This window comes from Vipera ursinii (genome assembly GCF_947247035.1).
Source record: "Vipera ursinii genome assembly, chromosome: W".
NCBI classification, from domain to species: Eukaryota; Metazoa; Chordata; class Lepidosauria; order Squamata; family Viperidae; genus Vipera; species Vipera ursinii.
Window position 1 is genome coordinate 2,466,631 of NC_139522.1, and position 144,179 is coordinate 2,610,809.

A 144,179-nucleotide genomic window follows, 5' to 3' on the forward strand; every position below is an offset into this window, starting at 1 on the left:
AGGCGATTCGAGGACGCCTTGGCTGATCGTAAGGCTCGTGAGAGAATCAAAACGGTGAGGCAGGGCAGATGGCAAGTGTTCTGTACCAGCCTGCTACCGGCCCTGCAGAAAAGGCAGGGACAACCCCTTTACAAACGGCAAGAGGCTGGAATAAAGCCTGCCAAATTTATTAACATAAAACAGACACCAACCATGAAACAGGAGCTATGAAACAGGAACTATCCAAGTGGTTGCCTTCAGCAAACCAGCCCTCCCACACATTCCCCTTAAATACAGCTCAGGGCGTGGCCTCTCTCTGCCTCCTTCTGAGGTGCCCCATTGCCTTCCTCTGTTTACTCCTGATTGACTGCCTCCTGCGTCGGGCGTCCTTGAACAGGGCCAGCTGTGTTTCATCTTCATCCATGCTGTCAGGCTCACACAGCTGGGTCTGCGTTGTGACCAGATGAGAGGGGCCTGGGTGAGGGCTCTGTGGAGCCTCAAAGCCATCATCAGCAAGCTCTTCAACACCCCCCTCCTCCTCCTCTGAGTCGTCCGACCCAACTGCCGAACCCACAGGCTGACCCTGAATCACAACACTATCCCGCACCGCAGGGCCATTCCCCCGGGTCTGCCGATCCGGATGCGGACGGGATGGAAATTGTTCATGAAAAGCGGTCACCAACGCAGGGGCATGAACGGCGGTCGCGTCTTCCCAGGTGAAGTCCTCTGGTCCGTAACCTTTCCATTCAATCAGGTACTGGAAACGACCTTTCAGCCAACGGGAGTCCCTGATGCTGGCGACCTCGTACTCGGGGGTGCTGCCTCCATCACGAGGTCCTGATGGGGGAGGTTCCGCTCGGCGGAGTGGACAGGCCGGTTGCTCGGGGACCAACAGAGACCGATGAAAGACTGGGTGCACGCGCAGGGAACGTGGCAGAGTTAAGCGATAGGCGACCGGATTGATGACAGCCTCGACTGGGAACGGTCCTAAATATCGGTGATCTAACTTTCTCACCGGCCGTGTTGACGGTAGGTTCCTGGTGGACAACCAGACCCGATCTCCCACCGATAGTGGAGGCGTATCCCGTCTTGACCGATCAGCAAACCTTTTGTAATCGGCCTTGGCCTTCTCTAACTGACGTCGCACCAATCGATGGATCGCCTGTAACTCTGCCATGAAGTCGTTCGCTGCCGGCTCCGGTGAGTCCACGGGAGAAAGGGGGAAAAACCGGGGGTGATATCCCACATTGGCCAAGAACGGTGTCATCTGTGTGGAGGTGTGCTGCGAATTGTTAAATGCAAACTCAGCTATGGCCAGATAGTCCACCCAATTGTTTTGCTGCAGATTGACGTAGCAGCGCAGATATTGTTCCAGGATACCAATGACCTTCTCGGTTCCCCCGTCAGTTTGAGGATGATGCGCGGACGAGAGGCAAATCTTCATATCCAATGCACGCATCAACTCCTGCCCGAAGCGGGCTGTAAACTGGGCCCCCCTATCAGAGACGACTCTATCAGGGAGGCCGTGCAGCCGAAACACCTGCTGAATGAACATACGACTAGTGGTGCGGGCTGACGGTAAGCCGCGACAGGGGATGAAATGCGCCATCTTGGTCAGCATGTCCACCACCACATACACTGTCGTAAAACCAGAGGATGGGGGTAAATCCATCAGAAAGTCCATGGACACAGCCCCCCAGGGTCTTTTGGGTGTCGGCAAGGGCTGCAGTAATCCAGGCGGGGCCCCTGTCGCTGACTTGGCCTGCCTGCATGGGATGCAGGAGGTAACATAGGACTGGACGTCGTTTCGGACTCAGGGCCACCAGAAGGTACGGGAGACCAGGTTCAGGGTCTTGAACAGGCCAAAATGCCCCGCCGCCGGGTTATCGTGACACTGGCTGAGGATGAGTCCCCTGAGTGGCCCTCCCGGAACGTAGAGCCGGTCACGATAATACAAGAGTCCGTCCGTGACCGTCCAAGGAGAATCTGGCCCCACCTCCTCCTTCCGCTGAGCCACCCACACCTCCTGCTGCTGTGCCTCCCGGATCCGAGCCCGTATATCAACCGGCTCCCGCACCGCAGCAAAAGACTTGACGGGGATCACTGTCCTGGGCAGAAGCTTGTCTTCCACTCGGGAATATTCGGGCTTCCTGGACAGAGCATCCGCTCTTTGATTGTGCCCGCTAGGTATGTACTGAACTCGGAAGTCGAACCTCGCAAAGAAAAGAGACCACCAGATCTGGCGTTGGTTCAAATTCCGAGCGGTCTGCAGGCTTTCCAAATTCTTATGGTCCGTCCGGACCTCGATTTGATGCCGCGCTCCCTCCAGATGATGCCTCCAGGCCTCGAACGCCACTTTGATGGCCAGCAGCTCCTTCTCCCAGATTGTATAATTGCGCTCCGAAGGGTTCAGTTTTCGTGAATGGTACGCGCAAGGGAAGAGGGTACCGCTGGGCGTCGTTGCCTGGAGTAACACCGCCCCAATGGCAATGTCGGAGGCGTCCGCCTCCACGACAAACGGCCATTGCGGGTCAGGATGCTTCAAGATGGGCTCCTTCATGAAGGCTTCCTTCAAAGTCTGGAAAGCCCGTTGTTCTGGAGCGTTCCACTGGAACCGAGTCTTCTTCTGCAGGAGCCGGGTGAGGGGGGCTGTCAAGGCAGCAAACCCAGGGATGAAAGTTCGGTAATAGTTGGCGAACCCAAGAAGTCGCTGAACATCCTTCACGCGACGCGGGGGTTGCCAACTCTGCAACGACTCAACCTTACTCGGCTCCATGGCGATGCCCTCAGGAGAAATGCGGTGACCCAGGAAATCGATGGTCACCCGGTAGAACTGGCACTTCTCCAACTTGGCAAACAGCCGATGTTCTCGGAGTCGCTGCAGGACCTGATGGAGATGCTGATGGTGCACCTCACGCGACGGGGAGTAGATCAGGATGTCGTCCAAGTAGATCACGACAAACTGATCCAACAAATCCCGGAAAATGTCGTTCATGAAATCCTGAAACACGGCGAGGGCATTGGTCAGGCCAAACGGCATCACCGTGTACTCAAAATGTCCATAGCGAGTACCAAACGCTGTCTTCCACTCATCACCCGGCTGAACCCTGACGAGGTTGTAAGCTCCACGCAGGTCCAGTTTCGTGAAGATCTTAGCCTCCCGGAGTCGGTCCAAGAGTTCGGGGATGAGGGGCAGCGGGTAACGATTGCGCACCGTGATGGCATTGAGTTTCCTATAATCGCAGCAAAGCCGCAATTCACCCGACTTCTTTTTGACGAAGAGCACGGGTGCAGACACTGGCGAGGACGAGGGCCGGATGAAACCGCGAGCCAAATTCTTCTCCAGAAAGTCTCGCAATGCAGCCAACTCGGGGTCCAACATGGAGTACAAACGCCCCACTGAGAGAGGCGCATCAGGGACTAAATCAATGGGGCAGTCATAGGGCCTGTGCGGGGGTAATTGATCCGCCTCTGTCTCGCTGAACACATCAGCAAAGTCGGACAGTTCGGGAGGCAAGGAAACCCCTGGGGAACCCTCCACCTGGCCGGCACAGATATGGCGGGAGTGGTCCACGCACTGCAAGCGTGGAACTGAAGCATCATATTCCTCCGGGGAAGAGGTGGTGGAGATGCACAACCACAAACCACGGCTGAAGTGGGTTCTGACAGTAGTACTGCTTTTGCATAACAAAACTAGCACACAGAGTAACTTAATGAACCTTAAACAATATGCAATCAAACACAGAATATTAGCATCTAATATGCAGGGTACTGGGATTAGTTATTAATAACCAAGCAAAGTGAAGGCATGTCTGAGGGTAGAATACAAGTATAGAGAGAAGACACTGGACATAATACTAAAGATGGCAGTACTGTAGCATAGAGGGGAGAAAAAGCCTCTCACCATATGTTGTGGACATTTATTTGCCAAATTTAGATACCACCCATCTCACTCATAGTGTCATGGCCCCATCGGGAACATCAGACGGGAATGGCAAGTCTCCCCTGGAATGTTTGGGGAGGTCAAGGCTGAGGACAATGCTGTCCCAGGCCCCTCAGGCATTGGGTGAGGTGGTCAACCAGACAGGGAGCTGCTTGCCCTCACAAACATGAGGGACGATCAGCTGTAGACAGGTAGTGGTGAGAGGCAGCAGATCCCCTCTGATGAGGAACAGCTGCCTCCCCCACTCGATCTGAGGGCACGGACAGTAGAGCGACAGTAGAGCGGAGGCAAGCTCAAAGGAGGTTTGCAAGGCTGCTTGAGAGAAGGTCGCCCTGCCCCTCCTCACGAGGAACACCTGGCTTAGGTTGACTTAAGCAGAGGCCGGGGGAGGTTGTCAGGAACAATTGTTTTGTTTTACTTTGTCATGTACTTGGAAAAACTGCTTTGAATCCTGTTTGTGTCTGTGGAATTTGACCATTGCTTGTGGACTCTTGTCCTTGTCCTGTGGACCTGGAACCTTATGGACCTTGCTTTATGGACTTGCACCTTGTTTCTGGACTTCCTCTCTGCATTTGCAATTTGGCTCTGGTGATTACTGGCTTTGTTTGTTGAACTGTGGGTGGCTGCCTTCAGGGAAGTTTGGGGTGTAGCAGGGCCATTTGTTGTGGAATTAGCAGAGCAATAAAGGACTCTATAGAAGCCTGCCTCTGCCTAGGTGACCTGGGTTGTAACACACAGAGACACTCTGGGCAGTGTACAGTTAAAAGCATTTAACAACCTAAAAACCATATAAAACATGATACATGAATAAAAGGAGTCAGATAAAAACAAGGATAATATAAGTTAAAATTTAAAAGACAGGGGGAAGGCTGTCAATGTGCCACCCATCCCCAGGTTGTGACTTTCCAGTACTTTGAAGTACTGGAAAGAAATACACAGCACTATTCATAACATTTTAGAAATCAAATGTGAAATGAAATCACATTTTTACTAGGAATTACTAAGTTCATGGCTGAACCTCCTCAGCTACCTGGTCCCGTCTCCACCCCCATGCACCCCAACTGTTCCGGACATAGAACACAGAACCAATGCAAATTGCAGCAGTCAGACAAGCCCCAGCCATGGAAGAACGGAAGACACAGGGAGTTAGCTCTCTGTTTCTACTGTGGAAAACCCAGAAACATGGTCAAGGACTGCCCTTCAAAACCACCCAAGAGGGGAGATAAATGTCCCAACTGCTCCTTCACTACCAACCGCCTGGACTGCAAACTCCAAGACCAAGGAAATGGTGACAGCCCCTCCAGCAAGAGCTCACAGGAGGGTTTCGCCAAGCTTTGAAAGGGGCTCGCACACAACCTCACCAAGGTACAACCTCACCAAGGTACAACCTCACCAAGGTGCGTTGTTACACATTGACTCTGTTTTCTCCCTCCCCTCTGGTTAGGAAGTAATCTTACCTGCCCTGATAGATTTAGGAGCAAGAGCTAATGTTATAAACATGGCAACAGCAGAGGAGCGGAACATTCCAATGGTTCCCTTGAAGTTCCCCTTTTAAGTAAAAACTATTGACTGGCAAGTTTTGAAAGCGGGTCCTATTACACATTCCACCCTCTCTCTGCAATTAACCATGGGCAATCACTCAGTGACGTTAACCCTTTTAATGACTAACCATCTGGACCTTCCCAGTCTTAGGATTCAATTGGATGCTACTTCACAACCCCATGATTAAATGGAAGAAACAGTAACTTACTTTTAACAACCCTGATTGCCTTCCTCATTGGAATTGTCTGTCCAAAACACCCCACCAGTCACCCCTGAAGACTAGCAGGGAGATTCCTAATCTCCCAAACAAGAACACAGAGTTTCAAGATGTTTTTTGCGAGGAGGAAGCAGCAGTTCTTCCCCCAGACTGCAACTGTGCCATAGACCTGCTCCTGACTGTGAAAATACCTGCCAAAAGGCAGTACCCAATGTCAGCTAATGAGCTAACAACCTTGAAGCAATATTTGGACTCTAACTTGCAAAAAGGCTTTCTTTGACCTTCGAAATCACCAGCTTCAGTGCCAACCTTTTTGGTCCCCCCAAAGCAAGACCCTAATGCCCCAAGTGTGAGTGGAAACCCCCCTTCACGTAGTCCACAATTTTCAAGCCTTGAATTTGGTGACAGTCAGAAAACACTACCCACTACTACTCATTTCAGACATTTGGGATAGACTACAAATGGCATTGACTATGTGATCGGCAGCCAAAGATGGAGAAGCTCTATACAGTCAGTAAAAACAAGACCCAGGAGCTGACTGTGGCTCAGATCATGAGCTTCTCGTTGCAAAATTTAGGCTTAAATTGAAGAAAGTAGGGAAAAGTGCTAGGCCACTCAGATATGAACTAAATCATATCCCTGATCTGATAGAAAGAGTGCCTGAAGAATTATGGAAAGAGGTTTGCAACACTGTACAAGACATAGCAACTAAAACCATCTCAAAGAAAAAGAAATGCAAGAAAGCAAAATGGCTGTCTGAGGAAGCTTTGCAAATAGCTGAGGAAAGGAGGGAAGCGAAAGGCAAGGGAGAAAGAGAAAGATATGCCCAATTAAATGCAGAATTCCAAAGAATAGCTAGAAGAGATAAGAATGCCTTCTTAAATGAACAATGCAAAGAAATAGAAGAAAACAATAGAATAGGGAGGACCAGAGATCTTTTCAAGAAAATTGGAGAGATGAAAGGAATGTTTCATGCAAAAATGGGCATGATAAAGGACCAAAATGGCAGGGACCTAACAGAGGCAGAAGAGATTAAGAAGAGGTGGCAAAATTACACAGAAGAACTATACAAGAATGAGCTTAACGTCCCTGATAATCACGATGAGGTGGTCACTGACCTCGAGCCAGACATCCTAGAATGTGAAGTGAAGTGGGCCTTAGAAAAGATGAGCAACAACAAGGCTAGTGGAGGTGACAGTATTCCAGCTGAGCTATTCAAAATCTTAAAAGACGATGCAGTAAAAGTGCTACACTCAATTTGCCAGCAAATTTAGAAAACTCAACAGTGGCCACAGGATTGGAAAAGATCAGTTTACATTCCAATTCCAAAGAAAGGCAGTGCCAAAGAATGTTCAATCTATCGCACCATTGCACTCATTTCACATGCTAGTAAAGCTATGCTTAAAATCCTACAAGCTAGACTCCAGCAGTATGTGGATAGAGAACTACTAGAAGTACAGGCAGGATTTCGAAGAGGCAGAGGAACTAGAGATCAAATTGCCAACATACGCTGGATCATAGAGAAAGCTAGGGAGTTCCAGAAAAACATTTACTTCTGCTTCATTGACTATGCTAAAGCCTTTGATTGTGTGGATCATAACAAACTCTGGCAAGTTGTTAAAGAGATGGGAGTACCAGACCATCTTATTTGTCTCTTGAGAAACCTATATGCGGGTCAAGAATCAATAGTGAGAACTGGACACGGAACCACTGATTGGTTCAAAATTGGGAAAGGAGTCCGGCAAGGCTGTATACTGTCGCCCTGCCTATTTAACTTATATGCAGAGCACATCATGAGAAAGGCAGAGCTAGATGAATCAAAAGTTGGAATTAAGATTGCCAGAAGAAATATCAACAACCTAAAATATGCAGATGATACCACTCTTAATGGCAGAAAGTGAAGAGGAACTAAAGAGCCTCTGGATGCGGGTGAAGAAGGAGAGTGCAAAAGTGGGCTTGAAACTCAACATTAAGAAAACCAAGATCATGGCATCTGGCTCTGTCAATTCCTGGCAAATAGATGGGGAAGAAATGGAGGTAGTGACAGATTTTATTTCCCTGGGCTCCAAGATCACCGCAAATGGGGACTGCAGCCAAGAAATTAAAAGATGCTTGCTCCTGGGGAGGAAAGCTATGTCAAATCTAGACAGCATACTAAAAAGCAGAGACATCACCCTGCCAACAAAAGTGCGTATAGTCAAGGCCATGGTTTTCCCAGTTGCAATGTATGGCTGTGAAAGTTGGACCATAAGAAAGGCTAAGCGCCAAAGAATTGAGGCCTTTGAACTATGGTGCTGGAGAAGACTCCTGCGAGTCCCTTAGACTGTAAGGTGATCAAACCGGTCAGTCCTAGAGGAGATCAACCCTGACTGTTCTTTAGAAGGCCAGATCCTGAAGTTGAAACTCAAATACTTTGGCCACCTAATGAGAAGGAAAGACTCACTAGAGAAGAGCCTAATGCTGGGAAAGATTGAGGGCAATAGAAGAACGGGACAACAGAGAATGAGGTGGCTGGATGGAGTCATTGAAACAGTAGGAGTGAACCTAAATGGACTCCAGAAGATGGTAGAGGACAGGAAGGCCTGGAGGAACGTTGTCCATGGGGTCACGATGGGTCGGACACGACTTTGCAACTGACAACAACAACAAAAGGCATGCATTTTCTCCAGATTGGACCTTTTCAATGCTTATAATCTGATTAGAATCAAAGAGGTCCATGAATACTTAACCAACCTAAATGCCAGGTGTGACAAGTTTGAATACACTGTGGTCCCCTGAATCCCAGCACACAGAACATGTCCAGATAGTCCTCACTAGATTCAGAGACAATCATCTCTTTGCCAAACCAGAAAAATGTGCATTTGATCTGAAACAGTTAACACTTTTGAGGGTACTGTATCTGCACAAACAGTATACAAATGGACACCCAGAAAGTCAGAGCTGTACTAGAATGGCAAGCCCCACACACTGCCAAAGATATCCAACACTCCTGGGGCTTCACTAACTTCTGCAGAAAATGTATCTCTGGCTTTGCTCGCAAGGTTAATACTCTTACCCAACTCACAAAGAAAGGGGTTAGGTTTGCTTGGACTGCTACACACCAGACAGCATTTGAAGAGTTAAAGCAACTTTTTGCGCAGCAACCCCTCCTTCAGCATCTTGATCCATCAAAGAGGTTTGTGGTTCATGTGGATGCCTCAGATTTCACCACTGGAGCTGTTCTTCTCTAAGACTGCAAGGAGGGAAACAGTCTGTTGCCCTGTGCCTTTTTCTCAAGAGCTTTAACCACCCCAGAAAAAAACTATGATGTTTTCAACAAGGAACTCCTGGCAGTGAAATCTGCGTTCCACAGACCATAAGAACCTACATGTATTGCAACAGACTAAGTTGCTTTCTCCCAGACAAATTTGATGGAGTCTATTCATCTCACACTTTGATTTCTATATTTAGTATGTATCTGGCTCAAACAATTTACTGCCAGATGCCTTGTCACGCAAACCAGTTTTCTCAAGTGCATCACACCCCACCCAAGGCAACAATTCTGTAGCCTTGTTTCCAGCCAGCACCACAGACATCACCCTCTGGAAGGTTAGAAGCGACTCAACTGCACCAGGACTTACTAGAATCAAGGCATAGCAACTTCTAGACCACTTCTCTTGGACCCAAATGGATGACCTTTAAGGAAGCCCCAGCAGGTACCATATCCCCATTAGTGGTGGAGGGAGGTGCACTGAAGCACAAAGCCAAATTAGTGGTCCCTCTTGTAGAATTTTCTTATAACAAGTCTCTCCACACATTGATTTCAATGACACCCTTTCAAGCTATGTATGGCACACACACATGCACCCAAAGTATTGCCAGACCACCCCGCACTAGACTCACCAGTCCCAGGAGCTGTTGACTTCTTGCAGGAGCAACTCGCTGCCCAAGCCCTATTGAAGCAGCAGCTTGACCAAGCAAAGCAGTGTTACAAGAAGTCTGTGGATGCCCACAGACGAGAGCAACCGCCAATAGCAGTAGGGGACAAGGTCTGGCTCTCTACCAAGTTCATAGCATCCTCAACACCTTCCAAGAAGCTAGACACTAAGTTTGTGCCATTCAAGGCTCTCCGTCAAATCAATCCTGTCACATTCCATCTCCAATTGATTCCCTCTATGAAAGTATACCCAGTCTTTCATTGATTCTTGCTGTTTATTTTTTAAAAAATGTTTTAATTTTCAAGAATTACAATCTTTAGTGCTTAGTAAACAACATGTTGTCTGGGTTCACATACAGTATTTAAGATTAACTTCTTCAATATAAATCTATTCAGTATTGCACAATCCAGTATTTTTTCCCTGATCCTCCTTTCTTCCCCATATTTTTTCCATTTTCCCCTCATTACACAATTACAATTCTTGGTACTATTGCTGTATCCAAAGTTAGATGTAAACATCTTGATCATATTTTACTAATATTATACAAATAACAATATCATTCATTCATTTCACTCATTTATTAAATTTGTATACCGCCCTTCTCCCGAAGGACTCAGGGCGGTGAACAGGGCACATATAAATAGAAAATACAAAAATTAAAAGAGAATTAAATAATCGCCCAGATAAAACAGTAACAATATAAAAACCCATTAAAAAGCCCTAACATCCCCCATCAGGCCAGGCCAGCTTGTTCAAATAAATGGGTCTTCAGTCCGCGCCGGAAGGAGCGAAGGTCCGGTGCCGTCCGGAGCTCAACCGGCAGCTGGTTCCATAAAGCCGGAGCGCCCACAGAGAAGGCCCTCCCCCTGGGGGCCACCAGCCGACATTCTCTGACCGGAGGCACCCTGAGGAGGCCCTCTCTGTGGGAACGCACGGGGCGGAGGGAAGTTGACGCCGGCAGCAGGTGGTCCCCGAGGTACTCCGGACCCATGCCATGTAGGGACTTAAAGACCATTACCAGAACCTTGAATCTCACCCGGAAGACAACTGGTAACCAATGCAGCTCGCGTAGCAAAGGTGTAACATGGGAGTACCGGGAAACTCCCAAGACAACTCTCGCAGCCGCATTCTGTACCAGTTGGAGCCTCCGAGTGGTCTTCAAGGGAAACCCCATGTAAAGAGCATTGCAGTAGTCCAGCCGAGAGGTCACGAGTGCATGAGTGACCGTACACAGGGCATCCCGGTCCAGATAGGGCCGCAACTGGCGCACCAGGCGAACCTGGGCGAAAGCCCCCCTGGTCACGGCTAATATATGGTCTTCCAGGGTAAGCCGTGAATCTAGGAGGACTCCCAAGTTGCGAGCCCTATCCACGGGGGGTAAAAACTCACCCCCCATAGAAAGAGGTGGAATATTTTGAATGTCCCGGGATGCCGTAATGCACAGCCACTCAGTCTTGTCAGGGTTGAGCTGAAGTCTGTTCCTCCCCATCCAGACCCGAACCGCCTCCAGGCAACGGGACATCACGTCGAGGGCATCACTGGGGTGGTTTGGGGTCGAAATGAAAAGCTGGGTATCATCGGCGTATTGTTGATACCCAACTCCAAAACCACGAATGATCTCACCCAGCGGTTTCATGTAGATGTTGAACAGGAGAGGCGAGAGGACCGACCCCTGAGGAACTCCACAAACGAGAGCCCTTTGGGTCGACCTCAATTCATAAATCAATATCCTGGTTTTCGTGCTCTTTTTAAAGTTTGATTTCCCATCAATATTTGAAGTATCTTTGTCAGTTATGATATTCTCAATATTAATTACATTTATATAGCTAAAAATTTTATTCATACCAATCCTCTTATCAAAAAAAGAAAAAAAAATGCTATTTTAATTTTAAATCATTATCTTTCATTATAAAAGTCTAATTATATCTAAGGGTCATCCACTCTTTTAATCATATTGAAACAAGTATTTAAACATATAATGCCCCCTCTAATGGGTCAAATCTTCTATTTTTTAAATCTAACTCTCGCTTTCTTTCTTTGCCAAGTAGCTTTCCAAGCCAAGGCAATTAAATCGCCCAGGAATTTTCTATTTTTGTGAAAGTTGCTTGGCATGAGGAAGACAATTTAGATAGGGTGTTATTATTATTATTATTATTATTATTATTATTATTATTATTATTATTATTATTATTATTATATTATTATTATTATTATTATTATTATTATTATTATTATTATTATTATTATTATTATTTGGGGGGAATTCCGCCCTTTTATATTCTTTAAGCAACTCCCACTTTCCTTCTCCCTCAATTTCTCTCTTCATTTTTGTCTCCCAAGTTGTAATATTTCCCCTGACAGCTCTATGTTTTGTTGCTTAAAATCTTCTTCCTTGTCATCAGGTGTATTTTGCAGACTTAAGGGATAAAGGGTCTTTTGCATTTTCAATGTTATGGGTGAGTCTTGCAGTGTTTTATTTGTATATGGTAGTTCATATTTCCCTTCTTTTATCTCTTCCATCTCTAGGTCCATTTCCTCTGCTTCATCGCCTGATTTATTTGTTCATACTTTGTAGTACTTATCTGGGAACTTTCTAGTTGTAGATTTAATTTGGAGATTTGCTCATCTATGTTATCTAAATTATTTATAGTCTCATTATGGTTTATTTTTATGTCCTTTTTGTATGCAACAATTGTTTGGTGAATTATGTCACTGTGTAAGAAATTTTACGAACTGGAATAGCCATAGCAACAAGCCAGCCAATGAGAACTGTTTTTGATTAAGACACAGTATTGGCTGTGTGAGGCATGTGATCCAACCTAGGTCTGGGCATGTCTTAGTCTTCTCTGTGTTTGTTTTTTTCTGATCTCCAAGTTAAGAGTTGTTGATGTTCCCCAGAGCTGAATGAAACTGTATATACCATGTTTATATATATTTTATATAGTTTTTCTAAACTATGCCTCCTGCTCATTTTGAATGTGTGCTTATTTGGGGGGCTTATTTTTGCGCTGGAAAGCTGTAATAATCTAACACAGGGCTTTTCAACCTTTTCACCAATTGCACTACTTTTAGGATATGGCAATATTCGAGTACCACCTAGCAAGGTGTCAAAAACTTGATGACCAAAAAAAAACCTGTTCAAAGTTGCAATTGCACTGAAATTACTTATGATCATTGCAGCACGCCCAGGGTCATGTGATTTATATTTGGATGCTTGGCAACTGATTCATATTTATGATACTCACAGTGTCCCAGGGTCATGTGATTCCCCTTTTGCAACCTTTTGACAAGCAAAGTCAATGGCAGATCCTGTCTATTATATCCTCTGTCATCTATGTCTTAGTAAAAGTTCCTGCTTGGACAATCTTGTCTCCAAGAGTTTTTCTTTCCTAAGATGTGGATCGGAATGGGTTCTGACAGGAATGCTACAGGCAAAATCCATTCAGGAGAAAAATACTTCAAAATCCCTTGCAGCAAAACTTACAGCTAACAATAGCAGAGCAATAGAAGCTAACACAGGACATCAGCCATCAGCCAAATAGAAATTGCCAAACACTCCTTAAGAGCACAAAGCCCACATTGCACAAATCCCAGAACTTCAAAGTCACAAAAGCACATAAGAATCCTTCCACTCTCCATCTCCCTCCCTCCATGCCTCACCTCCAGCCATTGCTGCCTTTTTTCATTCCTCTTGGAGGGCAACCCCTCCCCCACTGCATTTCTTGCCTGTTTGCTGCTGCCAGCACAGGTGGCTGCCACAGCAGTTGTAGATTGGCTCATGGCCGGCCTGCTTGATCTCTCCTCTCCCTCCTGCCCTCCTCCTCCTCCTCCTCCTTTCCTTTCAGTGCCTTCTAGAAGTGACTCCACCTCCTCCCAAGGCTGCTTTTTTTTCTCTCTCCCTCTCCCGCCCACACTGCCTTTTATAGCCTCTCTGCCCCCCTCCTCCTCCTTTCTCATGGGGGAGGTTGAGCCAGAAGTGAGCCTGGGGCCTTTGCCTTGCCCTAGCCACTCTGCAGCTCCAGAGGCCTCTCTCACAGTAAGTCCTTGCCTGTGCTGGCTCTTTCCCTCCCCCACTACACTTGGCTAGGCAGGGCTGTGTACCACCTGCCACTTGTTAATGTGCCACAAGTGGTACTTGTACCACCGGTTGAAAAGCCCTGATCTAACAGGTTATGGGCCCAGCCAGCCAGCCCTTGCACACAGTACAGGAAAGTTCAGATTGAAGAAAAAGGATTGAGGCTCAACATAGAGCTGTGACTGCCTGAGTTAAGAAAGAAAAAGGCAAAGACTCAGCTGAAGGCTTGCAGGATGGCTGATTTAAAGGAGAGCTCTCTGCCTCAATTGGGACAAAAACATTATCTTATTTGGGCTGCAAAAAGGGAATGCTTTCTGAAGGCTAAGGAGCTCTGGGATATTGTGATTAATCCACCCCAGGGCAATTAGCAGCTGCAGATCAACTGAGGCATGGTAAGGCACTGGCTTACATCATCTTAAGTGTGGAAGATGAACAATTCTTAAGAAGCTGTAACAGTATTTGAAGATAATGCTGCTTGCATTAAAATGGCAACAGGCGACAGAGTGAAAAGTAGAAGCGAGCATGTGGACATTAAATATTGTAATGTCAGAGAAGCCATCAGAAGTAAACTAATTCGATTGCTTCATTGTTCTTCAGATGACAATCTGGCAGATGTAATGACCAAGCCATTTGGTGGAGTACACCATGGGAACAGTATTACGTTATTTGGTTTTATGTCTATTCCAGTCATAAAGGGAGGAGTGTCACTGTGTAAGAAATTTTATGAACTGGAACAGCCATAACAACAAACCAGCCAATGAGAACTGTTTTTGATTAAGACAGAGTATTGGCTGTGTGAGGCATGTGATCCAGCCTAGGTCTGGGCGTGTCTTAGTCTTCTCTATGTTGTTTTTTTCTGATTCCCAAGTTAAGAGTTGTTGATGTTCCCCAGAGCTGAATGAAACTGTATCATGTTTATATATATATATTATACAGGTGAAACTCGAAAAATTAGAATATCGTGCAAAAGTTCATTTATTTCAGTAATGTAACTTAAAAATGGAAACTAATATATGAGATAGACTCATTACATGAAAAGCAAGATAGTTCAAGCTGTGATTTGTCATAATTGTGATGATTATGGTGTACAGCTCATGAAAACCCCAAATCCACAATCTCAGAAAATTAGAATATTACATGCAATCAATAAAACAAGGAGTGTACATAGAACAATATCGGACCTCTGAAAAGTATAAGCATGCATATGTACTCAGTACTTGGTTTGGGCCCCTTTTGCAGCAATTACTGCCTCAATGCGGCGTGGCATGGAAGCTATCAGCCTGTGGCACTGCTGAGGTGTTATGGAAGACCAGGATGCTTCAATAGCAGCCTTCAGCTCTTCTGCATTGTTCGGTCTCATGTCTCTCATCTTTCTCTTGGTAATGCCTCATAGATTCTCTATGGGGTTCAGGTCAGGCAAGTTTGCTGGCCAATCAAGCACAGTAATCCCACGGTCATTGAACCAGGTTTTGGTGCTTTTGGCAGTGTGGGCAGGTGCCAAGTCCTGCTGGAATATGAAGTAAGCATCCCCATAAAGCTCGTCTGCAGAAGGAAGCATGAAGTGCTCCAAAATCTCCTGGTAGACAGCTGTGTTGACCCTGGACTTAATGAAGCACAGTGGACCAACACCAGCAGATGACATGGCTCCCCAAATCAACACAGACTGTGGAAACTTCACACTAGACTTCAAGCATCTTGCAGTGTGTGCCTCTCCATTCTTCCTCCAGACTCTGGGTCCTTGGTTTCCAAATGAGATGCAAACGTTTGACTTTGGACCACTGAGCAACAGACCAGATCTGTTTTTCTTTAGCCCAGATAAGATGCTTCTGACGTTGTTTGTTGTTCAGGAGCGGCTTGACAAGAGGAATATGACATTTGAAGCCCATGTCCAGGATCCGTCTGTGTGTGGTGGCTCTTGATGCACTGACTCCAGCCTCAGTCCACTCCTTGTGAAAGTCCCCAACACTTTTGAATGGCAATCCTCTCCAGGCTGCGGTCACCACTGCTGCTTGTGCACCTTTTTCTTCCACACTTTTCCCTTCCACATAACTTTCTATTAATGTGCTTTGATACAGCACTTTGGGAACATCCAACTTCTTTTGCAATTACCTTTTGAGGCTTTCCCTCCTTATGGATGGTGTCAGTGATGGTTTTCTGCACAACTGTCAGGTCAGCAGTCTTCCCCATGATTGTGATTCCTACTGAACCAGACTGAGAGACCATTTAAAGGCTCAGGAACCCTTTGCAGGTGTTATGGCTTAATTAGCTGATTAGAGTGGAACACTTTGAGCCTAGAATATTGCACCTTTTCACAATATTCTAATTTTCTGAGATTGTGGATTTGGGGTTTTCGTGTGCTGTACGCCATAATCATCACAATTATGACAAATCACGGCTTGAACTATCTTGCTTTGCATGTAATGAGTCTATCTCATATATTAGTTTCCCCTTTTAAGTTGCATTACTGAAATAAATGAACTTTTGCACAATATTCTAATTTTTTGAGTTTCACCTGTAGATAGTTTTTCTAAACTATGCCTCCTGCTCATTTTGAATGTGCGCTTATTTTGGGGGCTTATTTTTGCGCTGGAAAACTGTAATAGTCTTATCACCAGTCTCAGTAAGAGTAGAACAAAGTTTCTTGTATTTTTCTGGTCTATATGTAGCCTTTATAATCCAATAGGTTCTAGATACAGGTCCAGCCCCAAAAGCAATTATTTTATAGTGATCCTTTGTCTCAGGCATCCAAAAATTGTCAGTCAGGCAAGGTTGTAATCCACAGTGTTCAAAGTGTTCAAAATGTTCAACCTCCCTGAAAACTGCTCAAAAGTCTCTCCCAGCCAGACATAATCAAAGGTCAATTTTTTCTTTCTCTCCCACTAGTTTTTGAGATTAAAAATCCAAGCTCAGTAGGTGTTTATAGTCCAATAAGACCAGGGTGATAAGTATGCCAAAATATTTCCCTTTATTGCCAGCTGTTCTCCCTTAAGCTAGGAGTCACCAAGCAGCCAGGAAGCTAGTTATAGTGCTGTACTCAAATCCACCACTAGTTGTCACTCAAACTCCATTTTACACTCTTAAGAGAAAGGATTGATTTCTTATGTTTTACCTCAATGTTTTTTTTTTCAAAGAGAAAATCTTAACAATTATCTCAGTTCTCAAATTTATCAAAACTGTGGCTTTATGTTACTTCCACTTCAATATTGTGTATTTCTGAAACAAGCACAAAATTGTTGGCCACACTTCCGGGTGGCAAGGCTCCGCCGCCGGCAGCCATTTAGGCTGTCAGCCCCGACGCTCCGTAGAATCGCCAAATACAGCGCCGATCAGCTGTTTTGGCGGCTCGGAAGCCCCCTCCTCGGGAGAAGAGGAGGGGGTGAGCGCCCAGGCAGGGGTAGAGCTCTCCCAGGCCACCAGAGTTGAAACTCTGGTGGCTGAAGGATTGAGCCCCCCCGAAGCCTGAGTTTGCTCCGGACCTCGGGACGCCTCTGCTCCAGGGCTTTGGAGCAGAGCAGGGCGTAGCAACCATCCCTGCCAGCGAGAGTTAACTTCGGATTACTTGGATGCAGGCAGAGCGGTACAGAAGAATTATGTTAAAGCAAGTATATGATCTTTAACTCAGTGGACTTTGTGGAGTTTGTTAAAAGTGAAAGTGCGCAACAATTTCAAGTGGGTGAAAATGGCTGCCAAATCTTCTAAAGTTCCTAGAAGCGCAGGGGCTTCCCCGGTGCAGCAATCTTCGTTACAAGCTTTAATGCCCCCCCTACACCTGCACCTGCACCAGCTTTAACAGTAAAAGATTTGCAGGATGTTTTGCAAGAGGCTTTGAAAAAGCAATCTCAACAATTAGCTGAACTTATGGAGGAGAAGCTTACAGAAATGAGGGCAGACATTTTACTTGCATTTCAAGGCATGGCTGTTTGTATAGAGCATCTGGACGAGAGAGTGGAAGATCTCAGCCAAAATAATATTAGATTAGATGCTAAAATGACGGAGACTGAAAATGTGGTGGATAAGATTGACGACGACTTGACCTTGGTACAGTATAGACAGATGGAGTTCGGTGTGAGAATTAGAGGGTTAAAAGAGGATTCTAAGGAAAATTTGAAAAAAATAGTCTCAGAGGCTTTGGAAGGTGTTTTGGAGCGTTCAGCAGAAGAAATTATGGAAGATATAGATAAAAATTTTCGCGTTAATTCATGGATTGCAAGACAAAGGAAACTACCTAGAGATGTGGTGGTTTACTTCACAAAGAGAGCAATTAGAAATAAGGTTATTCAAGCTTTTTATAATAACAAATTCGCAATTGCAGAACAAGAAGTCTTAATTTTAAAAGAGATCCCTCCAAGAATTCTAAGGAGAAGGAAGGAGTTTGCTTTTCTGGTAGAAGAATTAAGAAGACGGGATATTCAGTTCAGATGGGAGATTCCAGTGGGCATGGTGGTGATGTATGCAGGCACGAGACATCGTCTTCTCACTGTTCTACAGGCACGTGATTTTTATGCTAATGTTTTAAAAGCTGTTCCTATACAACTTTTGGAATCTAATAAGAAGAATGGTGAAGGAGTGCACAAACCACAAAGTGAGAGTTCACAAGGTGCGGAAGGAATTATGCAGTTGAAAGATGGAGAATCTTAGAAAGGTACAAGAGTGGATCAAATTTCAGTACCGGAGGAGGCTAGAGACCAAAGAATGACACGTGCTGCAGCTAGACGAATGAGACAAGAGCAAGAGCATCAGAGAGCTGTGACGGTACCTCCAAAACTTACCTACAGTGAAGCAGTGGGAGGAGCGCGACCCAAGAGAGTGCAGGTGATTTTGGAAGAGGCGCTCCAAAAGCTTCAGGTCGCAAAAGATGGCGACAAAACTTCTAACCTGGAATGTTAATGGTTTGAATTCACCACAGAAGATGAAGAAAGTATTTCAATATTTAAAGCAATTTAAAAATGATGTTATTTGTTTACAGGAAACACATATCAGAGTGTCGGATCAAAACTACTTGGCTAATTTGAGGTTGGGCACACCGTTTATTGCTTCAGCGATTGACAAGAAAAATGGAGTGGTTATTTATGTTAGGAACACTTTGACAGCATCTTTAATTGAAGCAGATAAACAAGGAAGATATGTTATGATTGAACTGTTAATAGAAGGCAAGAAAATGCTTTTGGTTGGACTATATGCACCTAATCAACAACAAGGAGTTTATTACATAACAAGATTATTCAGTGGGATTATAAATCTTGTATTTTTATGGGAGACTGGAATGGCGTTTTGGATGTACAAATGGATAACGGGGTTTTTTTAAAAGCACCCCAAGTCATGCTAAACTGCCTAAATCTTTTTTTGAGATGAAGGATGACTTGGAATTGCGAGATATCTGGAGAGAAAGGAATTTGCAAGAAAAGGATTATACTTTTTTCTCCGATAGGCATCAATCTTTTTCTAGGATTGATTTTGTTTTGATTACTAATGATTTTTTTTCTAGGATCAAGAAGATCAAGATTTGTCCAAGAACTATATCTGATCATAGCCCAGTATGGTTAGAGATAGAAAAAGATAATAGGGATAGACGGTCTTGGCGCTTAAATGAAAACTTGTTTAGATATCAGGAAAATGTGGAAGAGTGTAAAAAACAGATGAAGGAATTTTTTAAAATTAATATGCATAAAGGTACTTCTATTGACATGGTTTGGGATGCAAGTAAAGCTTACATGAGAGGTGTATTAATATATTTGAATAATAAACATAGACGTAAAATGGAATTTAGGAGGAAAGAGTTAAGAGGATGAAATTAAGGAAAAAAGGCTTTAATTTTGAATCCATCTGACAGGAAGATTAAAGAGGTAATTACTTTACTTAGGGGTCAGTTTGATAAGTTAATGGCAGATCAAGTTGCTATTAATTTGCAGTATTCTAGACATAATACTTTTTGTAATGCTAATAAACCAGGTAGATGGTTAGCTTATTTGTTAAGAAAGAAGCAAAGGGCTTCTAATATAGATAGAATAGGGCATAAGGGGAAAATAGTGTATCAGCAGAGTCTTATTAAAAAGACTTTTGCTGATTTTTATTCTAAGTTATATGTTAGAGATAAGATTAGAGACGCAGATATTGATGATTATTTGACAAGAGCTAATATTCCCGTGCTTACGCAAGAACAAAAGGGATGAATCAGTTGATAACTGATGAAGATTTTTTTTTAGCAATCAAACAATTGAAAGTGGGTAAAGCGCCGGGTACTGACGGATTGACTGCTGTGTATTATAAAAATTTGCAGATGGAAATGGTGAAGCCTTTAAGGGAATTATTCAAGACAATCCAAATGGGAGGAGGGGTACCTCCATCTTGGAAGACTGCTTTTATTTCTTTGATTCCGAAGGAAGATCAGGATGTCACCCAAGTTAAAAATTATAGGCCAATATCACTTTTGAATACTGACTACAAGATATTTGCAAAAATAGGTTAATGAGGGTAATACAACAAGTAATTCATGGTGATCAAACTGGATTTATAAGTGGTAGACAAATGAAGAATAATGTGAGACATATTGTAGACTTATTGGAAATTTTGGAAAGAAACAATCAGATCCCTGCAGCGCTGATCTTTTTGGATGCTGAAAAAGCCTTTGATCAATTGGATTGGCAATTTTTGATGAAAGTACTAGAAAAAATGGAATTTGGGGATAAATTTTTACAATCAGTTAGGGCTATTTATCAAAAGCAAACAGCTCGTATAATAGTTAATAATAGTTTGACTGAACTATGTAATATTGAAAAAGGTACAAGGCAGGGGTACCCGTTGTCACCTCTATTATTTGTTTTAACATTGGAAATATTACTGATTAAAACACGTAATTCGGATAAAATTAGGGGAATCCAAATAAGAGATCAGGATTACAGATTGAGGGCGTTTGCAGATGATCTGGTTGTTACATTAACTCAGCCTGATTATTCAGTTGTAGAATTGATGGAGATAATAATGCAATATGGGAGAGTTTCTGGATTTAAGATTAACATACAAAAAAATAAAATACTGACTAAAAATATGACAGTATCTCAAAAGGCTGTTTTAGAAGAATTAACGGGATTTGAAATAGTTAAAAGGGTTAAATATTTGGGGATATATTTGTCAGCCTCAAATGTGAAGTTATATAAAAATAATTATGAAATGTTATGGGGAAAAGTACAAAAAGAACTAGATAGTTGGAAAAAACTACAATTATCTTTATTGGGAAGAATTGCAGCAGTGAAAATGAATGTTTTGCCAAAATTCTTATTTTTATTTCAAATGATACCTATACTTAAAAAGGATTTAAACTTGGAGGAATGGCAAAAAGGAGTTAATAAATTTGTCTGGGCAGGGAAAAAGCCACGAGTTAAATTTAAGATAATGTAAGATATGCGTGAAAGAGGCGGTCTTAAAATGCCTAATTTTAAATTATATTATGAGGCTGCTGCTTTGTCAGCGATAAGTGACTGGTTTAATTTAACACAAGCGAGATTATTAAATCTTGAGGGTTATGATTTTTTATTTGGATGGCATGCATATTTATTGTATGATAAGAAGGTGGATAATGTGTTTAAGATACATATTTTAAGGTATGCTCTGTTGCGAGTCTGGAAAAAGTATAGACATAAGTTAAATTATAAGATACTTATTTGGGCAATACCTAAACACGCAATAGAAAATATAAATGTGGGATTTAAACATGATGTGACTACATATAAGGAAATTTTAAGTTTTGAAAGGACTGTATGGCAATTAAAGTCATATAGTATTTTAAAAGAAGAAAAGATTGTACAAACTTGGTTTCAGTATGGGCATCTACAGGCTAGATGGAAAGAGGACCAGAAAACTGGTTTTTCAATGATTGATGAAAATTTGGTAAAGCAAATTAGAGATCAAGGTCAAGCACATATAAAAAGGATATATAATGCATTGATAGAAATTGATTCAGAGACGGAACTTGTTAAAGATTGTATGATAAAGTGGGCTCAGAATTTTCAAGAAGTTATCACAATGGATACCTGGGAAAAGATCTGGGTTAGAAATGTAAAATTTACACAGGCCAAAAATTTAAGAGAGAATTTTTATAAAATGTTTTATAGATGGCATTTAGATCCAAAAAAATTAGCAAGTATGTACCCGAACTGTCAGCCCAAATGTTGGAGGTGTGGCTGTGAGGATGCAATGTATTTTCATATATGGACTTGCAAAAAGGTTAAAGCTTTTTGGATTAAAATTTGGTGGAATAGGCAACAAATATTTAAGAAAAGGATAAAGTTTTCTCCGCAACTGTTTTTATTGGGTATTATTACAGATTTCACCATTATAGAGATTAAGTTGATGTTGAATTTAATTACGGCAGCGAGACTTTTAGTAGCGCAATATTGGTAGAAGGAAGAACTGCCGACTATAGAAGAATGGACTTTGAAAGTTTCTAACTTGGCGGATATGGCAAAGATTTCAGCGTATCTGAAAGATCATTCGCAACAGAGATACACTGTGGAGTGGAAGAGATGGATTGATTATATCCAGAATAAATATGGGACTAAAAAGTTTCATTTAGCATTTGAATAAGTAATGGATTTATATGATGTATAATTAGCTTTTAGTTATTTTACTAAGAGTTAAAGTGCGATAGAATTTAATATTTTATTGTTGTTTGCATATTTTAGATTATGTTTGTTTGTATTTTTATACCCTGTATTTAGCTCTGGGAAGTTGGGGAGGGGGAGGGGAGGGTTGGGGAGGGTTGGGGGGAGGGGGAGGGGGGGTTGTATTCTAAAATGTATCTTAAAACTTTTCAATAAAAAAAAATTGTTGGACACAATAGAACAATATGGTGAGGTCACAGGCCTGATAATAAATAGAGAAAATACTAAAGTTTTGACAAAGAACTTAACAGAAAAACAGAAAACGCAACTTGCAAGAAAAACAAATCTTCAAATAGTTAAAAAAGTTAAGTACTTGGGAATTTACTTAACAGCAAGATGTATAACAGTAAAAGAGGACAACTATACAAAATTATTAAAACAAATAAAACTGGACTTAGAAAAGTGGAAAAATCTCAAACTGTCAGTACTGGGGAGAATAGCTACAATTAAAATGAATATCTTACCAAAAATACTTTTTTTATTTCAAACTATTCCAGTAAAATTAGAAAAAGCCTTCTTTGATGAACTGAATACCATAATACTGGAATTTATTTGGCAAGGGAAAAAAGCACGAATTAAAGTGAAATTGCTACAGGACGTTAGAGAAAGGGGAGGATTTGGACTCCCAGAGTGGAAATTATATTACCAAGCAGCTATTTTAACGTGGATTAAAGAATGGATAACACTTAGATACAAAAGATTACTATACCTAGAGGGGCATGACCTGCAGATTGGCTGGCATGCCTTTCTGTGGTATGGGGAGAATAAAGCGCATAGATATTTCCAGAATCATGCTATAAGAAATGCACCTCTCTTAGAATGGGAAAAAATAAAAGAAAAAATTTATATTAAGATACCTGGATGGCTTTCAACAATGGAAGCCTTTCCTTACCCAAACTTAATTAACTATGATAAACTTGTAACATGTAAAGACTTACTGGACAATGAAGGAAGATTGAAATCTAGACAAGACTTACAACAACAAGGTATTGACCTATCATGGTGGCCATACCTACAAATCCAATCAAGATATGAAAAAGACGTGACAATGGGGCTTCTGCTGCCACCATGTGGCCGTGTGGAGAAATCACAATGTGGGCAGTCAGACCCTCCTACCCTATGATGTATTTCCTTTCCCCTCCCCTTTCTGGGATGGACTTCCTCCTCCTTTGTCCCTAGAGAGTCCATTCTCCATTAGCCAGAAGACATGGGGTAACTTGCAGACTCAATATGCTGGGAATACTACCATTTTCTAACCTTAGAGATACCTTGGAAATATCTTGGAAATGCTGTACAAAGGTCATCTGAATGCATCCACCTACTGTATTCAACTTTACCTGCAATAAAGGTATTTCTATATGATAAAAGGTGTCTCTACGAGTTCAAAACTATCTGGAGAGATATGTTAATGTTAATGATATCTGTTTATATAGACCATAGAGGTCTTATCAAGAGATTAATTAAAGTACAACAGCTTCGATCCAGAATAGTTAGAAAATGGTAGTATTCCCAGGAACTGCATATTAAGTCTACAAGTTGCTCTATAAGGAACAGACAAAACGTGATCTTACATTGCTAAAAACAGATGAAAAGCTGAATTAAAAACTTTATAGATTTCTGCTTAACTTAAAGATGGAGGAGGAACAAGTTAAAGAAACAATGATAATATTGGCAATAAACGTTGGACATACTATAGAGCTTGAAGAATAGGAAAAGTTATGGGATAGAAATATTAGATTAACGAAAGCTGTACCATATAAAGAAAATTTGTATAAAATATTTTATAGATGGCACATGACACCAATGAGACTAGCCAAAATGTTTAAAAATACTTCAAATGTGTGTTGGAAATGTAACCGAAGAACAGGTACTTATTACCATATCTGGTGGTCATGTCCTAAAGCTAAAAGGTTTTGGCTTAAGATACATTTATGGTTGGAGAAGATGATTAAAAAACAAATAGAATTTAAACCAGAATTGTTTCTGTTAGGAATGATAGGCCCCAACTATGACAAGGAGAGCGGATACTTAATGTTACATGTATTGACAGCAACGAGAATTATGTATGCCCAATAATGGAAAAATGAAGTTACCGACTGAAGTATTAATCAAGAAAATATCGGATTGTGCAGAAATGGACAGATTAGAGATTAAAGAAAAAGAGCATTCAGTTTACTATAGAACTTGGAATAAATTCTATCAATGGCTAGATAAGCGAGTTAGAGAGAAAGGAATGTGATATGCAATTTTGAATTTGAGTAAGAAAAATACTATACAATGAAAACTAAGTATTGTTGATGACTATTATACCTATCATTGTTATCAATTATTAGCTTTATTACTTTTATTTATATATATTTACCCAGACAATATGCTGTTTGCCAAATATTGAATGTTATTGGGGGAAACCCCAACCCTCACCCCCAATCTTTCCTGTACCCTAACCCTAATTCCCATCCCCTTACCCCTTTCCTTAACCTTATAAAAACTAATAAAAAATTTTCAAAAAAAATATTGTGTATTTCTGTCCCCCATAGAAATTAAAACTCCGCTTCCATTCACATTTGGAGGTTTTTAGCTTCTTGGCAGCCTTCCCCAGAAAATTCAGTTGTAAACAAGTAAAGAAAGGATCAATATTTTCACCCAGTTCCAAACATGCTGTTTATGATCTGCTAATTGGTGCTTTTCTTCTTCGGTTGTCAGCAGCTAGTGGCTGCAGGCCACTAGTGGGCTGAGAGCTGTTTGCAACTGGGCCACAGAAACTGTGGGTGAGCGCATGCACATGTGCTCCATTTGCGTGAGTGGCAGGCATGTGTGCACGCTGCTCGCGCAAATGGAGCTGCACACACGGACCTGCCGGCCACTCACTCGGAACCATCCCCCTCCCCCTATGCCGGTGTACAAAGCCAGAAAGGTTGGGGAACACTGCTTTTAAAGGCAATCACTAACCCCTTGAATTAGGCACAAAATGAACTGGCAGCTCTCACTTTAAAGCACAGAATCCCTGGGACGAGTAACCATATAGCCTGTCTGGAATTACTGTACTGTATCACAAAGTTGCAAGAAAAATGCTGTGCATGTATGTTGCACAAACATTTTGTACTGGTTCTGAATGTTTTGCTCTTTTCTGCTGGTAAAGATGTTCCTCCATCGGGACTACTAAGGATGGAACAAGAGCTGATACAGATTTTAGTCGTCTAGCACAGCAAAATATGTAAGAATCACTGTAACTAAGTTGTTCTGTATTTTATTTTTATGAACTGGTATCAGAATCTGATGTGATTTGCAAATGTTTCTTTTCCAGATGTTCTTTAAATATGGTGCTTTGTCAGATATGGGAGAGACTGTCTTCTCATAACTCTTACTCCTCACAACCATAGAGGGAGGCAGAGGAACCCAATCACTTCTCTGATCATGAGCAATTAAAGCAGAAGTTAATTATAGTAGTTGTCCTTTTCTGGGAGGAAAGCGAAAGTGCAACCTTTCTCAGAAGTTTGTGTGCTTTTATAGTGCAAGGGCACTATATTAAGCTGTAATGCTTTCAGACCTTTTGTACAAAACAATGGTTGCACGAACAGTATTGTGATTGTGGTGTGTAGTTATTTGATCAAAATAATGGCAAAAAATAAAATGCATAGTACATTTAAGATTAAAGTCATTTTGGTCTTAGCTGTAATTCAGCATAATGCCAAGTAAATTTCTGCTATTTTCCTCAGGTCCTTGCTATTTTCAGATTATGGAATATTTTAGTAAAAAAGAGACACATAATATATTTACAAAACAGTTATCTACAGCTTGTAAGCCTTCATTTCAGAAAAAATATAGGCACATTCTTAGCACAAGCCTCTCTCACCTGAATGACAAGGGGTTTTAGCTGGCTGGGTTCTGGGCCTTCTAAAATGCACCCGAATGCCATGACAGCAGCATCTCGATATCGCCAGTCAGGATTTTTAATGTGTTCTTTAATGAAGGGCAAAACATGTGGGACAATATCATCTTCACAACAGGTTGCCAGAAGCATCAGGCAGACCCCAGCTGCTTTACAGGGGTTCCAGTCATCATCATCATCACACTCATCCTAAGTAGAGAAAAATGGGAAGAAATAGTATTCAAGATTTATTATATTTGAAATGGCTAAAATCTGATTTTATAATAAATCTGATTAGGTTTCAGGTGGGAACACTATAATCTCAAAATAGACAATAGACAGCATGAAATCATTTTGGAATACTATATGGCCATGAGTAAGAATTATGCATTGCCAATTTAGAAGTGAATGCAATCTCTGAGTCACAGAATTACCATAGATATTTCAGAATCTTTGTGTATAAAAAAGTTATAGGTTAAACTAAAAAAAAAAACTCTGAAAATAGAACACATGTTTCTTTCTGCAGACCAGGACATTTTAAGTTTGTTCTCAACTTTTTCACAATAATGCCAGTCCTCTCCACCCTGATGCCTTCAAGTTAATTGGATTTCAATTATCTGGCTGGAAGACCAAAGAATAAAATAAGCTAGATGATGAATTTTAATATAGGTGGAGGTTACCAACCTGGTGAAAACTGACCCTGAAACTACAGATAATCCTCGCTTAATGACTGCCCTGTTTAGTTACCAAAGTTACGACAATGCTGAGAAAATAACTTTACAACTAAGTCAATCTCCTACAACTGTTGTAGCTTTTCTGCTGTCACGTGATTGAGATTCAGGCAATCTGCACCTGGTGTTTACAACCACTGCAGTACCTTGCAGTGATGTGATCACTATTTGCATGCTTCACAGCCAGCTTCCAACAACCAGAGTCAATGGAGAAGCCAGCAGTGAAATTTTAAGCCGCAGTCACATGATGTCTTGTTTAACAACCATGGGAGAAGTGAAATCATAAGTCTGACTTCCGGTTTGCCAACACAGCCGCTATAGACGCTTGGAAGACAACTCTCGTGTTCCACGTCTAGTTTTGCATCGCTGTGGGCCCCTAAAAGGGCTGAAAAGTCACCTCAGAGAGGCGACCAGCAAGGAGGGGCTTTTGCAAGATTGTGGGAAAGCAGCAACTGTCCCGTCAGTGCCTGCCTTCAAACCAGTGGACGAAAGACTGGCCGAAGTCACACTTACCATCAGGCAACATTAAAACAGCGTGGAAGAGACTGGGTGAGATCTACCTCTCTTAAATTCCAACTTTTTTCCACCTAAGTAAGCTGCTAAAGTACTTTTCCCCCCTGTGGAGAGGGAAGTGGGATTTTAGTCCTCCCTCCAGAAACAGTGGCGATTGAATATACAGGGGAGATTTTAAAAACGTTGAAAAAATAATTGGATCTCAACTAGAACTTTATTTTCTAAAACTTGTGGATTAAAAGCTTTTGATTATCTACTTTTTACTTCCTATTTTTATTTGAAAGTTTGGGTTTTTCCTCCTAAAATAGAAGAAATAATTGAAAGGAATTCCCTAAACCAGGCATGTCAAACTCGCGACATCACGTGATGTATCACGACTTTTTCCCCATTGCCAGCAATGGGGAGGGCGCGGTTTCATTGTGATGCATCCGGCCCGTGGGCTGGCAGTTTGACATGCCTGCCCTAAAGAGTTGGGGGACATCTTGTGGCCAAACCTGAAATTGCAATGTGTTATTCTTAAAGAAAAGAGACTTGGCTGACAGTTTAGAAAACAAGATAAGATTCATGTAACCTTGAATGCCAGCTGTGAGAGTCTTAGCTGTGTTTCTTATTTACTATTTATTTACTATTATTTACTATTGCTAAGCACATTGGTTTGTGCTTAAATTGTAAGCCGCCCTGAGTCTTCAGAGAAGGGTGGGATATAAATGGGATTAAAATAAAAATAAAATAAAATAAATACTGAGGGAAAAATACTGTAAAAGTTTTAAATTCAACTCATCACTATGGAAGACCAGGAACAGACTTTTACTACGGAAGAAATGCAAAAACAAATCTGAAAATGAAAATGAAAATAACTTATCAAACTCACCAAATTCTTCTTACAGCTGGTGAGGAAATAACAGCTTTTGGAAAAAAACTAGAAAGCATCTTAGATAAGCAAACTCAAATTTTGACTACAACTAATAAACTATCTATACAGAGTACAACAGAAAAAAATCAAACAATCAAATATTTTGACAGAAGATCTAATCGCCCAACAAGTACAGACAACAGAAAATTCAGAAAAAAATCTGACAAAATGGATGGAGGAAAAAACCTGTATAAATCAGAAGGAATTCGAAGATCAAAATGAGAAACAGATGGAAGAAAAGATAAACAGTCCAGGACAACTACATCAAGAGGAGAAAATAAAGAGGCTTCCGGTTTGCGTGCGTGGCGCTTGCGGACGTGCAGGAAGAGCTCTCTCCCTGCCGTCCAATCTCTCTTTCTTGGAGGACCCTGAAAAGGGTCAAAAGTCGCCCTGGAGGGGCGACCACCGTAAGGAGGCCCTCCTTGTGATCGCGGAAGGGCGGCAGCCCTCCACTCGAATCCAGAGCAGCTCCTTTGGCCCGAAGCCATTCCCTGCCGAAAGCCCAAAGCACCATCTAGCACAACGAAGCAATCTGGAGGACCTCAGTGAGACCTTACCTATCTTATTCCCCTAACTACCTTCCTGTGGGACTTTTCCGAAAATTTCCTCCCCCTATTTTGAAAGACTGGCGACTGCATACTTGGGGAATAAACTTTAAAGCCTTAAAGGCTTAAAAGAAATCAACTGGCTAAGCAAAGAAATAAAGCAATCTTATTTGTACTTATTAAAAAGCTTTTATTTTTGTGAGGATCTACCACCCTATTTTCTGCTTAAGCTGTGAATTAAGTGGGGGGGAGAGAAATGGACTAATTGAACAAAAGCTTTATATTAATCTGGAAAAAGATTTTACATCTTATTCTGTATGCTATTGATGACCGAACAAAAGCATCACAACTCACCAGTTCAGGTCTAAGGCTGGCAGCTGAGACCAGCCCATCCACTCAAAACACATCCCCACCCAATCAGAACACAGCCCCCATTCAAAACACACTCCCACCCAATCAGAACACAGCTAACCCCCCACCCAATCAGAGCACACCTCCACCCACAGACCACACCCCCTCTGGCAGTTTAAAAAAGAAGAAAAAACAGCCACTACCACACACTTCTCCCAGAAGAACGAAGCTGAAGCCACCAGCCTGAGGATGACGGATGAGATTTCGTCGAAACGTTGCCCTGATACCTCCAATTCTACGTGGGAAAAAACCCGAATGACCAAACAACTACATACAAACACCCGCAAAAACCTCAGAAAACATATATACATTATATATATATATCTATATATCTATATATATCTATTTGTTTTCTGAGGTTTTCGCGGGTGTTCGTATGTGGATCTTTGGTTATTCGGGTTTTTCCCCGCGTAGAACTAAAGGTGTAGGGGCGACGTTTCGACGGAATCCCATCCGTCATCATCAGGCTGGAGGCTTCTGCTTCCTTCTTCTGGGAGAAGCATGTGGCTGTTTGTTCCTCTTTTTTAAACTGCCAGAGGGGGTGTGTTCTGTGGGTGGAGGTTGCTCTGATTGGGTGGGGGAGTAAGTGTGTTCTGATTGGGTGGGAGTGTGTTTTGAATGGTGGGTGTGTTCTGATTGGGTGGGGGTGTGTTTTGAGTGGATGGGCTGGTCTCAGCTGCCAGCCTTAGACCTGAGCTGGTGAGTTGTGCTGCTTTTGTTCGGCTTCGTGTTTGTGGTGGTGCCATGTTTTTATAGTGGGTGTCAGTTTGCTTATTGTGTGGTTTGGAGGGGTTTAAAGTGGCTGATGTTGCAGCTGTAGTTAGGTTTCTGTTTTGTGGTTGTGTGTCGTTATCGTTATGGGTTCGGATTTGCTTTTTGAATGGTTGTGTGGTGGTGATGTCATGTGATGTTATCATGGGTTTGGGTCTGGTATCATTCTTGGTGGTTGGGGCTCGTCTGTCAATCAAGGCGGGTTTCCAAATGGCTGGTAGGTGAGCGGTATCATCTCGTTTGTTCATGCTGTGGGGGCGTTTTTCTATCTCGATGGCTTCTCTGATTATTCTGTTGTTAAAATGTTCAATTTTGGCGATAGTTCTGGTTTTTTTTAAATCAATTTCGTGTCCCGTGGCTTTAAAGTGTTGGAACAGGGATGAAGTTTGTTCTCCCTTTCTGAGTGAGTTCCTGTGCTCTTCAATGCGTGCACTTATTCTTCTGTTGGTCTGTCCGATGTATGTGGTGGGGCAGGTGGTGCATGGGATTTTGTATACTCCTTGGTTTTCTAACCCAATTATGTCTTTGGGGTTTCTTAGGATGGTGGATATTTTTCTGTCTGTGTAGAATGCTGTTTTGATGTTGTGTTTTTGGAGGATCTTGCTGATTCTGTCTGTGGTCCCTTTTAAGTATGGGAGGAGGGCTTTGCCATTTTCTTGTTCTCTGTCTTGGGTTTTTGTGGGTGTCTCTCTTCGGATTAAGTTGGTAATCGTGTTTCTTTGGAATCCGTTGGCTGTTAGTACATTAGTGAGAGTGTGTAGTTCGGTTTTTAGGTGTTGTTCGTCTGCTAGGTGTTTTGTTCTGGAGATGAGTGTCTTGGCTACGGAGTTGATCTGTGCTGGGTGGTGGTGTGAGAGTGCGTTCAGATAGCGGTTTGTGTGTGTTTTTTTATGGTAGATAGTGTGTCCTAGGGAGCCATTGGATTTCTTGTAGACTAAGACATCAAGGAAGGGAAGTTGATTGTTAGCTTCTGTTTCCATGGTGAATTGTATTTTGGGGTGTAGGCTGTTGAGGTGTGTGAGGAAGTCATCCAGTTTTTCTTTGCCGTGTGGCCAGATTACAAAGGTGTCATCTACGTATCTGAGCCAGAGTTTGGGTTTGTGGTTGGATTTTTCTAGAGCGAGGGTTTCAAAGTGTTCCATGTAGAGGTTTGCGATGACAGGTGAAAGGGGTGATCCCATGGGTGCTCCTTCCATTTGTTTGTATCTTTGTCCATTGTAGATGAAGTATGTGTTTGATAGGCAGTGGTTGGTCAGATCTAGGATGTGTTTTGGGGGGTTCTATTTATTTAGGATAGCTGTCAAGGCTTCTTTGATTGGCACTTGGGTGAAGAGGGATATGACATCGAAGCTCACAAGTAGGTCACAGGGCTGTAAGTTTAGTTTACTTATGATCTCTATGAATTGGAATGAGTTTTGTACGTGTGAGGTGATGGAATTTGCGTAAGGCTGTAGTTGTTTGGCAAGAAATTTGGCTAGATTTTGTAGAGGTGAGCCTATAGAGCCGACTATGGGTCTGAGTGGGGTTCCTTCTTTGTGTATCTTGGGAAGACCACAGAGCTTAGGACATCTGGATGATTTTTCTCTGGGAATGATTGTTTGCTGGATCTCTTCACTGATGGGGGTGGCTTTTATTTTGGATTTTGTGGGGGTTTTTTGGTTTTTTCCAGGTAGGTGGTGGGATCTGTCTTGAGGACGTTTCGTCGAAACGTTGCCCTGATACCTCCAATTCTACGTGGGAAAAAACCCGAATGACCAAAGATCTACATATATATATGGCTGACTGATGAGAACAAATAAGTTTGAAATGCATATCAGTCTCCCTTTAATTCTTTGTTAGCAATCCAAAAAATTTACATACATACATATACATATACATATACATATACATATACATATACACACATACACACACATACACACACACACACACACACACACACACACACACACACACACACATATATATATATATATATATATATATATATATATATATATATATATATATATATATATATATATATATACAGTCATGCTCGAAATTGTTGGCACCCCAGAAATTTTTCCAGAAAATCAAGTATTTCTCACAGAAAAGTATTGCAGGAACACATGTTTTGCTATACACAGGTTTATTCCCTTTGTATGTATTGGAACACAACAAAAAAAAGGGAGGAAAAAAAGCAAATTGGACATAATGTCAAACAAAACTCCAAAAATGGGCCGGACAAAATTATTGGCACCCTTAACTTAATATTTGGTTGCACATCCTTTGGAAAAAATAACTGAAATCAGTCGCTTCCTATAACCATCAATAAGCTTCTTACACCTCTCACCCGGAATTTTTGGACCACTCTTCCTTTGTAAACTGCTCCAGGTCTCTCTTATTGGAAGGGCGCCTTTTCCCAACAGCAATTTTAAGATCTCTCCACAGGTGTTCAATGGGATTCAGATCTGGACTCATTGCTGGCCACTTCAGAACTCTCCAGCGCTTTCTTGCCATCCATTTCTGGGTGCTTTTTGACGTATGTTTGGGGTCATTGTCCTGCTGGAAGACCCAAGATCTCGGACGCAAACCCAGCTTTCTGACACTGGGCTCTACAGTGCGACCCAAAATCCTTTGGTAATCCTCAGATTTCATGATGCCTTGCACACATTCAAGGCACCCAGTGCCAGAGGCAGTAAAACAACCCCAAAACATCATTGAACCTCCACCACATTTCACTGTAGGTACTGTGTTCTTTTCTTTGTAGGCCTCATTTCATTTTTGGTAAACAGTAGAATGATGTGCTTTACCAAAAACCTCTATCTTGGTCTCATCTGTCCACAAGACGTTTTCCCAGAAGGATTTTGGCTTACTCAAGTACATTTTAGCAAACTGTAATCTTGCTTTTTTATGTCTCTGTGTCAGCAGTGGGATCCTCCTGGGTCTCCTGCCATAGCGTTTCATTTCATTTAAATGTTGACGGATAGTTTGCGCCGACACTGATGCTCCCTGAGCCTGCAGGACAGCTTGCATTCCTTTGGAACTTGTTTGGGGCTGCTTATCCACCATCTGGACTATCCTGCGTTGCAACCTTTCATCAATTTTTCTCTTCTGTCCACGACCAGGGAGATTCGCTACAGTGCCATGGGTTGCAAACTTCTTGATAATGTTGCACACTGTGGACAAAGGCAAATCTAGATCTCTGGAGATGGACTTGTAACCTTGAGATTGGTTATATTTGTCCACAATTTTGGTTCTCAAGTCCTCAGACAGTTCTCTTCTCCTCTTTCTGTTGTCCATGCTTAGTGTGGCACACACAGACACACAATGCAAAGACTAAGTGAACTTCTCTCCTTTTTATCTGCTTTCAGGTGTGATTTTTATATTGCCCACACCTGTTACTTGCCCCAGGTGAGTTTCAAGGAGCATTACATGCTTGAAACAATCTTGTTTACCCACAATTTTGAAAGGGTGCCAATAATTTTGTCCGGCTCATTTTTGGAGTTTTGTTTGACATTATGTCCAATTTGCTTTTTTTCCTCCCTTTTTTGTTGTGTTCCAATACACACAAAGGGAATAAACCTGTGTATAGCAAAACATGTGTTCCTGCAATACTTTTCTGTGAGAAATACTTGATTTTCTGGAAAAATTTCTGGGGTGCCAACAATTTCGAGCATGACTGAAAAACATGGGGAAAGTAAAATCATAGACAATTGGACACCAGAAGCCTTGGTTGAAGGGAATTACAACGCTCTCCTCTAATAGTTACAGCTCTTAAAAGAAATTTAGAAACCTGAGAAGTGATGTATGAGGAGCCATCCCCTAGACAATATAAGACCAAATTACTAGCGTTGGGACCAGAAGGGTCTATTTCAAGGAGAGACAGTAATTTAGTTCTGCTTGCGTTATACATAGGGCAGTATAAAAAGACATGCTCCACAGTTTCAACCTCAGCGCTATCACAGAGGCATAGTCGCTCGCTAATCGGGAGCCTCTTAAATCACCCGTCGAGTAGTGCTGAGGGCAAGACATTGAAACGGGCTAGGGAGAAGACTCTTCTATATTTGGGGATGGTTAGAGTGTAGAAGTATGAAGCCATCCTCAGTCCATAATTATTAGATTGGCTGAAGATCAGAGGGGAGCAGGTTTTGTTAGCTCTGGCTCTTAAATATTGCAAATCTATGTCCACAAGCCGTTGGACTACCCTAGACTGGGCGTCCTTGAGGCCATAATCTCCCAAGGCATCCCCCGTAAAACCTAGCAAGTGGAGTTTCTTCGTCAGCTCCCTCTCCCAACGAGAGGAATGAGGGTCAGCAAACACCAGGGAGAGGTAGCTACCAGGGACTGCCGAAAAGAGCACCCGAAACCACCATTTAAAGTTGTTGATCCACGCCATGCATTCAACTGATCGAATGCCCAGTTCCAGGTACATCAGAGCAAAGCCAATGTCGAGCCCGTCGGGCTCGACATACTTACCGGGAGAGGGATTCAGCCGCAGCCCGCAGCCCTCAGCAACAGCAGCGGCCACGCCCAAACTCGTCAGCTGTCCGGCGGGCGAGCAGCCGCGCGACGCCGAGAGCCCAGCCGCTCCCAAGCTCACCAGCTGTACGGCGGGCGAGCAGCCGCACGACGCCGAGAGCCCAGCCGCACCCACATCCTCCTGCTGTACGGCGGGCGAGCAGCCGCGCAACGCCGAGAGCTCAGCCGCGCCCACGCCCTCCAGCTGTCCGGCGGGCGAGCGCCGGACCCGCGGGCGTGCTGCGAACAGAGAGGCGGCTGAGGGCGGTCGTGAGTGGTTGCAGGGAGGCTATGCCAGGGCAGCCAGCCGGGGGACAGTACGCGCCGGCACAGTCAGCTGACAGGCAGGCAGAAACGGGCACGCCAGCAGTGACGCAGGGTATTGAACGGCTGCGCCCGGACCTTGGGGGCTGCCAGGGGGTCATGGGTGTGGCGCGGGGAGATGCAGTGGTGGCGGGGAGCACGCTCAGGATGTTAGGAGGGGGGTGGGCTTGTACTTACCTTCACGCTGGGAAACACGGTGCCGGTGGAGGGAGCTGGGCGTGGGTTGAAGGAGTAGGGGGGTGGAGTATTTACGCAGGCCAGGCGGATGCTGGTCTGCACGGGGGAGGGGTGGGGCCTAGGGGTGGGGCTGCTACCTAATTGCAGATATGGAATAAAAGGTGCGTTGAGGGCGTGTGGCTCTCAACGCTGACTTTGTTAATGCTTAGAGATCCTGACATTAAAGGTGCTCTCTGCAGTCATCCGTACTTCGTCGTGATTTTTTCCGGAGTGCTTGTTATTCCCGGCGGAGACGCAGTTTTGACAGCCAACACAGGGAGGGAGACCCAGAAGTTTCCTAAGAAAAACAGCCTGGGTTCTTTCAATACAATCCTTGAAGCCCCGTATCCATATGGGAATTCCGTAAAGAGTTTGGGCCAAGGTTTTGGCTTTGTATATACACAGAGCAGAAGGGATAAACTGGCCTCCTTGGGTAAAGAAAAATCTTAGGATCTGCTGATGGCTACAGGAGGCCGAATTCAGCACCTGGGTTTGATGTCTAGTCCAAGCACCAGTGTTTTGAAATTGAATACCTAAATACTTAAAGTGGAAGACCTGCCTAACAGCATTACCATTGATAGCCCAGTTGCGATTATGTTATAACTAAGGGATCGGAGAGGGAATCTTTGTTGACGCAACTTGAGCTATTTACAAATAATTTGTTATTTGCTATTGTTTACTTTTGATTACTCAATCACCATATTGCTTCAAAAATATCTGAATGTAAAATTTAAAAAATAATAAAACGTGTACAAAAAAAATAAAGAGGAGAAAATAAAGAGAAGATCAGGTAGTTTTGCCAGACCCCTCAACTTTCTAAAAATGGCAATCAGATGGTCATCCCAATATGATACAATACAAGAATTCTTTGATGATCCTGAAGCAAGGACACAGAAGATGACTTGGCAAAGGAAAAAAGCCGGAATAAGACTGAAGAAGAATGGAGTGTGGACATATTTATGAGGTCTAAAATAGAATATATTTAAGTATACAAGACCCGTATTTTGAATATGAGATATTGTTATGATGTGAAGATAAAGAAAAATGTTGGCTAATTAAAACCTAGATGTATGAATGTCAATAGTTAAATTGAAATATTGAGTTGTTTATAAAGGTTAAAGGTGATTAAAACATATGTTAAGAGTGATGTAACATAATATGTTTAGATGTAGTGATAAGAATAAAATTATAAGCTTAATTATGGGAAAATGGACATGAAGAAGAGAGAGGATGTATTAAATGCTGAAATGGGAGAAATCTTGGTTATTGAATCTACAATATTTGGAAATTGTAATGAAAATAAGAATATTACACTCTATTACTAATCTGTTGATATGGAAGTGAGATAGATACGTATCTGGAACACTAGATGTTGGGGGAAATTCTGACAAAGGGAATTGGGGTCATTCACAAATTTGGAAATGATAAATATTAAACATTTAATTTAAATATCAATGCAAAATTAAAGCTGGGAAAATTTATAAGGTTATTGATGGTTCAAAAGATGGAATGTCAAAATAAATAAGATATATAAAATTATTGATAAATGTAAGAAAGCTACTAAGTAGCTGATGGATAGAATAAGAAGTATATTAATTTAGACAAGACAGTATGTATTAAAGGAAAAAAGAGAGGAAATATTGGCTGTAATAGTTGGAGATTTGTATTAATACAAATTTGTATGTAATGGAATTATTGTAACCCAGACACCATGTTGTTTTTCAAAGATATAATTGTAATATTGGAAAATTAATAAAAAGTTTTTTAAAAAAAGAAGTGAAATCATAAGTCTGTACATGGTGTCTCACTTAATGACTATATCGCTTAGCAACAGTTGATCCCAAGGACTACCTGTACGTTGGAGAACGGTGCAGACATATACATTACCTACCTGTTTTGTCAATGTTTGTGTCAGAATTGGGACTAGATATTGGAGAGCACCCTTGGCATAGAATTTACTGGTATGCTCTGGAGGCCGTCCTTGTTCTGCTGCCTAGGCAAGAAATAATACAAGTGTTAATTTGCAGCTAAACATGCATTTGTGCTTCTTACCTATCTGAACTGAGAGAAGTACTTGTGGTTAGATTTCCTTTGAAACTCTGTGAACGACATTATACTGCAAGGCTGTTTGTTAATTTATATTTGAATGTATGTGCAAATACATGAACAGGTAATGGATAACATAGAAAACTATTACATAAACTTGGTTAGTTATGACAGTATTGCCTACAGGAGCAGATGGTGTTTGTGGAGCTCCTGATAGTCCCCCCTGAACAATACAAGAATGGGGGGGCTCTTCCCCCCTTAACTGGCCTGGAAGTCCCTGAACCTCACCAGCTGGACAAGCAGCCAGGCAACAAGTGGCAGCAACTTAAAGTGCAGCTGTTCAACACTGAATTTTGACTAGGAACTGATGCTACCAGCTGCTGCATTAGGCTCAGCTGATCAGCGGCTCAAAGAATCAGCTGTTTGCTGGCTCATTTGTGGTGATGACACTGATGGCAGTGGTGGCAAGAGTGAGGCAACAAGGAGAGGTGGAACCAAGGTTGGAGCAGTGACTGCCCTAGCCTAGAGATATCGGGAGATGCCCTGTGGGCTCACGGCCAGGACTCTACAAACTTCTATCCAAGCTGCACTTGCTGGGGAAACAAATTTGAGTGTGGCTGCCAAGTCATGGTAAGAGCCAGTTAAGAACAGCAGCCTTGGCACCTGGCCCAGCTGTTTGGTGGCATTTAGGTCCAGCGGTTTGGTGGTAATTTGGCAGCAGCAGCTCTTTGGAGCAATTCCTGAACCCCCATATGTACCCTTCTGGCAGAGTAAATGGCAGCAGTTTGGAACCTAACCGCTCAGCGTGGTGGAGGTTGGTCAGGGGCTGTGGCCACTGCACCCAGCCCAATGGGCCAGCACAAAAGACCAGCTGCTTGGTGACTCGGACTGTGACACCTCCATGAGGGTTGGAGCCCTGACTGGACCACCAGGATGGTGGTGGTGGGAGGCAAGTTGCGAGGGCAGAGTTGGATGTGGAATTGAGGTGACAGACATCAAATCTAGGATGGCAGCTGGCCCTGGAGTCACCAAGAGACGTCCTACGGCAGAGCCCGAAGAAGCCGTGTCCATCGCCCAGGAGCCCTTGCGAGGGGTATTGGAAAGACTCGGGGAGAATTGTGGCCATCCAATGGACATTGGGCACAACAGTTTGGGTCACACAACAGTGAGACTGAGGGCTGAAAGTATGTGGAAGTCCACTCCTACGATGAGAGCCTGGAGTGACTAGTGTGCCTGTGTAGTTGCTTGTAGCCCCCCACCCAGAATGAGAGCTGGGTGGAGGGTTTTGGATGAATGGGCCTCCCCAACTGGCTAGTGAGAGGGACAAGGTTGGGACAGAGCATAGTGTTTGCTGGGGAAGGACTGGAGGCGGGGAGTAATCTTGGTGCTGACAGCCTAAGCTATAGTGCCATGGAGGCTTCCTCCCTCATCGATCCCCCCATGATTTATGAGAGTATGGATGAGTGTGACTGTACTCTTCAAGGAAGGGGTTTTGGGGGAGGGAGAATGACCACTTTGGGGGATGTAGGGCAGGACAATGCATCAGGGTAGTGACGGGCATGGGATCCTATGGGAGCCAGGGGGCAGGCCATTACAGGGGAAGACGCCCCCAATGCGTAGTATCAGTGGTGTGTTCCGGCTCCCTGAGGTCACTACCAGTTCCTGGACAGCATAACCTCGGAGGCCCTGAGGTTCGGCTGCTGTTGCTGAATGCCAGGTCGGTTAACAACAAGGTTCCCCCAGTTCAAGATCTCATTGAGGAGTGAGCCAACCTAGCATACATCACTGAGATCTGGCTGACTCCAGAAGAGGGGAGCCCTCTCAGAGATTTGTCCAGCCACGTTTAGGGTTTGGCACCAGCCAAAACACCAGTGGAGGGTAGGTGGGGTGGCAGTAGTCATCAGAGAGTCTCTTTTGGCCTTCAGGGGCCTTGATACTTAAGTTTCTGGTTGCAAGAGCATGTTTCTGAAGCTGGGCTCACAGGATCAGTTGGGATTGTTGCTAGTATACCAGCCTCCCTGCTGTGTTGCAACATCCCTGCAACCTCAGGACTGGCGGTGGAGTTTCCCAGGCTTATGGTTCTGGGGGACTTCAACCTGCCATCCCTGGGTTCAGCCTTGAGAGCAGCCCAGGAGTTCATGACCACCATGGAGGCCATGGGCCTATACCAGAACATTACGGGGCCAACTTGGGACAGTGGTCACACACCAGACATAATCTTTTTGTCAGGTCAATGGCAATGTGATCTTTGGGGGATGTGAGAGTATCCCCCTTGTCATGGTCAGATTACACCCTGGTGTCCCTGAGACACTCTTATGCCACGTCCCTCCACAGGGAGGCCAGACCCATTTGGTTGGTGTGCCCCGGCGACAGATGGACCCTAATAGGTTCCAGAGGGAACTGGGAGATATCCTGGGGGCTTTGCTGCACTGCACAGCTGAAGTCTTGGTAACAACATGGAATCTGAGGGCGGCTTGAGGCTTTGGACAGGATCATGCCTATATAGCCTCACTTGACCCATTGCTTCCGACTCCCCGTGGTTCACCTACTGCTTATTTGCTTTGACCATTAGTAGTTCAGATTCTTGTAGAGAGTATAAGCTTGCAATAAACCTTTTTATTCATTTGAACTGCCTGGACTTCCCTGATTTTCCCGTGCTTGAGATGTCCCTTTTAAGTCCTCAAACGCCAATCCAGAAGGAAGGGGTGGAAAAGCATGCTTGCATGCTCAAAAGTTGAACTTTGCTCGGAGCATAAACTTCTCCAACCCAGCGCATCTTACCCAGCAGGCTCCATTACATTTGTAACTTGAGCATTACCTGTACTAAAAACCCTTCTGGTAGAGTGTGCCGACTATTAAAAACCAGCAAATTCCAGGCATACTGGATTAACCAGAATCAAACAATGATTATACAGATTGAAGTCTGATCTGTGATCGGAGTTCACATGATTTTCTACATAAAATCACAATGTGGCTAAGCATATCCTGGGAATGTGATCAATATATCAGACAAGCATTTACAACACAGTACAGTGTATGTTCCACTTCAGTTGATAGTACCTCTCTAGTACTTCAGGCATGTCCCTTCTGCTACATAAGCCAACATGCTTTATTTGACAACTGAATCCAGATTAATTCTTTATGGAAATCATACTGTCTGGGTTGAGTTCATCTTCTTCCATCAATACTTGGTAACATCCTGGAATCTAAGGGCGGACGAGAATTTGGATATGATTGCGCCTGTGTGGCCTCTCTTGATCCATCACTCCCAACTCTCCCCATGGTTCATGGAGCAGTTGTGGGTTTTGAAAAGGGTTGAGACACTCCTAGAGTGCCACTGGAGGAAAACAAAGGATGACTCCTACCAGACATGACTTAGGGCTGCTATTAAGGCCTATCTTGTGGCGGTAAGAGCGATGAAACAGCATTATTTCTCTACTCTTATTGAATCTGCAGTGTTGCCTGGCAGCCCTGTTTGGAATCACCCAGTCCCTACTAGGACAGGAGGTCTTGGGCGAGCATCTTCAGGACTGTGCAGAGGAATTTATTCAACACTGGACAGACAAAATCACTTGGATTTGTTCCCAGACAGATCCCATGTGTGGAGCAAATCTATATGAGATCCCTGGGAAGAGGTCTTGCCTGGCTATCTGGGAATGGTTTGACCCTGTTGGACCTGAGGAAACGGACATGGTCCTCGATGCTGCCAGTGCCACCACCTGTCAGTTAGATCCTTGTTCCTCCTTGATGGTGAAAGCCTCCAGGACGGTGACTAGTAGGTGGGTTCAGGCAGTAATCACTACAGGAGGGGACATTTCCAGGGGCTTTTAAGGAGGCCCTGGTTTGCCTCCTCCTTAAAAAACCTTCACTTGATCCCACCTGCCTGGACAATTTTGGTCCTGTTTCCAGTCTTCCCTTCCTAGGAAAGGGGGTGGAAAAGGTGGTTGCCTGGCAGCTTCAGAGGGTCCTGGATGAAACGGATTACCTGGACCCCTTTCAGTCAGGATTCAGGCCCAGTTATGGGATGGAAAGGGCATTGGTTGTGCTTGATGATCTTTGGCGAGAGCAGGATGGGGGTTGTGCAACCATCGTTGCATTCCTTGACCTCTCAGTGGCCTTCGATACCATCAACCATAGTATCCTTTTGGGCCGGCTATGGGGGATGGGGATGGGCAGCACAGGTTTGCGCTGGTTTGTCTTTCTCCAAGGCTTGTCCCAGTCAGTGTTAATAGGGAGTGAGCGACCCAGAGCTCAGCCGTTATATTGTCGCGTGCCGCAGGGCTTGGTACTCTCTCCACTGCTTTGTAACATCTACATGAAGCCGCTGGGTGAGATCATCCATCCCCATGGGTTGAGGTATCCACAGTATGCTGGTGATACTCAGCTTTAAATCCCCACCCCTGGTGACCCAAGTGATGCTGTGGCTGCCCTCTCATGGTGCCTGGAGGCTGTGGGGGTCTGGATAGGGAACAACAGGTTTAGTTCTGGATGGGGTGCCACTAACCCAGACGGATCCGGTCCGCAACTTGGGGGTACTCCTGGACTTGTGAGTCCTGCTCAAGGAGCAGGTGGCAGTCGTGGCTAGGAGAGCCTTTGCACAATTTCAGGTTGTGCGCAAGTTGCTGCCTCTCCTGGATCAGGAGTCCCTGTGCTCAGTCATTCAAGCCCTAGTCATGTTGCGTTTGGACTATTGCAATGTGCTCTACATGGGGCTGCCCTTGAAGGGCATTTGGAAGCTACAACTAGTGCAGAGTGTAGCAGTGCAGGCAGTTTTTGCGGCCCCAAGTGTGACCCATATAACACCACTGCTCCATGAGCTGCACTGGCTACCCATTTGCTTCCAGGTACAATTCAATGTGTTGGTAATCACCTTTAAAGCCGTTTATGGCATGGGTCCAGGTTACTTAACAGACCATCTCATCCCACTGGGAATGGCCCATCTCACCCATGCTAGCAGAGGAGGCACGCTGCGGGCCCCATTGGCCAGGGTATTCCAGCCAGCAGGGTCCAGAAGGGCCTTCCCTGCCATTGCGCCTGCCCTTTGGAACATCTTGCCCACCCCCCTCCCAGAGTAAGGTCTGCTCCAACTCTCCTGACCTTCTGCAAGAACCTAAAGACCTGGCTCTGCTAGCTGGCTTGGGACTCCAAAGTAGGGGCTTCATATTGGGGGTGGTTGATTAATATCAGATGCTACCTCCCCCTGCTCATCCTACTCCCTCCCTCCCCATCTTTTAGGTATTACATTTTGTAATTTTATACTTTTCTAGTATTTTACTTAGTTTTATTTTTTAATACTGTAAGCCACCCAGTTATCCTGTGGTAAGAGGGGTGGCAAATAAATTGGTTAACTAACTAAAGTTTCATGAACTATTATTTTCTGTTATCTCTATTTGATCCCTAAGAGAAGATTCAACCCTTCTAATCCAAAGTCAAAAGGCTTGAAGTATTTATAACCTTACCCCGTTTGATTGAAAGAATTAGAGAACAATATAATGGTGATACAAGTCTGAATGTGTGACAGACCATTATATGGCAGTGGTAAGGAAATAATATAGGAAAAATAGAAATGGTTCCAATTTATAAAGTTATGCTAATTAGGAAGTACTAAGAAGAATGTTTGATGGAATTATGAAAGAGGCTGTAGATGAGGTGAAAAGGTTTGGGTTAAAAGTGAAGTGAGGGAATGAAGTATGTTCATTTTATTGCTCTATTCAATTTCTAAAGCTGCCCATCTCAATCCAATTGAGTCTGGGTGCCAAACAATATCACAATGATTAGAACCATAAAAACACATAAAGAGTTACAAATTATATATATATAGGCAACAAAAAATTATTAGAATAATCCCATAAAAATTAACAGTTCAACCAGGTAATGGGGACCCTAACACTTTCAGGGCCCCAGGCTCAGGCACATAGCCAGGTCTTTAAAGCCTTATGAAAAAATAACACGGTTGGGACCATCCTGAACTCCAAAGGAATAATGTTCCAAAGGGCAGGGGCTACTGCAGAAAAGGCGCACCTCCTGGTCCATGCCAGCTGACATTCCTTGGCTGATGGAACCCACAGCATCCCCAATCTACTAGACCAAATTGGACGGGTATAAACTATTAGGAGAAGATTGTCCCTTAGGTAAGGGACCTAGAGAGCATTTGGAGATCCAGTCGGTCCGAGTCTGACCGAACACAGTTAAGATCCTTTTCTAGATCTTATCTTGTGGCGTGCTTACTTCGCAACCCTCATTGCGTCCGCAGATAACCGCCCGGCCGCCCTGTTTAGGGTGACCCGCTCCCTTTTGAATCAAGGGACGGGAGAGGACCCCTTGCGGGGAAGGGCCGAGGAATTTAGTGAGTATCTGGTGGATAACATCGCTCAGATTTGGGCTGGTCTGGACTCTGACTGGGCAGTATCTGACAAGGGGGAAGCGATGGGTTTGGCCGAGAACATTTGGGAAGAGTTTGAACCTGTGACTCCGGATGAAGTGGACAGGATCATGGGGAAATTAAGTGCCGACACATGTTTGTCGGACCTGTGTCCCTCCTGGCTGGTTTATGCGGCTCGGCAGGTTACACGAGGCTGGCTCCTAGCAGTTATTAATGCTTCCTTGAGTGAGGGGTGCTTCCCTGCCACCTTGAAAGAGGTGGTGGTAAGGCCCCTCCTCAAGAAACCTGCCTTGGATCCAGCTATTTTAAATAACTTTCGTCCTGTCTCCAACCTTCGCTTTCTTGCGAAGGTTGTTCGAGAGCGTGGTGGCACAGCAGCTCCTTTTGGTCCTGGAGGAAACTGAGTATCTGGATCCGTACCAATCGGGTTTCAGGCCCGTGTACAGCACAGAGACGGCATTGGTCGCACTGGTGGATGATCTCTGGCGGGCCCGAGATAGGGGTTATTCCTCTGTCCTGGTCCTATTAGATCTCTCAGCGGCTTTTGATACCATCGACCATGGTATCTTGCTGCGACGTCCTGAGGGGTTGGAAGTGGGAGGCACCGTTTTACGGTGGTTCTCCTCCTACCTCTCGGGCCATTCGCAGACGGTGTTGGCAGGGGGGCAGAGGTCAGCCCCTAGGCCCCTTAGTTGTGGGGTGCCTCAGGGGTCGGTACTCTCGCCCCTCCTGTTCAACATCTATATGAAGCCGCTGGGTGAGATCATCCGTGGTTTGGGGGTGAGGTATCATCAATATGCTGATGATACCCAGCTTTTCATCTCCACCCCGAACCAACCCAGTGATGCCCTCGACGTGATGTCCCGTTGCCTGGAAGCGGTACGGATTTGGATGGGGAAGAACAGGCTCTGGCTCAACCTGGCCAAGACTGAGTGGCTTTACGTACCGGCATCTCGTTTAGTCCAAGAGGTTCCATCTTTGGTTATGGGAGGAGAGGTGTTACCTCCTGTTGATAGGGCATGCAATTTAGGCATCCTCCTGGATTCACGACTCAGTTTTGAAGATCATATTGGAGTCATGGCCAGGGGGGCATTTGCCCAGGTTCGCCTGGTGCGCCAGTTGCGCCCCTATCTGGACCGAGATGCCCTACGTACGGTCACTCACGCACTCGTTACCTCCTGTATTGTTGTTAGTTGCGAAGTCGTGTCCGACCCATCGCGACCCTATGGACAACGTTCCTCCAGGCTTTCCTGTCCTCTACCATCTTCTGGAGTCCATTTAAGCTCACGCCTACTGCTTCAGTGACTCCATCCAGCCACCTCATTCTCTGTCGTCCCCTTCTTCTCTTGCCCTCAATCTTTCCCAGCATTAGGCTCTTCTCCAGTGAGTCCTTCCTTCTCATTAGGTGGCCAAAGTATTTAAGTTTAGATTACTGCAATGCTCTCTACATGGGGCTGCCCTTGAAGACCACCCGGAGGCTCCAGCTGGTGCAGAATGCAGCCGCGCGGGTAGTGATGGGAGCATCCTGATACTCCCATATTACACCCCTCCTGCGTGAGCTGCATTGGTTACCGGTTGTCCTCCGGGTGAGATTTAAGGTGCTGGTACTTACCTTTAAAGCCCTACATGGCTTAGGCCCGGGATATTTGCAGGACCGTCTGCTGCCGGGAATGATCTCCCATCACCCAGTACGCTCACACAGAGAGGGCCTCCTCAGGGTGCCGTCGGCTAGAAAATGTCAGCTGGCAACCCCCAGGGGGAGGGCCTTCTCTGTGGGAGCGCCAGCCCTATGGAACCAACTTCCCCTTGAGCTCCGGATGGCCCCGGATCTCCGGTCCTTTCACAGCAGCCTTAAAACTCTTCTTTTCCATCAGGCTGACCTGGACTGACGACAGGGATTTTAACATGTTTTTTTAATTTTTAACTTCAATTTTAATGTATTTTATTGGGGCTGTTAATTTAATTCTTTTTAACTTTTGTATCGTTGTATTTTATTGTTGTTAGCCGCCCTGAGTCCTTCGGGAGATAGGGCAGCATATAAATCCCAATAATAAAATAAATAAATAAATAAATAAATAAACTGGATCCCAAGCCATGTAGGGCTTTAAAGGTGACAACCAATACCTTGAATTGCACCCGGAAACACACCAGCAACCAGTGCAGCTCCTGTACTAGGGGTGTTACTTGTGTCATATAACAGGTAGCTTCAACTACCTGTGCAGTCACATTTTGCACCAGGTGAAGTTTTGAAATGGTCTTCAACAGCAACCCTATGTAGAGTGCATTGCAGTAACCAAATGAGATGTAATGAGGGCATGAGTGGCTGTAAGCAAAGCCCACTGGTCCAGGAATGGGTGCAAAGGCCCTCCTAGCCACAGCTGCCACCTGCTCTTCAAGCAGGAGCCACAAGTCCAAAAGGACCCTCAAATGGGTAGTGCTTCCCTATCCAGTACCAAAGATAGAAGAACCTTGTTCCGAGGCAGACTAAATACCCAAAGCCACTCTGTCCTGCTTGGATTGAACTGGAGCCCACTGTGCCCCATCCAGGCTCCTTCAGCCTCCATGTTATATGTTTGGGAATGGTAGTGATATGTTACAGATTTATTTAGGAGTTATAGCAATATGCTGAAGAATGGAATTATATACGATAAAGTAAACAGGCTTGAATCATGAATATTTTGCATGAAAATGAAGTTGAAAGTCAGTTGTTAAATGCAGTAAACAAGCTACATGATTGAAATAAAGCATACATTAGAATATATAGAATGCCTAGTGAATAGCTCAAACTTAGGGAATAAGACAAGAATGTGTCATGTCCCTTAGTTGTTCAATGTATTTATGGACACATCTAAAAGCAATACCTACAATATTAAAAAATGTGTGTGGCTGAGGAGAATATGAGCATGTACATTTATAAGCAGGCAATGCTATTCTGCCAGCTTGAAACTTAAATGATGTTTACTAAACCCTACATGGAGTACAGATTTTAAAAGTAGTCTATCTAGGAAATGGATCGAGAATTTTTAAGATCTGCAAATGCTGGAAGAAAGAGAGCAGCTAGTATGTGGTCTGCTGCAAGGCATGTTTGTCAAAAAAACATGAAAGTAGCAGTTGAGCACATCAGGAGAAACAAAAGTTAAATGCAGCAGAAATAGGGTACTATTACAATACTTATATATGTGAAAATCTACCCAGAATCCTTGAAATGTACAGTGCAAAAAATGCTCATAGTAACCTTGAGTTATAGATTTGTGCATCACTTTAGTCAGTGTGGTGGTGCATGTCTCATCACAGAGCAGGGGTGTCAAACTGCCGGCCCATGGGCCGGTTGCATCATGCAGAGGCCACACCCACCCCAGCCCTGGCAATGCAAAAAAAGTGCGATACGTCGCAACACGTCACATGAGACGGTGAGTTTAACACCCGTGTCATAAAGACTGCTGTAAGCCTGAACTAACATAATTAGTGGATTCAGAAAATGTAGTATTGGCAACTCTTTAACTCACTTCTGAAGCTTCTATAGCCAGGTCCATTTCTTCATCACAGACACTTGACCAGAACTCTATACCTTGCAGAGCCACTTCATCAATATCACTTTTCATGGCTTCAATTGTGATCTTTAGAAAAACAAAAGCAGTGTTAAACCAGTGTTTTCTGCTCTAAGACAATAAACTAATTTAAAGAGCATAATTATCCAATCTCAAATGCCAACAGTACTTACAGCAAAAAGTGCAGGACCCATATAAGTTTCCATGTATTGATAATACAGGGACATAATCTTCACCAAGTTCTGTAAGGCATCTACTCGCACCTAAATATAAGAGCAAAGGAACAAGAGCGCAGTAGGCAAATAAGAAAACATTAATGGCTTATCTACCACATGAAATAAACCTAGTATTCAAATTACTTTGACAAAATATTTTAAGAGTTTGTTCCTAATTCTAAAGTTTAAAAGATAATAAAATCCTCCTATACTATTTCTAGGGACGCGGTGGCTCAGTGGGTTAGGACGCTGAGCTTGTCGATCAGATGGTCGGCAGTTTGGCAGGGTTGAATCCTGAGTGCCGCGTAACAGAGTGAGCGCCTGTTACTTGTCCCAGCTTCTGCCAACCTAGCAGTTCAAAAGCATGTAAAAATGCAAGTAGAAAAATAGGGACCACTACGGTGGGAAGATAACAGCGTTCCGTGCGCCTTTGGCATCTAGTCATGCCAGCCACATGACCACAGAGATGTCCTCGGACAAGCGCTGGCTCTTTGGCTTTGAAACGGAGATGAGCACCGGCCCCTAGAGTTGGAAACGACTAGCACACATGTGCAGGGGAACCTTTACCTTTATACTATTTCTGACATTATAGCAACAGGAGACCTATCCACTATTACCTATAAAAAGCAACTGTTATGGCCAAGATCTTTGTTTCACTCACTGATCATGCCAATCCTTTTCATTCTACCAAAGACCTCCTCAAAACCCTTGCCCTCTATGTAATTTTGTAATGTATATAATTAATCTTGTCACTCTGATTGAAACCAAGCTAAAGATGCAAAATGAATCTCCTCACTTTCATACCTGAAACGTGTGTCATTCCCTGCCATCTTTTTCTTATGTTGCATTTAAATCTCTTTTGTGACAGATATCTAATTTTGTTTTTGCTTCCAGGAAGTACTGCATATATTGATAGCACAGTATAAAATATTGGGGAAAAATCAGTTAAAAGGTTTTGTCATATTTTTTTTTGGAAACAGCCTTATACTTTCCATACACCCACTTACAGATTGTTGGAAAACAGTTTTGGGCTTACCCTAGTATCAGGACACTGTGTCGCTTCACAGACTACTTGCATGATAAAGTGCCTTTCAGACTGGAATTTTTGGATAAAAAAAATGCAGAATTAGGTCCAAAAGGTATAAAGTACACTGCAAATTAAAATATAAAGGTCAACAGAATATATAATATTCCTACTAGAATCCTCTGGCATGCAATGATTTGATTTTATGTGCCATCAAGTTCTTTTTGACTCTTAACAACTATACAGATAGAGCTTCTCCATGACTCGTATAAATACACAGCTTTATTTTACACAGCAAGCACAATGTAAAAATCCCCTTCCAATAGTTGCTTGATTGAAGAATACATGACTGCAGTATGACAGCATCTTTCATATAAGTACTTAGTCATCTCAACCACACTCCTTTTCTGAAAGTGTAAAATTCTTGAGCCTACCAGAAACAATTTAAAGTTCTAGCTTGAAATAATTTTAGAATTAGTTTATTACAGATATCACTAAGAAGTCTGTATAACCACAATATAAAATTGTTTGGATAAACTGACAAGTTTTAATTGCTTATTAGACCATCAAGAAATTTTATTTCACGTTTAATTAACTTGAAAATTGATTTTAATTCATATTTTAGGTCCTTTAGCAGTACACTGATGATAAAACAAAACCCAAATCCAATAGGAAGACAGTAGCTGAAATTCCTTGTAATTCATACAATCTGCTTACCCTATCGCCATTTTTCTAGCCATGTCAATTATACTGTGGCAAATATATCTTCATAAAGTTCAAGAAACAAGTACACACGACTCATTGCAAGATCAGAACCATTTTATGCTGGTTCTAATTCATTTGGTAGATTCACAAGATGATTTTAGAAACTGACTAGCAGCAAACCCTTCTCTCTTGACAGATGAGAGCACATAAACTTAAGTTTCTCAGGATTTGGTAGTTAAAAACAACTGGTCTACTTGAGGCAAAGGAGAAGTGCTTTTTACAAGGCAGCCTCAACCACTCAGGCTTGCAAGTGTCTCATAAACCCTTCTGTCTCTAGTTGGAAGTTATATGAAAAAGTAATAATGTACTAGTATAAAAATGTAATGCCCTCATTTGCAGCCAAACATTTCCTGTTAATGGTGTTCACACTGGTGTGCAGGAACTGTGACCCATTGCTCCATGGCAAATTGCTTCAATTCATTAACACTTAAAAGGTTGCTAGGACAAACTTCTCATTTTATGCTCTGCTACATTTCTAGGGCAATTCTGACACAGCTACACGTAGTCCTTATCACTGTAATTGAGCCCAGAATTATGGTCATATCTCATGCCAGTCATTAAGTGGGTCATCATGTGACAACCCATTTTTGGTCATTAAGCAAATCACCATGGTCATTAAGCAAACCCATTGCCCACAATGGGAGTTTTTTTGCCTGAAACCAGAAATGGTGGTTTCCAACAAAAGACATTGTAAATTGCAGTCACATGACAGTACGATGCTGCAAACGGCCATAAACATCAGAACTTTGAATCCTGGTCATAAGTGCCTTTCTGGGGGTCTGTTGCAACTCTGAACGGTTGCTGAACGACTGGTCATAAGTCAAGGACTACCTGTATTCCAAAATAATGATTTTATTTTTCTTCATGCATTCTCTTGTAGACTTGCTTGTATGTTCAGGATCACTATTTTACTGCATCATCCATGTGTACTTCAGATTTAGCTGATGGACAGTGATATTCTTCTGTAGAATTCATACTTTTTAGCTTATATATAAACATTTAAACATAAAAAGCTCCACATTTTATGATTATCTACAGAACATCCCTCCCAAGTGCTTGCTGGCAAATTTGAGATAGGCTTCAATAATCTTCTTGGTAAACAGTGGCTTCCACCTTGCTAGATTTCCATGAATTCTGTTCTTACCCATCTGCCCAGAGTCACCTTATAGGGGAGATAGGCGGTATAAAAATTTTGATTAAAAATTGTTATTTATCAACACCAGCTTTAATCAAGCTAAGAGGTCTGCAGATCCCAAGGGTTTGTTTTGGGCTTCTTTGTGACTTGCTGCTCATGGGCAATTCTGACTGGATGGCTTTTGGGAAAATTCAGTATTATTCCAATTAATTTCAAGATGAAGGTTTCTGAAGCCCCAGTGTTTCAGAAAACATACATCATTTTCCAGATTAAACAGATTAAATGACTTTTTACTGAAGCCATCAGACATTCTTCTGAGCAAGGCATGTGCCAGTAGGATCTGTGTGCTGAAAGTTTCAGTGATGAAAAAAGCCAATATTTTTTGAGAAAAATATGATGTAGAGCTCCCCCAAATGTTCAAAATATGACCCTATTTATCCCTTTAACTAATAAATTAGACAGGGAGGCAAATCTCAGATTGGATTAATTTCTTTATGAAATAAATTAAACACACATTGCACTTGAGTTTTATTTGTTCATTCAGAATCCTTTATAAATTATAAAGCTCTGGTATAAATTATAAGGCTCTGGTTAACAGTCAATGATGAAAACATACAAATATTCACAAAATTCTAAAGTTTTCCCCCCCTCAGAACTGTACTTTTTCACCAAAAATTTGCTGTGCATTGTTCTGTTTTCCATATTTTAGTTATTTTCCCCCGAATGTCAGAATCCATTTATATCACATTTCATAATTGTATAGGTAGAACAACGTGCTATTACTGGGGATTCTGCCATCTCTCCGAGGGGGGGGGGGGGAGAAGATGGTTACTAAAGCGATTTTCAAACAACAGGGGATGTTTTAACGGGGGAAGGGAGGGGGACAGACAGATCTGGTTTGTGTCTTCATTTACAACTGAAAAAGGGAAGCAATAACCATAAAACCAAGGAGAGTTCCCTTTCCCATGAAAGGACCTGACACCTAGCAACTGACAACAGCCTGACCAAATGGATGAGGGGAGGGACTGGAATGGGAATGGTTTATATAGGATTGAAATGTAACTTTTCTCAGATTCCGTCTTGTATTCCCACAATCGATTCCTTCCTAGTAAACATTTTCCTTTTGGACTAAACTTGCATCCAAGAGTTCTTATTTCCTAAGATGTGGATTGAGGTGGGTCCTGACAGTAGACGGAATCTGCTTTAAGAGTCAACCTGGAAGGGAAAACCTTACCGGGGGACTTTGCAACAAATACAAATGTCTGGCGACGAAGCAAGAGAGGAGGGAAGCCCCATGGAGGGGGAGTCTTCCCCCCAAATGGAATCCCAGAGACAATGGGAAACTGAAGCAGCATATTCCCCCGGGGAAGAAGCGGTGGAGCAGTACGACCGAAAACCCCGGTGGTCGATGGGCGTTGGAAGGAAAAGTGAGTGGGAAAAGGCTTCGGGAGAAAAGACCCTGAGGCGTAGTAACCACCAACCGGAATGGAGGCAAGAGATGGAGAGTTCCCTGCACGCCAGCGAGGAGGAGCGGATCCTGGAAAAGGCCATTGATCTGATGAAAGCAACCCTGAGTTCACTGAGGGAGGAGAGAGCTGAAAATCGCAACCGAGGCAGCGCCTGGGGACGCAACTGGAAAGGTAACGGAGGGGATCCAACACCTGAAACCCCGGGGCCATCCAATGGAACAGGAATTGCTGCCTCAGCAGTACCCAGCCCCCCCCAGAACCACAGATGGGGACCAGGATGAGGAGCGATACCGGCCACGGCGCAGACAACGCTCCAGCCAAAGACTCCTGCCCCTGGAAGTCAAATTCAAGGGGGAGCCATCACGACTGGGATTTTTCCTAACCCAAGTCCTCAGCTACATGGAAGAGTATGGACGGGACATCCCCAGTGACAAAACACGCATCCGAATTGTGCAATCTGCCCTGGACGGGATGGCTGCAGACTGGGTGGTGAACTTGCATGACTCCAACGCCCCAGAACTCAACGACTTCAACCGATTCATGTCATCTTTGAGGCGACGGTTCGAGGATCCTTTGGCTGACCGTAAGGCCCGGGAGAGAATCAAAACGGTGAGGCAGGGCAGGCGAGCAGTGGCTGATTATACCCAAGAATTCCGAGCCATTGCCAGCAAGCTGAACTGGCCAGAAGACATCCTCCTTAGCCATTTCAAAGACGGCCTGAACTACGACCTGTATGATGCTTGCCTGCCTCGAGGAGACCCACCCCACCTCGACGACTGGTACATCCTGGCAGAGGAAGTGGAAATAGACCTACTGAAGAGACACCGCAGAGGAAAACCATGGGGCCGCCTGCCACCCGAGCAAACACGCGAGGGGGAAAACCCACCAGCCACAGCCAAAAAATCAACAAGTTGCTTCAACTGCGGGAGAGAGGGCCACCGTGCTGCAGAATGTCGTTCAAAAGCCCCCCCACGAAAACCAGAGGCATCATCCTCCAAGAAGCCGGGGAAGCCCCAAGGCAACACAAAAGAATCTTCCATGAAGGGGACAGAGGCTGTAGAGTCCACAATTCCTGCCAGGAACTGGGACTGGACTCCGGCCTGCACCGCAGGGACGGTGGACAACTCGGAAGACAGCTCAGAGGGAGAACCATTGGTAAGTGGACCCCTTCCACCCATACTTAAGACAGTGACTATATTAGCTTCCCCTATGCCTGAAGCAGCCAAAATAAAAGCTCTGATAGACTCTGGGTGCATCCGCTGCCTTATCAGCCCAACGCTGGTGGAGAGATTGAGCATCCCAGTGAGGAGGCTAAAACATCCAATCTCTTTTAGTCAATTAGATGGGACAATAGCAGGGGGAGGACCAGCCACCCTAGCCACTTTACCAATCCACCTATCACTGGGGCCCCATGAGGACATAACGTTTATAGTGGCCCCAGGCATGGAATGCCCAATGATCCTAGGACTGGAATGGCTGAAGAAATGGAACCCTGGGATAAACTGGAGGACAGCAGAACTCAACTTCCCAAAGGGGGGGCAGAAGAACGTAGACTCCAAAAGCACCCCCCCAACCCAGAGGGAGGAGACAGCAGCAATGGGGAAAGAGAAGGGATTACCAGAGATACCAGAGGAATACAGGGACCTGGCTGAGGTTTTCAGTGAGGAAAGAGCAGATGAGCTCCCCCCCCACCGCCCCACAGACTGCACCATAGAATTCAAACCTGGGGCAAAACTCCCCAAACCCAGGATGTATGCCATGAGCCCAAGGGAAATGGCAGAAATGGAGAGATTCATAAAGAAAAACTTAGAAAGAGGATTTATTAAGCCTGCCAAACCCAAAGTGGCCGCCCCGGTTCTGTTCAGGGAGAAGAAGGATGGGTCCTTTTGGTTGGTTGTGGACTATAGAAATTTGAACACAATTAGTGAATGTAATCTGTACCCCCTTCCCCTAATGAAGGATATGTTATCCCACCTATCGAAAGGAAAGATTTTTACCAAACTAGACCTGAGGGAAGCATACTACCGTATTAGGATTAAGGAAGGAGACGAATGGAAGACTGCATTCAACTGCCCAATGGGGTGCTATCAATTCAAAGTATTGCCATTCGGACTGCAAGGGGCCCCCGCAGTCTTTATGCAATTAATTAATGACGTGCTGAGAGAGCACCTATATAAGGGGGTCCTGGTTTACCTCGATGACATCCTTATCTTCACAGAAACCAAAGAGGAACATATCAAACTAGTCAGAGCAGTCCTGAAGAAGTTGCGAGCTGCCCACTTATATGCTAAATTATCGAAGTGTGAATTCCATCAGGAAAAAATCGACTACCTGGGATATCGCATATCTCCAGAGGGCATCGAAATGGACCCTGAGAAGGTCAGGGCAGTACTAGAGTGGGCACCCCCCCGCACACGGAAGCAATTGCAAAGTTTCCTGGGGTTTGCAAACTTCTACCGCCAATTCATCCCCGCATTTGGCCAAATAGCCATGCCCCTCACAAATTTGTTGAAAACGAAGGGGGGGTCACCCATGAAACCCAGCCAGCCTCTGAAATGGTCAATGGAATGTCAAGCAGCATTTGAGAGGCTAAAGAGACTTTTTTCTGCTGAACCTGTCCTAAAACACCCAGATCCCGACAAACCTTTTGTAATACAGGCAGATGCGAGTGATGTAGCGGTAGGAGCCGTACTATTACAAGAAAATGATGGGGGGACATTGCAACCATGCGCATACACATCCAGAAAACTCACAGAAACAGAACAACGCTGGCCAATATGGGAAAAAGAGGCATTCTCGTTGAGGTGGGCATTACTAACATGGCGCCAATTTTTAGAAGGAAATAAAATACCTTTCCAGGTCTGGACAGACCACAAAAATTTGGAAGCACTAAAAACGCCCAGGAAGCTCACTCCTAAGCAAGCCCGCTGGTCCCAACATTTTCACCGATTCAATTTCACTCTCAAACACTTACCAGGGGGAAAGAACTTCCTGGCAGATGCATTATCCCGCATGCCCCAATATAACAGCACAAGAGTTACTGACTTTAAACCACTTGTACCGGAACAACAACTGGCAGCACCAGTCACCACCAGGGCACAAGAAAAAATGAAGCCGAAGGTAGATAGCCAAACTGGAATAGAATTCAGGAAATCTTTGGAAAGTGATGAATGGTTCCAGAAAAATAAACATGTGTGCACAATTAAAGATGGACTGCCGTGGGTGGGGGAGAAGCTATATATACCTGCCACAGAGAGAATCAATTTCATGCAACTGTGCCATGATACAAAATCAGCAGGACACTTTGGCTTTGTAAAAACCTTACACTTAACTAAAAGGCAATTTTGGTGGCCATCTATGAAAAAGGACATAGAAAGCTATGTGGGTAGCTGTCAAATTTGCGCGATGGCCAAAAGACTGCAAGGGAAACCGCCAGGCCTGTTACAACCGGTGGCAAACCCCTCAGCCCCATGGAAAGAAATAGCCATGGATTTTATCGTAGAACTGCCAGAAAGTAATGGAAACACCGTAGTCTGGACTGTCACAGATCTGTTCTCTAAGCAAGTACACTTCATACCTTGCCAAAAAATCCCGACTGCAAAAGCATTAGCAAAACTTTTTGTACAGCATATTTACAGATTGCACGGGGTACCACAACGCATCATATCTGACAGAGGGGTGCAATTTACATCGGCATTTTGGAAAGAATTTTTATCCCTCTTAGGAACCACCCAAGGACTGTCATCTAGTCACCATCCTCAGACAGACGGAGCTTCTGAAAGACTTAATAATATACTTGAACAATATCTGAGATGCTATATTAATTTTCAGCAGTCCGACTGGACGGACCTACTGCCTTTTGCAGAAGTAGCATATAATAATGCAGTCCACTCAAGCACAGGTTACACTCCTTTTCAAGTAGCTACAGGCCAGAGTTTCAACCCAATACCAGAACTAACCCCAAAAGAACCGGTTATCCCTGATCTGAAGGAATGGATTGCTCAATTACAAAATACATGGCCAATCGTTAGGAAAGCGTTGGAAGATGCCAGAAAAGCATACAAGACACAGGCAGACAAAAAAAGAACCGATCCCACACCATTTAGGGTAGGAGAGATGGTATATTTATCCACAAAATACCTGAAATCACTCCAACCCTGTAAAAAACTAGGACCAAAATATATTGGACCCTTTCCAATTAAAAGAATCATAAACCCAGTAACAGTTGAATTAGAACTACCCAAAAATCTTAGACGAATACACCCAACCTTCCACTGCAGTCTATTAAAGAGAGAACAACAATCTCCACTACGAGAAAAAATCCCACCACCACCACCCCCCATCATGGTGGAAGGAGAACAACATTTTGAAGTGAAAGAAATCTTAGATTCCAGAAAACACCATGGAACGATACAATATTTAGTGGCATGGAAACACCTCCCCTCCTCAGAAAACGAGTGGGTTAACAAACTCCATGTTAAAGCACCTAAGTTGCTTAAGAGGTTTCATACAGAATATCCAAACAAACCAGGCTAACATTTATATGTTTTCTTTCCCCACAGATGGACTCATCTTTTTTCTGAAAGGAGAGCCGAATGTCAGAATCCATTTATATCACATTGCATAATTGTATAGGTAGAACAACGTGCTATTACTGGGGATTCTGCCATCTCTCCGAGGGGGGGGGGGGAGAAGATGGTTACTAAAGCGATTTTCAAACAACAGGGGATGTTTTAACGGGGGAAGGGAGGGGGACAGACAGATCTGGTTTGTGTCTTCATTTACAACTGAAAAAGGGAAGCAATAACCATAAAACCAAGGAGAGTTCCCTTTCCCATGAAAGGACCTGACACCTAGCAACTGACGACAGCCTGACCAAATGGATGAGGGGAGGGACTGGAATGGGAATGGTTTATATAGGATTGAAATGTAACTTTTCTCAGATTCCGTCTTGTATTCCCACAATCGATTCCTTCCTAGTAAACATTTTCCTTTTGGACTAAACTTGCATCCAAGAGTTCTTATTTCCTAAGATGTGGATTGAGGTGGGTCCTGACACCGAATCTATAACATTAGCCCTTACATGTACAAAACGTATTTTAGTTACTAAAAAGTTTTTTCTGAAACCTGTATGTTGGGAGATGCAACTCCAGCAAGATAAAAGTTGAAATTAACTCTTCTTGGAATCACCCAGTTCATTCATTGGGGTCTCCATTTAATAGTGCATACATGTGTGAGTAGAACCAAGCTCATTGAGAGTATCTACAGACAGATGCTTAAGGACCAAAAGGCCAAGTCAGGTTTACAGGTAGTCCTCAACCTGTGACCACAACAGAGCCCAGAATACCTGACATAAGTCATGACGGTCATAAGTTGAGGTACCCACATGACTGGTCCTGATTTTATGACTTTTGTGGTGGCAATCATTAAGCGACCATTGTGGTTAAGTGACTCCATGTATCCCTATGTATGGTTTTTGCCAGAAACTGGCAAAAAAACACCATAAATTGTGTGGTCATGTGACTGTGGAATACTGCAACTGGTTGTAAAGGTGAGCCAGTTGCCATGCACCTGAAATATGGTTGTGTGACCACAGGTGTGCAGCAGTTGGAACTCTGGAACTGGGTCGCAAGTAGCTTTTGGGAAGTCTGTCATAACTTCAAATGGTCACTAAGGGAGGTGTCATTAAGCAAGGACTTAATGTAGAAATTACATATACTTAGAATCCCTGCATCTTTACCATTTTGATGAAAGAAAAAAAATCAGAGGAAAGCAGAATTAAAAAAACAAACAGGAGACTTTTGGTTGTTATCTCTATTCCTAATGCCTCTAGTCATCAAGACAAAAGATGCAAAAAAACTACCGTATTTTCCGGCGTATAAGACGACCCGGCGTATAAGACGACCCCCTACTTTTAAGAAGTTTTTCAAGGTTTTTTGTCTTATACTCCGGAAAATACTTACATGCCCTGCCCTCCCTGTCCGTCGCAGAGGAGGCGAAGGCCCGACTGGCCCCGCCGGCCCTCCCGCTGCTCCCGCGCTTCTGCCGGCCCCCGAGGCGCAGCGTTTCCCGGGCGGCAGGCAGCGCCGGAGGACAGCCGCCACCCCGCCACGGCCGGCGCCCCTCCTGCTTCCCCCCCAGGTCTTGAACTTCTCCCATTCGGCGCAAGGCGGGGCAGCTCCGCCCGCAGCCTCTTTTTCATGTGCCGCTTCCCTCTCACCGTCGGCCGAGGCGCGCTCGGCCCGGGCTCTCGGTGTGGCTGCTTTTCCTGGGCAGCCTGGCGGTGCGGCTCCTGCGCTCGAACCTGTTGCTGAGCCGGCGGCTGCTGCTGCACATGGGGCTGCTGGCCGTCCTGCAGGCGCTGGGCCGTCCTGCCGCTGCCCCTCAGCGCCGCGCTGACGGCGGCTGCCTGCTGGCTCGTCTCGGCCAGCACCGCCCGGCGGAAGCGCAGTGTCGGACAGGAGCAGGACTTCCCTGCCGGCTCCCATCCAACGCTCTTCCCTCTTGAGGCAGCTGCTGCCTCAAGAGGGAAGAGCGTCGGACGGGAGCCGGCTCTTCCCTCTTGAGGTAGCAGCTGCCTCAAGAGGGAAGAGCGTCGGACGGGAGCCGGCAGGGAAGTCCTGCGTGCGCGCGCGTGTGCAGGACTTCCCTGCCGGCTCCCGTCCGACGCTTTTCCCTCTTGAGGCAGCATCCCCGAGGACTCCTTAGGAGCCGGGGAGCGATGCTGCCTCAAGAGGGAAGAGCGTCGGGCGGGAGCCGGCAGGGCAGTCCTGCACACGCGCGCACTCCACAGCTGCTAAGGAGCAGCCGGGGAGTGCGCGCGTGCGCAGGACTGCCCTGCTGGCTCCCGCCAGACGCCACCCACTGATTTTCCGGCGTATAAGACGACTGGGCGTATAAGACGACCCCCCAACTTTTGAGGTGATTTTTATGGGTTAAAAAGTCGTCTTATACGCCAGAAAATACGGTAATTTGGATTAGTACTTTATTACCATGATAGTGTCATATCAGAGAAGCTTCCTTCAGTCTTTAAATTACTTTCTATACAGAAGTTTAAAGAAATGTATTTGTAATATTTGTAATATAATTTGGTCTGTTTCATTTTCTTTTTCAAGTTTGCCAAATGCAAAATTATGCACTATGCATGGGCATTAAGCAGTCAATTATCTTGCTATGTTGTTCTTGAGGACATTCTGTCCAATTAAAACAAAACTTTGTTGCTCTGTTTCTTAAAACTCTGTAAGCAGTTTGCCTAAGGCATTGAAGATGTGTTGCTATGCTACTGAACTGTTAAATGTCAAATGAAAAGTATTCACTGCAATTACTGTACATGTATTAGAAAAAAGCCTCTAACCAATAGTCAAAGAAGTATTTTTGCAATTATGCTGTTGATGGCAACCTTGAAATAAAGCCATTGCTTCTGTTTTGTACACACAAGCACAGTGCTTAACTGTCGTTTCATCCTATGATGAAAAACAAAGGAGTAAAAAACTTAACAGTTATCAAGTTTTGTTCCCTATAGCAGAAAATGGAACATTTCACTGAACAGGAATGTGCACAAACTTATGGTTTGTTTCAAACCAAAAGCAAATATTTCAGTTGTTCTGGATTTTGAGGGAACAAAATCTGAAGAAATTCCAGAGCTTATTTATGGGTTGAGTAGGGTAAGGCTGATGAGCACTGCTCTCTCTTCCCTCTTCCTCCACACTGTTGATCTACCTGTCCCAACTTCCCAGCACCCTTACTTCAGTAACAATGCCTATGCCTCAGCACAGCATATTCCACCATTCCACCCCCCTTCCCCAATTGTTCCAATACTTATCCCACCAATTCTGCCTGGAACAATCACATTTTCCATGCTTGGAAGAAATTTCATTTGTCCTAAGAGGTTGGGGCACAGTTGGCTCTGAGGCAGACAAAAATGAGTTCATTTTGCATGCAAATCTAATTGTTATTCAAATAAGAGCAGTTTCCAAAAAACAACCAAACAACCAGACCCAAACTGTTAAGGGTTAGGTTACAAAATCATAGCATAGCCACAAAGAAGAGGGGGTCAACCTATTTTACAAATCACCAGAAGGCAGGACAAGAAGCAATGGATTGAAACTAATCAAGGAGAGAAGCAACCTAGAACTAAGGAGAAATTTCCTGACAATGAGAACAATTAACCATTGGAACGGTTTGCCTTCAGAAGTTGTGGGTGCTCCATCACTGGAGGTTTTTAAGAAGAGATTGGACAGCCACTTGTTTGAAATGGTATAGGGTCTCCTGCTTAAGCAGGAAGTTGGACTAGAAGACCTCCAAGTCCCCTTCCAACTCTGTTATAAAATGTTATTATCAATTAAAACATTGACTAAAAGCTACTTATGGAGTGCTAAATAGCATTCAGTATGTGTAAATTTAGAATGGTTTTACAGCACAGTAAATTAAACCCTTATTGCCAAAGAAGGTATCCGCTATTAATGTGCCACCCACCTTGCCTAGAGGTGAATTGTACAAACTCTACAAAGATCACAAGTGTTTCATTAGACTTTAGCACAATCAATATATGAGACCTATAGTAGGGCTTACATTTTGGTATCTTTTTGAAGATAAGCAGATAGAATTTAGAAATCAATGCTTAAAAGCAAGACTTCTAATTTATAAATTAGAAATTGACTGTACTACTTAAATCTCGAGAAGTTTTATGAATGACCCACTGTCTCCCATAACTGGGAAAAATTTATTTTTTATATGCAAAATGTTTGGGTCTTGTTTGTTATACTCATTTTAGCTTTGAATACTCTTTTATAAGTAGCAATTAATCTAATTAATCTATTAATATTGCTTCCAATTAGAGAAAAAATAAGATCTAGTGTGTTATCAGCACTTCAGAGAAAACACTGAAGCTGGATCCTCATCAAATTATTCTCTAGATATTCCCACAATGCCCATATTGATTCTAGGATACCTGCCACATACTGATTCACTATCATGAACTGATCATTGGACACTCATGCAAATATTATTGATTTTATTCATAAAGATAGTACAATTGGCTGTAGCTTGAAATAGATCAGAAAAATGCTACAAAGCCAACTGAATAGGTTATGCATATTCCATGGCAGGAAATGATCTACTGCCAATATCACATTCCAAGACTCAAAAGTACAAACTTGGTATAAGAAAAAAATATTACCTAGGAAGCAAATTACTGACACTATATACCCTAATGTTTAATTCCCTATATATTAAACTGATCTCCAAATAGGGACATACAAGATAACTTATGCTATCAGAATCCTGTATGTAGTCACAGCTGAGTCACTGAAAATTAAGACATGTTTATTATTCTGACTTGAATAAATACAAAAGGAGTAAGTTTTTCAAAGCAAGTTCTAAACACATACAAATCCAAGTCTCAACCAAAATGGGAGTCCATCTGAACTCAATGTGGTACATGGCTTCTCATCACAGACAATGGATTATTATTCCATTGGTTTCCTTTTCAACCCATTTATTTCCTCATACCACAAATGTGACCACTTACCTCTTTGTCAAAGTTTGCTTTGGTAAATTCCAAAGAGTTCAAGAGTGCATTAGTAGCCGCTAATTTCACATTATTACTTGGCTCTTCTTTCCTCATGCCCTGGATAATGGCAGTCAAAATTTCATTGGATTTATCCTGAAGCTGTTCTGGATCCTGGAAAAAAAATACTGTAAACTATGCCTGGATTCCCATGAAATGCACAACCGGGTCAAAAGAGAACCCTGCTATGTTGTCTAAACTGAGAAACCCAAGCATTCCCAAGTAGAACAGAGGTGGTTTATCACCACACCTCATGTCAGTCACTGAGTATTTTACTTTCTGGTGATTTGCATGTTATTTGGGCACAGAAAGATGAATTCAAGGACTAACTTGAATTCAGTCCTCTGTTCCAGCCTCCAGCACAGAGATAGGTGGGCTAGATGGAACCTACCAAAGTACTGTATACTTCAGAATCTTTGAATCTCTTCCAAGGGTAGATGTGCAATTCCTGATGAAATTAATGTGCATTTATCACAGAGTAGAATCAATGATAGAAAAACTGGGCATAAAACTGATGGCTTATTTTTCTTGTTCTGTACATGCTTCCTGACTGAAGCTGCAAGACTTAATTTGCTTTGTTCCCTCAAACAACAGTACTTATGCATAGTTATACTCCAGGAGAACAAATGCTAGGACTCCAGTTGGCTTGACAGATCAAGCCTCCAATACTCAATTTGTAATCAGCTACAATCTTGTGGGAAAAATTTAAACATGTTTAGGAACATTACAATTGTGCGCTGCTCCCTGACTCCATTAACAAAACTGGGGATTGAGCCCATTGTAGAGTGTTTGTTTCAAACTAGGCCATGGAGAGCAGGAGGATAACAAGCACAGGAGGAAAGAGCAGTATCATTTGAACAGTATGTTGAATGCAACACTTACAATATCCTGACAAATATAGCCAATGGCTTCCAATGTTGATTCTTTCATATGCTCTGTGCTGTGTTGATTTGTAACATTGGCTACTAGCTGAGGAATAAGTTCAGGCCACTGATTCACGGGGATCTCTGCACAGGCGATGCCAGCAACACACTGTGATGCTGAGCTGGGCCTGTAGTTTTCTGTACCCAAGGTTTGCAAAACCTGTGAAGATAAGAAGATCACTGTATCAGTAAGCAAGATCACAAAGTTGCAATACTGTTAGCACTAAGCAATGGACTGTTGTGTCTTCCTGTACGATTTTTGAGGTTGAACAAAAACATAATATTGAACTGTATCGCTCCTAAAATAAGGAACACCTCCCATCCTTTAGAGGTTGTAAGAGATACTTTTCTCAGCTTGGGAACAAACAGGAAAAGTAAATTGAAGAAAAAGTATACAAATAAAGATATCCAGTAGATGCATTTACTACTGAAAAACATCCATACTGATAAATAAGCAGGACTAGGAAGTAGAACTAAAAATGCTAAGTTTTAACATACATAATTTTTGACTTCTCTGCGAGCATTGGCATCAATTGCAAGCCACCTCTGTTGGTGTTGGGTCTTTACATCAGGATCTTTAGATGTCAGAGAGTTTTTGATCTGCAAACCAGCTGCAACTCTTGCAACTTGGCTGTTTCCTGGGTTTGCCAGCACTCTGGACAGTTCCACAAGGAAAGTAGGCTGGTAAAGAAAGAAATTTCAGTAACCAAAACTCATTAAATCTTTCTCTTTTCGGTCAATGCAGAAATATACATCTTTTACAATCTAGCTCAAAACATTTTTCAGTTCTGATCCAGGCAACACATACCTCATCCACACATACCACCAGGCAACACTAAATTCCTTATCTTTAAATACTACTTTCAGGTCTCTATTATAGTACTCTCTGTCTTCTTCATATATTTCATTTCTATAGAATTACATCTCATTTTAAATTGAATGGAAGGTATTCTGTACTTGTTTTCAAAGATTCAAACATCAAAGTTAACATGGAACTATAGGAGGTACAAACAACTGTTTAAGTGATGGATAGCAACCACAAACACAGCCAACATGACCTTTAAATTCAATTCTCAAAGGTATTTATGTGTGTGTAATATGCATCAATTGTATTTTGAAACATAGAAAACTGATGGCAGAAAAAGAGTGGTCCACCAAGTCTGCCCTGAGTTTTTTCTTTTTAATTACTGTAATTCTTTTGTTAAAAAAATTGTCAGATGATGGACATGTGTTTATCCCAAGCATGTTTAAACTTAGTTACTGATGACTGACCCACTACTTACACTGCTCTTTCTGTGAAGTAATACTCTAACACTACTTTTGAACTTCCCTCCTGTCAGTTTGGGGTTATGCCACCATGTTCTGGAGTTTTGCTTAATATTGAAAATACTGCCTTCTAAAACCTTATTCACATCCTTAACATATTTAAAGGTTTCAGTCATGTCCCCCACTTTCCCATCTCTGCACTCACTCAATCTTATCAGTATCAAATGAAGTGAGGGGTCCTTGGTGCACCCCCATTTCAACCCTGAGCTACAAATATTCTTTCCTTCATTGGTATCAAGTGAAGTCTCCAGAACTGGACACAGAATTCCAAATGGGCTCTGGCTAAAGCCCTATATAACAGAATTAGGACTCCTTTTTCCTGCTGGTGATCCTGCTAGTGATGCATCCTAGAATTTTGTTTCCTTCACAGCTGCCTGGACACACTGTTTACTCATTTTGCAGTTATCTGCTATGAGCACAGCTAAATCCTTTTCTTCTGTTGTTCTGTCTAACACTAAACCCCCTCCCTAATAATGTACCCTGCCAGAGGATTCTTTTTCCCCCAAATGCATGATCTTTCGTTTAGAAACATTGAACTGCAGTTTCCAAATTTTTGACCAATTTTCCAGCAATGCCAAATTGTTTTCCATGTTAACAAATGATCATCACTGTTTGCAAACATTGTGAAATATAAAGATTTTAATTAGCTATATCAAATTAGGAGGCATCAGAGAAACCTTGGTTTTGGATATGTTGCCTTCCTGTATTGGTAGTATATTTACTTTATCTGACTAGTCAGATGATGTATATACAGTCATGGCCGAAATTGTTGGCACCCCAGAAATTTTTCAAAAAAATCAAGTATTTCTCACAGAAAAGTATTGCAGGAACACATGTTTTGCTATACACAGGTTTATTCCCTTTGTGTGTATTGGAACACAACAAAAAAGGGAGGAAAAAAAGCAAATTGGACATAATGTCAAACAAAACTCCAAAAATGAGCCGGACAAAATTATTGGCACCCTTTCAAAATTGTGGGTAAACAAGATTGTTTCAAGCATGTAATGCTCCTTGAAACTCACCTGGGGCAAGTAACAGGTGTGGGCAATATAAAAATCACACCTGAAAGCAGATAAAAAGGAGAGAAGTTCACTTAGACTTTGTATTGTGTGTCTGTGTGTGCCACACTAAGCATGGACAACAGAAAGAGGAGAAGAGAACTGTCTGAGGACTTGAGAACCAAAACTGTGGACAAATATCACCAATCTCAAGGTTACAAGTCCATCTCCAGAGATCTAGATTTGCCTTTGTCCACAGTGCGCAACATTATCAAGAAGTTTGCAACCCATTGCACTATAGCGAATCTCCCTGGTCGTGGACGGAAGAGAAAAATTGATGAAAGTTTGCAATGCAGGATAGTCCGGATGGTGGATAAGCGGCCCTAAACAATTTCCAAAGGATTGCAAGCTGTCCTGCAGGCTCAGGGAGCATCAGTGTCAGAGTGAACTATCCGTCAACATTTAAATGAAATGAAACGCTATGGCAGGAGACCCAGGAGGATCCCACTGCTGACACAGAGACATAAAAAAGCAAGATTACAGTTTGCCAAAATGTACTCGAGTAAGCCAAAATCCTTCTGGGAAAATGTCTTGTGGACAGATGAGACCAAGATAGAGCTTTTTGGTAAAGCACATCATTCTACTGTTTACCGAAAACAAAATGAGGCCTACAAAGAAAAGAACACAGTACCTACAGTGAAATATGGTGGAGGTTCAATGATGTTTTGGGGTTGTTTTGCTGCCTCTGGCACTGGGTGCCTTGAATGTGTGCAAGGCATCATGAAATCTGAGGATTACCAAAGGATTTTGGGTCGCACTGTAGAGCCCAATGCCAGAAAGCTGGGTTTGCGTCCGAGATCTTGGGTCTTCCAGCAGGACAATGACCCCAAACATACGTCAAAAAGCACCCAGAAATGGATGGCAAGAAAGCACTGGAGAGTTCTGAAGTGGCCAGCAATGAGTCCAGATCTGAATCCCATTGAACACCTGTGGAGAGATCTTAAAATTGCTGTTGGGAAAAGGCGCCCTTCCAATAAGAGAGACCTGGAACAGTTTGCAAAGGAAGAGTGGTCCAAAATTCCGGGTGAGAGGTGTAAGAAGCTTATTGATGGTTATAGGAAGCGACTGATTTCAGTTATTTTTTCCAAAGGGTGTGCAACCAAATATTAAGTTAAGGGTGCCAATAATTTTGTGCGGCCCATTTTTGGAGTTTTGTTTGACATTATGTCCAATTTGCTTTTTTTCCTCCCTTTTTTTGTTGTGTTCCAATACACAGAAAGGGAATAAACCTGTGTATAGCAAAACATGTGTTCCTGCAATACTTTTCTGTGAGAAATACTTGATTTTCTGGAAAAATTTCTGGGGTGCCAACAAAAATCACATTAGTTTATTAATATAGTGTACAGGAATTAATTTGAACTGCACGTGTTTTTGCCTCTCAACTTTAGACTTCATATCAAATTGTTGCTCATTAACATAGACCAGCCGCAGCACATTTATGAAGTTTTTCTATGAAGAGTTTTAAATATTTGGTGGGTACTCTGCTATGGGGCAGCACGATGGCTCAGCGGTTAAGATGCTGGGTTTGTCAGTTGGAAAGCTGGCAGCCCGGGTTTGAGACCCAAGCGCCACGTGACAGGATGAGCTCCTGTCCTCTCTCCAGCTCCTGCCAACCTAGCAGTTCAAAAGCATGAAATGTGAGTAGATAAATAGGTACTTCAGTGGGAAGGTAACAGTGCTCTGTGACATCATGCTGGCCACATGACCGTGGAAATATCTTCGGACAGTGCTAACTCAGTGGTCTTGAAACAGAGATTAGCACCACCCCCTAAATTTGGCTACAGCTAGCCAAGTAAAATCTGCAGGGACTCCTTTACCTTAGTCTGATAGAACCTGAATATAGACTTTTATGGCTAGCAGAAAAATAGGACTATAGAATATATAACACTGATCTGACTGCTGGACAGAAGAAATAAGATACTTAAAACTTTGCTTTGCTATAAAAAAAATGGTGTGTGTGTGTGTGGGGGGAAATTAAAGGACTAGAAGTTACTAGCAGTTCTTACAGCAGTTATTTTGAGAAATTATGTGAAATAAGTTGTGTATGTGCAAAAATGACCTAATAAATAAATTCAGTATGATAAATTCAGTATGATCACCAAATGATCTTTCAGTTATTGCAATGAACAAACTACACCACTTTTAGCTAGGACGAGACTTCAAAAATCTAACCAAATATATCAACAAGCATCCAGAACAAGGGTGGGCAATTAATTTTCCCAAGGGGGCACATGAGAAACCAATAGGGCTGTGAAGGTGTATAGGCACACACACACATATGTAAATTGAAAAAATAGCAGTCGCCTTCAAAATAAAAGCAATCCAGTGCATGACGTACACTTACTTACATTTGATTTCTAATTTCCAATTGACTTCACACGGGCTGAACAGGGACAGCCAAAGGGCCAGATGTGGCCAGGGGGCCATAAAATGCCCAGGTCTGGTCCTGAAGCAATTTGCTACAGTACTAAAAGCATTATATAGATTAAAAAACACTCTTTCCTGGGCTATGCTGGCCATCAAGTAAAGGTCACCACCAATGGTTGCAGAAAGGGTAATGGGGTGAAAAGGAAATGTAGTGTACAGGGAGTGCAGAATTATTAGGCAAGTTGTATTTTTGAGGATTAATTTTATTATTGAACAACAACCATGTTCTCAATGAACCCAAAAAACTCATTAATATCAAAGCTGAATATTTTTGGAAGTAGTTTTTAGTTTGTTTTTAGTTATAGCTATTTTAGGGGGATATCTGTGTGTGCAGGTGACTATTACTGTGCATAATTATTAGGCAACTTAACAAAAAACAAATATATACCCATTTCAATTATTTATTTTTACCAGTGAAACCAATATAACATCTCAACATTCACAAATATACATTTCTGACATTCAAAAACATAACAAAAACAAATCAGTGACCAATATAGCCACCTTTCTTTGCAAGGACACTCAAAAGCCTGCCATCCATGGATTCTGTCAGTGTTTTGATCTGTTCACCATCAACATTGCGTGCAGCAGCAACCACAGCCTCCCAGACACTGTTCAGAGAGGTGTACTGTTTTCCCTCCTTGTAAATCTCACATTTGATGATGGACCACAGGTTCTCAATGGGGTTCAGATCAGGTGAACAAGGAGGCCATGTCATTAGATTTCCTTCTTTTATACCCTTTCTTGCCAGCCACGCTGTGGAGTACTTGGACGCGTGTGATGGAGCATTGTCCTGCATGAAAATCATGTTTTTCTTGAAGGATGCAGACTTCTTCCTGTACCACTGCTTGAAGAAGGTGTCTTCCAGAAACTGGCAGTAGGACTGGGAGTTGAGCTTGACTCCATCCTCAACCCGAAAAGGCCCCACAAGCTCATCTTTGATGATACCAGCCCAAACCAGTACTCCACCTCCACCTTGCTGGCGTCTGAGTCGGACTGGAGCTCTCTGCCCTTTACCAATCCAGCCACGGGCCCATCCATCTGGCCCATCAAGACTCACTCTCATTTCATCAGTCCATAAAACCTTAGAAAAATCAGTCTTGAGATATTTCTTGGCCCAGTCTTGACGTTTCAGCTTGTGTGTCTTGTTCAGTGGTGGTCGTCTTTCAGCCTTTCTTACCTTGGCCATGTCTCTGAGTATTGCACACCTTGTGCTTTTGGGCACTCCAGTGATGTTGCAGCTCTGAAATATGGCCAAACTGGTGGCAAGTGGCATCTTGGCAGCTGCACGCTTGACTTTTCTCAGTTCATGGGCAGTTATTTTGCGCCTTGGTTTCTCCACACGCTTGTGACCCTGTTGACTATTTTGAATGAAACGCTTGATTGTTCGATGATCACGCTTCAGAAGCTTTGCAATTTTAAGAGTGCTGCATCCCTCTGCAAGATATCTCACTATTTTTGACTTTTCTGAGCCTGTCAAGTCCTTCTTTTGACCCATTTTGCCAAAGGAAAGGAAGTTGCCTAATAATTATGCACACCTGATACAGGGTGTTGATGTCATTAGACCGCACCCCTTCTCATTACAGAGATGCACATCACCTAATATGGTTAATTGGTAGTAGGCTTTCGAGCCTATACAGCTTGGAGTAAGACAACATGCATAAAGAGGATGATGTGGTCAAAATACTCATTTGCCTAATAATTCTGCACTCCCTGTATTAATAAAACTTACTCAAAATCCAAATTTAGCAAATTATCAAAATCAATTAAGAAATATAAAGCGTGGAAAAGAATGACATGGTTAAACAGTCACAAAGGCACAAACTAAGATGCTTAAGCCATATCCATTAACTTTTGATGGACGTAGACCAGGGGTCTTCAAACTTGGCCCTTTTATGACCTGTGGACTTCAGCTCCCAGAATTCCTCAGCCAGCTTGCCTGGCTGAGGAATTCTGGGAGTTGAAGTCCACAAGTCATAAAAGGGCCAAGTTTGAAGACCCCTGAAGTAGACACTACAGTAAGATGAAAACGTTTCATTAAATTTGAAACACTACTGTATGAAAGACTGATATATTTAATAAATAGATGGTTGTGGGGATTTTTCAAGCTCCTGACTGCCTAATAAAAATGTTTACTTGTTTGTAAAGCAGGATTTCCATTGCCATATCATAAACTACCCTTGGATGTTTCCTCAGATTCAATATATTGCTTTCTGGGAATGTTTAACCATTTCTTCAGCTTTTCTCAACACAGAACTCTTTTCCCAGGACTCATTCACAAAAAATATAAACTAGTCTCTCAATTCTTTCACTGATCATGCTATGAACTTCATATCATTCAGATCGCTTTCTTCATACTACCTTATAAAGTCCAGAATATTATTCTTATATTTTGCCGTTCTATCATCCTCTATAGTCAGAATGGCACAAGAATAAAGTAGGCAAGATACCATTTAGATCATGCAAGTTGCAGGACTACTTATTCTGTCTCTTCTTTTTCCCCAAGCTGACCAATGCATGGATATAAAAAGCATGGGGAAAAGAGAATTTGTATAGAAAAATATAAAAGTATTTGATAGTTTATCAGGGGTGCACTTCAAAGCTTTACAGCATAGAGGTAGCAGATTTAATTTTCTAATTGCTGCACCTGATACATTTTCCTGTCCAATCATAATGTACTTTGTAAATATTATCTTTGAACATGTACGTAAGTCTGGATTAAGGGGCAAGGAATGTAACTATAAAGTTTATCTCTTTCTTATGATGGTAAGTGACAAGCCACAAGGGGTAAGCAACTTGTCAAGATCCCCAAACCTTAATTTACCAGTCTGTTATGCAGAGAGTAAATAAATGTTACATTTTTTTGCAGATTTCAAAACTATTCTGCTACCAAGGGTCAAAAGTGAGAATTATACCTTAACATGTCAAAACATATTCTGGAATTAATATCTGCCAAAGAAATGGGTGAAATGGATGCTTATCTATTCCCAATTATTTTCTATAGCCCAAACCTCATACATGGTTATTAATCGCAAGAGACAGCGTAAAGAAAAGTAGAATAAGCATAATATGTGGAACACTCACTGATAAAATAATCAGTATTTCAGCATTTAGTTTACAAAATACTGTTCAGCAGAAATCTTTATTACCACAGTCCATTTTAAGAACATATAAATTATCAAAGAATCTCTAAGGCCAAGACATGTTATAATATCAACCAGTATTGTTTTTTTCTATTTTCTGGTCAAGGTTGATTCTTAATTTAAAAACGTATGTATTTGAATGTATTTTTACGTTTTAGGCCTCTTAGAATGTATTGGCCCTGATGGCCAGAGATGAGAACTGTTGTCTAGGACAGAGGTCCCCAACATTTTGGGCACCAGGGACCGGTGCCATGAGGTTTTTTCATGGACTGGAGGGTGCCTGGTTTTGTGTGCTGCCTGCATCTCACAGATGGGGCTTTGCTCGTTTGTGAGGACCGGCTGCTGGCATGCCATGGCCCGGTACTAGTCCATGGCCCAGGGGTTGGGGACCCCTGGTTTGGGACATATAGAGGGCATAGGTTTGAGAAAATGCAGATACATTGTGCAGTTGCTGTTGGGGCTGAACAGTGGAAATCACATTTCAAATCGCAGTTCAGCCACAAAGCTCTCTACCTGACCTAGGCCCATCCATTGTCCCCAGTCCAATCTATTTCAAAGTTACTATAAAGATAAAATGAGATACTAGGATACATCTTCTAAAAGGAGGATTGTATACAAATGGAATCCCTTTTTCAAAATATGATGCTAATCCCTTAGGAGTCTGTAGATGCTTTGCATCTTTCTGAACATTTGGGGGGAGTCTGAGGAATGAGTCTTCAGTGTCAACTCACTGTTCTTCCATTGAAAATGTGAGATCTTCAAAGAGAGATGTATTTCACACAGTAAAATGGACTTCAAATTTGACTAGTAACACATTATCAAAACAGTAAAGTGTATTGATGATAAAGATTCTCCAAAACAGAATAATCTAACTGTAAAAAGAACCCTACCTACCAACCATAGAACAGTATGAATAACAACAAATAAAGGCAAATATGTGTCCCAGGATGATGTTGCAGGATCCAATCTGGGTTGGTCACCAGGACCAGAGGTTTCGTCTTCTGAGCTTTTGGACTTGTGCTGGAGCCCATCTTCAGGGAACTTCTCACTACCAGTGTGTGTGCTTTGGGCTGTTCTATGTGTGGTATTTATATGGTGCCTGTTGTATGTGACTTCTTAGATGTTGATTGGGTGTTGATGGCTGGCCAAGCCCTCCCAAGTATTTGATCAGATGGTGGTAAATCAACACTCCTGTTGACTGACTAGGGGCCTGTTTCCCAGGGCTTCAATCACTTCCCTGGCTGCTTTTGTGCCTGCTCGTCCAACAATCTTAGTAGCTGCAAAACTGAATGTATGTCCTTGTTCACTGCAATGTGAGGCTACCAATGAGTTCAGGTCTCCTCGTCTGACTGCTCACTTGTGTTCTTGCAATCTGGTGGTTAGCTTCCACCCCGTTGGTCCTACATAGTTACGGGGACAATCCATGCAAGAGATCCGGTAGATTACATTGAAAGTATCTCCCACCTCCAATCTTTACAATGCATAATTTGTATGGTACCCTCTGGGTGGTGTACAATGCCCACTTGCAGATCTCGGAAGATGCGTTCTACAGCTTCCGAAATGTTTTTGATGTATGGCAGGTTGTGACACGTGGCTGCTCTTGTACCTTGTTTCTTTCCTTTCTCTCCCCACCATGTTGTGCAGACATCTTGTGACAAATGATTGTGGGTACCCATCCTGCGTGAATTGTTCATGTAGGTACCTGCTCTCCAGCTGTTTGGCTTACTGGGTACTACAGTGGGTTCTCACCCTGCCATATAGTGTTCTGATGCAACTCTTTTTGTGTGACAGTGGATGGTTGCTGTTGAAATTCAGAATGTGTGGAGTGTTGGTGGCCTTGCGATAAACTGTGGTTTCTAGGCTTCTAAATACCACACATAGAACGTCCCAAAGCACACTCTGGTAGAGAGAAGTTCCCTGAAGATGGGCTCCAGCACGAGTCCAAAAGCTCAGAAGATAAAACCACTGGTCCCAGTGACCAACCCAGATTGAATCCTGCAGTATGAATAATATCTTATGAAAGTATTCCAAAATGTTGACTTAGCTTTTTAATGATGGAACAATCACACTGTATAAAAATGCTGTTAAAGATTATTGCATTAGCAAAGCAAATAATAAGCTGTTCAGCAAAATGTACAATTGTCATTTTTTATTCTTCTGTATCACAGATTTACTATTGAAGTGCAGAAAAAGTGCACCACACCCTTTAAAAATATAAAGTCAACTTGCAATTTAAGTATTAAAAAAGGAAAAAATGTTCCAAGTACCTGTATGAAATCGAAGATACTAAGACATCTATTACTGATAATGTATGTACTCTGACAATGAAACAAAATAAACTTAAGACATTTCCTTGAAGATTGCTGTAAAGCCTCAATCCCATAGTCTGAAAACTTATCTCTAGAATATGTGATTAAAGACCGGCCACTGAGCAATTCTCTCTTCTGACAAATGCCATACAAATATTCATCCTGAATAGCAATAGCAATAAGACTTATATACCGCTTCACTGTGCTTTACAGCCCTCTCTAAGCAGTTTACAGAGTCAGCATATTGCCCCCAACAATCTAGGTCCTCATTTTACAGACCTCAGAAGGATGGAAGGCTGAGTGAACCTTGAGCTGGTGAGAATCGAACTGTCGAACTGCTGGCAGCCTGTAGTACTGCATTCTAACCACTGCACCACCATGGTTTAACAGATTATGACATATTTTATTATATTCTATTTTTCTATACACGTGCACATATATTGACTAATCAATTATCAACAGCAAAGGGTCACCATCATAAGCAATTACACTCAATTTGTATTGCTATTCTCCTTTAAGACCTTACAATGTAGTCCTTGACTTACAACCATTTCTTTAGTGACAGTTTAAAGTTATAAGGGCACTGAACAGTGACTTATGACCTTTTTTCACACTAATTACTGTTGCAGCATCCCCATGGTCACATGATCAAAATTCAGTTGCTTGGCAACTGGCATGTATTTATGACAGTTGCAGTCCTGAGGTCATGTGATCACCTTTTGTGACCTTCTGACAAGCAGTCAATGGGGAAGCCAGATTCACTTAACCATGTTGCTAACTTAACTGCAGTGATTCACTTAACTGTGGCAAAAAAGGTCATAAAATGGGGGGAAACTCACTTAACTGTCTTGCTTAGCAATGGAAATTTTTGGCTCAATTGTCATAAGTCAAGGACTACCTGTACCGTAACCTTGACTCAGTTAAATATAACAGTTACCTACATGGCTCCCTCATATATACTGGATTTGACTTCATTCACTGTTAAGCACTAGACTTTGTTATTCTGGTATTTATGCTATAGATGAAATGCTTAGAACTTTCATTTCGCTACTAGTATTGCTCTAAATCAATCCTTTTCAGCATAGGGATGAATGGAATATTTCACAAATAATTTGTATTTCAGAGACCGAAGCAAACCAATGTCTGTTTTCAAACCAGGTTTAAAAAAATGTTCATATAAGATACACACACACACATATGCAACACCTAGATAGAAATTATTCAAATCTATGTAAACCACCACAAAAACAAGAGAAGGTAAAATGGACAAAAATGGAAGAGCAGAAAAAGTACAGAAAATGGGGGACGGTGGGTTTGCAGGCAGAACAAGAGAATCTTTAGGCTAGGGAAGGAGGCAGAAAAAGCCAAAACCTAGTAGGTCTGGTTAGGAGTTTAAAAGCCCGTTCCAAACAACCTCCTGTCGTTTGCCTTTAACCCACTACACATGCCGGCTGGCCCAGAAGATCAAATCTATCTTCTCCACTTTCCCTCCATACATGCAGCGCGGTAAGTCCAAGTCCCTCTCCTTCATTTTCCCTCCCACGATTGGATGGTGTGACTCCCGAGAGCTTTACCATTGGCTACTTCATTCTTGCCCACCCCCTACTAGAGAGAGAGAGAGAGAGAGAGAGAGAGAGAGAGGCTTCTGTTAGGCTGAGCCCCTCTATGGCGGCTTGGCCTGGTCTGATGCGTGTCTTTTCACACAGGGGAAACATCGCACTTTCGCAAACCCCACCCAAATTCAGCTCAACTGTTGTGTTTTCCCTTACCAGGTTCTCCATGGCTGCCTGTTCCAGGAACTTCTGAGCCGCTTCAAGCTCGGTGCAGTCTGCAGAAGAGGGGGGGGGGGGAGGGAGAGAAAAATACACCAAGTTGTGTCAGTGAGGACCCCAAAGGTCAATATCAACCCAACAATAACCCCCCAAATGTTCTTGCCTCTTTCCAGCTATTCAACCGCTCTTTCTCCTTAAATCAAGACACCCAACAATTCTCTCCATTCTGAATATGAAGGTTTTCAACCCCCTTGGAGAGTTCCCCCACCCCCGCCGTCCCCGTCGCGACATGCTTCTACTCAAACTTTATTTTCCATCAATCAGATCCACACAGAGATTGGGAGGGGGGGTCAAGAAGAAAAACACTTCTTGGGGGACTTTGCAAGTACAGTATAACCGCAACCTCACTCCATCCACAACGAATGATCTAGTTTTTAAAGATTTGGGGGAAGAAATACACTCAACATTTGTCAAAATACCAGTATGTCTCCAGCCCTATTGTCAAATCCCACAATTACCTATCAGTCAACCTCAGCCCGATTTTGGCGTACACCGGACCTGAAAAACCTCCTACATAAATACCGGGCCTTAACGTTCCCAACGCGTGCGCTGCATTTCATTGCCACCTTACCTTTACCCTCATGGAGGCTCTGGTCTTATGGTTGGCACGATGTGAGGCCATCGCTTATTCTCCCGTCAGTTTCCATCCCCTATGTAAGCCAGTCTGGGAAGAATTTCTCGTACGAGACGACTTGACCCACAGTCATATGCTACGGAATCTCCACCCAACCCTTATCCCGTATGCCACGCAAAGCGACTTTATCCCCACCCTCAAAAAGAACCTGTCTTCTCGTATCATGCAGCGAATCCATTAACTTATGCCCAAAGCTACCTTCTTCCACACACGTGCACCATTACATTCATCAACTGACCCGGCCGATACAGTAAGCGTTAAAAAAAGAGTTTTACGCCGAAGGCTACTTCCTTGCCAGCCTAGCTAGGGAATTCTTGGTCTCTCCCACCCCACAAATGATGAAATTCACGCTTGCCCCTCCTTTCCCAGCAAGCATGGGGCCCAAACCAAGCATTCAGTGGTTCCTTTATCCCCCAGGCCAAAGACTGGGCCTGACTCTCCCAAAGGCCCCGAATCCTCAAGGGGAGGGACCGTTGTTTCCTCCTTCGCCCCTTTCCACACCTTCTCCCTTGATCTTTCATTCCCTCCCGAACAACGGCTTCGGCAAACGCCTTCCCTAGAGCCACATATGCCCTATAACTAGATGCCCTTCCCTGCCCCCAACCTCCTCCCGACCTGGAAGAGATGCTTTCACCCCAACCATTCCTCCCTTAGCAACACATCTGTAAGGAAAAGGCCTGTAGCATCTCTTTCCCCTTTACCTGGCGACACTGTCTTCTCCAAGATAGTAATGAGTTCCATGGTGGCGGGCAACGAGGTGAAGCTAGGAAGGAGGAAAGAGGGGAACGGAGTCGGTGACCGCCGCCTCACTCTCCGTCCGCTCAATTAACCGGCCGGTATCTCCCTTCGCGCGCTCTTTACTTCCCCCTCAGCTGCGAGGAGGTCCCACCCCCGGCGGAAGCTACTAGAGTCTCCCCTACAACTTCCCCTCCCCCTCCTCACACACAACTCCTTGTGGCGGCAGGAAAGAGGAGGAGGGGTAGGGAAAGGACGCGCGCCCACTAAACGAGCGATAACTAAACGATTCAGGGAGTGCGACTCAGACGGGAGGAGGGAAATAAAATACAGAACAGCGTGCCTCCCGCACAACTGCCCTGAGGGGACGCTAATTCACTACCGTATTTTCTGGCGGATTAACTGGACAGGCCTTAGTCCGCCTTCAAGCACGTAGCATTCATGCGTATGCACCGTGCTCACGCACTCCACTTCCTGCCAAGGCGCACGAAATACCTCCACCGCTCCTTTTCAACCGGCCAACGCCCACTGTCCCCTCCTTTCCACGCTGGTTGGCCGCTGCGGCTCGTACGTCATGAGGCTGACAGGTCGAAAGGACCGCATGGTTTCAAAAACTTTGTATTTAAATAAGATGTGCACTTAATTAAGATAGCAATCATATGCCCTTATACCAGTACTAGGGAAAAGATCAATCAAGGTAATAGGAGTTAGTTTTGAGCATACATAGTTTGCATGGGGTGTTAAACTGCCGGCCCGCGGGCCGGTTTCATCATACTGAAGCTGCGCCCACCCCATTGCCAGCAATGCAAAAAGAGTCGCGATAAGTCGCAACACGTAACATGACGTGGCGAGTTTGTTACCCGACGGAGAAACCGAACCCAGGAGGAAAAGCAGAGAAGACAAGATCTCCATATCATTTATGAAGGCCATGAAAATAGGAAACTATAGAGACCATAGACTAGGGGACTGGGAAAGTAATAGTGCAGTTGTAATGTATTGGCCTCAACTGTTGATATCACTTGATTAATGTGTGACCTTAAACTGCAGTATTTAAGTGTAGGATTGCTTAACAGTTTCTGTTACTGCAACCCAGACTGTCTCCAAGCTGATAATTATGTTTGGGGAGAGAAACTGTTACTTTTGTTTGTGGCTCAATATCCCAAACAAACAAACTCACTTGGAATTCCAGTAACAGTTTTTATTTAAAAAGAAGCGTTTGCAAAGGCTTGGTGAACTGAAACCCACACAGGAGGTCAGTTACACCTTACAGAGCTGTTTGACACATTTTTATATCCTATCTCTGACACAGATTCCCCCCTCCCCTATCGCACTCAACGCCCCTTCGCTAATCATCCGATAAACTATCCAGACCGCCTAAAACCACTGTCCCTCCCATGTTCCACGAAGCCCCTTTGTACACATCCTATCTATCACCATCTAATTTTTTGTTAACAAAGCTCGGCACCTATAGTTATTTCTGTATTTCCTTTTCTTGCGGTTTAGGTTAGCTAGCGTTTTCAGCTTGTCACATTTGTACTTGTCAACTTTTAGATGAGATAGAGAGACAGTCGTTATTACTTAGGATTTTCAGGTGGCTTCTTCTAATGTCCTTTAGACTCATTAGAAATTTCTGAATAATATTTTATTCCTTTCACTTTAAACCTATTGGTTGCCGCCTAGAGGCGAACTGTATATATAGCTGTTCAGCAGCCTCTAGGGCTGCTTCTGTTGTGAGTTAATAAACATGCTTGCTGTTTCAACACTCTGCCTCGTCAATGCCTAACTGAACTAAGAACATAACGGTGGCAACGAAGGTGGGATGTGCTGCTTAACCAAGAGAGCCTGAAGTCACTAGGGGGTGAGGCCAGCACCAGAGCCTGGCAGGAACTACGTTCCCCCCCCCTTGGTCTGCCAGCAAGTCACGCTGGAGACCACCACACCCTAAGGATCCGTCCTAGGGCCAGCACAGAAGCCAGCAGCACAAGGGATTGCGAGCAAGAAGCAACTCACCATGGTGAAGGTTGGAAAACTCGAAGAATTTGACATGGTGCACCCCAAGAGATAGAGCTCCCACATCTCTCACATCGAAAATTACCTCCACGCTAACTAGGTCGGTGAAGACGGACTGAAGGCCATGACACTCCTTTGCGTGTGCGGTCCCGCCACCTTCAACATTGCCGAGAACCTGGTTGCCCCTGCGCCGCTCGAGTCGGTCACCTACGCGGATCTGAAGAAAAAGCTCTGGGACCACTTTGAGCCCAAATTATCTTTCATAGCGTAAAGGCACATATTTGAGCAGCGGGAGCAACAGCCCGGCAAATAAAGAGCCTTGGTGGAGCAGTGGGCTAATGCCTCCTTAAGTAACACCAGCTGCCTGCAATTAGTGCAGGTTCGCATCCCACCAGGCTCAAGGTTGACTCAGCCTTCCATCCTTCCCAGGTAGGTAAAATGAGGACCCAGATTGTTGGGGGCAATTAAGCTGACTTTGTAATAATGCCGCTTGGGGTGTGTGTGAAAGCCCTAATAAGCAGGCATATACATAGAATGAAGGCTACTGCTAAGCTTGTAAGCCGCCCTGAGTCTTCGGAGAAGGGCGGGATATAAATGGAATTTTAAAAAAAATCTGCAACGGAATTCATAGCTGCTCTTCGGCAAGCGTCTCAGCTTTGCAATTTCGTGGACTTGGAGGAAAGACTGAGGGATCGTTTAGTCTGTGGATTAAGAAATCGAGAGCTCCAGCAAAAAAAACTTTGCAAAGGAGACTCTGTCACTACAGGAGGCCTTGAAGGAGGTCATGGCTGATGAAGCAGCTGGAAGGGCTGTTAAAGCGCTACAGCCCTCCAAAAGCACGCCCAGCACAGAAACCATCAACCACAAGGACACCGAGCATACGGAAGACACCGATTCGGACTACGAAGTCGACCACCTACGGAAGCAACCGGAGAAGAGACCGCGGCCAGCTGAGAAGGTAGTTCCTTTCCATAGATGCATGGGCTGCGGAGGCCGCCATCGCCTCTCAGAATGCTGTTTCTGAACAGCATCGTGACAGGCATGTGGCAAACCAGGCCACATTGCCGCTGTCTGCCAATGTTGCCAGAGGGACGGTCCACGAGAAGACACATTCAAGAGAGGTACCGGGGCAACATGGAACTGGACACAGGCTCAGCCTTGTTCATCATTTCCGAAGGAACTTTCAGGCATATTTGCAATCGCAGCGACAGACGGGCCAAACTCCGGCTGTCTAATTTACTGCTCACAGACTTCCAAAACTCCCGGGTGGCAGTCAAAGGCGAAGCCACACTTCTGGTGCAATTCAAGGGTTTTCAGGGTCCACTAGATGTAGTGGTGGAAGGCCAACGCACAAGGCTCTTAGGCCTCGATTGGTTTGATGCATTGGGCATTAAAGTGACCGGCATTCATAGGACACAAGGGGCAGACCTGTTTTCATTCTGCCAAGAGTTCGCTGATGTCTTCAGCTCAAATCTAGGGGAGTACAAGGGTCCTCCGCTCGCCCTCAAGCTTGATCCTATGGTAACCCCAATATGGATCAAGCCTCGTAGAGTGCCTTTCGCCCTAAAACCCAAAATCAACGCAGAGCTGGACAAGCTGGTGAGACAAGGGGTATTGCAGCCCGTAGACAGTGGGGTGTGGGAGACCCCTATAGTAACGCCACTTAAGGCCAACGGAGAGGTACACATATGCGCTGATTATAAGTGCACCATCAATAGGGCACTTCAACAACACGCATATCCGGTGCCAGTAGTCAGCCATATTTTGGCGTCAGTGCAAGGAGGTCGTGTGTTTGCCAAATTAGATTTGGCGCAAGCCTACCAGCAACTGCCTGTTGATGAGGCCACGGCGGTAGCCCAGACTATTGTCACCCATAGGGGGGCCTTGAAGGTTAAGCGCCTACAGTTCGGGGTGAGTGTAGCCCCAGGGCTTTTCCAGGGAGTTATGGAGCACACGCTCAAGGGCATTCCAGGGGTATTCCCCTATTTCAATGATGTCCTCATAGCTGGGGAATCAGTAGATTCTGGCTGAATGGCTTAAAGCTGTCCTTCAGTGGTTCTGAGACACGGGACTTAAAAAAGGAAAAGTGTAAGATTGGGGTAGAGTCAACCGAGTTCCTTGGTTTCCGTATCGATGCCGAAGGCATTCATCCAGCAGACTCCAAGCTAAAAGCAATCCAGCAGGCCCCAAGTCTGAAATCCAAGGGAGAGCTTCAGGCCTTTCTGGGCCTTTTGAATTTTTACCATGCCTTCCATACAAGGTCGCAGTGGCAAAGCAGTTACACCGGCTCTTGGATAAAAAGACTTAGTGGCAGTGGACCAGCATCCACGAGAGAAGTTTCAAGGCAGTCAAATCACTGCTGTCTTCGAACTCAGTCCTCACTCATTTTAATGAGAAGCTGCCTGTTTGCATCGCATGTGATGCATCCCCATATGGGGTTGGGGCTGTGTTGAGCCACTTAATGGCTGATGGGAGGCAGACTCCCATTGCTTATTACTCTAGGACCCTGTCGTCCGCAGAGCACAACTACGCGCAAATTGACAAGGAGGCCCTGGCCATTGTGACCAGAGTGAAAAAGTTCCATGTCTACTTGTATGGCTGGCAGTTCACGGTCTTCACGGACCACAAGCCACTTCGAGGGTTGTTCATCATGAACAAACAGACACCTCAGATTCTGTCTCCTCGAATGCTGAGGTGGTCTATCTTCCTTTCAGCCTACAGCTACAGGCTGATTCACAAACCGGGCAGAGAAATGGGCCATACAGACGGCCTTAGCAGGTTGCCCCTGCCACACGTAGAACCAGATCCCACTCCGGCTGCACACATCCTGGCTATCCAGGATTTGCCAGAGTCTCCCGTTCACGCTAGGGATGTGGCTGCTGAGACAGCCGCTGACACAACGCTTAGCCACGTGTTGAATTGGGTGCACACAGGATGGCTGGACAAATGTCCCAGGGTCCCTTCCAACTTTACTATTATTATGATGATTATGAGTTTTTTTATGAGGAAAGATGAGCTGTCAGCTCATAAAGGGTGCATCCTTTGGGGGACTCGGGTCATAGTCCCGAGCTCTTTAAGGCCCAGGGTTTTAGAGTCTCGGCATGAGGGACATCCGGGAATAGTCCGGATGAAGGCACTTGCAAGGAGCTACCTTTGGTGGCCAGGGCTAGATAAAGCTATTGAGGCCCAAGTACATGGCTACTACACTTGCCAGCAATCCAGGCCTGAGATGCCGCAAGCCCCTGTCCACCAATGGGAGGACACACACACACACACACACCATGGTCAAGAATCCACATTGATTTCGCCGGGCCCTTTCAGGGACAGCTGTTCCTAATTGTGGTGGACAGTCACTCCAAATGGTTAGAAGTCGCACCAGTTCTAACTATGACTACTACCAGGACCATCCAGGAACTGCACAGGATCTTTGCAACGCACGGGTTACCAGACGACAATGGGGCCCAATTCACCGCTGCAGAATTCCAGTCCTTCCTCAGGGCTAATGTAATAAGGCACGCCACTTCGGCTCCCTTTCACCCGCCCTCAAACGGCCAAGCAGAACACATGGTCCGCACAACCAAGGAATCTCTGAAGCGGATCATCACAGGGGATTGGCACCATAGAATAGCAGATTTTTTACTCTGCCAACGCACAACTCCCTGGGCAGAAGCCCAGCCGAACTCAGATGGGGCCGATGCTTGATCACCAAGCTGGACTGGCTACACCCTGATCGAGTTGCCGTGGACACAACACAGCCAAAGTGACCACGAAATTTGCAAGTTGGTGACTGGGTTTGGGCCCAGAATTATGGGCAAGGGGCTTTGTGGGTGGTAGCCGTGGTTGCTAAGGTGTCAGGGCCACTCTCTTACAAGGTGATCCTGGAAGATGGGCGAGTCATTCACTGGCACATTGACCAGCTGCGTCGGAGGCTAGCGAACCAGTCGCTGGCTCAGGACTCTTAAGAGGGCCGCCAGCAGGGGCAGCACAACAGCGGCCCAACAGAGGAGCTTACACACGCCAACAGGACTCTCCGCTGAGGAATGGCCATAGATGAGTTCTCCCCAGACACACAGTCCGCATCCACTGAGCAGATCCGGCAAACAGCGCCGAGTGCCAGCCCAGCAGACTTTGCTTCACAAATGGGCTTTGGCTTGGGCCTACTGGAACAGGCCAGCCAAAGGGACTCAAGTCAACCCGAATCCACCAGGCCTCATAGTCCTGGTCTACCCAGCCTGGCAGGCGAGCAGGTAGACCAGGAGGCTTCAGCAACCCCTAGACGTTCGGGTCAGTCGCGAAGGCCGCCTAAGTACTTGCAGGACTATGTCAAGAATTTGAGAGTTTGAGCTATCTAGGGGGAAGGGGTGTAATTGGCCTCAACTGTTGATATCACTTGATTAATGTGTGACCTTAATTGCTGTATTTAAGTGTAGGATTGCTTAACAGTTTCTGTTACTGAAACCCAGACTGTCTCCAAGCTGATAATTATGTTTGGGGTGGGAAACTGTTACTTTAAACCTATTGGTTGCCGCCTAGAGGTGAACTGTATATATAGCTGTTCAGCAGCCTCTAGGGCTGCTTCTGTTGTGAGTTAATAAACATGCTTGCTGTTTCAATACTCTGCCTCATCAATGCCTAACCGAACTAAGAACATAACAGCAGTAATGTTAGGATTTATATATCTAGACAGAGCCCTGAAGCCTAATTCAATAAACACAAGGGAACAAATCTTTGCAGTTAAGCCACCTAATCAACCTTCAAGAAGAGGGAGGCTCAACCAGTTTTCAAGGGTAGGCAAATATTTGGTGACTTAAAAAATACATCTGGATATTTTGGGAGGGGGGTTAAGGGTAACAATAGACCATCAAATAAATACATCAGCAAATAGAGCCTAGTTTTCTGTCACATTTTAATTTTCTCAGGGTTGGAGTCTTCTCCCCCACCCTTTCTTTCTAGGCTTGTTAACTTATTATTATTTTTATTGAAAAGTTTTTCAGTACATTTTATCTTTAACAAAACAAAACCCCTCCCAACCCCCCCTCTTCCCAACCCTCCCCCCTCTTCCCAACCCTCCCCCAACACCTCCCTCCCTCCCTTTCCCCCCTCCCCGACTTCCCAGAGCTAAATACAAGGTATAAAAGTAAAAACAATCATAGTCTACCATATGCAAACAACAATAAGCTATTAAATCTATCGCACTTTAACTCTTATGAAATGACTACAAGCAATATAAATATCACATCAATACTTATTGAAATGCTAAATGAAAATTTTTAGTCCCATATTTATTCTGGATGTAATCAATCCATTTTTTCCACTCCACAATATATCTCTGTTGCGAATGGTCTTTCAAATACGCCGAGATCTTTGCCATTTCCGCCAGGTTAGAAACTTTTAAAGTCCATTCTTCTAAAGTCGGCAGTTCTTCCTTCTTCCAATATTGCCCTACTAAAAGTCTTGCTGCCGTAATTAAATTCAACATCAGCTTAGTGTCCACAACAGTAGTATCAGTAATAATACCCAGTAAAAACAATTGCGGACAAAACTTTATCCTTTTCTTAAATATCTTCTGCATATTCCACCAGATTTTAATCCAAAATGCTTTAACCTTTTTACAGGTCCACCATATATGAAAATACGTTGCATCTTCACCACCACACCTCCAACATTTAGGCTGGTAGTTCGGATACATACTTGCTAATTTTTTAGGATCTAAATGCCATCTATAAAACATTTTATAAAAGTTCTCTCTTAAATTTTGAGCTTGCGTAAATTTTACATTTCTCACCCAAATCTTTTCCCAGGTATCCATTGTAATAACTTCTTGAAAATTCTGAGCCCACTTTATCATACAATCTTTAACAAGTTCTGTCTCTGAATCAATTTCTATCAGTGCAAGTTATATCTGTTTAATATGTGCTTGACCCTGGTTTCTAATTTGCTTTACCAAATTTTCATCAGTCATTGAAAAACCAATTTTCTGATCTTCTTTCCACCTGGCCTGTAATTGCCCATACTGAAACCAAGTTTGAACAATCTTTTCTCCTCGTAGAAGATTATACGGCTTCAAATGCCATACATTCCTTTCCAAACTTAAAATTTCCTTATATGTAGTCACATCATGTTTAAACCCAACATTTATATTTTCTATTGTGTGTTTCGGTATTGCCCATAAGGGTATCTTATAATTTAGCTTGTGTCTATACTTGTTAACTTATTGTTACATGAAATTTATACACCATTTACTCCCACTTCTTCAGTTCTTAGGATCCAAGTCACAAAACAGTTCCTTGATTAATTTTAGCATAAGTTATACTTCAGTATGGTACAACCAGTTTAGAGCAGCATTATTAAGAAAGTACTGAACTTAGAATGTGCATGTTTCAGAATCATGTGAAAAATGACAGCTGAATAGGAGAGGAAAGAGACTGATAAAAGAGAATATTTGTAGCTCAGGGTTGAAATGAGGTGTCATTGGTGCTCTCTGAGATTGATTGCTTTGTTGCAAACATTTCATTACCCAAACCAGGTAACATCAGTGCTAGTAAGGGAGTGGGGTTTGCTCTCAATTTATATTCTAGTCTAGTGGCTTGCCCTGTCAGCAGTGGCGTAGCGTGGGTTGTCAGCACCCAGGGCAAGGCAAGTAATTTGCGCCCCCTAACCTGTGGATTTTAGCACTCGAGTCTCTTCCACTAGCTCAGGAATTCTGGGAGTTGAAGTCCATGAGTCATAAAAGAGCCAAGGTTGCCTACCCCTGAGTTAGGTTCAAGGCAAAAAAGGGTCTCTGGAGAAGAGGGAAAATGCTAGTTTAAAACTGAAACAAGGCAACTTTAAGGTGCCTCAGCTGTGATTTAGGATGAGACAAAGAGAGGACATGGCGTTGAAAATGGTTAATGGGGCATGTTTGTTCCACTCTTAGTGGACGTCAGGATAAACCCCACGAGAGAATGACCTTACAACAGATGTGAATAGGCTTGGACTACGTTTGTAGATTGAGTGCATACATCACATGGAGCGATGATGGGCTTCATCAAGATTTATGATCCCACAATTGGCTAGTTTTCTCCATCTTGTCCTAAACCCTGGATACCAACCACGGTTTATGGCTTAGCATGTGGCGTGGGGTTGACCCAACATGTTAGGCGACAAACAATGACTTCCAACTTACAATGCCTCAGCTTCCCAAGGTTATTCCAAAGCCGGAAAAGCCAACCAACCCACCCTGCAGCTTTGCCTGCTTAGGCTGAACCCCAGGAATTCATACTTGCTGCGGCGCCCGACCTATTTTCTGCCCAGACGCTGCTTATCCAAGCCAAGCCGCCTCCTTCTCTTTGGCACCTCACCCCAAAGATTCGCCGGCCTGGCTGGAAACTCTCGCTGCTGGCGACGTGTGTCGGGGGGGCGGTCCCGATCGCCTCCTGCAGGGGGAATCGAGTGGCCGCAGAGAGTCAATACAGCAGGAGGAGGAGGAGCAGCAGCAGCAGCAAGCAGCCGCAGGTGCGGCGGCTGCAGTTATTACCTGACTGCCAGTCAGTCTGACGTAGGGGAATTGAGCTTTACCTGTTGGTTTAGCATCCTGCCAGCAAAAGTTTCAGTCATTCAAAGTCAGCGGACCAGGCTGGGTGCCGAAGACTTAGGAGCAGACAGAAGGGAGAAAGTTGGGAACTTTAACTGAGTTTCCGAGTGAGGTACTATCAATCCGGTTCGTGCTCCAGAAACTGAGATTGAAGGCAGAAGAAGAGTTCAAGCTTTTAATGGGGGGGGGGCGAGGGCTGCTTTTCTGCATTCCAGCAGGACAGGATTTATTTTTATTTTTATTTTTTATTTTTTAAAAAGCGCCTTTTGCAGAACAGAGACAGCACGGGCGCGCCCACAAACACACACACACACGCACACGCACCCGACCACGTCCTCTCGCCCCCAAAGTCTGCATGCACGGTTGGATCGGCAACCTGCCGACGCAGCTTTCGTTCCAGAGCAGGGACCCCCGGAGAGACGCTGCAGCGATCCTCCCCCCGCGGGAAATCCACCCTCTTTCAAGCCCCGCCGCGCCCCCCCCGCCTTTGGCAACCCCGGGAGCGCCTTGGGAGAGCCTCCGCAGCGGAGCCCCGGGCTTGCAGGAGGGCCGCGCTCTGTGCACGCTCAGGAGCCGCCTTCTCCTTTGCGGGGGGGGAGGAGGGAGAGAAGGCTTCCGCTTCCGTCCAGCGCCGGAGCGAAGGCGGAGCGGCCCGAAGGAGGAGTCACGCTGTGTGGTTGTGTGTTTGTGTGTGTGTGGCGCGCCGTGGGCCGTCAGGCCCTTCCCGGCTGGGGCTCCGGTGCCTCCGCCCTGCCGGATCCCGGCGCCGTCGAGCGCGCCCCCACCAGATGTTGCGCCCGGTGCGGCCGGCCCCCCCTGCACCCCCCACGCTACGCCACTGCCTGTCAGTGTTGGTGGTAGTGGTCTTGGAGGTTCTTTGGTTGGGCTGTTTACTGTTAGCTTGTTTTGCAGTTGCCTGACATACCTCTCCATCCAATTGTATCATTACCAGAGACTCCTACCTACAACATCGCAAAAAAAAATAACAAAAAAGGTTGGGCACCTCACAGGGGGAAGCAATTACTCCATCAATTCCCCACTACAGTGCCTTCAAAGAATCAAAAACATGACAATACATGAGGATAAAATCATGGTCTCATTTGATGTCACACCCCTTTTCATATCCATAGACCTGGAATCAGTCAAAGAATCTATGACAACCTTCTTCCACAGCACACCCGATGTTGTAGCGTGGGCGACCGCGTGGACACAGGAATGAAACAACATAGTACAAGATACCTTTATTGATTACAAGATGGAACTGAGTCCCAACCCCCCCAGTGTCCTCTTATAGCCTACTGATGCCCATAAACCCAGCCAACCCGGCTGCTCTATTTTCCCGCCGGCCAGGTAACACCCAACCCGGTGTTGTATATTTCCCGCCGGACAGGTTGACCAATCAGTACGCCCGACCAATGCCACCTGGTGTTGTGGCTATACTAGCCTGGCATTTCTACATACACAACACCCCTTCCCTCCCCAACGAGACAACTACTACTGTTAACATTCCTCTACTACTCTTCCTACCCACTACCCCTTCACAGCCTCACATAGTCCTTGAGGTATGCCGGGGTTTTGTGAGTCCTGGCCTTCCCGATTGCTTCCCGGCCGCTGCTTCGCTTTCAAAAGTTACCTCTCCGGCCAATGGCTGATCCCCCTCCCATGTTAGCTCTGTGGTGAGTTCCTGCTGAGGCCATTTTGCTGGTACAGTTTCACTGTCTGTTTCTGATGGCATTGCCGGCCTTGATTGGGATGTTGTTGGCTTCGCTACTTGATTAGCTGCTGCTGCTGGGAGTGATGGTTGCCATCTATCCGAAAAATCCTGTAGTGGTTCTATAGGTGACCCTTTTGGCTGCTGTGTATAACCCTCTTGTTGTTGTGCGAGGTTCTCCGGTGCCTGCTTCCTTAACTGGTCAATATGTCTTCTGACCTGCCGGCCCCCTTCCCCCTCAACAATGTATGACAACGGACCTATTTTATCCACTACCACCCCTTGTATCCACTTCTCATCCACCACCCCATAGTTCCTGGCCCACACTAAATCACCTACAGACAATTTCCTGGCTGTGTTGGGCTGTTCCGCCTCTGCGGCCACCCTGTCTGGGTGTAGTCTGTCCAATCTGGTTATTAGTCTTCTTCCCCAGCGCAGCTCAGCTGGGCTCTTACCCGTCACTGTGCAGGGTGTAGTGTGTTGAGCCAGCAAAAATTGCGCCAGTCTCTGATGCCAATCACCAGCAATAATTCTTCGCAGTGCATCTTTCGTTGATCTTACATTTCTCTCAGCCAAGCCATTACTGAATGGGTGGAACGGTGCAGCCATTGTGTGTCTAATCGAGTTGGCCTTGAGGAAATCCTGGAATTCGGTAGATGTGAATTGAGGCCCATTATCAGATACAATTACATCAGGTAACCCATGTGTGGCAAAGAGCCCCCTCAGCACCTGTATGGTCTTAGCAGATGTCATACTTGTTACAGGCACCACCTCCAACCACCTAGAATAGCTATCCACAACCACTAAGAATAGTTGCCCCTGAAAAGGCCCAGCGTAATCTATGTGTACCCTGGACCACGGGTTGTGTGTGGTTTCCCACCTGTGCACAGGAGCATACGTTTGCTCAGGTCTGGATCTTTGACATTGGTAGCATCCCGCTACTTGTTCCTCAATGTCTTTGTCCAGGCCCGGCCACCACAGGTAGCTCCTTGCAAGGGCTTTCATGCGCACAATTCCGGGGTGATCCTCATGTAGGTCTTTTAAGACTCTACATCTGAGTTTGTCTGGCACTCTCACTCTGTTGCCCCATAACAGACATCCTTTGTGTGAGGACATTTCATTCCTCCTCACAAAGTACGCCTGAAATTGTGGCCCAGGGTTTTTTTCTTGCCAGCTGGATTGTACCTACAATGCCACTCTACAGAGTACAGCGTCACTGGCTGTGCCAGCTGCAATATCCCTTGCCGTGAGAGGGCATTCAGGGAGTTCTTGTAAGGCCAAGACTTGACCTACTGGTGCAGGATCAGGGTCAATTACTGGTAAGGGCAATCTGCTTAAAGCGTCTGCATGTCCCATCTCCTTTCCGGGTCTGTAGACAATTTTGTACGTATATGCAGAGAGGAATAGTGACCATCTTAACATCCTTGGGGACATTATTTGCGGTGTTTGTCTGTCTGTTGTAAATAGTCCCAGCAATGGTTTGTGGTCTGTGAAGATGGTAAAGTGTCTTCCATATAAATAATCATGGAATTTTTTAACACCTGCTACTATTGCCAATGCTTCTTTATCAATTTGTGCATAATTCCTCTCTGCCCTGGATAAGGTTCTGGAGTAGTATGCAATGGGTTTCTGTTCCCCATTTGCTTCCACATGGCTTATTACAGCGCCCACCCCATATGGTGATGCATCACAAGCTAAGCAGATGGGTTTGTTTTCGATAAAATGCGTTACTGTGGAGCCACTTGACAGTAACTGTTTGAGGTTCTCAAAACTCTTAACATGAACCTCCTTCCATGCCCAAGGTGTTTTTTTGTCTAGTAACCTGTGCAAAGGTTCAGCTATGGCAGCCTTATGTGGCAGGAATGTGTGGTAAAATTAATTAACCCCAAAAAGGCTTGTAACTCTGCCTTATTTTTTGGAGCTGGAGCCAATTTAATTGCTTTGATTTTAGATTCAGTAGGGTGAATGCCCTAAGCATCGATTCTATAACCCAAGAACTCCATGGATGCCACTCCAATGGAGCATTTCTCCCTTTTGAGCTTCAGGCCAGCTACCCTAAATCTTTCAAGCACAGCTTCTAGCCTGTTAGCCAATATTCCCTCATCCTCTCCAGCAATTAACACATCATCAAAATAGGGACAAACCCCAGGAATAACTTTTAAAGTTATCTCCGTCACCTCTTGGAAGATACCTGGGGCTGCTGAGATGCCAAACTGCAGTCTGTTGACTCTGAACGCCCCCTTGTGGGTTACAATGGTTTGTGCATCTGCGGTGTGCTGCAGTCTCTCTGCCGTATGCGGCTGACGCTGTCCGGCTTTTCCAGAGTCCTGACTTACTGCACTTCACGAGATCCCACCTTCGTCGCCACTGTTGTAGCGTGGGCGACCGCGTGGACACAGGAACGAGACAACATAGTACAAGATACCTTTATTGATTACAAGATGGAACTGAGTCCCAAAACCCCCAGTGTCCTCTTATAGCCTACTGATGCCCATGAAGCCAGCCAAAGCGGCTGCTCTATTTTCCCACCGGCCAGGTAACACCCAACCCGGTGTTGTATATTTCCCACCAGACAGGTTGACCAATCAGGATGCCTGACCAATGCCACCTGGTGTTGTGATGGCTATACTAGCCTGGCATTTCTACATACACAATACCCGACTTAACCAAATACACAAAGATTGAAACATCCAAGATCATGGATCTTATCAGCCTCTGATACTTTCAATTTGATGGACAAACTTACTGTTGTGTACCAGCCTGCTACCGGCCCTGCAGCAAAAGCAGGGACAACCCCTTTACAAACGAATGCAGGGTGGAGGAAAAGAAACCATTTAAAACCCGCAGCTGGTTTTTACCTTTGTAAAAATCTAAAGTCACATATTTTGTCAATTGAGCCCTCAAATCCGCATGTACATGTAACCGTACGAAGCACGGCCTTAATAAAATTTATTCTGCACCCCCTACAGCAAAAAGACAATAAATATTAACAGGAATTAAAATGCTCACAAGAGGCAACTAGCCAGGTGGGTGGTAGACTTGTTCGGACATGTTAGGGCTGCGGATCCGGGCATGTGTGTTTGTGCCTGAGAGTAAAAAAGGGGGTTAGGCCTTGTTCGGGACATGTCCGGGCATGTCATACCCCGTGATTCTGGACAGGCGCAAGGCTCAAAGATGTGTCATAGCATGCGCGGGGGAGATTGTACAGGCAGGTCTGAACAGCTAGTGATTTAATTCCAGCAGTGTTTTGAAGATGGCAACCTCTGGTTCCAAAGCTGATTTTAAAACAACTGCAAAAGCGAGCGTCACACGGGATGACTCAAGGCCCCAGCCGGAAGAATGTGACAAAATCTGTTGCCGGGGTTATGATAAAGAAAATTTTTTATTCAGGCCCATTTTGCCTGGCTGTAGCATGATGTGTTGTAATTTTAACTTACCGTACAGCCTGTGAAATGATGAATGATGCTACATTATCTCCCTGCAATGGTAAGTAAAATATGTTTTTATTTATGTTAATGTAAATGCTGCTGGCGCTGATATCATACTAGCAGGATGTGCTTTATATTTTGCAGACTCCGAATTAATAACGCCTAGATAGCAAACACTTCAAGACACTCCGATTTTATATTCCTGTGGTAATCGCCGTGGTCACAAAGCTTCTGCAGATTTTTCTGATCTAGACTATAACTGGGGTTCTGAGCTATCCCAGAGACCACACTACCAACCCTGTGAGTTAAAGAGCTGCAATTTGTGTAAAGTCTGGCTTGCTTGCGACTGCGGACACGGATTGGAGGGTACAGGCGGGTCAACGTATTGTAAAATAGCCTGTTATGGGGGTTTATCTTCTGATTCTGATAGTGGAGATGAGGGGTATTTTTCTGATGGTGGAGCCGTGCCACTCCTCTGAACTCTGTATAACCAATAAAAGACTGTGTTAATGTCAACGCTTGACCATTTGTCAGTTTTCTTTCAGTATAATGATGCATGAAAAGTTTCTAAGCCGTATTTATTATACACCGGGATGTGTAGATAGTTATGGAGGTGTGAATAGCCTTTTTCGGGAAGCTAGAAAACATGATAAAAACCTCACCGTGAAACAAGTCAAGACGTGGCTGTCAGGGCAAGACGCTTATACGCTTCATAAGCCTGCAAGAATTAATTTTCCTAGAAATAAAACAGTAGTGTCTGGCTTAGATCATCAATGGCAGGTTGATCTCATAGATGTCTCCAAGTTTTCAAAGGAGAACCATGGAAAAAAGTACATCTTAACAGTTATCAATGTGTTATCTAAATATGCCTGGGCGTCCCCTTTATCTGATAAAACAGGGAGGGAAGTTACAGCTGCCTTCCAGAATATCTTTGAAACAGGACACACACCCCGAAAAATACAGACAGATGCAGGTAAAGAGTTCTTGAATACCCTGCTGAAGAAACTTTTAGTACATTATGGCATTCATCATTTTGTCACTCATAGTGAAACTAAAGCAGCCGTTATAGAGAGGTTTAATAGAACCCTAAAAAACAAACTCTGGAGATATTTCACAGCTAGAAATACACATCAGTATGTAGACATTTTGGCAGATACTCTTCAGGGGTACAATAGCACTTACCATCGTAGCATCGGGACTGCTCCTAATACCGTAAATTTGTCTAACAAAAGGGATGTGTGGATGAGGCTTTATGGGGTAGCTTTAAAAAGTAAAAGAAAGAAAAAATGTCTTAAGGTGGGAGATCATTTCAGAGTATCCAGACTGAGGGGTAAGTTTGAAAAGGGCTATCAGCAAACCTATACAGATGAGATATTCATCATCAAGGAACTGGAGTCAAGGGGGGAAAGAGTTGTGTATAGATTAAATGATTACACGGGTGACCCTGTAAAGGGGGCTTTTTACTTTGAGGAGCTCCAAAAGGTTCCTGCTGACCAACAGCGCATATACAGGATAGAGAAAATTATCCAAAAAAGAGGGCGGGGGAGACACAGAGAGTTTCTAGTCAAATGGACTGGCCGGCCAGAGAAGTTGAACAGTTGGGTTAAGGAGACTGAAATACAACATCTTTGATATGGAGGAGTTTTACATCACCCTACCCAGCAATGCATCAGCAGCAATTTTCCCCCAAAACAAAAATTCTAATTTTACTATTCAATTAGCGAGATCGTTGGATCTTCCAGGATCGTGGGAAGTAGCGCTAGCAGAGATACAGTATCTGCATAGTTGGCACACATTAACTTCACCTGGATATTTTGAAATTGCTAACGAGAGAAAGAGATGGCATTTTTCTTTGAGAAGCGGGTACTGTAACAGCATCCGACATCTGTTAGAAAATATGAACAAGATTATATCAAACGTCAAGGATGGACCTAAGACAACCCTACATTATGATTCAGTGGGTCGAAAAATTAATCTTAAAGGAGATGAACCGCACATCATTCTAGTTAGCAGAGAAGTTGGACATCTGTTAGGTATGTTCCCTGGATTCAGCACCTTATATGTTTACACAGACATTGTAGAGCTCCAGATAGTGGGCGACTTCTATGTGCCATTACTGCGCTGTGTGCCTTTGCGAGGGCAAGACAATGATTTCGTCACAATGACCTATGACCATCCACATTATGTACCGGTCAGCAAACATCACATCGATACCATTACCATAGAAATCAAAACAGATCAGGACAAAAACGTGCATTTTTATCACGGGAAGGTGATTGTCAAGCTTCATTTTAGACCTCGGAAAAGTGAAGGATGGTTGTGATCAAGGAGCACGGGAACCCTCAAGACTACGTGGCTTACTACAGGGCACAAGCTGGTGGCAGCCTTTCAGGTTTCCGAGGAGCCCCCATTATGTACGGGACAGGTTTAGGGGGTCTGTTCCATGGACTTTTTCGAAAAGCAATGCCTTTTTTGAGGCGAGGATTAGAAATCATTAAGCCACATGTGAAATGTGCTGCCAAAAACATTGCCAGAGATGTTGCGGGTCATCTTGTATCCCGTGTTGTTGAGAGGGGGCAGGATGGATCAGGGATGATCATAACCAAGAAGAATTACACATTGGGCCAGCCTATTCCGTTTAAAAAGAGAAGACTTGTGAAAAAGACCCGCCATACCAAGAGGAGACGTGCGCAGAAGAGGAAGCCCTGTGACAAGGAAGACATATTCTAATATGATATGGCATTTATTCATTCTGCTTCAGAGGAATGTGTTAAATCAGAACTGGATCTTTTTCAACTGGCACCTACACAGACCAGTATTGAAAACAGTACCTATGTCGAGATCCCACCTTTATCAGCGCTGACACCCAATGCTCCCCTGGAATTTTTTATCACGGGGCATGGTGAGCATTACACGGATTTAAACAACACCCTGCTGTATGTGAGTTGCAAGATTGTAAAGGCTGACGGATCGGATATTGATGACAGGGCTAGGGTGGCCCTGACCAACTACCCCATAGCATCACTGTTTAATCAGCTGGATGTTACCTTGAGAGATCAGCTCATTACACAGAGCCATCATTGCTATTCTTACCGGGCCATGATTGAACTGATTCTGAACTTTGGTGGTGATGCGCTGGGTACCCAATTTACAGCTGGTGGTTTTTACAAAGATGACTTGGACCTCATGGAGAGTACTCTACTGACAGCCGCTGGGAACTCCGGTTTTAAAGCGAGAGCAAGACACAAGGCCGGTAGTCGTAAATGGGACCTGCTAGGGCCTCTGCATAGCGATCTGTTTTTTCAAGACAGACTGCTAATTAACGGTGTTGATGTGAAAGTCAAACTCACAAGAAGCAGAAATGAATTTTGCGTGATGAAGGATGGCAATGAGAATTACAAAGTGCAACTCTTGGCGGCTTCTGTCTTTGTAAAACGTGTAAAAGTAGCCCCGGGAGTGCGCCTTGGTCATGTAGAAGCTTTGCTCTCCTCCAATGCCAAATACCCCATTGACCGAGTGGGGATGAAGGTTTACAGCATTCCTGCAGGTAGCCTTGTGTGTAATCAGGAAAATCTATTTCTGGGTCAGCTACCTAAACAATTAGTGACTGGGTTTGTGGACAATGCATCTTTTAGTGGGGATTATGAAAGAAACCCGTTCAATTTTCAACACTGCAATGTCAATTTTTGCGCCTTGCATTGTGATGGCGAGCAGATTCCTGCAAAGCCTCTTCAGCCTGATTTTTTTTTTTTTGAATATATATTTTTATTTTATTGAAATCGTCCACAACTACATCATAACAATACATCGCAGTGCTTATTAAAATTCTTTTAAAAAATACAAAACATAATAATAAATATTCTAATAATTTAGACAAGTTGCTGTTACATTATATAATCAATCCTTCTCGTAACCATCCCTTTTTGTCAACCATTCATACCACGGTCTCCAAGATAAATAATAATCTGTATCCCCCTTATCTTTCAACAGCATGGTCAAACGGTCCGATTCCACACAATCAATAAATTTCTTGATTAACAGATCCTCGGGAGGACTAACAGAATTCTTCCAATATTGAGCCCATAATATCCATGCCGCCGTTAACAAATGCGACATCAAATACCATGCAGATCTATTCAGATTGTCTGGTTTTAAGCCTAACAAAAACGTCTCAGGAGTCAGTTTAACAGAATGTCCCGAAATCTCATTCAACCATATATGAAGCCGATGCCAATACTTCCTCGCTTCACCGCAGGTCCACCACTGGTGGTAATAGGTGCCCTCTCTTTCTCCACACTTCCAACACGCTGGGGACACACCCAAAAACATTTTACCCAATCTAGCTGGAGGGAGATGCCAATAAAACATCATCTTATAAGTGTTCTCCTTATATGCAGTAGATTTCGTTAGCCTAACATTTTTCTCCCAAATGGACCGCCAATTATCACGGTCAATTTGGTAACCCAGATTCCTTTCCCATGCAACCCTAAAGCCCTCTGTAAGTTCATTTAACCCATCCATATCCAATAGTAAAGAATAACATTTTGCCAGCAACTTCTCACTTTTCCTGAAAAGAATCTTATCGAATCCTTGAGCTTCTCTAGTAAACCCTGGCGCCACTCTCTCCTTCATAAACTGACTTTGAAGCTGCATATACGCCCACCAATCTACCTGGATACCCTGTTCCTGCAGTTGCGATTTAGATTTTAATTCTCCATTTGAATGCAATAATTCTTTATAAATCACCCTTTTTTCTGGGTTAAACACAGCAGGGTAGGTCAATGCTTCCATCGGCAACAGCCAATACGGTGTCCTCGTATAAAACTTCTTCCTAACTAACGACCAAGCCCCTAATAGTATATTACGCAAATAATGCCTAATAAAATATTTCGGTGGGCTTCCTGACTCCCACCACAGATGAGCATGCCACCCTTGGGATAGATCATGTCCCTCTAACGCTAACAACCGCCTATTTTGGAGAGTCATCCACTCCCTTATCCAAACTAACAATGCCGCAACATAATAATACTTCCAATTAGGGAGCCCAAGTCCTCCCTCTGCCTTTGGTCCTTGCATTATCTTAGCTTTAACCCGAGGTTTTTTATTTGCCCAAACAAATCTAGAAACAAGTCTTTCCAAGTTCTTAAAAAACGAATTGTCTAACTTCACTGGAGCTGTTTGAAAAAGAAATCTCGACAAAACCTGCGTCTTTATTAATGCTATTCTACCAAATAAAGACAGGGGCAATTTGTTCCACTTCTCCAAATCCTTGCATATTTGTACCAATAATTTTTGATAGTTGTTTTCTTTAATTGAGGAGCACCTTTCTGTGAGCCAGATTCCAAGATATTTTACCTTGCGTTCCACCTGCAGCCCCAACTTGCCTTGCAACTCCAGCCTTTGCGCTATCGTCATATTCTTTACCATAACTTTCGTTTTTTCTCTGTTGATCTGTAACCTGTCCATACTCCTCCAACTTCTCCAAGAGACGCTTACCCGAATTTATAGGTTCTTCAAGAATAAGCACTAAATCGTCCGCAAATGCCTGGACTTTATATTCTTGTTCTTTTATCCTCAACCCTTTAACTTCTGGGTCTCCTCTCAAGGCTCTCAAAAATGGCTCCAAAGATAAAATAAATAACAAGGGAGACATAGGACAGCCTTGCCTCGTTCCTTTCTCTATTTTCACCTCTTCCAATTCCTCTCCATTAATCAAAATTTTGGCAGTTTGCTCCTTATAAATCGCCTGGAATGCATTCAAAAACCTTGGACCAAAATCCATGTACCTCACTAACCTGTTTAGATACCTCCAATTCACCTTGTCAAATGCCTTTTGGGCATCAAGGAATACCAATGCTAACTGTTTATCGGGTTGGGCCTCATAATACTCCAGCACATCGATTATGATTCTCAAGTTATCCCTAATCTGCCTAGATGGTAAAAAACCATTTTGGTCACTATGAATAAAGCTACTCAAAAATCTTTTAAGTCTCCCAGCCATAATAGAAGCAAATATCTTGTAATCTGTATTTAAAAGGGAGATAGGTCTATAATTCTTGATTTGTGAGTGATCAGTGCCTTCTTTAGGAATTAATGTGATATAGGCTTCGGACCAAGATTTGGGAACTACAGATTCCTCTAAAACTGCGTTAAATAGATCTTTCAAATATTTCACCAAAGTCTCTGAGAGCAATTTATAAATTTTGGCAGGCAAGCCATCTGTCCCTGGAGTCTTACCCATCTTTTGACTCCTAATCACACTTTCTATCTCCCCCTCTGTTATCTCTTCATTCAGAAGCTCCCTCATGTCTTGTGGGACTACAGGGGGATCCACATAAGTCAGATAGTCCAAGATCTTATTCTCCTGTAGCTGTTCTCCAAAGTATAGATGTGAAAAAAAATCTTGTGCAATCCTCTTCTTTCCATCCATATCTACTCTAATCTCTCCTGTCTCATCTTGTAGTTGATCAATAAACCTTTTCTCTTTCTCTTTCTTCAACTGGTAAGTCAACCAATGCCCTGCTTTGTTAGCGTGCTCAAAATGGTGCTGCCTGACACTTCGAATTTTCTGGGCCAAATCAACCTGTTCTAATAACATAATCTGATGTCTAATTCTATCAACCTTCTCTCCCAAATTTCGATCTGATGGGTGTAATTGTAAGTCCCCTTCTGCTTCTCTTAATTTCTCTACCCACTCCTCCCTTTCCCGTAATTTAACTTTTTTCTTCCTCGCGATAAATTTAATTGCCACCCCATACATATAAGCTTTCGCCGTATCCCAAAGGATTTGTAACAATGTCTCCCCATTATCGTTTTCCCTAAAAAAAGCTCCATCTCTCTCTTAATTAACTGCTGGAATTCTATATCTCTTAATATTGTTACATCAAGGGTCCACCTTCTCCTTTTCCCAATCCTACCTTCACCCCATACCACCACTATGGGGTTGTGATCAGCCCATAAATTAGTCTGTATTTCCACAATGGCTAGAGATCTTATCTCGGCCATCATCCACACCATGTCCAGATCTATGCCTCGTAGAAAAGAAAGTAAATTGCTTCCCGTTTGGGTTCAACTCCTGACAGGCATCTCGAAGGCCAAGCTCCTCCCTCATCTCATCACATATTTTGGGAAGTATCCGCCTATCTGTCAGCCGCCTAGCCCCTTGTTCCTGATCACAATTATAGTCCATCTCCTTATTTATAATCCCATTAAAATCACCTATTATGCAAATTTGATCATACTGCAAATCTACCAACCTATAATACAGCCTTTCATAAAATTGCTTTTGGGCTCCATTCGGGGCATATATCCCCACCAGCAGTGTCCTGTGACAACCAATCTCGACTTCAATCATTAGGACTCTCCCATCTTCGCCTTGATAAATTAATTTAGCTTTCAGATACTGTTTAACATAAAAAAACCACTCCCCTTTGCTTTTTATCTGCTAAGGCCACAAATAAATTACCTAATTTTGGACAATGCAAAACAGTTTCATGTTGTTTTTTAATGTGCACTTCCTGGAGACACACTATATCCACTCCCAACTTTAACAATTTTGAAAAAACACGTTTCCTTTTGACCGGAAAATTCAAACCATTAACATTAACTGAAAGTAATCATACATCGCCCATTTTTATTTCTCCGCCATTCTTGCCCTGGTGGTCTGTCTAGTCACTCTCTGATACTTCTCCTTTTCCTCTTTGTCTCCCTTGCTCCCCACATCATCCACCCTTCCCCCTGTCGCACCACCTTCTGATTCCTTCACTCCCATTTCGTACCCAGACTCCATTCCCGAAGGTTTGATCTCATTAGCTAAAAAAACCTGTGCATCTTGGGGGTTGTCCAACCAAATTCTCTTGCCTTGCCACGTCAATGAGAGACCATCAGGAACTAGCCACTTATATCTTATGTCTAATCTTCTAAGTTTGGATATCAGTGCCAAATATTTCTGCCTTCTCTCTCTGACCCTACGGGGTAATTGTCTTAACACAGTGATTTGCTTCCCAGCATGAGAGAAGGTCTGGCTTCTAGACTTTTGGTACACTTCATCCCTAAGCGCCTTTTTACTAAATCTAACATATATTTCTTTTGGAAGTTTAAATTTCCTAGTATAGGAAGTGTACACCCGAAAGCATTCGTCAATATCTCCGCGTACCATTTCAACCTCTCTTTGTAACATCTCCGCCACAATTTCTGAGATCACTTCAAGCAAATTTTCACCAGATTCCTCACCAATATTCTGAAACCTCAAGAGAAATGCGGATCATCCAATTTAATAATTTCATCTTCCATCTCCCTGTTAATTACTATTTGTTTAAGCTCAACCCTTTCCACTTTCCCTTCCACTTTTTGAATCTTGGTTGCTGATTCTTGAATTTTCCCATCATGCTCCTCCAAAGTTGCCCGTATCTCTTTAAATTGAATATTTAATTGTTGTATCTCGCCTCTCATATCCCCCACTTCATTTTTTAACTCCGCTAAATCCTTTGCCATAGATTCCTGATTCCGTTTCCTGCATAGAATATAATAAATTTTGAATCCCCTGGAGGGATGGAGCCTTCTCAGCCGCCATACTTTCAATCACTCTATGTGGTGTAGAGGGCGTTGTGAAACCCTTTTTTGGTTTAACTGCTGCAGAGGAACTCGACATTTCCATAAGGCCTCCAAACCCTTTTTAAAAGTTATATACTACCCACACCCAATATAGTAATCCCCCTTTTCCCCCTTTCCTTTCCTTTTCCTTTCCCCCCTTTTTTGCTACCTTCCTCCTCCCCCTATGAGTTTAATTAACCAAATTAATAGTTATTTGAATTAGTTCATCTAACTGTAAAGCCAAAATACTTATAAACAATAAATTTATCCAGAGATACAAGCAAAAAATCTTATGTCTAGAGTTAATAATATCACCTCAATTAAGGGAAAAAAACACAGGAAAAAAATCAGTGTAAATCAAGGAGCAGAGTCCAAAAAGTTCCAATAATCGAAAGCCTTCTTCAAAATGCCACTGTTCCAGTTCAAATACTGAAAGGCATATTCCACACTCCAGATGCACACTGTGAATCAGCAAAAATGTAAAGGAACTAATCAGCCAGCAAGATATTAATTGTTAATTGTTCGGCAAATCCTTGCACAGCCAAACAGCCGCTCGATAAAGCAGTCAGGAGAAAAGCCAACTAAAAAAAGGGAGAGGCCCCTCAAAACAGATCGCAAAGTCCAGAATCCAACTTAGTTTTTAGATCCAAAAGAAAGTAAAAGTAAAATTCACCACCATCAATCACTAGCTCAACTGCTGCTCCGCTCTGAAGCTTCCACTCCTCCCCCGAGGAAAGCTGATCTCCAAGCCAGGTATAAACAAGAAAGTTCTTTATTGGGGCTTGCAGACTATCCTTATCTGCCCGCACTGCACAGCTGGTAATGTCCAAGTTAGTGGCGTCGTGGTATTGGGGCTGCCATTACGGGGCCAGCTTTTCGCCTTGGGATCAGAGCTGCGCGACAATCATCGGAGAGCTCGCGCTGCTCCCCGTGTTCTAGCGCATCCACTCTTCCTTACCAGCCTCTCTGGGGCTGGCAACGGCCACGTTTAGCCGCAAATCGGCGAAAAGATTGAGCTGGGTGGGAAGAGAACTTTCCTCACCCGCTCGCCTGGTCCGCAACGTCACCGGAAGTCCTCTTCAGCCAGATTATGAGCACGATCTTTTTGTGACAGAGTACATGCAGATGGTGCAGGCCACAGGCAAAGGCATGAAAGACAGGCCACTGTTAATCATCCAGGAAGAGTTTAACCGAGGGAATACTTTGTATTGTTTTGACTTGAGTCCTGATCAGGGGTGCTCTGAGCACTATTCTTTGATCAGGAACGGTAACCTCAGAGCCGAAATTAGATTTGCACAACCCCTCCCCAACACCGTCAACATGATTATGCAATCTTTGAAAACCTTATTGAAATAAGTCACACAAGGAATGTGCTTTTTGATTATATTTGAGTATGGACACACTGCAACTCCGCCACTTGTTCTCTGGAAATACTGCCTTTCTAGGGGTCTACCCTTGTGACCTCCTACCCCAGAGACAAATCACCAAAAGACCTTTTGGATTAATTGTAAATACCCACCCTCACACTCTGCCTGGTGAACACTGGCTGGCCCTCTACTTCCCATCTCCCAGATATCGCGATTTTCTTTTATTCTTATGGAAGACTGCCAGATAGCCCTGACTTTCCTGGCTCCATAGTGATGTTTTTAGAGCAGCAAATGGTAAAGCTGTTTGTAAAAACTATAAAGGTGGGAAGGGGACTTGGAACCTGTAACTGTCACCAGTGCATGCAGACATGCCTGCCTTACTGTAAAATAAAGAAAAATGCACAGGTATAGTATAGGTGGTACCTTGCTCAATAGTAGTAACTGTGAGAGGGATCTCGGAGTCCTAGTAGACAATCACTTCAATATGAGCCAGCAGTGTGCTGCAGCTGCCAAAAAAGCTAGGCTGCATTAACAGAGGGATAGAATCAAGATCAAGTGAAGTACTAATACCACTTTACAATGCTTTGGTAAGGCCACACCCGGAATACTGCATCCAGGTTTGGTCACCACGATGTAAAAAAGATGTCGAGACTCTAGAAAGGGTACAGAGAAGAGCAACAAAGATGATTAGGGGGCTGGAGGCTAAAACATATAGGGAACGGTTGCTGGAATTGGGTATGTGTAGTTTAACGAAGAGAAGAGTGAGGGGTGACATGATAGCAGTGTTCCAATATCTAAGGGGCTGCCACAAAGTATAAAAAGGTACCGCGATCATCCCAGGTTGAGATGTGCTGATGATGTTTCATTTTGTTCAGCAAAAGTTCTGCATTTTTCCTGTAACGGGTGCTCACACCGCTTAGGATCTCGGCCATCGCTGTGTCCTGCGGAGATTTATTTATTTATTTATTTATTTATTTATTTATTTATTTATTTATTTATTTATTTCAATTTATATACCGCCCTTTTCCCGAGGGACTCAGGGCAGTTTACAGGGCAAATTAAAACAGTACAATATATACAGGTTAAAATAAAATTAAATTAAATAGCCCCAAAATAATAATTAAAAATTAAAACCTTAACCCAAAACCCTCAGTCCAGGCCGGCAAGCTCGAATAGCCAAGTTTTTAGGTCCTGGAGAAACGAGCGAAGGTCGGGGGCCATCCGGAGTTCCACAGGCAGCTGATTCCAAAGGGCAGGCACGCCCACTGAGAACGCTCTCCCCCTGGGGGCCGCCAGCCGGCAGTCCCTGACCGGCGGCACCCTGAGGAGGCCCTCCCTGTGGGAGTGCACAGGACGATGGGAAGTTGATGCTGGCAGCAGGTGCTCCCGAAGATAGTCCGGACCCATGCCATTTAGGGCTCTATAGGTCATCACCAGCACCTTGAATCTCACCCGGAGGGCAACTGGAAGCCAATGCAGCTCGCGGAGAAGAGGCGTTACATGGGAGTATCGGGAAACCCCCATCACAACTCGCGCAGCCGCATTCTGCACCAGCTGAAGCCTCCGAGTGGTCCTCAAGGGCAGCCCCATGTACAGAGCATTGCAGTAGTCTATCCAGGAGGTCACAAGCGCATGAGTGACTGTACGTAAGGCATCTCGGTCCAAATAGGGCCGCAACTGGCGCACCAGGGAAACCTGGGCAAAAGCCCCCCTGGCCACGGCTCCTATATGATCTTCCAAACTGAGCCGTGAATCCAGGAGGACAGCCAAGTTGCGAGCCCTATCAACGGGGGGTAACACTTCACCCCCCATAATTAACGATGGAATAGACTGGTTAATCCGAAATGCCAGTATGCACAGCCACTCAGTCTTGGCGGGATTAAGTCAAAGTCTGTTTCTCCCCATCCAGACCCGGACCGCCTCCAGGCAACAGGACATCACGTCGAGGGCATCACTAGGTTGGTTCGGGGTGGACAGAAAAAGCTAGGTATCATCAGCGTACTGATGATACCCCAGCCCAAAACCACGAATGATCTCACCCAGCGGCTTCATATAGATGTTGAACAAGAGGGGAGAGAGGACCGACCCCTGAGGAACTCCACAAATGAGAGGCCTCGGGGCCGACCTCTGCCCTCCTGCCAACACCGACTATGAGCGGCCCAGGAGGTAGGAGGAGAACCACTGTAGAACAGTGCCCCCCACTCCCAACCCCCTGAGACGCTGCAGCAAGATACCATGGTCGATGGTATCGAAAGCCACTGAGAGGTCTAATAGGACTAGGACAGAGGAACAACCCCTGTCCCGAGCCCGCCAGAGTTCATTCACCAGCGCTACCAATGCCGTCTCTGTGCTGTACCCAGGCCTGAAACCCGATTGCTACGGGTCCAGATAGTCAGTTTCATCCAGGAACAGAGGGAGCTGACGTGCCACCACGCTCTCAACAACCTTCGCTACAAAGCGAAGGTTGGAGACAGGACGATAGTTGTTCAAAACAGCTGGATCCAGGACAGGCTTCTTGAGGAGGGGCCTCACCACCACCTCCTTCAAGGTGGGAGGGAAGCTACCCTCCCTCAAGGAAGCAGTTATTACTGCATGGATACAGCCTCGTGTCCCCTCCCGAGCTGCATACACCAGCCAGGAGGGGCACGGGTCCAACAAACACGTGGTGGAACTCAGCCTCCCCATGATCCTGTCCACCTCTTCCAGAGTCACAGGATCGAATTCATCCCAGATAATATTTCCAAGACCGCTCGCCTCCCCCCCCCCGTCCGACTCTGCCCAGTCGGAGTCCAGACCAGCCTGGATCTGAGCGATTTTATCTGTCAGATGCTGACTAAACTCCTCGGCCCGCCCCTGCAAGGGCTCCTCCTTCACCTCCTGATTAAGGAGGGAGCGCGTGACCCTAAACAGGGCGGCCGGGAGATTATCTGTGGAAGCGATGAGGGCAGCGAAGTAGACTTCGCCGCCTCCATCGCGGCAAGATAAGACCTCGTTGAGGTTCTTAACCTCAATCGATCAGATTCGGACCGGCTGGATCTCCAACAGCTCTCCATACCCCATCTTCGGCGCTTCATCTCCCAGAGCTCCACAGAAAACCATGGAACCCAACGGGATCTGTGCCAGGTCAGGGGTTGCAAGGGTACAACACGGTCGAGCGCCTCGGTGGCCGCCCTTTCCCAGGCATCCACCAAGGCATCGGTCGGGCTGTGAGTGAGGGAGATAGGTATAGACCCAAGCACCGTCTGGAACCATTCCAGATCCATTAGGTGCCTGGGGCGGAACCACCTGGTCCGCTCTGTAGCCCAGCGGTGAGGGGTGGCAAAGCAGAAGACCAACCGCAGGAGATAATGATCGGTCCATGACAGGGACCCAGATCATCAAACCACTGTCCAGATAAGAAGACAAGGTCGAGTGTGTGACCCCCTCCATGAGTCGGACCCTGAATTACTTGGGTCAGGTCCATGGCCGTCATGGAGGCCATGAACTCCCGAGCCAACTCTGACGACCCCCCCAGGGAAGGCAGGTTAAAGTCCCCCAGAACTATAAGTATGGGAAACTCAACCGCCAACCCTGAGAGGGCGTCAAGAAGCTCGGGCAGGACCGTTGCCAAGCAGCTGGGCGCCTGGTAAGTTAGCAACAGGCCCAACTGAGCCCCAGGGCCACACCTCAGGAAGAGTGACTCACACCCGACTATCTGTACGACAGTGGCCTCCCACGGACATAAGGTCTCCCGTATAACCACCGCCACCCCCCTGTCCCTGCCCTGAGCCCGAGGCCAGTGAAGCACACAGAAACCTGGAGGGCAAAGTTCAGTCAGAGGGACACCTCCCTCTGGGCCCAACCAGGTTTCCGTAATGCATGCCAGGTCTGCGCATTCCTCCTCGATCAGATCCCGAACGAGGGGAGCCTTATTCACAACGGACCTGGCATTAAAGTACACTAGCCTGAGCTCAGGGGCCTGATCCCCCTCACTCCCAGATAAACGAGTACTGACTGGAGGGTTGGAGCGCGCCACCGCTTGGAGACAGTGGGGGTGTACTCCCAGATGTTGATGTGGCCCTCTGTGTAACCGCCGGCTGCCATTCCCAATTGTCGTGGGGATTTGAAACCCCACCCCGCTGCTAGGAAAACCAGAGGCCCCCAACCCCATCCCCATCCCGCCGGGACCCATCTCAGGCCTGGACTGACAAACGGTTGGTGGAACACCCCCATATTCCAACCCAACCCTAACATTCACCCCCCTCCCTAACCCCTTAAAACAACCAGCTAAAAACATACCAGGGGCCTCTTAATATATTTCCACCAGAGGCCCCTATCTATGCCCAACCACCTCTCGGGGTCCCAGCAATTGGGCCCGTCCTTAAGGGAAACATTGGAAAGGGCGTCGGGTCGCACCCAGGAGGGGGGGCCCTCCTGAGGGCGTACAAGTCCGTACTAGAATACCACAGGCGAGCCATGTGATAATGTCTGCATGGGGCAGTGATAGGCAGTTCTATGGTCAATAGATGGTATTAAGTCCGGGAAGAAAATCTAGAACTCAAGTCCACCAATCCAGCTCCGCTCTCACCCGAGCTGGTAACCAGGTCAAGTCCAATGACCGCCCTCTCACCGCAGCTGAGGCATCCAACCTGGGGCAGACAGAGTTCAGAAACCGAAGGGATAAGCCTACCCCAACTGATCTCTCACATCAGTGGGGTGGTTGATGGCAGATCCATGGCCGCCCTCTCACAGTGGTCAGTCCCTGGTCAGCTGTGGCGGCTGTTCTGGTAATGTTGGAAGTGTCCGAGGTTCTTCCGGTGGGTAAATGAGATTCAGTCTGTTTTTTTCAGACTCATTTTGCCTGGTTAGTCTTAGATACCTCTGCAATGCAGAACTGTAGAGCTTAATCTTGTCATCCTCACACAAATCAGCTCTCTGAAGAATGGCACGCATCTCAGCATCCAACCGGTTAGTGGCTGTAGCCCCCATAGTAGGGGGCCTGCCCTGTAGTTGCTCCATCTGATGACACGATACCAGATACATTTTCTCGGCATGATCCATGGTTTATCCAGCTAACAGGCTAGTCAACAGCGGAATAGCTGCCCCTAGTAAGGGACTGATAAAACCACCCGACTGAAGTATGACCTGCTTCTTCTTTTTGAGTGAGACCTTTCTATCACTCAACTTTTTAATGACACCTTTCTTTCTCTTTAGAGACTGGAATTGTGAAGGTTTCAGAGGAAGGTTTCCTTTTAGGGTGTTCAAAGCTATTTCTGCTATAGCCCCCACCAGGTCATTATTAGCATTGCATAAGATGGCTTTTCTCTGTCTTGGTCCGGCCTTTACTAAGATTTTTAAAAGCCTCCAATTTCTATGTACTCTCTCTGACATCTTAAATGAACTAGTGCTAAGGCAGCCGGGCTACTGCTTTTTACACTTCTTTTTCATTGTGTAAACAGCAGGCCAATCAGGTGGGAAGAGGCCTGTTCTCAACCTGTAGGATTCTGGAGTGGTGGCTGCCAAATCTACCAAAAGGTATCCGTGTGGTTTACGAGTGGCATCTTGGAATACTTCTAAAAATACTTTGTGTTAGTGGGGTACATCTGCCTGGCCAGTGTGACAATTTGCATCTGATCACGGGCGTTGCTGAATAAAACCAAATATTTGGAATTCAGAGCTATTGTTCTCATTTTCTTACCTTGAAAAAACAGGTTTTGTAGTATGAGAATAATGCTCAGGTTTCTGTGATGAACGTACTGTGTAAAAGCCTTCTCTATTTGATCGCTCTCACTGGCCAACGTCATGAGATCATCTATCACAGCTAGAGTAATTTGATTTGACGGAAACAAATCATCATCTTCAAAAGAAGACGGAAGCCCCTCCATAAACTTAATATAAGGGAATTTATTAAGCAGTTCTTTGTACAGAGGTTGCCAGCAGCTATAAAACCATACAATATTTTGAGGCAATTGAGACAACACGACATCACCATGTTCTAACATTTGTTTGATAAAAAGAGATTTGCCAGAATTGGACGGACCGCTTATAATACAGGAGAAGGGGTGTACAAATTGTGCAATATTTTCCACCATCCTTAATAGCCGTAAGGCACCGTACAGTAATCTTCGCTCTTTAATAATCTTTTATTATACACTACTTTTAGAGTTTTACAGAGGACTCTTGTTTCTAGGGTCCACTGTTTCTTAACCCTAAACAATCCCCAACTGTTCTACCCTGATCTCTTTTTTTCTCTCTGCACCAGACAGACAATAATCATCTACCAAATCTTTCAAGCTGTCAAAATTAACCTTATTGCTATTACCGCAGTTTAGTGTGATTCCCTTCACCTTTAGCACCGCTTCACCATTGGACAAAGCATAAGCATAAGTTTTGGGACCGGCCGCAACAAACTCTGTTATCGTAGTGCAGTGTTTTTCAACCACTGTTCCGCGGCACACTAGTGTGCCGTGAGATGTTGCCTGGTGTGCCATGGGAAAAATTCGAAAGATTTTTAAAAAAATGTCCGCCCAAAGAAGCCGGGGCCACATGAGGCCGGGGCTCCGGACAGCCCGCACCGTAGTGCTTCGGAGGCGGCGAGGCCGGCAGTTGCAGTTGCAGCTGCTGCTGCTGCTGCTGCTGCTTCATCGTCGTCCTCCCCAGTGCTTCCCTCACCGCCGCCGCCGCCTTCGCCGCCGCCTCCTTCTTCTTAGACAGCTCGCCGGGCAGAGCGCATCCTCCATCCGCCTGCCCCGCTCCGCCTGCCCTGCACGTTGGAGGGGAAAAGTTCGCTGGAGGTTCACGAGCTTTCTCTCCTACCCATTGCCGGCTTGCCCAGCGTTGGGGTGAGCCTAGGACCCGGGGAAAGGAAGCACCCCACTCCCCGCCGCCGCCGTTGCCTCCCCGAGCGGGCTTTTCAGTTCGGTCTCTCCGCTGCCCAGGCGGCTTTCAGCTCCCTCTCCCCTCGCAGCGCTGCGCTCCAGTCAGTTTTGCAGGCTCAAGTTACAAGTCCCGCGGACGGCAGGGCCGGGTGCCCGCAACTCGCTGGAAGCAAAAAAAAAAAGTTGTTTGCGTCTCTCGCCTTGCAGCCACCTTCCTCTCTGCCCAACTCTCTCTCGAGCTCCCGGGGAGAAAAGGGGAGGGGGCGCCGTTGCTCACTACCACAACACCCCCTGGAGGACGGCCGCGACGGATCGGGCGAGGCGGTGGGATCGTTCGAGGCTTCTCCGAACTCTGCTCGAATCCTTCCCTGGTGGCGGAAGACGTCATCGACCTCCTTTCCCATTCAGCGCTGAAGAAAAGGGCGGGAGAAAGTGGTGGGGGGGGGAAAGGGGGAGATGGTCTCCGTTTCCCCAGGCCGACTTTTTTCTGGCCGAGAAAGGCGGATGGGCTTCGGGATGACATTAGCGCCCGCAAGCGTTAATAAAGCTTTAGGCCGCCATAATAATGATAAATGATTACATTAGATTTTTTTTTTAAAAAATGATTAGCTAGCAAACTAGGGCTTCCTTGTTCTCAGGGCTGTTTGGGAAGATACAGTATTTCTGTTTATAACGAAAAGGAACTTCTCTTAACTTCCCTCTGCTTGGCCTTAAAGCAGGGGTAGGCAACCTTGGCTCTTTTATGACTCATGGACTTCAACTCCCAGAAGTGCTCGAAAATTACTGGTGAGAATTATTTTCTTTTATGCTTTCAGGAACCATTAACGGTAAAATTTTCAGGAACCATTAACAGTTAAATTTTTTAACATTTTCTAATGGTGGAGTGCCTCGTGATTTTTTTCATGAAACAAGTGTGCCTTTGCCCAAAAAAGGTTGAAAAACACTGTCGTAGTGTTTGGAGGAATCTCACTTGTCAGTTGACCTAAATAATCACCCAAAGGAGGTGTCCACGCCCCCTCTCTACTTATAAAAATGACTGAATCGGTGTCATGATACAGGCACCTATCGCCCAGCCCGTCCAGTAGCCTGTATAATTCCAGCCACGCATAAGCTGTTGTAAAGCTGGCAATGAATACATTAGTGCATGTGTTTTTGGTGGGGTGGTTCTTGGCTGTTTTCCACGTCACAACGGCTGTCTCTGTATCCACAAACTCGCATGAGGAAACATCATAATAGGGTACAAAAAGATATTTGAATAGTTCCTCAGGATTTGTTACCACTGTTCTGTACCAGCCTGCTACCGGCCCTGCAGCAAAAGCAGGGACAACCCCTTTACAAACGGCAAGAGGCTGGAATAAAGCCTGCCAAATTTATTAACATAAAACAGAGCAAGACAAGACACCAACCATGAAACAGGAGCTATGAAACAGGAACTATCCAAGCGGTTGCCTTCAGCAAACCAGCCCTCCCACACATTCCCCTTAAATACAGTTCAGGGCGTGGCCTCTCTCTGCCTCCTTCCGAGGTACCCCATTGCCTTCCTCTGTTTACTCCTGATTGACTGCCTCCTGCGTCGGGTGTCCTTGAACAGGGCCAGCTGTGGGTCATCTTCATCCACGCTGTCAGGCTCACACAGCTGGGTCTCCGTCGTGACCAGGTGGGAGGGGCCCGGCTGAGGGCTCTGCGGAGCCTCAAGGCCATCATCAGCAAGCTCTTCAACACCCCCTCCTCCTCCTCTGAGTCGTCCGACCCAACTGCCGAACCCACAGGCTGACCCTGAATCACAACAACCACGGATGTGGTCAGGTGATTGGTGCTCTGCCCAAACTTGCCCCACAGTGAGTTTAAGAAGAGTTTTGCAATCTGCCTTTTAGCAGGATTTACTTCAATGTGGTCATGTAAGTGGACACCTTCCATCTTTTCATAATCCTGAATATATTGCTCTTTATCCTGTTCTGTTTTGCACCAGTCAGGGTAACCACTGGGTTCCTGATTCTGTCTGAGATGCGTGTTCATATAACCTGAAAATAGCCCATTTGACGTTCTTTCAAAATGCCAGATCTCATAGATTTCAACAATTCTGTAACCTTTTTCTAAAGCTACATTCTGTCAAACCGTCCTCGAAATCACAGTCCACGAGCCATGGTACGGTTAACAAAATGATGGTTTCTTTATTCTCAAAGTCCAAAGGAAATGCAAAGTCAGCACTGGAAGTCACATACCTCCAGCGTCTGCTTTATACCGATAAATGCCTCGGCTCTGCCTCCCCCAAAACAGGCCAACATCCGGCTGTCGCTTATTTAACCCCTGCCTCCCTTCCGTCCCCTTGCGCATCCTCGCGGCCATGCTCCCCTGCGCCCTGTCCGTCGTGAGGTGAGTATCCTGTGTGGACCTCCAGCCGCCTCCCAACCCTAAACCCCCAATGTGTCACCATCCCACCGTACCCCACTGCCTCCCCCGCACCCCCACTCAGCTCCAGTAAAGTCCTCCACATGTCCCACAACAAGTCTGTGCCAGTGTGTGGCTCTGAACAGCTCCACGTTCTGGTCAATGGCTGATGGTCGCGAGGCCTCCTCGGCTTGCAGGCAACGGTGGAGACAGCCCCGTCCCGCCAGGACCCATCTCGATTGGCCAGGCCTCCGTCGCAAGAAGGCCCTTGGTGGTCCTGTATGTTTTGCTGGGGTCCTTGTACTGCCGAGCAGTCTGGTCTGTCTATGTGGATGCTGGCGATTCTTTCCGCAGAGGCCCCTGCGGCAGGTGCGCTCGCAAGACCTGAATCAGCTGTTTGCCAGAGCCGGGAGGATGTGAACGGCCGGGGAGGCCCTTCCGGCACCCGCGGATCAGCTGGCTTTCCGCCCGAGACGATTGGCCGCCACCTCCCTGTCCGAACAGGAGCAGAATGATGTGGGTGGGGTAGGCACACCGGTTCTCCTTGTAGTGTCCCCCTGTAGTGTCGGGCCCACGGGGCTCGACACATTCAATTCAACAGTACACCATGTCCCAGTCAGAGCTCTTTCCTCATCATTGTGTTTACAGGGGGTGGTTTACAGTTTTTCTGTGCAGGTAGCGCACAAACTAAACATTAATTTGCCCCCTGATTTGTGGGGTAGGACAGGGAAATAGAGATTCCTTGGCGGATACACTTTGACTTTGGCTAACCCAAAATATTGCTTTATGTCCCCAAAGTTTTGGTAGATAATTTGTGGATGGCCAATTGGGTACTCCTTGGTCTTATTCACAAAAGGGTACAAACTGGTGAAATCATAGTATAAGATTTGTTCACCAGGTTTTGGTTTGTAGTACAGGCATGTGGCATTTGTTCTGCCACCAAAAAAAGCATCTCGAGGATTCAAAGGAGTTGGGAGCTTATTCTCAACTAGGAACTGCTTCAAAGAAGTGTTAGCCTCCACCAAGGCCCTCCATTCGTGTTCCCAAATGCAGCGCACAGCATAACCCTGGCTCCTGAGGTCCTCTTCTTTAATCCTAGTACGGTTGTGCAGGCTACCATATGTTGAATCAAGTAATTTGTTGAAGTCTTTTTCAGAGTAGCAGACAGGGCACCCATGAAAAAAACAACCGTAAAATTCAAAAGCTGTGGGAGTTCCATTTATGACAGCAAAACCATCTAAAAAATATTTGCCTACTTGCTTTTCATCCCCCTTCAGAGCATGCTGAATACTGAGATTCTCAGTGCGCTCTATATGCATCAACCACTGAATTGCTGGAGATGTATACCTTTTCTGTGTCTTGTGATAGCTGTCCAAAGGTGCTAACGCAATGATATCGCTCTTCAAATACATGAACCGGTACTGTGCCATACAGACAGATGCCAATGTGATATATTGGAAGGGGTCAATGCTTCGAATGTCTATCTCCTCAACAATATCCCCCCACCCCTCTTGAGAAACTCAAGCTCAGTCATTTCCATCACCTGTTCCCTAAATCGAATACAGGCCTCTCTTAATATATCGACATCTTGTCTGCAATAGTAAGCCAGAGCCTTCTTTAGTTTAAACACAGTACCTGTATTAGCAGCGTGCCATTTCATGAATTCTTCTCTCTCCCCGGGCATCATGGTGTCAGGGCTGTAATACTTGGCTTCAGGGAGTGGTCCCACATAGTCTTGATTGGTCATTGTATTGAAGAAGTGGGGGAAATACCCTTTGCTGCCTTGAAACCCCATAGCTTTGGGTAATTTGCTTAATTTAAGGGGTAAAAATGAAAGACTATCAATAAACCGAATCTTATAATCCGGAAGGGTAATACGCAGCAGTTTTCCCCCCTGACCCTATAAGTTCAACCCTAACCTTTTCACGGATCAGCTGCCTCAGTACTAGGTACCCATCATAACCTTTGGAGTTGTGAGCGATAAAAGTACATCCTTTAAAATTAAGATTTATAAACTCCTTTACAAACTGTTCCAGGCATCTAACACCATAACAATCCCAACTCACAATGTCTTTATCATACCCCTCCTTCAACATATCCCTGGCGTAGACATAATTAGGTATATGGGTTCCTGTCTCTTGACAGCATTCAAAATCATAAATGATGTATCTTTCACCAATTTGCGGTCGGACCAATGATTTTAGAAAGCATAAATGCCCATCCAAGCTTTCAACCTTCTCAGAGCACTGTCCACACTTTCCTTGCACTTTTTGTGGGGGGGTAAAGACGTAAATCCCACACATTTCACAATATTCTTTATTCTTACAGTCAACCTTTCCCTCCCTAGCAAGTTGTGTGTGTCTTTCAAGACACACCTTAGACCGGCAAAGCACTTTGCATCTATGGCAGTACGTCTTCTCTGCCTCCACCTCCTGACATTCTTGCTTGAGGCATGCTCTGCAGATATATTGACAGCTGTGACTAAATTTGTGGTGGTAGGGTGTGTGGCAGAATTTACAGAAATAGCATTCACCCAGGAAGCCCTTGATATTTTGATGCCATAGTAATGCTTGTTGTGTAACAATATAAACACAATTTTTTCTCGCTGTGGGCTACAAAAAACCTCCACCCGCCCTGCATATAAAACAAGATCTTTATAGCGACCCTTAAATCTTCTTCAAAGAGGTGTATCTGAGAAAAGTCAATCCTGTTTTCTGTGGAAACACCCAGCCTGCTGTGAAGTTCCCTGGCCCTGGTAATAATTTCTTGATTTCTATCATCCACACCAATCAGATAGAGCAAACAGCTGGCAAAACACAGAAATTCACCTTCCACATTGAAATCTACTAGGTGTTGTCTTTTTTTCTTCAGCACACTGCTGAGCAGTACAGTGTTTAACTTCCTAAGCCCACCCCCTCCCTGTTCTTCACAATAGTAACCACTAATAGTAAATTCCCCCCTACACAATATTTCTGCCTTGCTTTGAAGCAGATTTTCAACACTGGTCAGAAAATCATCAGCATTTAAATCATTCACACGCCTCCTAAGAGAAAAGAGAGGATGATTTAGCCCGTCTGCATCCAGCCAAAGTTGAACGAAATCGTTTGGACCTATGTCCCTAGCAACATTATTCAAAAGAGTCTGTACTGCATTATGAATAGCCTCTACAGCATCTACAAAAGACTGGATCCAGTCAAGATTAGCAAATCTATATTGATGATAGTGCTTCACAGCCCTGAAATTTTGGATAGGCTTCTCCCATGCCTGCACCATATCCAGATAAACATCGTTCATATTCTGAGAGTTTGCAGAGTTAGGGACTTGCAGCGTGGGCATAGAATGACATATCTCCTCTTTTGGTTGAGATACAGGCATAGATTCACAACTATTTCTGCCTGCTGGGGATGCGGGAAGTCCACCTCCATGCATTTGTGCTTTTTTGCAGGCCGGCTCTGGTGAAACAAACAAACAAACAAACAAACAAAAGGCTATCACCAACATTCCTAATAATGTTATACTACCTCTCCTCCCTTTAGTTTCTAAAAAATAATACTAATGGTTTTGCAGTTGGATAAAATGCTAGATATTATACCTCCTAACAGCATTTGTGCTGCGTAGCTTGTGGAAGGCTTTTGGCTGTCACACCGGACTCCTTGTGACTCTGTTGGAATTGTGAAATCTGCAAATGGCTGGTCATCCTCCCAGTCTGAAGGAAAAGAAAAAACTCCAACATTCAGAATTGCTGCAGAAATGTTTATAAGAATCTAAATGTATGAAAGTATGAAAGACAAATACCTTCATATACCCTCAAACATTCTGAGTCTGTCAATTCATTCTAGTGAAATAAAAACAAGAATCAGGCAAACAAGCAAGCAGACAAGAATGCTACAAACACCATTTTGCATCAAAGTGTTTCAAAAATTAGGCATAAACTACTTACATTAGCAGGATTCATTCTGAAAAGGCTCAAAAGCGTTTTTGCTATGTAGCTTGTGGAAGGTTTCTGGCTGTCACACCAGACTCCTTGACACTCTGTTGGAATGGTGAAATCCGCAAATGGCTGGTCATCCTCCCAGTCTGAAGGAAAAGAAAAAACCCCAACATTCAGAATTGCTGCAGAAATGTTTATAAGAATCTAAATGTATGAAAGTATGAAAGACAAATACCTTCATATACCCTCAAACATTCTGAGTCTGTCAATTCATTCTAGTGAAAGAAAAACAAGAATCAGACAAACAGGCAATCAGACAACTCCATTTTGCATCAAAGTGCTTCAAAAATTAGGCATAAACTACTTACATTAGCAGGATTCATTCTGAAAAGGTTCTTCTTAGCAGATCAAATGGCTCTGAAGGTATGGGTATGACAGAAGCCAGCAGATGTGACTGTCCCAGTAAGGGACATGCTTTTATACAGGCTGTTGATGTCACAAATTAATCCCATCAGAGTTAGTGAGTTCTTCCCACCGTTTGCAAAACTGCCCCCCCTTGCCTCATCAGGAAAACCTGATTGGATAATATCACATGAGCTTTGATTAAATTGTATGTCTGTGTTTAACACCTAACAAGGTTAAACAGAGGGCCACCAAAAGAAAAACATAATACATCTTTCATGTGAATTGTAAAGCACATTTTATTATAAATTTCATAGTGTTAACAGTTTCTTGTAATCAATTTCTGTTACATTCTGACATATGAACCTCTTCAGAGACAATAGCAATTTGGCTTCAATCTTTGACATTAATGACAGTGGTTTTTTCATAAGCACTATATGATGTATGAATTTCTTGAGCTCACCAAGGGAATCCCTGGTGAAATATAAGTTATTCACTTTGTCAGAAATACTGATGATGACCCAGAGAACATGAGGCATAGAAAGTCTAAAGCATAAGCTGCTAATAATCTCTGTTTCACTGGTACCGTCCGCATGGTCTTCATCTGATTGTAGACACCCCATTAAACAATGGTGTAATATTTTAATGATACATGCTTTCAGAATCTGAGGCATGCTGACATTTTGAGATTCCTCCGTTTCTAAAACAGGAAATAAGGTAGAATTAGTCTAGCTGTTTCAACTAATCAAAATACTGTTTTCTTAATTTTTATATTTACTTACCATTTGATGTTTTGTAGAATCTGCAGCAACAAGGCTTTATAAGTTTGTTGTCTTCAACAAAGCCATATAGCTCAGGTCCTTTTCTTATTCTACGTCTACGCTTGGGAGGTTTGGGTGTCAAATTTAAAAGCATCATTAGGCTAGAACAATTAGAAATAAAAAGCATTTTTATTATTATTATTATTTTCCAGCTCCCCAAAGCAAGGGGTTGTTTCCTAAAGGCAGAGGCCCCTTTTAATTGTTTACTTTATTTAGCTTATTCTGTTTGTTTTGAATGCCCATAGAGTCAGTCTAGGGTTAAGCTAATCATGTACCCAGAGGGTTGCCTGCCTTGACTTATTGATGGGGTTAAGTTCAAGACGCCTTATCTGAAAATAGGGTTGCTAAAAAGCATTTATTATTATTTTCCAGTTCCCCAAAGCAGGGCATGTTTCCTAAAAGCAGAGGCCTCTCTTAATTATTTACTTTATTTAGCTTATTCTGTTTGTTTTGAATGTCCATAGAATTAGTCTAGGGTTAAGCTAATCATGTACCCAGAGGGTTGCCTGCCTTGACATTGATGGGGTTAGGTTCAAGACGCTTTATCTGAAAATAGGGTTGCTAGGGTTACTCTTGCTTATCCTGATGGGCTTAGGCCTACACGTCACTTCCGCTCACCTTATCTGAAAATAGGGTGGTTACTTCCGCATAGGGCCATGATCTGCTGATGTAATCAACACCATGTGGGTTTGTTTACTTCGATGACATCACTGATCAAAAGTACTGATAGTTTTCATTAAAAAAGGTATACACTATAACTACTTACAACATCTTCCAACAAAATGGATATCTACGCAACTTCATCAAAAGCTGCCTGAGCACTCAATCCAATATAGCACAACCAACAGAAGCCGTAAAAAGAATAACACTGTCATACATCAAGAACATCTCAGAAACCACCAACAGACTATTACAATCACATGGCATCACCATAGCACACAAACCAACTAAAGCCCTCCAAAATATCCTAAGTAAACCTAAAGACCCAGCAGCCACAGAAGAAAAAACAGGAGTCATCTACAACATACATTGTAATGACTGCAGCAACCACTATGTAGGACAAACAGGCAGAGGACTAGCAGAACACATCCATGAACACCAACTAGCAGTCAGAAGGCATGATGAAAATGCCTTAATTTCACAACATATAGACAGACTTAGCCATAGTTTCAACTGGGAAACTGTGACCATTCCAGGCCAAGCCAAGTCCAAAAACGCTAAGGAATTTTTAGAAGTTTGGCACGCTGACAAATTAGCTATTAATAGACACATAGACATAAACAATATTGACATACTATGCAAAAGAGGCAATCAACAAGCCAAAAAGGGAACAAAAAGACTGAAACACCAGCAGTCAGCACCCAGATGAACATAGATTAACTCCAAGATTAACATCAGACCAACAATCAAGAAGTAAACAATACCCCAATCAAGGAACTGCCAAGCAAGCTAACAATAAACAGTCCAACCAAAGTGTCAACATCCAGCTCGAGAATCCACATAAAACTTCAGGTTCATTCTGCCTCTGAAAATCTGTTTATTGAATACACTGCATGGTTATGTTGAAGCAAAACTGAGGTTCCAACACCAATTCATAGACTTAAACAATAATTTTCCCAGCCAAACCCTCAACGTCTTACGTAGTCCATAGTCAAACTGCCGGCCCGCAGCCCGGTTGCATCATGGAGAGGCCACGTCCACCACAGCTCCAGCAATACAAAAAAAGTCACGCTACATCACAACACGTGACGTGGCAAGTTTGACACCCATGTATTAAAGGTACACATTTTTTAAAAAAACCTGTTAAAGGTTAGTTAGCCGACTAAGGGTTAAAATTTAACTTAGCCACCATTTATTTCAGCAAGATCTGGATATAACTAAAGTTTAAGTTTGAATCCAACCTAAATGTTTTATATAGAAGATCCCCTGTAATGAACATGAATTGCATAAAATAAATTCACAAGGATCCCCCCCTGTAATGTATTGGGCTTGCTTTGTTAAGGGAACACCACGTGGTAATTGCTAGAAGGCTGTTTGAGCAGGGAAGCTGGCTAACGGCTCCCAGGTCCTCAGACAACCCGTCTCCAGCGCCACTATTGGTTGCCTCTAGGGCGGCAATGGGTTGCTTCAAACCTATTGGCCGCCGCCTAGAAGCCAGGGTATAAATTGCTGCATCTGCAGCCCTGTTCCTTAGTTCAGATCCTGCAAGCAATAAACCATGATCTTTGCTGAACTCACTCGCCTCGTCTTCATTCCTGCGCAACGAACCCAGTACACAACACACTCCATAATTAAAAGGGCAAGGGATAATTAATTTTGGATTGTTCCAGTAACAAGTTATACTGCAATGGATGCAAGCTGTACAAAAACACTACAATTGTAATGAGCTTAGGTAGAAAATGGCTCAGGAAGTCAAAAGTGTTTAACACTAACTACACTGTCCTTAACTAAACCCAGATTTATTTCTGAATTTGAAGGGAAACATACCAAAATGCAGCTACAATTAAAAGAGGGAAACTCATGTACCACAATCCATTTCAACTGCTTCATACCCATGGTCATACATACAAGGCTGTGTACAAAAAAATAAAAAAAATATTTTGCCAATATACACACACCAAAACCAAGACTCTTTAATTTCACATTGACATTCCTTTTTATTAATGCCAACTTTTTTGTTCTTCTTTTAGAACAATAGAACAAAAACATGTTTCCAGGGAAGCAGTTTGACAGTTAGGGTCTGATGACCTTCTCGAATTAACAAAGCCACACCAAGTATGAATGTTAGAAAAGGGTATTTTAAAAAGGGGAACTGTAAACATTTGTGGGAGGAGTGATGTTGGATATGGAATTGGTAAGCAGGAACATGCTACTCTATTCAGCAACTGATGGCATAAAGCTTAGATTTTTCTCATCATGCCAACTAGTGTAAGTTTAAGGCTTCTGAATCCAATTACCAAACATTACCAAATAAAGTGGAATGGAAAGCTGCAAGCACAAGGAGTTAGGGTAGTTTTATTTTTGAAACCGAACACCTTTTTCAAACTCCTAGGTTATGCATTAAGTGAGATTAGACCTTACAGTGGCCCAGAAGGATCCAATCACAATACTAAATCTTCCTTGCATGCAGGAGTAAGGTATAAAAAAAGACAGAAGGAGGGGGGGATAATTTCTTTTTAATGTGGCTGAGAAACATGTTTCCATACAAATCTGCAATATCTGATATTATTAGCAAATGAAACAAAAAATGGGGGAGAGAAAAGACAAGACAGAATATTTTATTTATCAAAAAGTGAGACAAGGGAGCCTTACAAGCCTTCAAAATCTGAACCAAGACCCTATGTTGTTTCCCAGAACCTTCAGCTAAGGTGTAAGGGAGGAGTGTATTAAATATTTCAACCACTGACAAGCCTTAAGGACATTTCACAGTTTTGTTATGCACTATTTGCCCAGTGTTGTGACTCAGGGCCAGCCTGTGGGTCCGACAGCTGGCTCCGATGTATCGGATGACTCAGATGAGGGGGAGGGAAACGAACCGGCTGATGATGGTTTGGAGGCTTTGCAGAGCCCTCAGCCGGGGACCTCTTCTCAGCTGCGTGAGCCCGAGAGTGCGGAGGAAGATGACCCACAGCTGGCCCTGTTCAAGGACGCCCGACGCAGGAGGCAGTCGAGCAGGAACAAACAAAGAAAGGCTGTGGGACTCCTCGGGAGGAGGTACAGGGAGACCACGCCCTGAGCTCTCTATAAAAGGAGTGTTTGGGGAGGGGCTGGTTGCTGAAAGCAACTTTTCCGCTTGAGAAGACAAGCTCTTGTGTTTTTGTTAACTGCGTAATTAAATCTTGGCAGATGCCTTTTAGCCTTGGACGCTCTCCAGTCTCTTCTTTCTGAATAGGGGTTTGCCTTACTACAAGGCCAGAAGAGGGCTGGTTCAGAACACCCAGTCCCCATTGGTGTGAGAAAAGACACCCAATTTCCTTGGTGCACTATCCAACTGTTAAATAGCAGCTCTTCCTCCTCACGCCAAGGCAGTTGGGCCACAGCAGCTGGGGTGGACAAGGATGAGCTTACACAGCAGTTGGTGACGCTTTGCATTGCAGGAGGTGTTAGATGTTTTGTGCCAGCCATGGCAGTTCCCCAAAAAAGTCATCAGATGGGAGCAAAGAGGCTTCTTTGCTGCCACTGGTGGGTCAGGGGTCCCCGGCCCCTGCAGCCCCATTGGCGAGAGTTAATTGGTAAGGGAGGGGCTGAGACCCCCCATAAAAACCTCTGCTCAGGGGCTGCTCTCTCTCTGTTCTCTTTGTTCTCTCTTCTGCTTGCTTGCTTGCTGATCCATGAGCACAACCCAGGCATGGATGCCTCCATGCCAGGGAACTCTTTCTATTTACTTTATCGTTAAATAAAGCTTTGAATGATTGCATTCCTGCGTGATGCCTTTTACTTGGAAGCACCTTAACGAATCATCGACCTCGTGAGACCATCTCACAAATTGGAAGCTAGAGGATGGTTTAAGGCAACGCTTCCAAGCCACGCAAGATGCCTGGAGGTTCCAGCAAAAACCCATTTGAAACAGATGGCAGGAGATCCCCGATTGTGACAAGGAGTCTTCAATCTAGGACGGCAGCCCTGCATCCAGCCCCTGACGCAAGCTCAGCGCCAGGGACCCCTTCGCATGCCTCCCTACAGCTGCAAGCCACAGAGGGAAGCATGGAAGGCTTACAGTCTACCCAAGACTGCCCAGATGCAGCGGAAGCGGCCCGGGCCCAAGACAAGCGCCGCGTGGGCCAGATGACTGAACAGGAATGCGAGGAACTGCTCCTAACGCTTCTTGCAGCACAAAGGACGCCAAAAGCCTCTTCACGAGGGATGCCAGCGCAGGAGGCCTCTGGATGCCGGGTAAGTCCTTCCCCAGCACCCACGAGGCCCCCTAACATGGCGCCGGCCACCCTGAGTGACCCCGGGACCCCGGAGCTTTTGGTGCGAAATTTCCCACCAAACTGTGACCTACAGCTTCCGGGGGCAACCGGCAGCAAGATGGCGGCCCCCAGGACACCCACATGGCTTGATATTGATAGGCCTCAGCCAAGCCTCGAGGCCCAGCAATTGGTGGCATCCAGCGGAAGCAGCATGGAAACCCCCCCCGGTCTTCCCCACCAGAAAGCCTCAAGGCCTATGATAGCCTCAAAGCCTGCCCAGCCGTGCCTACTGCAGCAGAGATTGGAGCAACTATCCGGACCCTGGTTGCAGCTCTGGAGGCCAAAACGACCGCAGCCTCAACATCGGGGGTAGCCAGCCTCCCTCGCCACCCCCAGGGGCCTAACTGCCGGGAGGCGTCCGGCCTGGAGTCTCCCAGCTGCGTCCTGCAACCCCAAAGGGCCCCGAGTGAACCCCCGGGCCCTCCAGCCTACTTTTCACCGCCACCCAGACGCCCTGCTTGCCAGATGGTCTTCGGGGGGGGGGGCTCCGGATGAGGCCCCCTCCCCCAGCACTGTCATCAGCCACCTCCAGGGACTTCAGGACCAGCGATGGGCTTCTCAGGTCAATCCAGGCAATCCGGGCCATCCATGTGCCATCCAAGCCCCATCCTGCGATCTTCGCCCCCCGGTGAGTGTTCCAGTGCCGGGGGGGCTTCAGGAGGAATCTTCGGGGTTTCTGCAGCCTTCACCCCCTCTTCAGGCCCAAATTCCAGCCTACAGGCCAAGGACTGGGCCTAGCCCAGAGGCAGAGAGAGAGACATCCACTCTCTCCGCCTCCCAGGCCCAAATGAGCTCTGAGCTTGCTCAGTCGGAGCCATTCAAAAATCAGGGAAAAATACCACCATCTACCAGCAGAGGGGTCCCTCTTCCATTCACCTCAATGGAAAGCTCTAAGGTGTATAGGCATGGACAAAGAGCTGGGGAAAACCTCTTTCATTCACAGATTTATTCATCTGCTCCTGCATTCTCAAATAAATTTGAAAAACTGCAACTTGGGGGGGGGAATTTCAGCAGATGGAATAAAGAAGTGCAGATGTATCTATTAGAGCAAGCGACTCTAGAGATGGTTCTGGACCCCCCACCTCTTCCCTGGGGACCCCAAGAAGAGTGGTATCATAGGAAAGCATATACCACTCTACTGAGTTCACTGGATGCTAACTTGTACTCCAGCATTCCAGATGGGCTCACAGCTGGTGAAGTTTGGCGGTTATTATACAATTTATTCAACAGCGACAGCATCGGTTCGCTCACCAGACTCACAACTGAAGTTTACACCAGTAGACTTAGGTTTGGGGCTAACATGGCCGAGCACTTGGGAAAATTAAAGGTGCTCAGAGCAGAACTGATGTCCAGAGACTACCTTGTACCTGAGGCGAACATGGTTGTTGTCATTCTGGCTTCCCCGGACAAAAATTGGAGCAGTTTCATTGTTTCACTGGAGGGGACCAGGAAGGAGGCCATGACTCTGTCCTACCTCACAGGGAGGCTCATTGAGGAAGATAGGAGACGAAGAGATGCAGGAGAATACGCCAGAGTCACCACCCAGTGAGCCAGCAGGAGGCACCACAACTCAGAGCAGGTTAATGCTCTACTTAAGTGTTTCATCTGTGGCTCTGAGGGGTATCTGAAGAAGGACTGCCCCCATCACCAACAAGACCCCAAGCGTGGTCCCAATCAAGGAAGAGGCAAGGGGCAAGGAAGGGGGCGTGGCGGGGGCAAAGGTAGTGCCAAGGGCAATTTTGTGTGTACTTGTGCAAAGGCTGATAGCCACAAAGGCTGATAGCCCCACTGACATATGGTTACTGGATTTGGGGTTTTCATGTGCTGTAAGCCATAATCATCACAATTATGACAAATCACGGCTTGAACTATCTTGCTTTGCATGTAATGAGTCTATCTCATATATTAGTTTCCCCTTTTAAGTTGCATTACTGAAATAAATGAATTTTTGCACAATATTCTAATTTTTTGAGTTTCACCTGTATATGTAGGGCCTGACAAGGAAGGGTGTGACGAATTTGCCAAGGCCCTGGGGGAAAAGTTTACCCTGAAGTCTTTGGGGCGGGTTGACAAGTACTTGGGTGTGCACATCTTGGCCACCAAAGGGGGGGTTCGCCCTATCTCAGAAAGAAAAGATAGAGGAGTTATTGGTCAAGTGCAAAATGGCAGAATCTAACCCAACGCGTAGCCCGATACAAAGTGACTATTACAATCACACTCACAAGGACGGTCCTGAGTTCACAGATAATACGCTTTACAGATCTGTGATCGGCTCCTTGCTATATATCAGCAATTGGAGCAGGCCTGACATAGCTTTAGCTGTGAATCTACTGTCCAGGCATGTGGAACACCCAAAAGAATTCCACTGGACTGCCGTTAAAAGGGTACTTAGGTACCTCAGGGGCACGACCGATGCTCTCCTTGTGCTGGAACCAGAGAAGGGGAAGACAGCCCAGCTCTCCGCTTACTCAGACGCAGACTGGGCTGGCGACACCAAGAGTAGACGGAGCACCTCTGGTTTCCTCATATTGCTAAATGGCTGTCCTATCCATTGGCATGTTAGGCAGCAAAAATTTGTTTCTTGCTCCACGGCCGAGGCGGAATATGCCAGCCTGTCGGACACGGCCAATGATTTGATTTGGTTCGATGCTCTGATAACAAGCATCTGGGCATCTCCCCCTCTGCCCATCCAAATTCAAGAGGATAATACGGCTATAATTGCAATCTCGGGGGCATATGCAGTGGGCTCTAGGTCCCGCCACATAGATATACGCTATAAAAATGTCAGGCAGCTTGCCAAAGAGGAGTTTATACATGTTGAGCATTGTAACACAACTGACCAGATAGCTGATCTGTTCACCGGCACAACCGTCTGTGTAAGCGTTTGTGTTTGGTCCTCTGAACGTGTATATGCATGTCTATGACACCTGCTCGCCCCCCTCACATACATTCACTGGTCCCTGTCATTGGCTGGCAAGAAGGGGAATTGTTAGATGTTTTGTGCCAGCCATGGCAGTTCCCCAAAAAGGTCATCAGATGGGAGCAAAGAAGCCTCTTTGCTCCCACTGGTGGGTCAGGGGTCCCTGGCCCCTGCAGCCCCATTGGCGAGAGTTAATTGGTAAGGGAGGGGCTGAGACCCCCCATAAAAACCTCTGCTCAGTGGCTGCTTTCTCTCTGTTCTCTTTGTTCTCTCTTCTGCTTGCTTGCTTGCTGATCCATGAGCTCAACCCAGGCATGGATGCCTCCATGCCAGGGAACTCTTTCTATTTACTTTATCATTAAATAAAGCATTGAATGATTGCATTCCTGCGTGATGCCTTTTAGTTGGAAGCACCTTAACGAATCATCGACCTCGTGAGACCATCTCACAGGAGGTACTGGTGGACATTTTCAGCATCACGCTTCAGCCATGCAGCGTTCAACAGGATGTTTTCACAGCACTGCTGGATGGTACGCTCAGCTGATGGAGCTGGGTGACTCTCAAAAAAACCCTAGATGAAATGAAATAACATTCTCTGGGAGTACCACATCTGATGACATTTTCATATGGATGAATCAGTCAGATTATAGGGACTTAATTTCACAACATACAGTATAACAGTTTGGATGAGCAGAGACTCTTAACTGCAAAAACAGGCTGCAGTGTTTGGCATTTTGGTGTTAAAAACAGTAGCACAGAATCTACCTTGCATTAAGACAAGTAAGAATATTTTTTGCAATTATATACTTACAGTCAAGTGAACGAGTAAGTACACCCCATGTAAAGTTTTTCATTTTTAACACATGTAGACATATTTTATCTTTATTCAAACAATATATCAAAGTGATATAATTGAACAGAAGAACTATGGAAAACTGACTTTGCAATCATTTATTCAACAAAAAATGAACAGATATGCCATTTTCTTCTGTGGAAAAATTAAATACACCTTTAGCTCTAATGCCTGATATTGCTCCCTTTGGAAGAAACAATTTCAAGTATGTGTTTCTTATAACTGTCTACCAGACACTGATTGGGGGGTATTTTTCCCTAGTCTTCCATGCAAATTAATTTTCAGTTGTGCAAAGTTTGAGGGTTTTCTTTTTCTTTCTTTTTGCATGCATAGCCTGTTTCAAATCATGTCACAGCATCTTGATGGGATTTACATCTGGGTTTTGTCTTTGTCTTGGCCATTCTAGAACTCTACATTTCTTTTTTTTTCAGCCATTCCTTGGTGGGTGTACTGGAATGTTTAGTGTCATTGCCATGTTGCAAGGTCCACTTTCACTTGTCCTTCAATCTTCTGAAAGAAAGTCTCACATTAACCTCAAGCCCCTCCAGTACAATGAACAATTCATACTGGATTCTTTGATGATGAGCTGCCTAGGCCCTGATGCAGCAAAGCCACAGCACATTGTTCTGCAAGTCCTGGTCTGCCTAGGTATTAATGAGCAAACTTTAGTCTTGCCCTGATGATCTTTCTGGACAGCAAAGGTTTCTTCCTGGCACATCTCCTATGTAGATATAATTCCTGTAACTTCTTTCTAATGGTAGACTCATTGACATCATGTTGACTCACTTCAACATCAATAGTGATGACAGCTACCTGTAGTTCATGTGATGAAATTTTGGGGTTCTTAGAGACTTCTTGAGGCATCTTGAGTTCTGCTCTCATGCTGAACTTGCTGGGGTGGCCTGAGCTGGGCAACTGGGCAGTTGTTTGAAATGGCCCCAGTGTAATGACTGATTTTAAATTGTTTGACAATCTTTTTAGATGTACTACAAAATGTAAATTGTGCATTGTGCATTGAGCTGTGGTGGCGCAGTGGTTAGAATACAGTACTGCAGGCTGCTTCTGCTAACTGCTGGCTGCCTGCAATTTGGCAGTTTGATTCTCACCGGCTCAAGGTTGACTAGCCTTCCATCCTTCCAAGGTTGGTAAAATGAGGACCCAGATTGTTGGGGGCAATATGCTGACTCTGTAAACCACTTAGAGAGGGCTGTAAAGCACAGCGAAGTGGTATATAAGTCTAAGTGCTATTGCTATTGTATTTGTTATATCCCCTTTATCAATCTTGTTGAAAAGATGATCAAATATCTGTAAATTGAAATATGTTGAAAAAGTCAAAATTCCAGTGGGGTGTACTTACTTTTTCTCATGAATGTACATTGCAAGAATGTGCAAGAGTCAGCAATTCAGGAACAGAGTGTTCTTGAGAATGTCACAGAATCATGCTGAACCCCTCTAGACCATGCCATTCTGGGGGCACTTTGGTGGTTTTCAGAATTCCATGAACCAGAAGGAGACATCTCAAACAAGTTTGGGGAATTTATTTCTAGAAAGTGCTGAACCATGCCCAGAACACCACAGTCTGGAGAGGGAACAGAGTAACAGAGTTCTCCAAAGCATTCCATTCCTGAATCACCAAATAGGGCATATTCTCTATTACATTGCATTCTTCTTTTTCAGTTCCACGAAACCATGTTTTAACAGACTGATTGGAAGAACAAGGTGCCCATTATTCAGGAATGTCCACTGATTGAGAAATAGAGCACTGTGGAGATGTGTGATGTCATCACAGAAATCATTTATTTTATTTTATTTTATTTTATTTATAGGTTACCAAACTCTCAAACAACTCCGAGTGGCTTACCACTAGGAATAAACATATACGAATGGAGAAATGATGGGTATTATGTCACTTGTGTCATTTTATACCATGACACAATTCATTGAAATTGTCATTTGGGTCATTTGTGTAATGGCTGCATTATGCAAATGAGGTAAGTGTCCATTGCATCAAGGTCCAGTAAAATGAAGTTTTGCTGTAATTTGTTCCTTTATAATCCCAGGAAGGCTATCTATTATTCTACTTTTAAAAAAACTCCATTTCTACTTCTCCAGGTGCCAAATTTACATACAGAATATGAAAGAAGTGTTTAATAATTACACTGAGGCTCATTCAGCTACATTTTGAGGCAAAGTGTACTGTACTTTGGATACTGTTTGTCCTTCAAATATTGCTAAATGCCAACTTGCAGCATCCTTCATCACTGGCCACAGTGTAGGAATGCTAGTAGCTGTATTTCTCATACTTTGGACTACAACTCTCATACATCCTTGCTAGCCTGGCCAGGGATAATAGAAATTGTAGAACACCTAATGATACTAAGATTGTCTATCCCTACAGCTTATTCTTGGAAAAGATCTTGAATTTACTGGACTTATACGACAGGAAAACAGAAGCCAATGATTCGGCAGTTTGAGAAGAAGCAGGGAAGTGAGAAAGAGTGGAAGAGAACTTAAAGATTTTCTGAGCGAGCGTGCCGGCGGGGTGCTAAGCAGATGTGAAAGGAGCGGCAGCCAGTTATCGGGGGTGGTTTTGGCAACAAATATTTTTCTTTCTTTCTTTTCTTTCTTTTTTGTTACCCCTTTTGTCTTTTGCTGCCGTGAATGCTGATTAGAGGCTTAAATAGACTTGTCTACGAATATCTCATGATTGGTGGAAGCTTTCTCTTCCCTGAAAAAGTTAGTGTATTGATTTGCGGACTTATAGAAACTGACGGATATTGATGTGACTCCTTCTTTCTTTTTTTTTTCTACCTAAAGAGCGGAAGTGAAATTATTAGAAGGAAGTACGGGGTTTGTGATAAAGTATCTGGGAAGGAGTCAACCTGTGGTGTACAGTAGTGTGGAGAAACCTCCTGGGACAAACTGAAATGTCTTTAACAACGACGTCAACTAAAACCTTAAGGAAGGCCCCTACCTTGACAGCAGCGGCCTCTCTGGTTACGACGCCACCAGGGGTTAGGAAGTCGATGGAGAGCCTACCAGCGACAGAAAAATCTGCTACAATTCAAGGGATTTATACGATGCTACAAAACATGCAGGACATAATGGAGAGGAATTTTGACAGCCTGAAGGCTGAGTTGGGGGACATGAGAGAGGAGATGAAGGAAATTAAAGGAAAATTGGGTGTAGTCCAGGTGACTCTGGATACGCATGAAGAGCGAATTAAAACAGTAGAAAAGGACACTGAGAATATGGAGAAGCGGATGGAGAAATGGGAGCACAGGTGCACGCAAGCATCCAAGAAGCTGGAAGATGATATGGTGTACCTGGAGATGGAGAAAGCGGCCTTTTTTTGCGCTTCCAAAATGTGACGGAAGACAGAGAAGAACAGCTGGAAGAAGTGGTAGGAGAAATGATTGCAGACCTGGTTGGGAAAGAGAAAAAAGGTTCGGTGCTATATTGATGAGGCTTTTCGAGTTTGTACCAATTATGCCAGGCGATACAGCCTCCCTAGGGAAGTGCATGTTAGGTTTACCAAAAAGGCGCTTAGAGATGAAGTGCTCCATAGAGCTAGAGATCAACCAATTCAGTATAAAGGCCGTCCGGTTACAATTCTTAAGCAACTGCCAAGAAGGGTCCGAGAGCAGCGTCAATGCTATCAATTTGTTACTTCGCAATTGAGGAAAAAAGGTGTGACATATAAATGGCTGCTTCCAGAGGGGCTCCTGGTGATGTGGGAAGACCGAAAGATAAAGATTGAGAGTCTACACGACGCACAAGATTTCTATAAAAATTTTTGTGGGACTAGTGATCAGGAGAGTGATGGAGAAGTGGAGAGTAGAAGTCAGAGGGAGGAGAGGAATCTGGGGGGAGCGGAGGGGGGAGGGGGGAGGGGGGGGAGAGGGAAAGGGAGAAGAATACAAGAGGGTAACTAGACAGACTACCAAATCTAAGGCCCCACGTAAGTAAGGATGCGTCAAGGGGTGAATTTTTTGACACTCAATGTTAATGGTCTCAATGCTCCTGTTAAGAGAAAAAATATCTTAACTAGATTAAGGAAATGTGGAGCTCATATTAAGAAAAGCCAAATTAATTTGTTGAGTTACCCTAAACTAGGGAAATTATTTGTAGCGTCTGCTGAGGAGAAAAAGAAAGGTGTAGCAATGTATGTTAAGGAGTACTTGTGTCCTAAAGAATTATCGGTGGACCCGGAGGGGAGAAGCCTGATGCTGGAGATAGAAATGGTGGGAAGCAAAGTGTTACTGGTAGGCATATATGCACCTAATAATAATCAGGGAGACTTTTTCCAGAAAATATATCGGAAAATATTAGATCTGGAGTATGAGCAGATGTGTCTCTTGGGGGACTTTAATGCGGTGGTAGATAGGGCTAAGGATTACAAAACAGGGAGGGTTGATTTGAAGAAGAAAAAAGGGAAAGATAGGAGGGTCTTACCCAAAGTATTTAGGGATATGTGTGAAGAATTTGGCCTTAGGGATATATGGCGTGTGATTAACCCAGCCTCTCAACGTTATACCTACTACTCCCCCAGGCATAACTCATGGTCTAGGTTGGATATGGTATGGTTGTCGGATGGGCTGATACCTTATGCAAAAGATGCCATGATTTTGACGAACAAATGGGCGGACCACAATCCGGTGGCTATTAAATTGATAAGGGGGAGTAGAGTGAGGAGTAGATGGATGATGAGCCTGGAGACCCTGAAGGATACGGTTTTTGTACAAAAAATTAAGCAAGAGATGAGTATGGTTTTTTTAGAAAATAGGACGGAAGGGATGCCCCTACGAATAGTTTGGGATACGGCTAAAGCTTATTTGAGAGGCTTGATAATAAAACAGATGGCAGTTAAACGTAGGAAGGAGGAGGAAAGTAGGAGGGAAATTGCTGAGCAACTTACTAAGGCAGAGAAGGCTCTCCAGGTAAACCCACAGAAAGTGTATGGGAAGGAGCAGGTGGATTTTTGGAGGCATAAACTCAACCTTGTGGACCAAGAGAAAATAGCACGTCAAATTAGGGTGGCAAGGCAGAGCTATTTTGAATATGCCAATAAACCAGGGAGATGGCTTAGCTATAAAATAAGGAAAGAGAAGGAAAGTAGAAGAATTGAGCAGTTAGAGGATAAGAGGGGGACACTGATAGGGGATAAAGAAGGGATAGAAAAGATAGCGATTGAGTTTTTTACAGAATTATATCAGGAAGAAAAGGTCCCTGAGGAGAGGATTAAACAATACATGACGGAGTCAGACTTCCAAAGTTATTTCCTAATGAGAAAGAGGCCTTAGATCAGGAAATAACAATAGCAGAAATTGAAAAAGCGGTCAGACAACAGAAATGTCAAAAAAAAACCAGGCACTGACGGAATTCCTGCAGAATTGTATAAGGTATTAGTGGAAGCATTGGGAAAACGTATGAAAGATCTATTTAATGAAATTTTGGATGAGGCTATAGTCCCGCAAACTTGGTTGGAGGCAAATATTAGTTTGATTCCTAAGGATGACTTCCCTTCGAAGCAAAAATTATAGGCCAATATCCCTTCTTAATTCAGATTATAAAATATTTGTGACAATAATTGCAGATAGATTAAAAATTTACTTAAACCAATTCATACATACAGACCAGAATGGGTTCCTTCCCACTAGACAAATAAAAGATAATCTCAGAATTATATTAAATGTTCTGGAGTATTATGAAAGCCAACCAGATAAACAATTAGCTTTAATATTTATCGATGCTCTAAAAGCATTTGATAGGGTTAATTGGGATTTCCTGATGTGTCAGTTGGAACATATGGAGTTTGGGGCTAAATTCTGTAATATGATTAAAGCAATCTATACTAAGCAGGAAGCAAGATTGTTGATAAATGGGAATTTAACTGATAAATTTGATATCTGTAAGGGCACTAGGCAGGGTTGTCCACTCTCCCCACTTTTATTTATCCTAACCTTAGAACCCCTGCTGAGAATAATAAGGAAAGATGAGGAGATTACTGGGCTTCAGATAAGAGACCAAATTTATAAACTGCAGGCGTTTGCAGATGATATGGTCTTCGTTTTGGAAAACCCTCTGGAATCCAGCACGGCATTACTAAAAAGGATTGAGGAATTCGGAAACGTGGCTGGTCTGAAAGTAAATAAAGATAAGACAAATATATTGACGAAAAATCTTTCAAATAGAAGTAAACAGATGTTAGAGGACACTACAGGGTTTAAAATCGTGAAGAAGATCAAATATTTAGGAATCTGGTTGACGGGAAGATGTTCAAGTATTAGGGAGGATAATTATTCTAAATTACTGATACAAACAAAAATGGACCTGGGAAAATGGGGTAGGATACAGTTGTCATTATTAGGAAGGGTAGCCACAGTGAAATCTTATGTTTTGCCGAAATGGAATTTTCTTTTCCAGACAGCACCAGTTAAACTCTCACTGAAATTCTTAAATGAGTTAGAGGGGTTAGTTTCTAGATTCGTATGGCAGGGGAAACGGCCCAGGATTGGGAAAAAAATGATGCAAGAAATTAAGGAAAGAGGGGGCCTTGGCCTACCGAACTGGGAACTTTACTATCAGGCTGCCCTCTTAGTTTGGGGCAAGGAATGGATAAGTTTAAGGAATAATTGATTGTTGAGTCTGGAAGGATTTGATTTGCTGCAGGGATGGCATGCAGCTCTTTGGCAGGAAGGTACTCCTCCAAGCAAACAGTTTACTCGCCACTACATAAGGGATATACTGATTCCAAATTGGGATAAGATAAGGGCTAAGTACTATGCGCAAATTCCGTGTTGGTTATCAACTTTGGAAGCCTTGACCCATCCGACCCTACTCAAGAAGGGAAGAAGACCAACTTACAAAGAACTTTTAGATAGCGGGGGAGAACTCAAAACACGACAAGATCTGGCTCAGCAAGGGTTTCAACTGGAGTGGTGGGCCTACCTGCAGATCCAGTCAAGGTATAAGAAGGATAAGGAAGGAAGGGGTATTTATCTGAACCTGCAGGAATTAGATAAGATTCTGCTGGGTCCGGAGAAAGGGATGATATCTAAGTGCTATAAATTGCTGCTAACTAGGGTAGTAGGGGAGGAGGTGGTAAAAGACGCGATGATTGCCTGGGGGAAGAATTTTGGTTATGCACTTCCACTTGAGAAATGGGAAGAGATTTGGTGGACTAATATGAGGCTGGTGGTTTCCACGTCATATAAGGAGAACATATACAAAATGCTTTATAGATGGCATCTCCCTCCGACCAGACTTTCCAAAATGTTCCCCGGATTGTCAGCCGATTGTTGGAAGTGTGGTAAAGGGATTGGCACATACTATCACTTATGGTGGACATGTCCGGAAGTGGTTAGATATTGGATGAGGATCCAAAAATGGATAGAGGAAATCACAGGGTGTTTAGTTGATCTTAAACCAGAGACGTATCTGCTTGGCTCCAGGCCTGGAAATATTAAGAAGGATATATGGTATTTGGTTTTACATATCTTAACGGCGGCAAGGATGGGGTTACTCAATTTTGGAAGGCAAATCATACCCCGCCGGATGAAGTTATAATTAGGAGAATACTTGATTGTGCAGAAGCAGACACATTGACCAAGAAGTTGAAGGGTAAAGAAGAGACACCAGCATTTCTATCATGGAATAAATGGTATATTTGGATTAAAGATTAAAGAAATGAGGGTGGCTTGGAGGTTGGTCAAAAATGAAGTGATATAGTCTTTGTTAATGAATAAGCTTTGGAGTTGGATGGTTATAAGAGACTTAATGAGTGGAATATAATTGTTAGTTTAGAAGTAGATATAATGTAAAATTTTTGAAATGGTTTTCAATTTTTTGATTTCTTCATTTTTTGTATATTGTAAATGTTTTTTTGTGTCTTTGTTGGTGTATGGTGTGTTTTTAACACGAAATGTAAATAAAGATTTATATTTTAAAAAAAGAAGAAGTTAAAAAGCATGACAATTTTCTATAGCTTGTTGTTGTTGTTAGCTGTGAAGTCGTGTCCGACCCATCGCGACCCTATGGACAACGTTCCTCCTGTCCTCTACCATCTTCTGGAGTCCATTTAAGCTCACGCCTACTGCTTCAGTGACTCCATCCAGCCACCTCATTCTCTGTTGTCCCCTTCTTCTATTGCCCTCAATCTTTCCCAGCATTAGGCTCTTCTCCAGTGAGTCCTTCCTTCTCATTAGGTGGCCAAAGTATTTGAGTTTTAGCTTCAGGATCTGGCCTTCTAAAGAGCAGTCAGGGTTGATCTCCTCTAGGACTGACCGGTTTGATCGCCTTGCAGTCCAAGGAACTCGCAGGAGTCTTCTCCAGCACCATAGTTCAAAGGCCTCAATTCTTTGGCACTCAGCCTTTTTTATGGTCCAGCTTTCAATGCCATACATTGCAACTGGGAAGACCATAGCCTTGACTATACGCAGTTTTGTTGACAGGGTGATGTCTCTGCTTTTTAGTGTGCTGTCTAGATTTGACATGGCTTTCCTCCCCAGGAGCAAGCGTCTTTTAATTTCTTGGATACAGTCCCCATCTGCGGTGATCTTGGAGCCCAGGAAAATAAAATCTGTCACTACCTCCATTTCTTCCTCATCTATTTGCCAGGAATTGAGAGGGCCGGATGCCATGATCTTGGTTTTCTTAATGTTAAGTTTCAACCCAAGTTTTGCACTCTCCTTATTCACCTGCAACAAGAGGCTCTTTAGTTCTTCTTCACTTTCTGCCATTAGAGTGGTATCATCTGCATATCTTAGGTTGTTGATATTTCTTCCCGCAATCTTAATTCCAACTTTTGATTCATCTAGCCCTGCCTTTCTCATGATGTGCTCTGCATATAAGTTAAATAGGCAGGGTGACTGTATACAGCCTTGCCGGACTCCTTTCCCAATTTTGAACCAATCAGTGGTTCCGTGTCCAGTTCTCACTGTTGCTTCTTGGCCCGCATATAGGTTTCTCAAGAGACAAATAAGATGTTCTGGTACACCCATCTCTTTAAGAACTTGCCACAGTTTGTTATGATCCACACAATCAAAGGCTTTAGCATAGTCAATGAAGCAGAAGTAGATGTTTTTCTGGAACTCTAGCTTTCTCCATGATCCAGCGTATATTGGCAATTTGATCTCTAGTTCCTCTGCCTCTTCGAAATCCTGCCTGTACTTCTGGTAGTTCTTGATCCACATACTGCTGGAGTCTAACTTTTAGGATTTTAAGCATAACTTTACTAGCATGAGAAATGAGTGCAATGGTGCGATATGTTAAGGATTTGTTGTGCAGAGGTCTCCTTGTGCTACCAAAGAGTTGCACAGACAAGGAAAGGTACTGAGAGCAGTAAGAGTCACACAGTAAACACAAGAGTACACTGAGTTGTAAAAGCAAAAAGTATTTTACTTTAAGGTGGTGTAAAAACAAAAATGCACAGTCAAAAAATAAACAGTCCAGGTCATACACAATAGCAACAGTCCAAGAAGTAACCCAAAATACAAAGTCTTCTTACCGGTCCAGAGGTCAATACACAGTTCAGGTTTATCACAGTAACAGAGCAAAAACAGTAATAGTAGAGAGCAGTGAATTCAGAGAGAGAGAGAAGCTACGTTCTTAGCTCCCTTTTAAGGCCATGAGAACACTTAGACACCCATTGGCCAATTAACATCTTAAAGTCACAACATCATCATGGCTTATATATTTCCAACCCAATATGTAGGCTATCATCATATGCCTAACATGATATTTTGAACATTCTTTGGCACTGCCTTTCTTTGGAATTGGAATGTAAACTGATCTTTTCCAATCCTGTGGCCACTGTTGACTTTTCCAAATTTGCTGGCAAATTGAGTGTAGCACTTTTACTGCATCATCTTTTAAGATTTTGAATAGCTCAGCTGGAATACTGTCACCTCCACTAGCTTTGTTGTTGCTCAGCTTTTCTAAGGCCCACTTCACTTCACATTCTAGGATGTCTGGCTCGAGGTCAGTGACCACTTCACTGTGATTATCAGGGACATTAAGCTCATTCTTGTATAGTTCTTCTGTGTAATTTTGCCACCTCTTCTTAATCTCTTCTGCCTCTGTTACGTCCCTGCCATTTTGGTCCTTTATCATGCCCATTTTTCCATTAAACGTTCCCTTCATCTCTCCAATTTTCTTGAAAAGATCTCTGGTCCTCCCTATTCTATTGTTTTCTTCTATTTCTTTGCACTGTTCATTTAAGAAGGCATTCTTATCTCTTCTAGCTATTCTCTGGAATTCTGCATTCAATTGGGTGTATCTTTCTTTTTCTCCCTTGCCTTTCGCTTCCCTCCTTTCCTCAGCTATTTGCAAAGCTTCCTCAGACAGCCAATTTGCTTTCTTGCATTTCTTTTTCTTTGGGATGGTTTTGGTTGCTACCTGTTGTACAATGTTGCGAACCTCTGTCCATAGTTCTTCAGGCACTCTGTCTATCAGATCTAATTCCTTAAATCTATTTGTCACCTCTACTGTATATTCAACAGGGATATGATTTAATTCATACCTGAGTGGCCTAGTGCTTTTCCCTACTTTCTTCAGTTTAAGCCTAAGCTTTGCAATGAGAAGCTCATGGTCTGAGCCACAGTCAGCTCCTGGTCTTGTTTTTACTGACTGTATAGAGCTTCTCCATCTTTGGCTGCAGAGCACATAGTCAATCTGATTTCTGTGCTGACCGTCTGGTGATGTCCATGTGTAGAGTCGTCTCTTGGGTTGTTGGAAAAGAGTGTTTGCTATGACCATTGTATTCTCTTGACAAAATTCTATCAGCCTGTGCCCTGCTTCATTTTGTACTCCAAGGCCAAACTTGCCTGTTATTCCAGTTATCTTTTGGCTTCCTGCTTTAGCATTCCAATCCCCCATGATGATAAGGACATCATTTTTGGTGTTAGTTCTATAAGGTTCTGTAGGACTTCATTGTTGTGATTCAGGGTCAGCCTGTGGGTTCGGCAGTTGGGTCGGACGACTCAGAGGAGGAGGAGGGGGGTGTTGAAGAACTTGCTGAGGGGATTGGACAGCTTGATGAGAGCCCCCAGCAAGGCCCCTCTCATCTGGTCACAATGCAGACCCAGCTGTGTGAGCCTGACAGCGTGGATGAAGATGACCCACAGCTGGCCCTGTTCAAGGACGCCTGACACAGGAGGCAGTCAGTCAGGAGTAAACAGAGGAAGGCAATGGGGCACCTCGGAAGGAGGCACAGAGAGGCAGTGGCGTAGTGTGTGTTGTCAGCACCCGGGGCAAGGCAAGTAATTTGCGCCCCCTAACCCGTGGATTTTAGCACTCGGCCGCTGCACTGTCCCAGGGAAGATGTGCCAAAGCTTGTCCCGGAGTCTCCCATTGCCGGAAGCCTGCGGCGGCGGCATAACAGGGCTTGCAAAAAGTGGGGCGGGAGGCGGCAGCTGCTCACGGCGCTGCCCAAAAGCAAACAGGGCAAAAGCAAGCAGGCGGAGCCTCCCACTGCTGGAAGCCTGCTTGTAAATAGTGGGGCGGGCGACAGCAGCTGCTCATGGCGCCGCCCAAAAGCAAGCAGGGCAAGGCTGCTATCAAGCCCCGGGCAGGACAATCAACCGGTTGTGGGGGGGGAAATCCATGCAGCAACCCAGCTACCTGGCCTGCCAGCCGCTCATTGCTCCGCCGATCAGCTGGGAGGCTGAGACTCCAGATTTGAGCCGCCAAAGAGTGCAGCACAAGGAAGACGTGCCAAAGCTCATCCCAGAGCCTCCTGCTGCTGGAAGCCTGCTTGCAAAAAGTGGGGCGGGCGGTGGCAGCTGCTCACAGCGCTGGCTAAAAGCAAGCAGGGCAAGGCCGCTATCAAGCCCCAGGCTCAACAATCAACTCGGTGGGTGTGGGGGGAGGAATCCGCGCAGCAAACTAGCTGATCAGCAGAGCAATGAGCGGCTGGCAGGCCAGGTAGCCGGGTTGCTGCATGGATTCCCCCCCCCCCCACAACCAGTTGATTGTTGAGCCCGGGGTTTCATAGTGGCCTTGCCCTGCTTGCTCTTGCCCAGCACCGTGAGCAGCTGCTGCCGCCTGCCCCACTTTTTGCAAGCAGGCTTCCGGCAGCAGAGGCTCCGGGGTGAGCTTTGGCGCATCTTCCCTGCACTGCACTCTGTCGGCAGCTCAAATCCAGAGTCTCAGCCTCCCAGCTGATCGGCGGAGCAATGAGTGGCTGGCAGGCCAGGTAGCTGGGTTGCTGCATGGATTCCTCCTCCCCAACCCAGTTGATTGACGAGCCTGGGGCTCAACAGCTGCTCCTGCTCAAAAGGCAGGGTTTGGTGGCCAGCAAAGCGCTCATGCGGGGCTCTCCCGGGGATGGTGGACCAAACGTGGACCAGCCTCACCCTCTCCACGCTAGAGCAGCACCCGTGAAGGCGGCCAAGGGCAAGCAGGGCAAGGCTGCTCCTGCTCGATAGGCAGGGTTTGGTGGCCGGCAAGGCACTTGCGCGGGGCTCTCCCGGGGGTGGGGGGCCGAACGGGGACCGGCCTCGCCCTCTCCACGCTAGAGCAGCACCCGCAGAGGCGGCCAAGGGCAAGCAGGGCAAGGCCACTCCTGCTCAAAAGGCAGGGTTTGGCAGCTGGTGAGGCGCTTGCATGGGTCTCTCCCAAGGCTGGCGGGCGATGGGGGAGGAGCAGGCCAATCGCCTTACCGGTACCTGGGACTCCGATACACCTTCCCGGCCATGTGTGCCCCGAAGAAGCACCAATCAGAAGTCAATCCGGTTGTTGCACAACAAGTCCCTGGGGAGGGCGGGGCCTCGCTCTGCGCCTGTGCACACCCTCTGTAGGGTTTCTGCAGGCCGCTGCCAAGCAGCATGCTTTCCGGCAGAAAGTGGGCTGGGAAGGAGCGGAGTGCAGGGGTGGGGGTGGGGAGGAGGTGCCTTCCGAGGGGAGGGTTAAATTCCCCCTCCCTCTCCACAGGGGGAAAAGTACTTAGCAGCTTAATTAGGTGAAAAAAAGCTGATTGAGGTACAAGAGAGGATTCTTACCCTCGACTCTTCCACGCTGCTTTAATGTTGCCTGATGTTAGCTTTGACTTCGGCTGTCTGCAGCTTAGGAGCTGGCCATATTCCTATGGTCAGTCATTCGTCCGCCGGTACAAAGGGAATGCAGGCACTAACGAGGGGGTTGCTGCTCCCCTGCATTTCTGCAAAGGCCCCTTCTGTCTGGACACCCCTCCAGGGCGACTCTTCAGTCCCTCTAGGACCCCCCCAGCGATACGAAACTGGACGTGGAAGATGGGAGCCGTCCTCCAGACGTCCATTTTACAGCTGTAGGCAAACCGGAAGTCTATTTTTTTTTGTGCTAATCTTGCAGGTGGTAAATGCCATCTATAAAACATTTTATATAAATTTTCTTTATAGGTAGCTGCCCTTGTTATTTTATAATTTCTTTCCCATAAATTTTGCCATTTTTCTAATTCTACATTGTGCCCAAAGTTTTTTGCCCAAGTTATCATTGTTTCTTTGACTTGTTCATCTTCCTTCTTCAAGTTTAACAAAAGGTTATAGAGTTTATTAATCAATTTTTCATCTGATGACAATAGTATCTGGTCAAACACTGTCTGGTCTTTAAAAAAACCATATGTTTTGGCGTCTTTCATATAACCTGTTTGCACTTGCAAGTGTGGCCACCATGATAGCTCAATGTCCTGTTCTTCCAATTCTTTTTTTTTTTAAAGAGTTTTACAAAAAAATTTTTTTACAATACATATCCCCAAAACCCACCCACCCCAAACCACCCCCCTTCCCCCTCCACTTCCCAGAGCTGAATACAGGGTTATAGATAAAATAATCATATTCTAACTAAAATTATCCATTATTAAATTAACCAAATTCATAATGTGCTTTAACTCCCCTTTAACATAGATACATTCAAATTATTAAAAACCTAATAATAATAACTTAAACAAAAATATAATCAATATTAATACTAAAATTAATAACAATATCCCTCTAAAATCTACTCATAAGCTAAGTGGAACTTTTTAGTCCCATATTTGTTCTGAATATAATCTATCCATCTTCTCCAAACTGAAATATATCTTTCTTGTGAATGATCCTTCAAATAAGCAGAAATCTTAGACATTTCTGCAAGATTCGATACTTTAAGTACCCATTCTTCTATAGTAGGCAAACTATCCTTCTTCCAGTATTGTTCCACCAGTAACCGTGCTGCTGTTATAAAATTCAACATCAGATTAGTTTCTTTAGTATCACAATCTACAACAATACCCAATAAAAACAATTGTGGAGAAAACTTTATCTTTCTCTTAAAAATCTTTTGAATGTTCCACCAAATTTTAATCCAAAAAGCTTTTATATTTCTACAAGTCCACCACATATGAAAATAGGTGGCATCTAAACTACCACATCTCCAGCATTTAGACTGTAAGTTAGGATACATGTTAGACAACTTTTTGGGATCCAAATGCCATCTATAAAGCATTTTATAAAAATTTTCTCTTAAATTTTGAGCCTGAGTAAATGTAACATTTTTAACCCAGATTATCTCTCAAGTATCCAACGGAATTGGTTCCTGGATATTTTGTGCCCAATTTATCATACAATCTTTAATTCCGTTTCCGAATCCAATTCAATTAAAACATTATATATCCTCTTTATATGCGCACGATTTAAATCTCTAATTTGTTTTACTAAGTTTTCATCTGTAGTTGAGATGCCAACCTTCCGATCCAGCTTCCACCTAGCTTTCAATTGGGTATATTGAAACCAAGAGTAACTTATGTTTTCTTGTTTTAACTCATCTAATGATTTAAGTTGCCAATTATTCCCTTCCAATCTAAGTAATTCCTTATAGGAAAACATATCCAAACTCACTCCCATAGATACGCCTTCTATCGCATGTCTGGGAATTCCCCAAATTGGTATTTTATAATTTAACTTATAATAATACTTTTTCCAGACACGCAGCAAGGCACTTCTAAGACTATGAGATTTAAAAGCCCTGTCCACCCTTTTATCATAAAGCAAATATGCATGCCATCCATATACCAAGTCCCAACCCTCAAGTCTAATTCTGGGTTTTTTCCCTTGCCAGATAAATTTCAAAATCGATGCATTTAACTCATCAAAAAAAATTCTCTAATTTTATAGGTATTGTTTGGAATAAAAAAGTAGTTTTGGTAAAATGTTCATTTTCACCGTCACTATTCTTCCCAATATTGATAGTTGTAGATTTTTCCATTTTTCCAAGTCTAGTTTTATTTGTTTTAATAGTTTAACATAATTATCTTCTTTTATTGTTGCACACCTTGCTGTTAAATATATCCTCAAGTATTTATCTTTCTTAACTATCTGGAGGTCTGTTTTTTCTGACAATTGTTTTTTTGTTGTTGTTTATCTGTAAGGTTTTTGACTATCATGTTAGTGTTTTCTCTGTTTATTTTCAGTCCTGCTACTTCTCCAAATTCTTCAATCTTTGTCAATAATTTAGGGCTTGTCTCAAGAATACTAATAAGTGGAAAGCAAAACAGCTGATCTGGGTGAGACTACTTTCCTTACCTCTCTACAAGCGAAAAATGCCAGTTCTGGAAAAAAAGCACTCAAAAGCAAGAAATCCCCAAGCTTTAGGGAGGGGGGATTTTTTTCTCTACCCCTCCCTCCTGAACTATAAGCAGCGGTTTAGGCTTTGGGGAAATTAAAACTGACTTATAACAATATTGTGAAGATAATTGAGGGATAAAAGAAGGATAATTTGGGAAACTTTTGCATCTACAAATCTTTTTTTAATTCCTTGTTTGGAAACCATCGGATTTTAACTTTTTAACTTTTTAAAGTTTGATGAGAATGGACATCTAATGACATCTAGTGGCAAAATGGAGAATTACATTTAACCTTGCTTTTTTAAATCTTACTAAGTTTTTTTGACTGCAGCTCTCTAAAACCTGGCTAGATGCCCAGACACAGCTTATAGTTTAAACTTTTGGGTGTCCTTGGAATTTATAGTCATGAAGATTGTGGCTGGAAAAGAGAAGACTCTTTTTGGATTGCCCTTTTCTACAGGATGTATTACAATTATAAATAAAAATTGTTTTTGAAGTCATCTAACTTCCTTGGATTACAAATAAAGCTTGACCTGGAATTTTATAAGCTGTTTTGATAGAGTGAATAACAAGAAACTTCTTCTAACAGAATACTTTGGATTACAAATTTTGGTATATTTTTTTGTTTTTCCCATTTTCTTATTTTTTATTACTTATTATTTTTTATTATTTACCTCTCCTATTTGTTAGGAGCCTATTGGATTACAAATTTTGATTTACTTGGTGGATTATAAAGTATGATTAAAAGATAAAGATGAGTGTCCCCAATCTATCTAAAGTTGGAAAAAAAGGAACTTCTGCTCCCTCTTCTGCTTCTGCAAGTCCAGTTTATCAGAGATCAATTGATACAATGCTCCAACAAGAAAAGGCTAATAACTTCCAAAAGAAAACTCAAGCGACGTTACAAGCAATTCAAGAGGCAATGGCTACTCACATGGCAGCTACAATGAGAAACCATGAGGAGACGAAAAGTGATCTTGATAAAATGAATCAAAAAATTAATAACATGGACTCTCAATTTAAAAAATTTAAAGAGATGGTTACAGATAACCAACAAAGAATCCAAAAAATAGAAGATAAATCAACTGAGGTTGACCAGTAATTAGAAGCCTTAAAAGACGAAAACCAGAAATTGATGCAAATAAATGAAGAAATAGAAGACTTGATAGCTGTCATGGAAATGGAAAAGGCCTCATATTTTTTCAGATTTCTGGAAGATATGGAAGATGATCTTCTAGACCTGATAACGGAATTATTGGCAGATGCATTAGGAATTGGGAAACAGGAAATGGAAGGAGAATTAGATCAGATCTATCAACTCAAACTATGCCAGAAGAAATAAAGTCCCCAGGGAAGTACATGTTAGATTTCTCAAAAGATCTATAAGAGATGAGATTCTGAGAATAGTAAGAGATGAACCTTTGAAATACAAAGAAAAAGAAATTGTAGTCCTCAAACAAATCCCAAGGAGAATAAGACAATCTGAAAGAGAATACCAGTTTCTAACTAGAAAATTAATTGAAAAAGGAGTGAATTTCAAATAGCTGATTCCAGAAGGGATTTTAATCTATTGGGATACGAAAAGATATAGATTGGATACACCATTTAAAGCAATGGAATTCTATGACAACCATAGAGCATTTCTGGAAGGAGGTGATTTTGGATCTGATACAAAGAGAAAAACAAAGAAACAGGAAGTAATGGCAGTAGAAGGTGCAGTCAAACCAAGAGAGGAGGAAGAAGTTAAAAACACATACACAGAAGGAGCAAGACCAAGAGATCAGAGACAGATAAGATCGACTAGAAGATTAAGACCTAGATATAATTGAAAGAGATGGAGAAGGAGAGTAGGATTCTGTCAATGAATATAAATGGACTAAATTCTCCCTCAAAAAGGAAAAAATTCTTTACGTGACTACAAAAATTAAAAAGGATATAATTTGCCTCCAAGAAACACATATTAGCACTTCAAAAGAAAAGAGGAATAGCTCTATACATTAAAGATATGATGAACCCTAAACAAATTTATGCGCATGAACAGGGAGAATATTAATGGTGGAAATAATGTTGGATCAAAAACAGATACTGATGGTAGCAATATATGCACCAAATGATAAACAAGAATAATTTTACCAAAAATTACATATAAAAATATTAGAATTGAACTATCAAAATCTCTGTATAATGGGAGACTTTGATGCAATAACAGATGGAACTTTGGACTATAAAAGCGCTAAAAAAGGGAGGAAAGGAGGAAATTTATTACCTAAAGCATTTTCAAAAAAGACAGAAGAACTCTGTATCCAAGATATATGGGGAGAAAAAAATCCAAAGAAATTACAATATACATTTTATTCAAATAGACATAAATCATGGTCTAGAATTGATATGATATGGACATCTTTGGAACTTAATACGATGATACAAGAAATTGAGATAGAAACTAATGTTTGGGCAGATCATAACCCAATAAAGATGACTTGGAGAGGAACCAAGAAAAAATTAAGATGGTCCTTGAACAAATCTATATTGAAAGAAAAAGAATTTATACAACAAGCGACAAAGGAAATGGATTTTTTTCAAACTAAACAAGAAAGAAGCAACATCGCTTCAAAATGTGTGGGATACGGCTAACACATATTTCAGAGGGTTGGCTATAACCTATACCGCTAAAAAGAATAAAGAAAAGAAACAAGAACAGTTAAAGTTGAAGGAAGAATTCAGAAAGTTAGAATCAGAATTACAAATAGACCCACAAAAGAAAATACTTAAGAAACAAATGGAGATAATAAAACACAAATTATATCTAGCTGAGATGGAAATAATGGCTGAACAGATTAAGAGGGCTAAACAGAACTTTTTTGAAAATGCCAACAAACCAGGGAGATGGTTAGCATATAAATTGAAAAAAGAAAAAGAGAAAAAACTGATAAATAAGCTGCAAGATTCAAAAGGTGAATTACAGTTTCAAAATGATACAATTAAAAAAATTATCAAAGACTATTATGAGATACTTTACAATGAAGAGGAAATTTCAAAAGAAAAGATACAGCAGTATTTAAAAAAGCACTTACCAAAAATTTCAGAGAATATTCAAAATATATTAAATGGAAAAATATCAATGATGGAAATTATAGAGGCTATAAAAAGGCAAAAAAAAGATAAGACTCTGGGTCAAGATGGATTACCTGCAGAGCTTTATAAATCATTACAAGATATACTAAGTCCTATTTTGAAAGAACTGTGTAATGAAATACTTTTGGAGACTAAAATACCAAATACATGGATTGAAGCCAATATTACCTTAATACCCAAAGAAGACTCTGACCTAACACAAATAAAAAACTATAGACCAATATTGCTATTAAATGTAGATTATAAAATTTTTCCCTCAATAATAGCAGAAAGGCTAAAGAAATTTTTGACCGAATCTATACATACAGACCAAAATGGTTTTCTACCTAAAAGACAGATAAAAAATAATTTAAGAATGATTCTTGATGTGTTAGAGCAGGGCTTTTCAACCTTTTCACAGATTGTACCACTTTTAGGACATGACAATATTTGAGTACCACCAGTGCTTAGCAAGGTGTCAAAAACTTGACTTAAAAAAATGGGGGGGGGGATTTTGGGTTTTACTGATTAGATTCATTAGTTGTTATAGAAATGGATACTTTATAATATTATGGAAAAGTAAAAAGTTGAGGTTCAATGTTAATGCTTCCTTCAACTGCAACAGAGGAAGTCTGTTCTTTTCCCCTTCTCCCCCTCACTTTTTCCCACTTTTTCCTCCCCACTGTGTCCTACTATTTGCTTTTGTATTTTTGTATTTTATTCTATAATGTAATAAAATATTACAAACTGTAGAAAAAAGTAAAAAAGTACCAGTTTTAATTTCTTTGGTGGCTGTTCCTTTGCTGAATCACTTTCCCTTTACACTGACAAATGTATGTTGAATTTATTCATGTTTATTAATATGCACCACTACCAGCTAGCTCAGGGGTCTTCAAACTTGGCACTTTTAAGACTTGTGGACTTCAATTCGCAGAATTCCTCAGCCACCATGACTGGTTGAGGAATTCTGGGAGTTGAAGTCCACAGGTCTTAAAGTTGCTAAGTTTGTAGACTCCTGAGCTAGCTGGTTGGCCCTTCTTCCTCTCTTGCTTCTGAGCTCTTCCACAGCGTAGTAAGAATGCACCCCCCAATCCCTTCCCTGTACCCTTAAAGACACAGGAATCAAGTAGAAAGCAAGAAAAGCTCACAAAATGAAGAAACACATAAACTCTGTTTTTTCCCCTTTAAGCTGCCTCAGGTGTGTCATGTGTCACAATGTTGCAGCCAAGACTGAAAGGCTCCAGCAATTGCAAAAAGCTTTAGCTTTAAATTAAGCCTGTTTACCTTCAAAGAAAACTTTCTAAAAGACATAGACAGACTCAATTAAAGATGGTAAAACTTATTACATTTGTTTAAAGGGATTAAGCCTTTCCCTGTTGTCTTTTTTCCCCCTTTCCCGCCCAAACCACCTCCTTTTATAAGCTCTCCTCTCCTCCCCCCCTTTTCTTCAGTTCACCTCCAACTTTGAGCTGCTTCTGGAACTGCCAATCAGCTGGAGCAATCAGCAGGAGCCCTGCCGGCTTCTGCTGGGCCCAGACAGTCCTGAAGCTGCAGCTGCTTCTCCCTCAGGCTTCGGTCGCTTTGGCTCATTCCCCTCCCCCACTACATCTCTCTAGGACAGTTGAGTATCACCTGCCGAGTGGCAAAGTACCACAGGTGGTATGCGTACCACTGGTTGAAAAGCCCTGTGTTAGAGTACTATGAAATTCATCCAGGGAAACAGATGGCTTTAATATTTCTGGATGCACGGAAAGCATTTGACAATGTAAACTGGCAATTTATGTTTCAGCAACTAGTGGAAATGGGACTTTGGAGAAAACTTTATAAATGTATTCAAAACAATTTATTGTAAACAAACAGCCAAAATAAATGTAAATGGAGATTTTACAGAAAACGTTAACATTAAAAAGGCACAAGACAGGGATGCCCACTATCTCCATTATTATTTACACTAACACTGGAAGTACTGAATAGAAACATCAGACAAGATATAGAAAT

The 144,179-nt window shown here is 43.9% G+C and overlaps 1 protein-coding gene across 1 annotated transcript; it reads right to left on the minus strand.

The window, feature by feature from the left end:
• Nucleotides 1–4,034: 4,034 nt before the first annotated feature.
• LOC310648208 (importin subunit beta-1-like) lies at nt 4,035–76,123 on the minus strand (the record flags this gene model as incomplete). Its single annotated transcript, XM_083375957.1, has 12 exons — nt 76,047–76,123; nt 75,631–75,692; nt 74,233–74,291; nt 62,699–62,881; nt 62,160–62,360; nt 61,239–61,391; nt 48,353–48,412; nt 47,275–47,364; nt 47,060–47,170; nt 37,017–37,118; nt 26,184–26,408; nt 4,035–4,172 (listed from the first exon to the last, which is right to left on the minus strand). The coding sequence occupies exons 2-12, from the start codon at nt 75,668–75,670 to the stop codon at nt 4,035–4,037; spliced, it is 1,362 nt and encodes a 453-aa protein (XP_083232083.1). The 5' UTR covers nt 75,671–75,692; nt 76,047–76,123.
• Nucleotides 76,124–144,179: the final 68,056 nt, after the last annotated feature.